The sequence below is a fragment of the Spermophilus citellus genome (genome assembly GCF_964194105.1).
Source record: "Spermophilus citellus genome assembly, chromosome: 6".
NCBI lineage: Eukaryota > Metazoa > Chordata > Mammalia > Rodentia > Sciuridae > Spermophilus > Spermophilus citellus.
This window is the reverse complement of record NC_138187.1, coordinates 163,663,734-163,805,116: the sequence shown is the minus strand read 5'-3', so window position 1 is coordinate 163,805,116 and position 141,383 is coordinate 163,663,734. Positions and strand designations below refer to the sequence as shown.

The 141,383-nt window shown below is 49.2% G+C and overlaps 4 protein-coding genes and 1 long non-coding RNA gene across 8 annotated transcripts in view; 2 read left to right on the top strand and 3 right to left on the bottom strand.

Annotated features, from left to right (window-relative positions):
• ILDR2 (immunoglobulin like domain containing receptor 2) overlaps positions 1–11,479 on the bottom strand; it is a 56,285-nt gene extending 44,806 nt beyond the window's left edge. For 3 of the 4 annotated variants that reach the window (XM_081297541.1, XM_081297542.1, XM_081297544.1), the window contains exon 1: positions 10,872–11,479. In XM_081297541.1, coding sequence (XP_081153667.1) covers positions 10,872–10,917 — 46 coding nt within the window. In that variant the 5' untranslated portion in view covers positions 10,918–11,479. The remainder of the gene's footprint in view (positions 1–10,871) is intronic. The other variant, XM_081297543.1, reaches the window with a different exon arrangement.
• A 12,665-nt stretch (positions 11,480–24,144) lies between these two features.
• MAEL (maelstrom spermatogenic transposon silencer) lies at positions 24,145–48,877 on the top strand. The gene is made up of 12 exons (XM_081298675.1): positions 24,145–24,322; positions 24,474–24,566; positions 25,546–25,645; positions 26,869–27,024; positions 28,160–28,201; positions 35,650–35,774; positions 36,683–36,737; positions 36,836–36,977; positions 45,439–45,501; positions 46,232–46,364; positions 48,057–48,132; positions 48,670–48,877. The coding sequence occupies exons 1-12, from the start codon at positions 24,191–24,193 to the stop codon at positions 48,858–48,860; spliced, it is 1,308 nt and encodes a 435-aa protein (XP_081154801.1). The 5' UTR covers positions 24,145–24,190; the 3' UTR covers positions 48,861–48,877.
• Positions 48,878–70,492: 21,615 nt separating this feature from the next.
• Positions 70,493–80,268, bottom strand: GPA33 (glycoprotein A33). Its single transcript, XM_081299056.1, has 5 exons — positions 80,078–80,268; positions 75,977–76,132; positions 72,196–72,315; positions 71,445–71,580; positions 70,493–71,076 (listed from the first exon to the last, which is right to left on the bottom strand). Exons 1-5 carry the CDS (start codon positions 80,166–80,168, stop codon positions 70,944–70,946), a joined length of 636 nt encoding a protein of 211 aa, XP_081155182.1. The 5' UTR covers positions 80,169–80,268; the 3' UTR covers positions 70,493–70,943.
• Positions 80,269–82,834: 2,566 nt separating this feature from the next.
• Positions 82,835–96,456, bottom strand: LOC308651655. Its single transcript, XR_014022635.1, has 3 exons — positions 96,330–96,456; positions 95,999–96,190; positions 82,835–82,965 (listed from the first exon to the last, which is right to left on the bottom strand). It is a non-coding gene; the product is annotated as an uncharacterized lncRNA (long non-coding RNA).
• On the top strand, positions 96,348–124,450 carry STYXL2 (serine/threonine/tyrosine interacting like 2). Its single transcript, XM_081299054.1, has 6 exons — positions 96,348–96,455; positions 97,080–97,204; positions 112,167–112,261; positions 115,098–115,329; positions 116,731–116,948; positions 121,203–124,450. The coding sequence occupies exons 2-6, from the start codon at positions 97,095–97,097 to the stop codon at positions 124,019–124,021; spliced, it is 3,474 nt and encodes a 1,157-aa protein (XP_081155180.1). The 5' UTR covers positions 96,348–96,455; positions 97,080–97,094; the 3' UTR covers positions 124,022–124,450.
• The last annotated feature ends 16,933 nt before the right edge of the window (positions 124,451–141,383 follow it).

The window sequence follows — 141,383 nt, the reverse complement described above, 5'->3', positions numbered from 1 at the left end:
AGCCTGCCGACCGAGCTTACCACGAACCCCATCCCCTTGAGACTCGCGTTCCTCCTAGTACCGTGAGTGACATAATGCCCACTCCCCACAGGGGCACTGTGACAGGACAGTGGACGAGGGTGCTAGCCTGCCTGGCCTCCACCTCCCCACCTCCTACTCTAGCATGGGGCTGGAATGGCTCTGGCCCTGCCCTGACTCGTGGTGAGAGACTGGGTCTCGTGTACCCCAAGCAGCACCTCTTTCCTGCAACCTATGTCCACCTTACATGGAGCTGCTTCCCCTTGGTGTCCTGATGTGCAACCCCATCCCCCAATGGGACAGAGCCTTGCCCTGAACGCCAGCCTGCTTTCCTGGGGCCCTGGACCCGACCCCCTCCTAAAGATTGGATATTGCTTCCTGTAGGCCTCATGCAGGACTGATCCAACTTCAGTGCTGTTATCCACCCAACTCGGGGGACTTCTGCCCCTTCACAGACCTGGCTCTGCAGGGGTGAGGGCTGACTGGAATGAGGATTTCCAGTCTCCAGGGACACTCAGGGTTGACTTGGAGACACCCTCTCTCTGGCTCCCATTCCCAAGAGATCTGCCCTGGGACTGGGTCAGTGTGCTGAGCTGGGTCCTAACTCTTTAGAGCTTTTAAAATATATTTTTTCCCTATTCCAATACTTTCCAGAAGCAAAAAATGTAATACTTCTTATGCTTGAAACTATACAGGCTGATACAAAAACATAACTACCACTGAAGGCCAGAGAGATGGATTTAAAAGTCTCTGCCTCTTTGTTAGGCCAAGCTGCTCATCGGATCTAAGAAGCTGTGTCCATCCCTGTGGTTCCAACTACCAGCTTTGTCCCACACCTCAAGTCCCTTAAGCCTCGTTGGTTTGTCGAAAAGTGCTTCAAGTGGAACATGGGTAAGCCTCACTGATCATCTCTCTCCACCTAGCTCTTGTTCAGGAGCTCCGCGCCTCGTCCTGAGCTCTTTGGCCTATTTCCATTTACCCTGCGACCCAGATAAATCTGGCCTGGACAATCTCCATCTGACTATATTCAGGTGGTCACCAAGTCTCAGTCTCTCTTGAGCAATCCTTCCCTGTCCCACTGTCACTCCCTTAAATCAGGTTCCTATTTTCTCTTCCTTGACAATAGTTGTCAGCACTTAATGGGTGTCTGAGATTGTGCTAAACTTCTCGTGGCATTTGTTTTCTTTTATTTCAGTGCTGGGGACAGAACCCAGGGCCTTGCCCGTGCTAGTCACACTACATCTTCATGAATTCTCTAAACAGTCCTGTAAAGTAGGCCCTGCGTGTTACAGATGGAGACACCGAGGCTCAGCACATGTGTCTGTCCTGCCTAGCAGCTCAGGGCAGCAGGTGGCAGGCTGGGATCCCGGCTGACGGGCTCCAAAGCCTCCTCCTCACCTCACAGTTCATCACCACCAGTCTACTTCCAGGCCAGGCCACTGTCCGCACTTTTCCAGAGTCTTCTTCTGAAAGCACATATTGTCCAATCATGTCAGTTCAGTTTCTTGCCTTAAGGTCTTATCGACTCCCCAGTTCCTCCAGGATAAAACCCACACTCCTTGACCAGGCTCACGTGGCCTGCTCTGGGACCTAGCCCACGTGGGCTCCAGCCACACTGAAATAGTTCTGTCCTTGGACTGCAGGTATGTGGGGAAACGTCGGGCGTGTAACTGAAGACGCTCCTGGGAGTGGGAGAGAGGCACCGACGGGGGGCCTTGCCCACAGGCTGCGAAGCAGGAGGGCCGCTCCACTGAGGCCCACCAGGCCACAGCTTAGGAACTTGAGTCTCAAAGCTCTTACTAGGTCTGCAGAGGTGCAGAAAAAATCTGTCCTTCATCCTCCAAACTACAGCATCGTTCCAGAAAACCAGAGAGGCAGTTTAGAGAAGAGAGCAGGAGACAGAAGAGGTGAAATACAGGATCATAGTGTACACAGCACTTCTGTAAACATTAGACCTCTGAAACGAAGGTGTTGTTGTTTTGGTTGGTCTTTTAAAAATGAAATCCTGATCAGAGGCAGCCCTGAATGGCATCCTGAAGATCATGAGTGGTTTTCTGTGCTTGGGAGGAGGGAGTCCTCCTTTAAAAACAACTTTATTCCTTATGCCCCGATCCCCAGGAAGACTCTAATTTTGATTCAATCAATGACATTTTTAAACTCTACATTAAGTTTTGGCCACACAGACATAAGACCAGCCCCTGATCTTGAGAAATTTAATATGAACTAGGTTTTTAACTATGAAGTCCCTGAGGGCATGGACCAGTCCAGCTCCCCGTGGACTGCTGAGGGGGCTGCTGAAGGTCAAAAACTGTGGCATGACTCTGTGAATGAAGAAATGAACCTGGGAGGCTTTTCTTTGCGGTGGACCCAGAGTCAGAGAGGGTTCTGGCCATCCCCCGGGAGGCTGCCTGAAGGCAGAGTGGGAAGTGAGAGCTGGGAGCAGCAGCCGCCTGGGCAGTCTGAGGGGTAGCTGGATCCCCAGGCTGGGGAAGGCCAGCCCCCAGGGCAGCAAGGCCTCCCTGCGAGTGGTAAAATAAGGCCCTGCCCCAGTTCTCCAAAGGACTCTATATCTGACGAACTGTGTTCTCGCCAGAATAACAAAGCAGACGTGAAGGCAAAGCTGTTCTTATTTTAGCACTTTCATTTTTTTCAAAGCCATTCCTATCCCCACTAGTTGTAAGCTCTTCCTGCCAGCACCTTTGAGAGGCAGATCTATAACCACAGCCCCATTTTAGAGAAACAAAGACTGCTGCTAAAGGTCATGGAAATTATTGTTAGAGACAGGCATCTTTAGAAATTTTGTATAAAGCTCACCCATCCCTTATCTCAAGTTTCCAAAGCAGAATGTGACAAATTTGCTCATTCCCCAAGATAACTTGGCCTCAGACAACTAAGATATTTCTTTACGCAGTATGACAATACAATCCTTACTTTTCCTGCCTTTGAGTTAAGACTTCTTTAAGAAATTCATCTTCCATTTTTGCACTTTTAACATGTTGTTCCAGCTTCCTAAAGCATCTTTTAGAAATGATGAATGGGTAGCTTTTCCAAGTGTAAGAGATGAACAGGGTGGGCTAGCCTCTCTGCTAGGACCAGGCCACCCTCCAACAAGGGAAGAGTCTGAGCATCCTTTAGTGCGGTGACTGTCGAGATGGGGACAAAGCTGACCTATAGGCTGAAGGTGTAAAGTCAAAGAACAGGCAGCTTGACTCTTGTTTTCCTCCAGAAATAGGAACTGCCCGTGTTCTTCATAAACTTGGGTTAAAACATAAATGGCTTTACTAGAATAGTAAGCACTGCGTAGTGTCTGCCTATGTTTTGGGCCTTATTCTCCAGCATTGATTCTCTGAGTTAATCACCCTTCTTCCGGCCAATTCCTGCCCTGGCCAGAATCAGTTTCTCTTGTTTGCTACCATAGTACCTGAACCGCAGTCTCAGGTCACGTAACAGACGGATGGACCATTCCGAGATGTAAAATACATGATAGCATCCTTGTGTTCTCTCCAAGAGTTCTGAAGGGCAGCAGCATGTCCCCTTTCCCAGAAGGATGTGGTAGATGCCGGTGCTGCCCTGGCCCAGGTGGGCTTTGCTCATGGCCTGGCCACCATTTGCTCCAATGCCTTTGGCACTAGTACTCACAGAGCTTCTGTCCATCCAGCTCATCTCTGTGTGTCCCACTGAACCGTGCCGCCTCAGTCTCCACCACCACTGTGTGGGTAAGTCAGGAACAGATCTTGTGTCGGGTGTGCCTTCCCCCACAGACCTGAATGAGCTCCTGGGAGGTCTCCCCGGCCTTCTTGTTGCTCCAATGGCAGCAAGCCAGTGCTAAGGGGGACAGTCCTTACCCTAAAGGGCAGAGGTACTTGGGAAACTGTCCTGGTTCGTTCAGTGGATCGGATTTCTGGGATGAACCAGTCATCTGAACCAGAAAAGAAACTCCTATAAGAAGGTTCCTAAGGACCTTTATCAGCTCATCATCTGTACTTCCTGTCTAGATCTCTCCTCCGAGCTCTAGACCCAACTATACACCTTCGCTGCCCATCTGGAAGTCACAGAATGGAGACACCCATCTTCCTGTCCCCTTTCAGTCACAGAACATCCCAGGTTTTAATCTGGCCAGAAAAGCCAGCCAAGTACTGCATTTCCTGGCCCCTCTTGAAGCTGACCGTGGCCATGTGACTAGGTTCAGGACAGCTATGTGAGCAGAAGCGATGTGTGCAAATTCCAGGTCACCTCTCCAAGACTGCTGCCCCCGCTCTGCCTCACTTGCTCCTCCAGCTGAGAAGTGCCTGTGACCAGAGCGGTCCGGGGTGCCACACAGTGGGCATGGAGGACTTGTCCCCACGGAGGGGAACCGAGAGAGAAATCAAGTATTCTGTGTGACTCACTGTACTGTAGGGTCTCTTCGCTACAGAGCTTGGACTATGATGAAGAGAAAGAAAAGAAACGAGGAGCAAAGGCAAGGAGGGAGGCAGGAAAGGAGGGGTGGAGGTGCAGAGGAGGGAGGCCTCCATCTCCCTCCCTGGGATGTTCTCTTGAATTAACTCATGCCCACAAGTGGGAGTCCCAGAAATCCTCAGCCAGAAACTGGAGGCATCTTTGACTTTTCTTCCCCTTCAACCACCACATAACCAGCCAGTCCTGCCTCCTCCCTCTCCGTCACTTCCCCTCCTCTCATGCCCGCTGCACGGCCAGGACTCAGGGTCCAGCGCACCCTGCCTTGCTTTCTGCAAGGGTCTCTTACTTGGCTTCTGCTGCAAGTCCCATCCACCCACATGCAATTCACTCTCTGCTCCAGGGTCAGCAACATTCCCAAAATGCACATTTGCCTGCACACTCCCTGGCTCTGGCTCTGGCTCTTCAAAGTCACCCTGCAGCCTCCAGGAGCACGAAGGAGCTGCTCAGCCTTTCCTCCTGCCACACTAACTGCTTCCACCCTACTTAGTTTCCAGAAGTCACCATGTCCTTGACTCTTGGCTCCTGCGCCTTCTGTGCCCTCTGCAGATCTCCCTTCCCTCCTAGTCATTCCCCGCTCACACCTACTCTTCAGGAGTTGCTCTTACTGAAACAACAGCAGCCCCACAGAATCATGTTCCCTGGCCTGAGAATGTCCTGCTTAATCCTCTATGTCCTCCATCAATAACAAGCTCCTTCTGCAGGATTCTAAAGACTCTGGGGCAAAGTAAGTACTGGACTGTTTGACACGCTTGCACTGGTCTCTGTGGGCAGAACACCCTTGCCACTCCATAGACTGTGCTCAGCCACATGACTTGTTCTGCCCAGTGGAACGGGAGCAGATGTGCCATAGGAGCCACCAGGCAGACTTCAGAGGCACGTGTGTGGCTCGGCTCTGCACCAGCCTGCACTCCTAAGCATTTGCCCTCCACCAGGAGAGCAACATGCCCAGGTAGCGGCTGTCCTGTATCCAGGGTCTTAGAACAAGACAGCTGGAACTGGGCCAACTCCACCAAGCCTCGCCTACCCACAGCTGCCCGCAGTGGACTGCAGCTCTCCCGCAACATGAGCAAGAACAAGTACAGGGGGCTGTGAGCTTTTGAGATTTTGGAGTTGCTTGATCCTGTGTCAAAATGCTGATTAATGTGCCTCATCTAGGTTCATAAGTACTGAGGGCCTACTATGTGTCTAACATCGTGCTAGGAGTTTTACACAATCTCATTTTAATTATCACAACAACATGATAAGTAGGTTAGCTTTCTATTTTCAAGCCAAAGAAAATTATATCAAGGTATCATTCAACCCAAGCCACTTAGAGCCTCCTTCCTCCCTTCACTGTCTCTGAGTCCACCTCTGGGTGCAAGGGCATGGAAGGGGGTCCTGCCCCCAACTCAGAGTGCTGCTTGCTGCAGGGCTCCAGATGCTGGAAGGGAACAGAAGAAGCAGCATGTTCTTCTGAGCTCCTCCTCGTTTCTTGGCCCATAAAGAACTGCAGTCATCCAAAATACCTTCTTTCACTTTCAGAGATCCAAAATGGTCTCAAAGACTAAGACTTTAAGCGCACATATGCAGCAGCCATACCCCGTGTGGCTCCTGGGTGCACAGCACCAGCCTGGTCCCAGGTGGCCAGCAGCACAGCCTGCCCTCCTGTGCCTTGCTGGAGCACTGCCCATTCACTTGCCCCTTTCCTGTGCACTCAGCACTCATCTGGGGGAGATGACCCAGCATCCTGCCTCACTCTCCCCTGCTCTACTCCCCTGACTTCTACCAACTCTAAGCCTCAGGACCCCACGTACCATAATAGATATTATCTATGTTCTCTTAAATCAAGACTTCTAGATTGATCCACTTCCACCACAAAGTATGTTTTCTCTTGGATTCAAATACTAGAAACAAACCGGTCACATTAAGTCCACGACACTGTGTTGTGCTTTTAATCAGCAAGATACCATGAGCTTGGACGAGTCACTTATTTCCTCTGAGCCTCTGTCTTTGTGGTGTAAGTGGGCAGTGCCCGCCTCACTTTGAAGGTTCAAATGGGATAAGGCACGGGAACATCACCTAACCCAGAGAAACACATCACAGCTGGTAAATAAGAACAGCCACCCCCACATCATCTTCCTTTATATTCCTGCTTGGAGGAAAGAAGTTGGAAGGAGTGAAGAGTAAGTGAGCCCTGGAGCTGGGCACGGTGTGCACACCTGAAGTCCCAGTTACTTGGGAAGCCAAGGCAGGGGCATTGCTTGAGCGCACAAGTTCAGAACCAGCCTGGACAACACAGCAAGACCCTACCTCAACGAAACGATTCTGGGGCACTCTAGGTCCGTGCTGGCTGGACAAGCGGTCGTCCCATCTGTCTCACTTCACCAGCCCCCACAGGACCACTCTTCATTGTTCCGAGGGGACGCTCTCCTGTGCACCAAGCACTGGGAGCCACTCCATCTGTTCTGAAGGGCCTCCTTTCCTAGCTGGTGTCTTTCATTCCAGTTGTTAACTGGACTGAAAAGGCTGAAGAAAGCGGAGGCCGCCTGATGGCTCTGCCCTGGAAAGGAAGAATGGGCCTGTCACTCAAGCTCTGATTTCCAGTCTAAATTAAAGGGAGAGAAGTTCAGAATCTAGAATCTCAGAGGTAAAAGTAACCTCAAAAAACACCTCATTCCTCACATTTCAAGACCAAGATACAAACCTACTATGGCTTAAGGAGGAGCTGGGACTAGAATCTAAACCACATCTCCCATGCACAGGATCTCTCCACTAACCAAGCACTAAGTATGGCACTAAGACTCTGAGCACAGTACTCGCAGCACCTCACACTAGACTGCTAGTGCAGTCCTCAATCAGGGTGAGGTCACCACCCTTCAAAAGCACATGTCCAAATTGTAGGGAGTGACACTGAGCCAACCTCCTCCGAACCCAGCGAGAAACATCACTTGGGGGATGGTGGGCATGAGGATGGCTGTGCTAAAAGCATCAAAGGAAGATGTGCTGGTATGAACAGGTCACTTCTGTGGAGGAAAGCAGAATACGGGAGGGAGAGAAATTGGAAGGGATACAGGTTAGGCCAGGAGAGCATGGAAGTTGGTGTCAGAAGTCTCCAAAAGCCACACTTCCATCTCCATGCCACTCTGTCTCCCCACTCAAACCAGTCCTCACCATCACCAGGCCACCACCCGAGTGCAAATGAGACCAGGAAATGACCACTACCCAATACCTCCTTCCCCTGGAGGCTGGGTTAGGAGCCCCTTAGGCATCCACAGTACTTAGTGCAGGTCTCTATTGCTGCTTTCCCACAACACTATCACTCCATAACTGAGTGTCCACAATTCTATAACCCTTACCTGCACCACCATGCTGGGCTCCTAGAAGGCAGTGGCCGTGTCCTGTCTATCTTGTTAACTCCAGCACAATGACCAGGATGTGGGGATAGCCCACTAACTTTGCCTGAGGAAAAGTCCTCATTCACCATCACCTCCTCTGAGAGCTGATCTGGACAGGAACCCCTAGTGCGGCCTCACTGGGCCTCCCCGAAGCTGGCCTGCAGCACCGAGGTGGCGCTCATCAGGGACCACCAACCACCATAACAAAATGCCTGAACACTAGGTTACAACCCTCGCTCGAGGCCACTGACTGGGTCCTCTGGTGCTTCATTCTCAGCACCTATCATCGGGCTTAGAAGCCACAGGAATGTAATACAAGTTTGCAGAATGGAGGAACACATGAATGAATGACACCAAGGCTGCCACAAGAAATGCTGACAGAGCAGGCAATCTTCATCTCAGACACCCGCAAACGTCTCCAGGAAACACACGGATGGGCCCCCAGAGCCAAGCCCCAGCCCCTGCTACCAGGAATGATGAAATGCCACCTACATTCAGGAACAAAGACCTGAGTGAACCCTCCTTCAAGCCTTGTAGCTAGAGGGCACCTGTTGCTAAAATGGCAGCTGGTAAGCATTCTGTTTTTCCAAAACAACAACAGCAAAATCAATCTACTGCAGGAAGCAGTATCACAATGACAATAAGAAATCATGAGGCTAAATATGTAGCAGGAAGAAATTCAGAATTTTAGCAGAGAGAGAAGGAAGGAGCTGCTAGAGCCTGAGGGGGAAAACCTGAAGTGTTGATTGGAAATTGCTCAGCCTGCAGGGGGAGGGGGGCCGGGGAGAGAGGGAGAGAGAACCGGGAGGGGGAGGGTGGGACAGGGAGGGAGAGGCAGGACCATGTGGCTTTCTTCTTGGCTCTCTGTCTCATTTTTAATCCGTCTTTTCCTTTCTCCCTCCCTTTCTACCACCCCCTCAAGAGAGAATTCATTGATTGGGCTAGACTAAAATCTTCTACCTTTCCTCACATGGTTTCTCTGTGAGGAATGAGTCTGATTCCAACTCATCCTCCACTGCTCTTCTCTCCTCGACCCCCCCTCCCCAGCCGCCATCGTTAGCTCCTCTCCTTGGCTCAGGCTGAGAGACAGCTTGTCCTTGGGCACCTCTGACACCAGCGAAGGAGGAGAGGGTGCCCGGGGTGACCACTGGGTCGGAAGGAGCAACCCTCCCTGCAGAGCAAAGCAGCCCCAGCCATCTGACTGCAGAGGTGGCCTGATAGGAACCTGTTGCCTGCTGCCAGGTAGGAGCAGTCTTTCCAGGTGCGGAGGGCAGAAGGCACAGGCATTGCCTCCTCAAGCACAAATTGAACAAACCCCTCCACCAACCCAGGAAGGCAGAAGGGGAGAGTGCAACAGGAACGGCCGAGGTTCTGGTGGGAAAACTGCAGTCTAGTTCCAATGACCCCTGTGCTGGGTGCATGCTGCTTCCCTGGGCCTCCTTTTCTAGAACCAAGAGAGCTGAACTAGATTCCTCGGGGCCCTGCCACTGGAAGGAGTCCACAAGAAACGGATAGCCATCTAGAGAGGCCAGATGTGCTGCTCCCATCCCCTGCACAGCTGACTTCGGGGAGTTGCCGGTACAGGCTGCAGGTCTCAGCGCACCTTGAAGATGATAACTGAGAAGAGACAAATTAAGGAAGCGGAATCATGAGGGTGGCAGTGGAAACGCTGGGAGGCCAGGGGAGGGGGAGGCATGGATCAGCCAAACCCTGAAATTAGAGATGATTCATATTTGAATAACGTGGGAGGGATGAACTCAGAGCAGCCAAGATAAGATGCTAGCTCTGCTAAGGGTACCCTCTCCAGCTGAAACCCAGGGGCACAAGAGCAATGTTAGGGGCCTTTCATTTGAAATAGAAGAAAATTGTAGGCAATCAATAATCTTATTCTGCAACAAGAGAAATGAGCATTTGCTTTTCTTCTTAAATGTATTTTACCCTCCTTCAGGCTCGCCTGGGCTATCATAACCTCGTTCCCCTTTCCAAGTGACGTGATTTTCTTTTCCAGACCTGGTGGCAACTCAGAGGGGCAAAACTACTTCCTGTTTGTGCTATTTTTCCCTTTCCTCTCTGCCCCTCATTGTCCCCACCCTGTCTTGTCACCTTTCTGACACCTTGCTGTTTTCTCTATCACTCTGTCCCCACTGGGTTTTGAACAAATCCCAGCCCAAGCCACCCCACCCCTCATTAGGGCAGTTTTGGCCATCTCTTAGGGCTGGTCACTCCCTAGGCTACTCGTCCCTTGGGGGTAGGACATAGTGTTGTTAGCTGCCAACAGGAGCCTTTCCCAGCCCCGGAAGAATGGGAAGAAAGTTCACAAAAAGGAGAAGAGGACACAAGGATCCAGGGGGACTCCAGCGATGGATGGGGAGAAGGCCAGGACCTCAGGACCTCTCTGCAAATTATCTTTATTGAGTGTGTGTGGGGGAGAGGAGTCCATTATTAGAAAGGGTCTTTTTCTTTTACCATGGAACCACTCCCCAAATGATACCAGTGACAGAGCCAGGCCCAAACTCCACGACCAATCAAGCCTGGGTCCCCAATCCTCCTCATTTGAGCCCTGAAGCCCAGGGAGCCACAGAGCATGCCCTGGGTCTTCCTCCTTCTCTAAGAAAGGAATTGGGGAGATACTCCCCTACCTGTCCCCCACCCCCCAAAGAAATCATTCCTTTTTAAAGAATCAGCCTCCTCCGAGCCTTGGTTTTTTCAGCCAGGGTTTTCCCAGGATTCGGCATTACAAACTCAGGCTAAGACCAGGAAGAACTGCGGTATGGAGACAGGAACGCATGAAGAACAGAAGCCCAGAGCCAATGAGTCAAACGTGGGGCTTCTCCCCTGCCCCCTCCCCATCACACACACACACACACACACACACACACACACACGGCCCCTCCCCCACCTACCACCAGCTCGCTAAGCGGCTTCAACATGGTCACTAAGGAGGAAGCCCAGGGTGGGTGAGAACCGCACCGCTGTGGGAATACACGTGAAGTTCTTCGTCTCCGCGGAAACGATTCTTACCTGTTAGCCAGAAGACAGCGATCCACCCCAGCACGACCCTGTCCATTTCTCCCAACTTCCCATGCAGGTCAGGCACAGGAAAGTAAGAGCGGCTGGAATGAGGGGTCAGACGACGTGCGGCACAGGCGGCACAGGCGTCCCTGGATGGCTGGCTGTTCGCGCCGAAGAACCGGAGGTGCAGGAGAGCGGGGCTGGGCGCGCAGGAGAGCGGGGATGGCCACGCAGGAGAGCCGGCTGGGCGCGCAGGAGAGCGGGGATGGCCACGCAGGAGAGCGGGGCTGAGAGCGTAGAAGAGCCGGCTGGGCGCGCAGGAGAGCGGGGCTGGGCGCGCAGGAGAGCGGGGCTGGGCGCGCAGGAGAGCCGGGGTGGTCACGCAGCAGAGCCGGCTGGGCGCGCTGGAGAGCCGGGCTGGGAACGTGGGAGAACCGGGCTGGCTGCGACGCGGGGCTGGTGGCGCCGGAGAGCCCGGCGGACACAAGCGCTGCCGAGGGCGGGCTGTGCGCGGCGCTCGGCGGCGCCTTCCCTGCAGCCGCGGCGACCTGCACGCCCAGCAGCGAGCGCGGGGGCGCCGCCCGCCAGAGCTGCCGCGTGGGGGAGCTCGGCCGTCGCCCGCGCCTCCCCGCCTGCCGCGCGGCTGCCAAAGTTTCCCGATCACGTGCCGCCCCCGCGGCCCGGGGTCAGCGCAGAGCCGCAGAGGCACCCGGACAGCCCGCGAAGGGGAGGCGCTGGGAAGCAGGAGCGACCCTCGGGTTTCCCCCAGCTGAGGCAGCGAGCCGAAACCCCGCAAGAACGTGGGCCCGAGACTCAGCAGCGGGCTTTCTGTGCATGGGCGACGAGGCTGGAGAACCTGTGGGGACTTGGCAGATATTAGGCTGCAGGTCCGGTAGGCAGGAGGTTTGCTTTCCCTGGGCCCCCACCCCTGAGTCTGGCTCTCTTTATGGCAATGCAAGGAACCAGAAGACGCGGCAGAATTGAAAAAGGTAGGCGGGAATCCCGCCTCACAACTTTTCCCTGTTAAAGAATAAGAGCATACGGCCTTTAACAGAAAACAGGCAAAACTAGAATGAAATAAACATTTATGACTGACATCTGTCCAATATGTTTTGCAGGGCATGCTCATTGGATTATTCCCATCTCAAAAATGGATTTGTCACTTGTGTAGGAAAGGAGTCACAGGGTGTTGAGACAGAACTAAGGAATATATGTTTGGCTTACCAAATATGTGTTCTCTCTCCTAGGTGCTAAGAAGCAAGGATCCCAGGATAAGACAGACTTCTGCCTTTAGGGAACCTCATCTTGGGTTCAAGACAGGAGAAATTCAGACCATTAGGGTCATAATAATACATATTCATTGTAAAATCCAGCAAATGTGGTCATAGAGACACAGAGAAATTTCCTGGGGAACAGGAAGGAAGGAGCTAGTTGGTCTTGAGGGGGTGAGGATCACCATAAGGAGAGATAACACCTGCACAGTCTGCATGTGCAGAACGGGCAAGATCTGGGACGGTCAGGGATTGGTAGTGGAAAGATGTCCTGTGTGGGGCATTATGGGCAGACAACACAGAGAGGTCTAAAATAGTGGCCCTGGCTTGAGAAGAGTTCCTAACTCCACACCTCAGGATGATCACATCTGAAAGCAGGGGTGACTTGAGCACATAGGAAACCAGGAGACCCTGAGTGGGGGTCTTCCATGGCTGCCTGGCTTTTGAGCTCCCTTCACATTTTTGAGCAAGTCCAACTCCAGGAGCTGAAAGTCCAGAGCAGCTCCCGACTGCTCCAGCCAGAGGGCAGGTCCTTGACCCGGGCAGGTCAAGCCTGGCCTCTGGGTCACAGCTCTTTGAATATGGAGCAAGTCATCAGGAGGCAGGACAGTGTGACCCTCGGTTTTGCTGGCCTCTCTGGGTTCCAGACTGTCTTCTGCATCTGGATCTCCAGCTTTCCTGGCTGGAGCCTCCTAGTATCTTTTCATGAACTCTCTCCCTCTCTGTTTTATTTTTGCCAAGATGATTTTTGATGCACACCACTAAGAAACCTGAATAACATGCTGTGAGAGAAATTTAAGAACAATTTTCTTTCAGATATGAAGAAAAAGTATATAGAAACAAAGGAGGTACCTAACATTTGTGAGTTTTTTTTTTTTTTAAAGAGAGAGAGAGAGAGAGAATTTTTAAAACATTTATGTTTTGGTTCTCCGCGGACACAACATCTTTGTTGGTATGTGGTGCTGAGGATCGAACCCGGGCCGCACGCATGCCAGGCGAGCGCGCTACCCTTGAGCCACATCCCCAGCCCATTGTGAGTTTCTTATTAGGTCCTAGGCATAGAATCTCCATGTTCTACAAGATTTCTCATTTAATCCTAATACGGACCCTTAGGCCTTGTGAGTGTAAGTGACTCCTCTGAGGTCAGGTAGCACTCGCATTGGAACTCAGGTCATCCGACTCCAAAGTGATTGAGTCTGCACCATAAAAGGGTTTGAAGACACCAGAGGTTTGAGATGAGGCAGTGTTTGTATCATGTTCTGCCATTTACTGCTGTATGTATGTGCATACCTGGTATGCCAAAGTGTTTGAATAATGTTCAGTATCTGAGCACACTTAACAATGGCATTTTTATACACAGTTTGGACACAAAAACAGGTTTCTACAGGTGAAAACGGGAAATGGACTGAGTGAAGAGACCCAGGATGTGCCGGTGATGTGGAAAGTGAAGGCCCACAGAAGTGAGCTTTGCATGTGTGCTCAGAGTACGTGCCTGTGCACACTTCCAGGGGAGGCAAGCAGTGTGCTGAAGAGCTCAGCCAGAGAGAATCACAGAAGACAGGCACCTTGTCTACCATCCCAGGAGCTGGAAGTCGGCGTAGCATCCTGCATGCCCACTTTATACCCAAAGAGCTATAGGTGGTCTATCCTGAGTCTTCCTGCATGAGTGGGGCTGCAGGTCATCCCCTAAATTAGTGTGTGCCCCTCCCAAATGCACATTATTACCAAAATGATTCAAAGCATGCAGCCTAAGATAGGGAGCTGGGAGGAGGGTGGGGCAATATTATTTTGCCATATTGATGGAGGGTAGTAGAGTGTGACACCCAGAATCCCGTGTTCTTCCAAGTATGGTTTTTGAATTTCCAACACCAGAATCACGTTATCAGGCCCACTTAGAAGTCAAATTCCCAGGCTTTACTATAACTGATGAGATCTGATATGCCAGACAGGCCTGGAAATCTGCCTTCCCCAAGTGCTTTTGATGCACATTAATGTTTAAGAAGCAATGCCTAACCTCTTGGGAAGCTGTGGAATTAATGTTTTCAAATGTACCTACCCTCTGGCTAAGCTCCAGTTGTCCATTTGTCCTTGCCACATAGGACAGGACCCTAAATAGAGAGTGGCTCATCTTGACACTTTCTCCTGCAACTGGAAACCAACATGTCAGAACAAGTCCTATGTGGGACCAGACCAGAATTCCCAGGAAGCCACAGCTAGGGTTGTGTTTGGTGGGGAGGCAGGTGGGCTAACAGGCTGCTCCCTCAAAACTGTACATTTTAGAACAGAATTGGGACACAGGAAAAGGGAAGTGAACCAGTGCAAGGAGACATGCTGGTAGCTGGTAGCAACCACATAGTTATAAATACAATGCCACCGAATCCTTTAAAACACAGGCTTCTTGCAGACACAGGCATGCACGCACACGAATCCTGCTAACACAGGTCTTTATAAAGCACACGCATAGAATCACATTTCCACTGCTCCTCTCCGATCTTGTGTTCCAGGAGGAATACAGGCAGTGTGCCTCAAGAACAGATGCCATGCTTCTCATCTAAGTTGGGTTCATCTTTCCTTCCTTGTGCTACTTCCCATCCCCCAAACCTTCAAAACCATCCTCAATTATCAGGTTAAAAAAACTAAATTAAACAAAAGAAATTAAAAAAATGGAGGCTCTATGCTGAAAATGGAAACATTTTTTAATCTGGAAGCCCTTTCATGTTGAGGAAAAAAATTGTTTCGTTTTTTAAAAAGCAAATATAAAGTGCATGATGCCACCCCATCCCCAAAATATGAACTGGCAAGAACAGTGGTGAGTATATAATAAGTAAAAGACTAGAGAACATGCTGAGAAGTCAGCTTGCGGCAGATCTAATCCAAGAGCCGGCTGCTTCCGGCTTCAGTCCAACTGCAGCAGGGCTGGATGCTGGGTGGGTGCTGGGCTGGGTACTTCTGTGTTCCATCCTGAGGCCAGACGCTCCCCCCCCCCCAGCAGTGGGATAGCCTCGCCTGCATCAGCTCTCCCCAAGAGTCCATCAAAGGATAGTGTGAAGAAAAAAAGAGTAGAACATAAAAGGATATTTACAGTATGGACTCAAATGTCAAAAAGTGCATTTGAAAGAGACAAAGGAACAATAAAAGAGTAACAATAGCCATCTCTGGGTAAGACCAATTTACATTTTCTTCTTTATGATTTCTATGTACTGTACTACGTTCTGTTGCCTAAGTTCATTTCTACAATGTAAAAAAACTTGCTGGTCAGAAGATAGGCTTCTGCAAAATTGACTGAGTCTCTAGGACGACACCGGAGGAAGGAGAGAAGCAGGGAGAAGGGGGACAGGTGTTTGTCAGGTCTGTATTTTCAGCCGCCCAAAAAGCCCCCAAATGTACACCTGCTCTCCTGATGTTTCAATTGTGCTCAGTTAATCAGGTTAATTGTGAGCATCAGGCCCGGGGAGCCCTTACCAAGGGAGAGTTCCAACTGTAATCTCTCTGTAATTTGAGCCAAAGATGAAGTACGGCTGCTTCCTTTAGGAGCCCTGTTTTCCCCTTTGCTTCTGTTTTTGTTTAGATGTGAGCATCTTCTGGAGACCTGAATAGCATTAATGGCCCCCAAAATGAGCAGCAGAGCAATTCTGATTCCAATGGGCAAGCAGGGCTCTAGGTCCAAGGGACCATGCTGGAGTTGTGGGGGGGGGGGACTGTCTCACATGTGTTGGTGCAGTACCCCTCTCCCAATTCGGGGTGCTCTACACATGGAGAGAATCATCATAAATTTCTTTAATTACAAACTATTCCAGGTTATTCACCTTCCTTTTCCTCATCTTTCTGTTGCCTAAGTTCATCCATTTTCCACACACAAAAGTGTCCATTATATCTAGAAATTCAAGATAGGCATTCAAAGGTGAATGAACTACATCCTCCTACTCAAAGAGCTAATAATCAAGTTGTATCCATATGCATGGGGAGGGCAAACACGAGGCCTTTCAATATGATGTGTGACAGGGTCTGGTAGGACATGTACCAGATATAATGTAGAAACAAGAGATGGAGAGGGATCAATTATCCATCAATAGTGCTGGTCAGAGATATCTTCATGTAAAGGTGACCCTGAGAAAGGGACAAGGAGGTCCCACAGAGGTGCAAGGAACAGGCAAGTGAGAGCAGGACCTGCTGCCTGGAGCTGGGGTCCACAAGGCGCGGAGCCAGTCATGAGCTGGGCAGGTAGGCTGGGGACCCACAGGGGAGACCAAGCCACCAGGTGTGGACTTAACTCCACAGGCAAAGAACGCCCCCATGAGGATTTCTAAGAAGAACATCAGACCTATATTTGGTCAGTTTATCTGGCTGCAGAGTGTAGCAGGAGTTGGAAAAGAAACCAACCGAGGCCACTGGCCTGGGAAAGTTTCTCACCAGATCCCTAGGAGGTCCAAGCATAGAACGACACTATGGGACAGCACCAGCAAGAACCATCAGACTCCACAGGGAGACAACAGGCAGAATCCACAGACCCGGCAAGAGTTGCATGTATAGCCTGAGCAAGCAGGCAGAGCACAGCGGTGTGTTCAGGCGGTGTCTAGAAGAAGGTAGTTGGAGATTCCCCTCTGCTTTGGCACAGCATTTGGTAGTAAAAAGAGCATCCGTAAGGAGCAGATTGGTGTGTGAATGTTGAAGCAGGGAGTGCTTAGAGCTCAAGGTCATTCGTGTGTGGTGTGGCCTCAGTTTCCCCTTTGCAAACCGGCAAAATCACAGAATCCGTTTCATGGGGTTGCATGAGGAGGAGATGAAATGACCCTCCAGGAGCCTTTAGCAAAGAATCCAACACAGTACCTTGTAATGAATGTATCCTATCATCAGCGCCACCATCATCACAGGATGGAGGACCCACAGTGAACAATGTCAGGACCTTCACTCAAACCAGCATCAGGAAAAAACTAGGACATATTTTACATGAACACACTGGTTTTCTCGGGTGATTTTCATAACATTTGGCTAGAAATTACACCTTACACTTCATGTTAAAAAAAAAGTGGAAGCCGTCCAAGCCTCCAGTGGCTTCACCCCATGTAGGTAAACTCTAAGTCCTTATGGTGGTCTTGTAAGTCCTATAGGACTTGGCCCCCACTCCCTCCCTAATAGCCTCTCTACCTTCACCCTACCCATTTACCCCGGTCGCTCGCCTCGCTGAACGTGCGTGGTGTGCTCCCACCGCAGAGCTCTGGACTTGCTGTTCCCTATCTGAATGCTCTTCCTCCCACATCTTCATGGTTTGCCTCCTCATTCCAGTCTTTGCTCAGATTTCGTTTCCTCCTAGATGGTCTTTTCTGACCACCCTAAAACTGCACAGTCCCTCTGCTTCTATTCCCTTATCCTGCATTAGTTTTCCTTACTCAACTTGTGCTATAAGATGACCTGACATTTTGGTAGGGGTAGGACTGTGTATTTCTTTATTGTCTGTTTTCCTCATTAGAAGCTTTCTTCGATCCACCTATTATTGTGCTTCAGGTAGCCTAGTACTCAGCAGGCTCTTACTAAATAGACACTGATTAGCTGAGTGCCTTCCTGCCAGAACGGTTCTCTTTCCTTGGTTTCCTGCACTTCTCACTTCTTAGAATGCCCCCCCTTATTCACATTTACTGGTCTTCCTTCTTTGACTTCTAAATGCTAGTGTTCCTCAGAACTCCATCCTGGATCCTTGTTCTCCTCTCCAATCTCTCCTTAGGTGATCTCATCCATTTCCATGAATTTAAATATCATCTTTATGTGGCTTAGTTCCAAATTCCCTCTCCAGCCAGAGCTTCAGCTTACATGGCTGGCTGCCTGCTTGACATCTCCACTTGAGTACACAGTAGACATCCAGAAGTCAACATGACCAAGGGAACTCTGCATCCCCAGCCTCCCACACACACCCCAACAAACCCTGCCAGCCTTTATGATTTCTGAATAGGAGAGCTGATTTGGTTGGAAAGTGGGGAAAGCTCTTCTGTTTATGTAGAATTATGTTTATGTAGATTTCTTTAAATGAATTGTACCAAAGAGGGAGAGGAGCAGATACCAGAAATTATGGGGAAGGTTTGGGCCTTCCTTGGCATTAGCTGCCCCCCTCTGTCCCTCTTAGAAAAAGCATCATTTGCCATTGAGTTACTCAAACCCAAACCTCGGGATCCCTCCTTTCTCTCTCTTACACACTCCTCGTATGAGCTCATTCTCTCTTTCCCTGAGATGCCCTTTGAGCCCTCCCTCGCCTCTCCACATCTGCTGTGGTTTCTCTGTCCTAAGTCACCATCGTCTGCCACCTGGACTCTTGAGGGAGCCTCCTAACAGTCTCACTGTGCACATCCATCCTGCTGTGAGCCCTTCTTCAACAACAAAACTGATCTTCCTAAACTGCAAACCACACATTGATATGTCTTTAAAAACCTTACAGTAGGTTTCAAGTGCTCTCAGCATAGGAAATAAGTACATGATGTAATGCTTGTATCAGCTCGATTCAGCCATTCTGCAGTGGGCACATATTTCAAAGAATGTTGTACGTAGTAATTTGTCAATCAAAAACAAATGATAAATACACAAAATAAAACCCTTAAATGGCAACGGTTTTATTTAGAGCTGTAGTTGAACCACTCCTAGTGGCCACTCTGAATCCTGTTGATTTCTCCAACCTCAGCATGCACCAGTCTTCTACCTCAAGGACACACCCAGCTATTTGTCATCTGAGCCTTTACATATACTGTTCCCTCTGTTCAGAATGCTCCTCTCTCTGTTCCTTTCTATCCTACCTTGTTCTAAAGGTCACCTGCTCTGCAGGGAGGTCTCCCTTGACCACCTATCATCTAAAATTTAGTAGTTTAGTCTAAATACTGTTTTAAGATTAAAATAGGAAGGGAGTTATCTTGATGAAGATGGAGTAACAGGGAACAGATTTATCCAGCAGCCTGACACTAAAACCCGGGTCGAATACAGATGAAACAATCTTTTCAGAGAGGGTACATCAGGGAACAGATGGGAAAACAAGGTGAGCCTGTGGTTGTCCCAGGTTGCTGCCAGGGGAGAGCCCCAGGATGTGGTATCAGGAAGGGTAGCCTGGGCAGAGCCAGGGGACTCTTGGGGTTGAGGGGATGGGCTCAGGTGTCCTGGCTGGACCCAGTGGCAAGAGTGTGTGGGCAGACTACCAGAAAGATAGAAAGGGAGAAACAGAGCCCCGGAGCTCTGGTGAGACTCCCTCCTCGCTATAGCTGAAGCTGAATGCTGATCATCGCCGGCGTGGGCGGGAACCACGGTGCCAGGGAAAGGACTGGGAGAAAGGATTGGGGGGGGCAGTCTCTGGATTCACACAGGGCTGGAAATAGTTTGTTTCCCATCAGCCAAAATGGAGAAATCTCCAGACTCATGAGTCCTCAGGTGGAGTCCTCAGAAGGGTGCAGTATCAATAGAGGAGGAAATCAGTCCTAGAGGTTGCTCCGATCTCACACAAGAAACCACAAAAGCAAGTTTCAAAAGAAGCAAAACAGCCTTAAACTGTTTCTGAGTACCAAACTGTGACTCAGAACAAAGCACAAGAATATTTATAAGAATACAGAAATACGCAGCATTTAAAAGGTTAAGTTTACAAGAGTAGCATCCCGTCAGATACTTACAGACATGCACACAGAGAAGCAAGACAACGCAGACCAGAAGAAGAAAGTCAGCCAGTAGAAAGAGACAGACCAGAAATGACTCAGATGACATAAACCAGTAAAGATGATTAAAGGTTACTATCTGTCTTCCATTTCTCAATATGGTCTATCTCTCTTTTCTACCTTTTTTAACATGGAATATAGTTATAAGGTTTAATATGATTATAATAACTATGTGTGTGTGTGGTTCAGTTAACTTTTAATGATGAAAACTATAAACAATCTGATGAGAAAATACACTGGATGGTGTTAATAGCAGATTAGACATAGAAGGAAATATAAGGAAAGTATATAAACAAAAAAAAACCTAAAGGAAAATGAACAGCATCGTGAACTGTGGGCAGCCTCAAGCAACACAGGGGTGGTGAGGAAACTTGGGAGATGGATATGTTTATTATCTTGATGGCAGTAACAGTTCCAGGTGTATACATGTATACATGTGTCATCAAACTCCAACAAAAACACTTTCAATATACTCAGTTGGTTATACTTCAATTATGTCTCAATATTGATATTATTAAAAACCTAAAACCAAACAGACCTAAAACTAAAATCTTGGATGACATTGACAAGGCATGACAGGGACAGCATGATGGGGGAGCAGTAGAAGAGGAGATGGAGAGGGAGAAGTATTAATTTTCTAAGCTTCTTGCCTGCTTGGGAACGGAGAGTATGGATACCTATAGAAGTTGTGATAAGAGTGTATGTTTTAAAACAAGAACCTTAAAACTTAATGGGTAAGGAAAGAATGAAGAGCAATAAGATGTGAACTTCAGAACCAATGGAAGAGAAAGTAGAGAAAAATTGATTGATCCAACTAGTGTAAAAGAGAGAAAATAAGCCACAAACATAGTGTAGACATTGAAAAGAATGGATACACTTTTTATTCAAAAAACTAGAAAAGAATTACAAAACAGCCTGAGGTGAGTAGAGACAAGAGAGTAATAAGCTTAAAAGTGGAAAGGAAAACTGTGAAGCTGACAATAAAACCCAGATTTTTAAAACAATCGGTAAATGCTGAGAGCCATAGCTGAGTCTGAATGAAGCATGGCATTTTTGCCAAAACGGAGTGGTTGAGAGGTGACGCCAGCAAGCCCTTGAGATGATAATGGTTATGTTAAGCTGTGTATATTAGACCCCTGCTGTCCGCCTCGGTTGGTGGTATTCCTGGAGGAGCCCTGTGCGTGGCGTTCCGGAGAGTTCCTGGGGAGCGTGTGGAGTGTGCTGGTGGAGTTCAGAAATAAAGTTTGTTCCTGCTTCAGTGGCTTGTGATTTGTGCCCAGCCAGACTGCGTTTGGAGGGCTTGGGTTGTAGCTCAACTGGGGTAGAGTACTTGCCAAGCACATGTAGGTACTGGGTTTAACCCTGAGCACCTATATATTTATTTATTTAATATTTAATATTATAAATACTATATGTTTGTTTATTTTAATGTCACCACATTAAAATAAATAAATATAAAATAAAGATATGGTATAGTGGTGTATTAAGAATTATAATGCAAAAATAAATAAAATAAGATAAAGTTATAAAATTTTTTTCTAAAAAAAATTAATTTGGGCAGTACTAAGAAAAAACTTGAAAGATACCCATAATATTAGGAATGAGAAGGAAAGGGACAATAGTACTGTAAACATTTGTTTTAAGTTGCAAGCAAATATCACCTTCCTTTTAAGCCAATATTTCTTTTGTTTATAAAATCAACTTTTGAGCTATAAATTACATGCAATAAAATGCACACATTCAGTATATGGTTAGGTGAATTTTGACATGTAGTACTTACACCTACACAGCATGAAATATTTCTGCCAACCTAGGTTTCCTGTGTCAATCTCTTTCCCTGTCCTCCTGGCCCAGGTTTGGCTGATATCACGTCTATACTATGGTTTCACCTTTTCTTGAGCCTTATTTTATGATGATGATGATTCTGGGGATTGAACCTGGGTGCTCTACTCCTGAGCTATGTCACCAGCCTTTTTAATGTTTTAATCTTGAGACAGGGTCTCACTAAGTGGCCCAGGCTGGACTTGGGCTCCTCCTGCCTTGGCCTCCCAAGTTGCTGGGACTACAGGCATGAACCATATCTGGATTTTTTCAAGTTTTTATATCATATAATATGTACCCTTTTATGTATACCTTCTTTTGCTCAACAAAATTTCAAAACACATCTACGCTGATGAGTATCAGTGCTAGTTCATTCCTTTTCATTTCTGAGTAGACATATACTTAGTAGACATCTGTCAGTAGACTGTAACTTATTAATTCACCTGTTGATGAACATTTGGATTTTCTGGCTTGGGGTTCTTATGAATAGAGAGGCCATAAAAATTATCTATAAGCTTTGTATGGATATAGTTTCATTCCTTCTAAAAAAGTGGAATTGCTGGCTCCTCTGATAAATGTAAGAAACTGTCAAGCATCTGTCCCAGCAATAATGTATGAAAATTTCAGTTTCTTCATCCCCTTTCCAAATTTTCAATACTTGAAACCTCAAATGTAATAGATAATTGTTACAATTTGGATCTGGAATATTTCCCAAAAGCTCATGTTCCCACCATGGATCCCAGTGCAGCAAGGTTCAGAGGTGGGGCTTTTAGAAAATGATTGGATTTTGAGAACTACAACCTCATCGATGGATTAATCCACTTTATGGTTAATAATTTGAATAGGCTACCAGATAATAACTACAGGCAGATGGGGCATGCCTGGAGAAAGCAGGTCACTGGGATCTTGTCCTTGGGGACTACAGCCTCTTCCTCACTCGCTCCACTCCAGTCTTCATGGCTGCCATAAGCTGAATGCTTTTCTGTGACTGCCCTTCTGCCATGAGGCTCTGCCTTTCCTCAGGCCCAGAGAAATGGGGCCAGCTGACCAGGGACTGAATGGTGTCAAATTCTGAGCCCCAAATAAACTTTTCTTCTAAGTTTTTCTTGTCAGGTATTTTGGTCACAGTAATGAAAAGCTGATTATCACAACAATTTTCTAAGAAAATTACAAAAATTGGCTGAGGAAAACTAGAAAAACTGAAAAAACTAATAAGCTATACTGAGATGGTAGTCAAAGGTCAGCCCCAATCCCACCCTCCAGAGATGCACTATGATTAGAGAGTTTTACTGAGAACTTCTACCAAACTGTCAAGAATAGGAAATTACCATCCATTTTCAAATCTGAAAGGAGGAAAAAAATGGTAGTTCATTTTGTGAGGCTATGACAATGCCGAACGCTCAACGTTTGTTAAGGTCAACACCACAAAATCTGTAATTTGGTATCACTATAGTTAAAGAAATAAAAATTCTATATTAGGTATGTTTTTAAAATTTTAGCAATGCCTCATAATTGAGAGGAGTTCATGCTAACAATGATAGGATGCTTTAACATTAGAAAAAACTAGCAATATTATTCATTATGTTAACAAACTGGAAGATATAACTGTATGGTTATATGAAAAATGTAGAGAAAGCATGTAATGAAATTTCAATTGTTTATTTTAAGATACATATATACATATAGTACTCATACACACACTTAATAAGATGAAGAAAGAAAGCATTTACTCTGGGACTTATATCTAACTAGGAAATCCAAGAGAATCCACTGGCATTATTTGAACTAGTGCAGACAGTTCAGTATGACTAAATACACAGGATCAACACTGAAATCAATACTTCTCTACACATCAGCAGTAACCAATTAAACAAAGAGAAAAAAAAGAAATCTTTCATAATAGCTCCAAAAGTATTGTGACCTATTAATAAAACTGACAAAAACTGAGCCATACCTTCATAAGGAATCTAAAAATTTATTCAAAGACTAAGTTTAAATCTCAGCCTCTTGCTGTGTTTCCTTCTTATCACATTTTTAAATGCAGTTAAAATGTTTCTTTGTTGCTTCACTTGTTTCATCATCCAGTAAACTTCTTGAGGGAAGGATCTTATTTGTGGCGTTCCTCACTCTGTCCCCACCGATGCCTCTCACAGTGCTCAGCAAATAATCATCACTTGCAGTTGTAAACCACCAAGGAACCCAAACAGCCCACCAGTACTTATTCTCTACCTACTTGCACACAGGGTACGCAACAATGTACGGAAAATGCGGCAACCCTACCACGTGACAATGCTCCGCCCCCAATCCCTCCTGGCCAATTAGAACAGTTCACATGTGTGACCTTGGCCCGCCCCACCCCAGGCAGCACGTGGTGGAATCTTCCGGTTTCAGGCTGTTTTTTCCCCTCCTCGGGCCAGTGCGGCTGCGCGCTGCGCTCTGATTGGCCGAGAGCTGGCTGGCTGCGCGCGCAGTCGCTGCTCGGTTACTAAGGGCGGGAGCCCAGCAAGGGCGCTGGCGGCTTCTTCCGTCTCAGGCCCGCTTCGACGCCTGGACGCTAGCCATGCCGAACCGCAGGGCCAGCCGCAATGCCTACTACTTCTTCGTGCAGGAGAAGATTCCCGAACTGCGCAGGCGAGGCCTGCCTGTGGCCCGTGTGGCGGACGCCATCCCCTACTGCTCAGCGGACTGGGCGGTGAGGCCGAGGGCGGCGGCTGGGCAGTTGGGCAGCTGGAGGCCGAGGGCCTCGCCTGGGCCAGCGAGAGGACGGGCAGGCGAGTCTGGGACGGGCAGGGAGCAGCCCGGCAAGGTCCTCACCGTGTTCTCCTCTGGTCCTCCTCCCACAGCTCCTGAGGGAGGAAGAGAAGGAGAAGTACACAGAAATGGCTCGGGAGTGGAGAGCCGCCCAGGGAAAGGACTCCGGGCCTTCAGAGAAGCAGGTGAGGCGACTGGCCGAGGCCGCGCCCTGAAGGCCGAGGGCCGGTGAAAGGCCGGGACCCTGCCTGAGCGCCGCACGGTGGGCCCGGGTGGGCCTCGGTGGGCCGGGTGCGTGGTGCGTGGGGCTGCGCTGGACGACCCCAGGTTCCCCCGCAGCCCTGGGCCATGACAGCTCTTGATTCTGGATGATTAAAGGTAGTTTGGAGGATTATTTTAAAACATTCCTAGAACCAGGCCAGGTGCTGTGTTTTAAAGGCTGGAGTACGGGACTGGGATATCTTGGCCAGGGGTATCTCACAGGTTTGAATGAGCTTGTCAGCCCCAGTTTCCAGCAGTCAGACGTCGCTAGAGTACTGAGATTTGTTGTGTTGCTTATTTGTTTCAGGAAAGTACAAGGTAACTGTAAAGGTGGTCTTCCCTTTCCCTCTGTTCCTTCCATTCTTACACTGTTAACACTGAATGAAATCAAGAGAGTTTTGCTTGTTTTTGAGAGATTTTATTATTTATGTTTGAATAGAAGCTCTACTCGGTTGAATTTGTACTTATATTTGTGACCCCTATTTTTTTTTAACTATGATTTCTTCTGTTTCCCTTCAAAACTTAAGGTGTGTTGTGTATATACCTCCTGTGGGACTTGGAATCGGCACAATCTGGTTTTTAAATATTAGAGTTCTTTGGGGAAAGGTGTTCTTTGGGCCACTGGCCTGGCATAGGTGGCTCAGGAACATGAGCTTAATCAATAGTGGATAATAGTTGAGTTTGTTATTTACCATTCACCTTCTGGTTCAGTATACTTATAGCTTTTGCAGCATTCGCTGCCTTTGAATGTTGGTGTTAGTGACATATATGATTTTTCATTGGGTTTATTGGCCCTGAGAGGTTTCTGACATAATCTATAGGTTATTGTGAAATTATTTTGGTGAATTAAAATGTTTGATTCATCCAGTTTTTAAGTGTGTGAATGATGATTCTTTTCTTCAGAAACTTGTTTCCACACCACTAAGGAGGCCAGGCATGCTCGTACCAAAGCAGAGTGTTTCACCCCCAGATATGTCAAGTTTGTCTCTAAAAAGTGATCAAGGTAAAGTATTCCAAAATATTTTGTTTGAATTTAGACACTCAAAACACTAATGATGTATTGGTGAGTAAAAACATTGTATTTTGATCCTCCATTTAAAAGTACTTGACTATAAGTGTTTAGATATTTATTATAGCTTTGTATAACCTTTAATAAAAGAAAATTTTAGAATTTTACTGGAGAGCTTTTTGTAACAAATGTCGTCTCTTGATTTCTATCATTCCAAATATTGTTGAATGTAGATACTTATTTGTATATAACTAAATACACTTGTTATAAAGGTAGACAGGAGGAATAAATTTTTGAGATCTATGGTATCATGGGGTGACTATAGTTAATAAAAGTGTAATGTATATTTCAAAATTGCTAAGAGTAGATTTTAAATGTTTGCATGACTAAATATGGGAAGTGATGGATATAAGCATGTTAATTAGCGCAGCTTAATCTACAATGTACATAATATCAAAATGACATTGTATCCCAAAAGGATATACAATTACTATTTTTCAACTAAAAATAAAGCTTAAAAATAATATTCTGGGAGAATAGTAAGGGTAAAGGTGAATTACTGAGCTAACAGAAGAGAAATAGCTAATAAAGGGCCCTTGCTCTTTCTTCTCTGGCTGTTTTTGACAATTGTGGTCTTTGTTTAACATAGAATAAATATTTGATATTTATCTTAAATATGGCCAGTCCTGCTAAATAAAACACTTCACACATTCATACATTTTTTCCTCATTTATACTTGGCTTACATATATTGGTAAAAGCATAAAAGGAATGAACTAAATTTTCCATAGTTTACAGAATTTACCTATTCTGCTTGATTTGTATTTGCTTTTTATTTGTTGAATATGGGTCCTGAGAGTCAAGACTGAGTGTAGCTGATTTATAAAATTGAATTATTTATAAATTTATTTTTATATAATATATAAATTATATAATTTCATATAATTAATAAATTTATAAAATTGAATAATTTTGTCACTTTAAACAAAGAGTGGTTACTACTATAATTCTTAATAAATGTAATTATAAAAATTTTGGCTTATTTATGTGATACAAGCCAAAATTTTGTGAATTTTTTCTCATTCCAGCTCACTCAGGAATTTAGGAACACGCATTGGTTCCAAAACTTTCTTCCTCTCAAACTAAAGAGGCTTTTGGGGAGGGATAGATTTAAGACGCTCATTTGTTCTTTTTGTCTTACTATTTTTTTTCTTGTAGCTCTCCTTGGAGGCATTTTCTACTTTTTGAACATTTTTAGCCACGGCGAGCTGCCACCTCATTGTGAACAGCGCTTCCTCCCCTGTGAAATTGGCTGTGTTAAGTACTCCCTCCAGGAGGGTATCATGGCTGATTTCCACAGTTTCATAAGTCCTGGTAAGTAGCCAGTGAGTGTAGATGCTAGATCAAAGAGCGTACTTTTTTAAAAAAAATTTTATTTCATTTACTAATAGTATTTGTATTCTTAAAAGCATAAATACAAACAAGTTCTTAAAATATAACAAGAAAAACTGAGGTTTTAGGTATTGACATGGGGTTGTTGGTGTAGCTTTTAGCTTTAAGTAAGTGTCAGCATTGGTGGAACCTGCCCCTTGCTTTTCTGTGGCCTTACGTTTAGACCACTAGTTTTTTATTAAGTTGCTGTTTGTAACCTTGAGGAAACTACGAAATCATTAGCTTGTCATTGGGTGGCCTTTACAGGAAACAGATGACAGTGTGGAAATAGCTAGCACTCTCAAATTTTATTAGTATCTCTGCTTTCCATGATTGCACCCCCAGTAATAGCCAGGTAGTTCTGAAGACATGGGATTTGGTTCAGTTCCCAAAAGGGTAGATGGAAGTTAAGGGAGCGTCATCTCCTTGAAGGTGAGAAGGGAAGGTTGAGAAAAGAACTTTGGCTTTAGTTTTGTCATTGGTTTAAATTAATTTCATATATAAGATGATCTTTCATTTTTATATATTTGAAAAACTAATCATTCTGCTCACACTTGTGAGCATTGCTGCCTAGAACAAGTTGAGCAGTTTCTTTTTCCTTATGTGTTATAAGGCAAACTGTGGAGGTATTCTTCCTGCAGGGCCTCAACCCAGAGCCCCATTCATGGACTCTTAAGACTCCTTTTGTAAAAGCTTTTTTTATATATATAAATACTTTTGTTTATTCATTTATTCGTTTATTTATTTATGTATTTATTTTTGCGTGGCGCTGAGGGTCGAACCCAGTGCCTCATGCGTACTGGGCAAATGCTCTACTATTGGGCCACGAACCCAGCTGGCCAAAAGCTTTTTTATTAGAGTATTTTTGTCTGTAAGGAGTAACTTTTGAAAGTAGTTTAGACAATATGCCAAGTTCTTGGGTAGTCTCTGCCTTTGGTTAAAAAACAAACACTGAAGGTTTAATTTTTTGTATTTTCACATAATAAAAATTACCTACACATGCTGTAACTTGGAATATTACTATAGTACAAGTAGGGAACTTCCAAATTTCTGCTTCTCAAAATATTTTGTATTACAGGAGAAATTCCACGAGGATTTCGATTTCATTGTCAGGCTGCAAGTAAGTATCAAGGAGTGGGAGAATGTAGTAGTTGATATGTGCTGCCTGGTTAGATTTTACCTTTAGCTGGGAAGATGGACTTCATGGAAATGGTAGATGGTGTCTGCAATCTTTGAAAACTTTTAAAACTTTTATAAACTGTAGTGTGATGTCTTTTCAGAGGGTGGTTTTATTTATCATATGCTCTATATCCTCTGTTTCAAGGTTTGCTGCTATTAGTGGCCAGGTACTTGGAAAAGTCTTTTGAGAAGGTCTCATTATCAAGCTTTAGGACCATTTATAAGGGAAGTCCATTCAAAAAAATATTTTCTAAGTTTATGGTTCAAAATAATAGAGTTGAAAAAAGAAAGTAGTTTGAGTTTTTAGATGAGAAAAGCAAGTTTTTAAATATTTTGCAACCAAAGGGTATGACTATATGTATACCTACCCTTTCAAACTAAATTCCTTTCTAGAAACTGTTTTAAGCAGTTTCCAGTTGAATTAGATTGATAGTCATAATAGGTTTATTTTTTAATTTACATTAATTAAAAAGTGTCATTGTTTGGTTAAGGACCATTGAAAGATTCTTGTTTTTATTTCTCTCTTTTTAGTTAACAAATGTAGATAAGTAATCTGTAGAAGTGTTTATAATTAGAAGTACATTTTCAAGTCTGCCATAAAAAGCAGGTATATTGTAATTCTTGTAATATTGTGTCTTTCCTATAAATGCCAATATTTTGACTCATTTTTACTTCTCTGTATTGATTTTTTTCCTAGTCTTGTGAAAAATATGTACCAATTCATTTTTTTAATTATCTTTGAAACAGTATTATAAGTTGTGGAATATATTGTTTGTTATTTTTTAGTAGTTCTCTTTATGTAGTTTTTGATGAAAAATAGTTTGAGGTTATTGAACAAAGAAGATGGTAGTTTAAAAAAAAAAACAAAAATAGAAACTTAGCCAGTAAACTAATTTTCACATTTTTACTTATGCTTTGTTTCTGGTTTGTTCGTACATTGGAATCCCTACTGTGTACCAGATAATCAACTGTGAGTGTCACTGGTTTACTGTTCCTGTGCTGTCTTGATGCTGATAAATCCTTTTTAAAAATCTATTTTAAGACTACTTTTACAACATTTTCAAATTAACCAAGTGTACTGTTTTTTTTTTTTAATTTCTTTAAAGACTAGGAATATTTTATTTTTTAAAAAAATATTTTTTTAGTTGTAGATGGACATGATACCTTTATTTTATTTTTATGTGGTGCTGAGGATCAAACCCAGTGCCTTCCACATGCAAGGTGAGCACTCTACCACTGAGCCACAACCCCAGCTCAGGAATATTTTCTTAATTATTTAATCCAGTTGAAAGTGAGCACAATGTTTCTCACTGAGGTAATCTCAAAATGTTTGGAGCTCACCAATTTAATAAGCCTGGGAAATGTGCCAATTAAATATTATAAACGACAGAGTGACAGCTATGTCGACATAATAACTAAAAATGCCTGTGCTAAGGTAATTGAACTGACTGGGAAGAGACCATGTTATCTACAGAGTACACTGGAGCAAATACATGTGTGAGTGAGACAGAGAGAGAGAGTGTGTGTGTGTGTGAGTGAGAGAGAGAGAGAGAATGAGAGAGATCCATTTACATAGTAGCTAAATATCATGCATCTAGCCCTTTTGGCTCTGCTCTCTGATCTTTCATGGAGTAGTAAGTAACAATAAGTGAATGCTTCCTGGGCATCAGAATCAAAGAATTTCAGGATTAGAGTGATTTTGATGTGGAGTCCAGTTCCCCGCCCACTACTGTTTTCCTCTGGAGAGGTACTGCAGGCTCTGTGTGAGCATGGGGTCTTGACTCTTCTTCACTTCAGCTAGACCATCTCTGCTTTTGTTCATTTTACTGGTTAACATTAAAACTTGTCTTTTTACAAGTTTTACTTTGAAAGAAACAAAGCTTTGAATTTGAATACTGATGTTAGCTTTCAACCTTAAAACTCCATCAGCTTTTCAAATGAAGCTTCATAACACACACACAAAAATATAACATTCATTTAAAGGGTAAAGAGTATTAATGGACAGCCACGCATGGTGGTGACGCCCATAATCCCAGCTCCTCAGAAGACTGAGGCAGAAGGATGGCAAGTTAATAAAACCCTGTCTCAAAAATAATATTTATAAAAATGGTTGGGGATATAGTTTAGAGGTGAAACAGATTGTGTGCATGTTTCTGTACCTGCATTTGATTGCAAGTTGTCTTTTACCCATTTTTCTATTGTATTTTTCCTTAAGGTTTATTGTGTATTTTACCTGCTTACTGATTTTTTGATTGTGTAGATACCTATTTTCAGTTCATGTTTTGTGTGTTTCATTCTTTTTGGTCTGTTAAGGAAGAAAAGTTTTTGTTTTCAGTTTGCCAAATGTATTAATCTTATCGGTTGTGAGTTTTAGGTCCTGTTTAATAATTCTCCTGTACCTGAAGGTTATATAGTCAGTTTTCATCTTAACCCAAAAATTATAAAGTTTTGTTTTTTGTATCCAAGTCCTTTCCATCTGTAATTGACTTGTGTAGGTTTGAGGTAGAGATTCAGTTTTATTTTCCTCCATGTGGTTCATCAGTAGTTTCAGGATCATTGAGTTGGTTCATCAATAAGCAGAACCACCTGTATCCTATCAGGCTTCTGTTGACACACATGTCTTCTATTCTCTTTATTCTGTTGTTTTTGGTGCCACTGTCATACTCTTAAACATAATAGTTTGGCGATACTTCAGATCAATCCCCAACACCTTGTTGTTCTGGAATATTATGGCTATTTTTGACTCTTTATTCTTCCATGTTCAGTTTTATAATTAGGTATTCATTTTCACAAAAAAAAAATACTGTTGGATTTAAATTGGAATCACCTTTAAATATTTAGCTCATTGTGGAAAAAAATGCTATCATTATAATATTTATATGAATATGCAGCACATTCTTAATTTTGAGGCCTGTAATGTCTTTCAATTTTATAATTATAGTAGTCTTAATACCTCTGTTAAATTTATATTTTGTCTTACCTTTTTACTACATTATAAGTGATATTTTCTGAAATTACATTTTCTTATTGTTTATATTTTTTTTGCTGCCTACCACTAAACTTTTGAGGTTTTGTGAATTCCTTATCTGTGAAGTCACTTTTTTTCTAATCTGTGTATCTGTTTTGTTTTAGTATGTTGGCTAGGACCTCTAATTGATGATGTTTCACCAGTAAGGATTGAGGATGCCATTTGCTGTAGTTTCCTTTTTTTTTTCTCTCTCTCTCTCTTAGCCCATCTCCTTTTTTTTTGTTGTTTTTACTCTTATCAAGAGAAATTTCCTTCTCTTCCCATTTTGCCTAGGGATATGTCAGCTCAGTGTTTTAATGAATGCTCTTTCTGCATCTCCAGTAATTTGTGTCCTTTTTCATAGGGTGACTTACTAATTTTTGCTGCATTTTTATTGATGCATTATAGTTGTACATAATGGTGGGATTTGTTAATATTCATACATGCACACAGTATAACAACATAATTTGTCCAGTGTCATTCCCCAGTAGTTCCCCTCTCTTGCCCCTCCTCCCTCTTGCTGCTCCCTTTACTGATGTCCCCTTGATTTTCATGAGAACCTCCCATCCCTTTCTCCCCTCTTGCTTCTGCATATGAAAGAAACATGCCACCCTTCTGAGTTTGACTTATTTCAGTTTCCTCCATTTTCTGTCAATGACATAAATTGATTTTTCTTGATGACTGAATAAAACTTTGTTGTGTATATACACCACATTTTCTTTATTTACTCCTCCACTGATGGACACCTATGCTGGTTCCATAGTATGGCTGTTAAGAATTGTGCTGCCATAAACATGGGTATGCATGTATCCTCTATAGTATGAAGACTTTAACTCTTTAGGATAAATATTTTAGGATAACTCTTTAGGATAAATATTCCTCATCTAGGAACGGAACCACTGGTTCAGCTGGATCATAACGGTGGTTCCATTGCTAGATGAGGAACCTCCATACTGACTTGCATAGTAGTTGTACTAATTTATACCAACTGTGTAAAAGTGTTCCTTTTACTCCACATCGTCTCTAGCACTTAGCATTATTTGTATTCTTGATGGCTATGTACTCTGACCGGGAGTAAGGTGAAATCTCAGGGTAGTTTTGATTTGCACTTCCCTAATTGCTAATGACATTGAACATTTTTTTCATGTCGGCAATTTGTATTTCTTCTTTTGAAAAGTGTTTGTTTAGTTTATTTGCCCATTTATTAATTGGGTTATTTCTAAGTTTTTTGAGTTCTTTATTCTGGATATTAATCCTGCCAGAAGAATAGCTAGCAAAGATTTTTCTCCCATTCTGTAGATTCTCTTCATATTCTTAACTGTTTCCTTTGCTGTGCAGAAGCTTTTTAATTTGGTGCTGTCCCATTAATTCTTTTTTTTTTTTTGGAGGGGGTACTGGGGATGGAACTAAGGGGCACTTGACCACTGAGCTGCATCCCTAGCCCTATTTTGTGTTTTGTTTAGAGACAGGTTCTCACTGAGTTGCTTAGTGCCTTGTTTTTGCTGAGGCTGGCTTTGAACTTGTGATTCTCCTATCTCAGCCTCCTGAGCTGCTGGGATTACAGGCATGTGCCACCGTACCCAGCCTGGTTAACTCTTCTCTTGTTACTGTAGCTCTGTAGTATAATTTGAAGTCAAGAATTAGGATGCCTCCAGCATTGCTTTTTTGGCTTAGAATTGCTTTGGCTATTCTGGGTCTTTTGATGCCTTTTTTTGTTTTTTGTTTTTTGTTTTTTGAATGGACGATTGAACCCAGAGAGTCTTTACCACTGAGCTACATTACATCCCCAGCCCTTTTTATTTTTTATTTTGAGAGTGTCTCACTAAGATTCTGGGCTGTTCTTAAACTTGCGATGCCCTCCTGTCTCAGCCTCCCAAGCCATTGGGAGTAAGGGTGTTTGCCACTGTGCCCAGCTGGTCTTTTATTCTTCAGAATGAATTTTAGGACTGTTGAGTTCTGTCAAGAATGTCATTGGTATCTTGAGGGGATTGTACTGACTCTGTATATTGCTTTTGGTAGTATGGCCTTTTTGACAGTATCAATTCTGCCTATCTGTGAACAGGAGAAGTCTTCTATCTTGGGTTGTCTTCAGTTTCTTTCTTCAGTGTTCTATAGTTTTTGTCGTAGAGGTTTTTGATGTTCTTGAATAGATTTATTCCTAGGGTTGGCTTTTTTTTAAGGCTATTATGAATGGGATTTTATTTCTGATTTCTTTCAGCAGATTCAATATTGTTATGTAGGAAAGCTACTCATTTTTGTGTGTTGATTTTGTAATCTGCTCTTTGGTGAATTTGTTTATTAACTCTAGCAGTCTTTTGGTTGAGCTTTTTGGATCTTCTAAATATAGGATTAGAACATCTGTAAACAGTAATAATTTGGCTTCTTCCTTTCCTATTTGTATCCCTTTTATTTTCTTCTGTCATTTAATTGTTCTGACTACAATTTATACTCCTGTATTAAATAGGAGTGGTGAGAATGGACATCTTTGGTCCCTGATTTTCAAGAAATGTTTTCAGTTTTCCCCCATTTGCTATAATGTTGGCTTTTTTTTTTTTTTTTTTTTTTGTAGATAGTTTTTATGGTGTTGAGGTAGGTTCTTTTTATCCCTAGTTTCTTCAGTGGTTTTTTGTTTTAATTGCGAATGGGTACTGAAGGCTTTCTATGCACCTATCAAGATGACTAAGTATTTCTTTTTACGTGATGAATTTAATTTATTAATTTGTTTATGTTAAGTCATAGTTGCATCTCTGGGATAAAACCAGCTTGGTTATGATGTACAGTCTTCTTACTTTGTCGTTGAAAATTATTTGCTAATATTTTATTAAGGATTTTTGCATCTAAGTTATCAGTGATATTTATATGTAGTTTTCTTTCCTTGATGTGTCCTTATCTGGTTTTAGTATGAGTGTGAAACTAGCTTGATGGAATGAATTTAAGTGTTCCGTCCCTTTCTGCCTCATAGAATTGTTTGAGGTTCATTGGCATTCGTTTTTCTTTAAAAATTTTGTAGAATTCAGCTAAGAATCCATCTGGTCTTGGACCTTTCTTTTTGGAAGTCTTTTACTACTATTTCTCTCTCATTGCTAGTTATTGGTCTTTTGGGTTTTCTGTCTTCTTGATTCAGTTTTGGCAGGTTGTATATATCTATATATATCCAATTCTTCTAGGCTACCCAGTTTATTGGAGAATAAATAGTTTCTAATGTTCCTCAAGATTTCTGTGATGTCTCTGTGATTTCTCCTTTTTTATCTCTAGTTTTATTAATTTGGATCTTCTTTCTTTTGGTTGATTTTGCTAGGGGATGATCAGTCTTGTTTATCTTCTTAAGCTGAATTCATCCTGCATTCTCTTTTTTTTAATTGTTTTAGTTGAACATGGACACAACAATACCTTTATTTTGCTTATTTATTTACTTTATGTGGTGCTGAGGATCACACTCAGTGCCTCATGTGTGCAAGGCAAGCACTCTTCCACTGAGCCATAATCCCAGCCCCCTGCATTCTCTTCTTATAGTTCTTAATTTTACATTGAAATTCATAATTTGAACTTGTCAAACATAAGCATAATTATTTATCTGGAGTACCTGTGGATCTTTATCAACTTTATTTTGATTCTCATTCTTGTCTTTTTGTACTTGATTATAAAGTATTTGAAAAAGTAAGTAATTTGGGACCTCTGTAATATTGTAATCTTCCTCCAGAGTAATTTGGGACCTGTAATATTGTTATTTTAGCTGGGCTTCTAGAAACTGTGCTTCTAGAAGTTGAAACCCCAAAAACTGCAAAAGCACACTGCTCAGCCATTTGCTTTCTCTTTTGGAACTGGTAAAATAACCCAAGGGAAAACTTCTCCAAAATTAGCCTTGCTTCTCTGGATTTCTGTATTCTTGTGTACCTTGACTTAGTAATTCTTTACTCTTGTCATATGTTCTTAATATTCCCAAGGGATTTTATTTTTTTTCCTGGATAGTTGGTTCAAATTATTTGGTCTATTCCGGAAATGAAAGTCTTCATCATACAACCTCTTAAAAAGTAGTCAATACTACAGTGTTCTCCAGCCCTACTAACAAAATATTCCCAAGAGGCAGCATGGGAATAGTTAATCCTGTGTTTTGGGTCCTGACCCCACATTTACCAACTGTTATCTTTCTCTACCCATTTCTGGGATTCTCAGTGGCCTTTACTTTTGTATATATCATCAATCTCCTAAAGTGACTAAGACTATGAATTAAAATGTTAAGTACCTAGGCATACCAGCACATGGTACAAGTGCTTAAATATGAACTACTCACTATTCTCTTCTCTTACTCCTACTTCTAGACTACACCATAATATTTATATTGTTCAAAGTTTGAACTTCTACCTCCTTTTTATTTCCTTCAGGTGATTCTAGTCACAAGATTCCTATTTCAAACTTTGAATTGGGGCATGACCAAGCAACTGTATTACAAAACCTGTATAGATTTATTCATCCAAACCCAGGGAACTGGCCACCTATCTACTGCAAGGTAATTTCCAGTTAATAGTTCTTAAGGTATCCATTTAGATACCAGAACATCCACAGAAAGCACCTAGAAAAAGAATTCTTGTCTGTGTATTAACTGTGTGTGTGAAATTAATTCTGAGTAGTTTCAGAGTGATTAATATATAATTCCTTTTCTTTTAAATTTCACTGATTTGGGAGAGATTTTGAAGACTATAAAGCTGAATATATTTTCACTTGGATAGATAACATATTTTCTGAGCTCTTCCTTTTGAAATATCTGCAGTGTCTTTTTTTTTTTTTTAGAGAGAGAGAGAGAGAGAATTTTTAATATTTATTTTTTAGTTCTCGGCAGACACAACATCTTTGTTGGTATGTGGTGCTGAGGATCGAACCCGGGCCGCACGCATGCCAGGCGAGCGCGCTACCGCTTGAGCCACATCCCCAGCCCTGCAGTGTCTTTTTAACCTGAAGAATGGATGCTGTATTCTGAACATCTATTATTCCACACAAGATTATCTTTTACAGAAAGTCTAATGTAGCATCCCCCCTTTTTTGTAATACTGAGAGAAAACTATATTATTTATTTTATCTGAATTCTTCTAGGCTAGGAGTCAGAGAAATTGGGTTTTAACTTTTGTACTTATTAATCATGAGCAGATTATATAATATTTTCCTTCTTAATAGTTTTATGCGTTTGCGTATCCTAAGTCTCACTTTGTTAGCATTGCTAGGTAAATGTAACTGGTGAGTAGTAACAATAGTTTTTTTCTAATGTATATCACTTGTTTTTAATAGTTCTCATTTAGTTATCAAATTCTTCAGTCTTTATTCCCTATATCTCCCCCCACCCATTTGAGAGGACAGCATTAATTAATTAAAAGCAACTTAAGGTAGGCATACAATACAAATAATTTTTTTCCCCTTGTCCAGTCTGATGATAGAGCCAGAGTCAATTGGTGTTTGAAACGAATGGCACGAGCATTAGGTAAGTAGAACTATGGGTCACTGCAGAAGTGTGTTATAGTACCTGTTTCCATTTTGATACACACCTTCACTAATTGTTTTTTTCTTTACATATGGAAGAATTCAGGCAAGATCTAGAACTTCTCACTGTAGAGGATCTTGTAGTAGGGATCTACCAGCAAAAATTTCTCAAGGAGCCCTCAAAGACCTGGGTTCGAAGCCTCCTAGATGTGGCCATGTGGGATTATTCTAGCAACACAAGGTATTAATAGTGATTTTGATAAGAAAGTTACTTTGGTTTTTTTACTGAATTATATTTTCTTAGAATTGGTATTTTTTTCTGAGAACATATGGTAGGGCTAGTTGTTTTTGCCTTTTTGAGCAATTTTCTCTATGAGACTTTGTATTGTATTTTTTTGAACATAAGACTCCATTGATTATAAGATACATTGTTACTTTGTGTACCACTAAAAACAAATGGAACTGCCAAATAAACTGACTGTTCTCTCTTATCACTTAGAGTTTCTGTACAATGAAAAGAATGTTTTTAAATTTATTAGATTTCCTTTTTACTGCATGAAACATTTTTGTGCTTACTGATAAAGGAACATGTAAAAGGAATACATTGTCTGAAGCATTTTTTTATTTTGAAATAATCTCAGATTCACTGAGAAGTTGCAAGAATAGTAACACATACCATTCTCTGATTTCCTAGTTAACATTTTAGTACATTCTCATTACAGTTTTGTCTCTACACACTTTTCCGTAAACCACTTGAGAGTAAGTTGCTGTCATCATGATTCTTTTCACCTAAATACTTCCATGTGTTTCCTAAGAATAAGAACATTTCTCTTACATTACCATAGTACAGTTACAAAATCAGGATATTGCCAATGACACTGCCTAATGTGAAGACCATATTCATGGTCTCAATGGTTTAGAGAGTGTTAGGTTTCCATAGTGTCTGGAGCAAAAAACCAAAAATCAAGCCAGAGTACAATCCAAGAACACAAATAGTACTTTGTCTCTTTCAAAGCTTCTTTAATCTGTAACAGTTCCTTAGTTTTTTCTTTAACTTTCATGATCTTGACATTTTTTGAGAGTACAATCCAGTTGTTTTATAGAATGTCTCCCAGTTTGAGTTGGTCTGTTTTTCTTCATTGTTAGTTTAAGGTTATGCATTTCAGGCAGGAATACTACAAAAAATGGTGCTGTGTCTTCTCAGTGTGCCATTATGTGGCAGTATGATGCCAGTTTGTCTCATTCCTGATGATCATGATAACTTTGTTATTTCTTTAAAATAGTGTCAGTCAGAATTCTTTGTTGAAAAGTTACTCTTTTGTACCTTATTAATAAATATTTTGCCGGGAAATGCTGTGAGATTAGATCACTATTTTGCTGCTCGAATTTTCATATCCATTGATGATTTAGTCTAAATCATTTACTACTATGTGAAATAGTGGTTTTTCTAATTTGATTATTTCTTTTGCATTTTTTAGTTGAAATTCTGTAAGAAAGAACTTTTCTTTTTCACTTTTTTTTTTAATGACATTAGCATAGACTCATGGATTCCTGTTTTATTCAGTGGAATCTAATCTGTTATTACAGTAATTAATTTTTATGCTCAAATTGTTCCATATATGGCCAGTGGGAAGTCCTTTAAAGCAGTGGTTTTGTTTTTTGTTTTTGTTTTTGTTTATGGCACTTAGAGTGAGCCACATCCCCAACCCCTCCTCACCTTTTTCCTTTTGGAGAAGGAGTCTCACTAAATTGCTGAGGCTTGCTTTGAACTTGGAGTCCTCCTGCCTCAGCTTCCCAAGCCACGGGGATTACAGGCATGTGCCATTGCGCCCAGCTTCAAGCAGTGGTTTCTGTGTCCTGACATTGACTCTTCATTCTTCAGGTGTTTTTGATTTCTGGCACCTTATTTTCCAGACTCACCTTGTAATTCTGCTCCACCCTGAATTAGCTATGATTCCAGCCATCTGTGGTTCCTTATTCACTAATGATGGCATTGAGGGTTAGGATCTGGGTGCTAGGTGTACTGTTGATTCCTTACTAGAATGTCATTGATTCTAGGTCTTAGTGCAGACAGACAGGAAATGTGTGTGTGTGTGTGTGTGTGTGTGTGTTTTCACACACACCCTCCATGTACATGCGTCTCTTCTCTTTTTATTCTGTATCTTGCTATGAGTTTGTACTGAACCTAAGTTCCAGTGCAGTACAATAGAGTTGTGTTGTATTTTCTTATTTTTGTACTTCCTTTCTCTTGAAATCTGGATCTCATATTTTTACTTCCTTGTTCGATCCTAGAATGCATTGAAAGTAGGTTCAGAGTTAAATGGGGCACTGTTATAAAACAAAAGAAATGGCAATTATGATTTGTTTATAATTGTCAGATGGCATGGAGTCAAAGTAATGTTCAGAAGTTATTTGAGTTATTTTGTTTTCCACTTTAGTATAGTTAAATTATGTGTTTGAAATAAGTTTATTTGCTTGTTTATATTCTGTGTTTTTGTTGATTTAGTTATTGTTTGAAATTGTGAAGTATGACCATTTTTCAAACAAGATATATGCAGATGTGTCGCTTCAGGCCATCTCCATAACTTAAAACTGGACTCTTCATAGTGCTGAGTTGTATCCAAGGACAGGGATATCTTGCCATTGGTCAAATCTACCTTTGTGTCTTTCAGATACATTTGAAATTTTTCCCACACAGATTGTGTATATCTGGAATTGGCAAATTTTTTTTGGGGGGGGGAGCAGTTTCTTGATAACTGTTTTTGCTATGAAAATGAGTTTGTTTAGGCTTTCTAATTCTAATGGAATAAATTTTGATAAATTGTATTTTTGTAGGAAATTGTGCATTTTATATAGAATTCCAGGTGTATTTTTTTACAGGTTTGCAAAGAAGGTATTCTTTAAAAAATTTTAAATTTCTCTTGTTTCATTGGTTATCTTACTTCTTGTATATCTGTGCCATCTTGTTTTTACTTAAGCCAGTGTGTGTGGTCTAGATCTGTTTTTTTTGTTTTTTCTCATTTTCAGCTTTTGTTCTCTGTACTCTGTAGTTCTTTTTTCTACTTTGGGGGTCAAAATTTAATTCACTCCTCTTGTTTGTTTTTTATTGTATTTCATCATTGTTTTCAGTGGATCCCATTGATTCTGAAATGCAGTATTTTCATGGGTCATTTTTAACAAGTTCTTTAATTTTCATGACAAAGCTTTTAAATGTCCAGATAAGCCTTTCTGGGTTTTGTTTCTGTTAGTAAATTATGTTGCTTTTGCATTATGATCAAAGAGTGTTTTCTGTAACATTAGTAATTTTATGGAGTCACTTGGCCTTAGGTTTGGGGAGTTTGTTTTATTTTGTTTTTGCTTAGTATATAATCAATTTTTGTGGCTTGTTGTATGGGCATGTGAGAATATGTGTTATTTTTTCAGGTCACAGCATTACTGTATGTTCATAAGGTCTGCATTGATTATTGTGTTAGTCAGCTTTCTGTTACTGTGAAATACCTGAAATGATCAACTTATAAAGAGTAAAGCTTTATTTTGGCTCACAGTTTGGGGGGCTCCAATCCATGAGGGCTTTTGAACCTGTGTTGAGAGTGAATTGTGGTGGGAGTAGTGGGGAAGTGAGAGGGGAAGAAACTTGGCTCACAGTCCTTGGAGGCCACACCCCCAGGAACTTGGTGACCTCCCTCTAGACTCTACCTCTCGAGCACCACACTGGACATCAGGACTTCATTAGTACAGAGACCTTTGTGGGCATGTTCCAGATCCAAACTATAGAAGTTATGTTGTTTGGATTTTCTTATTGCTTTACTTTGACTTATCCTATTACTCTATCTTGTACTGAGAGTGGCATTTTTACAGTCTCATGTAATTACTGTGTTTCTGTGTCTCATATCTTTTGTAGTTTTGGCTAGTTGCTATGTTTTTTGGTGCCTGTACATAAAAAGTTCGCTGAACTTTGGTATTAGTGGATTGATGAAAGGCTCACCGGAATAGTAAGAGGAAACTGTTTCCTATGATACTTTAAGCACATTAGTAGATGCTTTGCATAGGAGGGGCCTGTCACTGAGCTCCATAACATAGTAAGATTCTAATGTATGATATTTTACAAGGGAGTTTGGGTTGCAGTGAACTCTAGTAACTGATTCAAACCTGCTAATATAAATGAAGTGGACTCATTTCAAACACTTCTCTGAAACATATGTTAAGAAGACTGTAGTTGGTAATAAAATTTTGAAAAATGTCTCTTAACTCTAGGACTAAGGGGCAAGTTTATATTGGTGAAATGAATGCAGCTAGACAAAGCAAGTATTTATTATTATCCTTATGTTATTATCTTTATGCTTCCTGTAACAATTCCTGTTGGGTTAATTCACTGTCTAACCTACTGATGAAAACAGGTGTATCCTTTACTTAACCAACTAATATTTATTGAGCATATGCTTGGTGCCAGACAGTTATGCTACTCACTGTGCTTACAGTGCAAAAAGTAATATGAGCCTGGTACATCGGTGCACACTTGTAATCCCGCAGCTCGAGAATCTGAGACAGGAGGATCATGAGTTCAAACCCAGCCTCAACAAAAAGTGAGGCACTAAGCAACTCAATGTGACCCTGTCTCTAAATAAAATACAAAATAGGGCTAGAGATGTGACTCAGTGGTCAAGTGCCCCCAAGTTCAATCCCTGGCACCCAAAAAAGGAAATTAATGTGATCCCTGCCTTTGTGAAGCTACCAGTTAAATGGGAAAAGGACATGGGTTAGTGGTTTTAAAATGGTAATTTTAGCTTATGGTAAGTGCTAAAAAAAAATCAACAGGATACTCTTAACAGATGTTTGGACTGCTTTATAAAATGGTCAAAAAAAAAGCTGAGAACTAAAGCAGGAGAAAGATGAAAGGAGGAGGGGCTCAAGGCCTTGTTAGCTATAGGAAGGAATTTTGTCAAATAGTGAAGGGTGGTAGGTTAGGTTTCTGAAAGATGTCAGAGTATTTCATGATTGTATTGGAAGGACACAAATGAAATATGGAGCCTGTGATGGTTAGATAACCAGGCAAGCAGTGACTTGGCTTAGATAGGTGACATCAGAGATGGAGGGGAATAGGTCGATTTCACATTGTTTAAAAGTAGGCCTTCCTGGTGGCCTGGGCACAGGGAGAGAGAATGGAAAGAAAAAATGGCAGATGACATAGAGAGGAGCACATTTAATACATTCGGAGACACTGGTGAGGATCAGATGGACCCTGCAGCATGCAGATGAGATCACCTAGACAGAAGGCAGAAAGAGAAGATGATTCAGCACAGCTCTAACCAGTTTTGACATGTCAAAGTGGGCAGAGGCTGAGTTTTTGAGACTGTGGTATCTCTCAGTGTACAGTTGTTGTGATGTTAGGAAAGTTCTCATAGCCATCATCAGTGTTAATTGAGGGGATCCTGAATGCAGTAACTGCAGATTTCCTTAAGTTACTCTTTGAGCCCTCTATTTGTTTTCGTTCCCTGGATTAGTTCATTTGGGGGAGTTGTAAGTTGCGGTCTGTTCTGGATGTTTTCATGTTGCAGGCTTTCCTTCAAGTGTGATTGTTCCTGGTTATGTTCATTATTAGAAATGAGGCTTCAAAGCCAAGTAAGTATCCATTGTGTTCAGTAGGGATATCAACTGACTAGGCTTGGCTGTAAGGAAATTAGACAAACAAGCTTGATAATAAATTAGAGGTAGAATCCTAGTTGCCAGAATATAGAGACTTTGCTTTAGGGTTTCAGCAACCACTTTTGCTGCCTGTTCTCCAAGTTTAGTTTGTTCACCCCTTTGCCTGGAGTTGGAGAGGTCCTCTGTTCTTCGTACAGAAGTTCAGCCTCAGTTCTTACCTCTGTTCTGTGGAGAGGGACATGTCCTCTTGAGAGTCCAGTGCCTCTAATAGATAGATCTTCTCCTGTTGCTTTCTCTGTTAGCACTGAAGATATCAGTTACTGTTCTTCATTTTTCATGAATTTGTTAAATCCCTTCATCTCTTTCATGGAGATTTTTTCCCCTTTTTTGTTAAATGAATATATGTTATCTTTTTTTTTTTTTTTTTTTTTTTTGGACTGGTAATTGAACTCAGGAGTGCTCTACCACTGAGCTACATTCCCGCCCTTTTTTATATTTATATATTGTTTATGTATCTATTTGTCTTATTTATTTTTTACCTTATTTAGATTGGTAGGTATTGGGGATTAAACCCGGGGATGCTCTACCACTTATAAACATTCCCAGTTCTTTTTATTTTTAGACATGGTCTCCATGAGTTGTCTAAACTGCCCTTGAACTTGTGATCCTCCTGCCTTAACCTCCCAAGTAGCTGGAAGTACAGGCACGTGCCACTGCACCCAGCTTACCGTTTGTATTCATTGTCATTTTCAGAGGGTCTCAGAAACAATAGGAAACAATTTTGTACATGTATTTAATTCACAACCTTAAACTAGAAGCCCCAGCAATAGTAGTATTCAGAGAAGTAGTTTATGTTTTGATATTGTTTTCTTTAGTCCAGTTTAATGACTTTAGTCCAGTTTTTATATTTAACAAAAATTTGAGTAGTTCTTGTGTACATATGCATTAAACTAAATTCTGAGGGAAGTGTGGAGAAGTGACATGACCATCCCTGCCCTCTGCCTTTTGCCTCATAGGAGCAGTAGGCATGTGAAGACACCATTCTGATGTCCCATTTTCTGGTGATGAGAGAGGTTCAAAAGGTGATGATAGAAATGAGAGAGAAATCACTTTATATGAGTTTAAAAACTCTGAAATGCTATATGGAATTAATGTTTGATTTGGTTCCTCTGGAAAGATGGGTAAAATTTTTATGAGCAGAGATTTCAGTTAAAAGGAAGATTTTTCCATAAGGTTCAGAAATTACCTGAACAGTGACTTCAGAGTGAAGCACAGAGATGGTTGAAGAAAAACCAGTGTGTCCGTTTGACTAGAGCATTACGTAGCTATAGCTGGATGGTTCTGAAGGCAGGATTGGCCTTGAAAAGTGGAAGGAATCATAACCCTGAAACAGGAGGGCAAGAGAACACCAGGACTGTCAACGTCTCTGGTGGAGGGAAACAGTATGGGGGATCTAGGAGGAAGCTATGAGCCTACTCAGAAGATGTGAGACACTGTGGTCTGATGTGAGAATTTTGGAGTGGACATTCATAAAGGAAACATCTGAGAACAGGTTGCAATAGGAGCTGGGTTGGAGGCTGTACAGCAAGTACTAATAGCTTAACAAAGTACATAGCCAATCTGATTTTCAACAGATTTATAGAGTGAACTTTATTAGAAGGACACTCATTTTTAGGGAATGGGTATGATTTGGAAGTAGGAAATCACAGATCACAACAATGCTATGTTTTTAAATACTTATCTTTTCAGTTGTAGTTGGATATCTTTTTAATTAATTTATTTTTTATGTGGTGCTGAGGATTGAACCCAGGGCCTCACCCATGCTAGGTGAGCGGTCTACCACTGAGCCATAACTCCAGCCCCAACAATGCTATTTTTAGTAGCAGTACAATAGCAGATTGAAGATATTTTCCCCTGGGATCAGTATTTTGTAAGTTTGGTTGGTTGGTTTTAATCCTTGAATATGTTGTTAGTTTTTCAATTTCATTTCAGTTCTGATCTCCAGTTCTAATCCTTCATTTCAGTTCTGCCCTCTCATTGCCTAAAAATGTGTTTATGAGGTAGATACTCTTGGGCCTCAAGTTCTAGACAAGGATCAAAACCAGTTAGAAATTAAAAGTTACTTAATTCTGTATGGTTGCATATAAACTTAGGTTTAGTTTTTTACTTAAGTTTAGGATTTGGAGGTTTATGAAGAACATTTCCTGGATCACGTTTCTTTGGAAATAGTGGGGGAGTTTTAACCTTATTTTAGATAAGACTTTCATTCTGTTAAATAACTCATCAGTGTGAATGCATATCACTGACACTTTATATTTACTGCAGAGCATGTTTGAATTTGAGATGAAGATTCTTGCTAAGTTTACTCCAGTTTTGCATTATGCAAATAATGCTATTCTGAATCTCAAAAGACTGTGTATTCAATGAAAAGACCCACAGGTTTTGTAGTGGTACTCATCAAGTAACATTGTGTTGAATCACACAACTTATTTATTCATTTCCTCTCCAGCATTGCCTCCTGAGGTCTCCACTCAAACATCGCCACCTCAGTTAGTCCCTTCCTCATGTTTATATCATCCCTTCTTACTTTTTCCTCCTTAGGCTGTATCATTATAACTTAATATCTAATTTACTATATATTATGCTTGCATATTTTGGTTAGTCTCCCCACTAAAAAGTAAATTTTGTGTTATCTATTTCTTTCAACACTGTATCCCTAGTGCTAGAACAATGACTGGCAAATAGTGTGTGCTCAATAAATGTTAAATGAATACGTGTTATCTTTAGTCACTGCTGTGCCTCTGGAACACCCATTTTATTTCTGTTTAGGGTTATGTGTAATTTGTGTAGTATCATGACTCTGCATCAAATGAGATAACATAAAATCTGGGTTTTTTAAAAAAAATCTATTGTGTATTAAATTTAGAAACCTTAATCTTTGAGTAATAGTGTGAGTTTTTCTTAAATTATTTCAGCTAGGCAAGCTAGAAGTCTGGCATGTGAAGACCCTTCAGCAGTGCTGCTTCAGTGAGGATATTAAGGTCCATTTTTTTGTACAGGTGCAAGTGGCATGAAGAAAATGACATTCTCTTCTGTGCTTTAGCTGTTTGCAAGAGGATGGCGTAAGTTGGGGAAGGAGTTTCTTCATAATGCTGCTTTTTGTGCTGAGTTCCTTGGTGTCCATTTTGCTTACTCTTGGGCAGGTGGGTGGGTCTGTTCACCCACCTTACTATATTTTTGTTAAAAAGAAAAGGTGGTTGTTCATGTTACTTCTGTCCTACCACCCATGTCACTACTCACCGACACATTTTAGTAAATCTTCAGAAGCCTGCACTGAAACCTTTCCTCCTTGGAGTCCTGAGTGCTGAAGGACAGCACTTCCTTGTGGAGGTGCTCCAAAAGCATAGACCTTTCCTCTCGTCTTGTAGTGAAAGCACCTTATAGTGAGTCCCGGATCTCTGGGTGTTCTGCTAGTCTCTTCACTTAGCAGGCAGTCGTGAGTTCTGAGGATTAACTGTTCCTGGTTTTAGTTTTATATCTGCTTCTGCCCTCTCATTGCCTTAAACATTAGAGAATCCTGGTCATCTTTAACCTCATTCCCATTGCTTCATAACACACCTAAAATAGAACCTGGCAATCAGAAGATTACTTACCCAGTAATAATTTTTTATGATATGAATTTTACTGCCTATTTCCAACTTATTTCTAAATCTCTAAATTTTCTTTTTCCCCCGCGATTAAAAGCAGTGTCTCTCAGATGCTTGCTTTTTGAGAATTTTAAAATATGAATGCTTTCATAGTGAATTGGATGAGAGTAATATAGTGGGCTTTTTGTCTTACTTCATTTTAAAGGTACTGCATCAGCAATTCCCTGGCCACTCTCTTTGGAATCCAGCTTACAGGAGCTCATGTACCACTACAAGATTATGAGGCCAGCAATAGTGTGACACCCAAAATGGTTGTGTTGGATGCAGGGCGTTACCAGGTAAGGACCCTGGGCTACCAGAAAAACCTAGATCTTTTGACTTCTTTGAGGAAAGTCTGTTTACCCTTTTGTTTCTAAATAAACTGACTTTCCTCTCGGGACGCTGCTTCTGTTAGTCTTCTCAAATGATGACATCATCCTCCCCTTCCTTCATCATGGGCCTGCATTTGAAGTAGTTGACCTTGATTTCAGCTTCCAGACTTCTTCATTCCTTCTCCCTAAAACCTATAGGCCTTTGACTCTCATGCTGTCTAGGCAAGAGTACCTGACAACCCTTTTTGGATTCAATATACACTTAAGTTGGTCCTCATTCTTAGAGCAACACTGGCTTGGGAAAACAGTTTTCCTGTCAAACTTCTTTGAGTTTCCCCATAGGTGATCTTTTCAGCTACCTGACCTCTGAATTTCTGAACTTCCCTTCCTCCAGTGTCTTCCACCATGGAAGTTTCCATTCCTGGGATCAGACCCTAGACCCCAAAGGTATTTTCTTCATAATCTCAATTTCAGACATGATCCTCTATGACTATCTTCCTCTGGTACTCTAGTGCCAATTATTATTTGACATATGCAGTTACTTATACAATTACTTATGCCTCCACTGTTTTACACTCCTTTGGACCATGCATTGCACAACCCCAGGGCACCTTTCACACATATGAAGATGCAGCCTCATTACCTCCTTCTGTCCCACCTTAGGTTCCCTGGTCTGTCACTTATTCCTTGCATACATTGTCTGCTCCATTAGGCCTCTTTTCTTAATCATACTTGATTGACAGAAACAACCCTGATTAACTCTTCCTGCCCTGTGGAGCTACATGAGACTGGAAATAAACCAGTATGCTGACTGGTCTTTCTTCATTTTCATTACCACCAACCTCAAGAGGGCCATTGATGTTGCCTGGCTATTACCCATGTCTCTAGTTTGGTTGCTCTCTCACTCTCCTTGACATTCTTGTATCTTCCATCACCTCTTCTCTAGCTGACCCTGATGACTCCTCTTAAACTCTAAGAAAATAGAAGCAATCAGGAGAAATTTTTCACCTATTTCTACCACCCCTGCTAGCTGCACCCACCACGTCCTCTGCTTTCATTCCTGTATTAATAAGTGGATTGTCTGTTTTCTATCTAAAACCAATCTGTTTATATATTAGATCTCATTCTCTTACTAATCAAGGACATAACACAGTAACTTATTCTTATTTCTTGTATCGTGAGGGTTTCCCTCTGTTCTGAATCTTATTGGCCAACAACCTCATCTTTAAAAAAAAAAAAAAAATTACTGGGCACAGTGGCGCATGCCTGCAATCCAGTGACTCTGGAGGCTGAGACAGGAGGATCTTGACTACAAAGCCAGCCTTAGCAACTTAGTGGAGCACTTAGAAACTCGAGGAGACCCTGTCTCTAAATTAAAATACAAAAAAAAAAAAAAAAAGGCTGGGGATGTGGCTCATTGGTTAAGTACCCCTAAGTTCAATCACCAGTACCAAAAAAAAAAAAGGACCCTGTAATTCCTGATATCCCTCCAGAGTACCCTATATCTCTCCTTCCCTTTGCAGCAAAAGCTGATAGACACAGGAAAACTATTTGAGTCTTAATTTGCATTTGTAAAAAGTAATTTGAAATAGACCATCCAATATTTGATAAGAAATAAACATTTCCCCCCACCCCTGGTATTTTCCTGTTACTTTACAGAAGCTAAGGGTTGAGAGTCCAGGATTCTCTCATTTCAACTCTTCTAATCAGGAACAAAGGTCAAACACAGCCACTGGTAAGCATCTTAAATTTTATTAGAATGTACATCACAGAGGTTTTAGGGCTTAAAGCTTACTAAGGTCCCAGCTTACTGAGCATCAGATGTTCCTAGATAAGCTTTAGGATATAGGAAACTTGTTGAATTGGTGTTTTGCTTGGCATTAGCACCTTATACAATTTGATATGTACATTTTTTATCACTTTCATGGAGTATAACTTATTCCTCAGACTTTTGTTCAGGGTATTAGAAAAAAAGATTGTAGCCACTATGGTTGTATAATTTTGATGTGGTGATATATCTTTTGGGAGATGAGAAACTTTAAAAGCTAGTAACATGAAATTTCAAGTGGTGCTTGAAGAACTTCAATTAGGATTTTCTGCTCTAAAAACAAAAGGGAACATTTTTCTGCCTTTGCCTTTACATAGAATTTCTTCTTTTCATTATCCATTTAAATAAGGCTTAGAGGCCTACAGTAGGATGAGAGTCAGCAATTAAAGTAATCTTTAGAGAAAAATCACTACATTTCCTTTTATTATATTTTCAATATCCTAGGTGATTACCCATCTGGGGTGAAAATTTCAGGCCAAAACAGCAGTGTTCGAGGAAGAGGGATTACCCGCTTACTAGAAAGCATCTCCAATTCCTCCAGCAATATCCACAAATTCTCCAACTGTGAGACCTCACTCTCACCTTACATGTCCCAAAAAGATGGGTATAAATCTTTCTCTTCTTTGTCTGAATGATGGTACTTTTTTCAATTTCTGGAAAAATAACAGGCCCAACTTCCCTTCTGACTACAGTCGTATTAAACACATAGATCACATCAATGATAAATGTCACTACTCTAAAGACTATGTAATTTGTAAGGAAACTCTGTTTCATAGATTAAAAATAATTGTGGTTGGAGAAGATCTTGGCATTCCTGCTTTTTTCCTTTTGAAGCTTATTCTGTTTTCTGATGGTGTGGTGGGCATGCCGTTGAAGTTCAGTATTCTATAAGAACTGTGCTTTAGGGACTGTAATTCTCTCCCCTGCAATAAAAGTATTTTGAGTATTAATCTGTTTCTTCCTATTATGAAATATAAGAACCTTATACTGGAGATCTTGAGGCTATTTGCATTGCAGATACCTAAGAAATTTACCCTTTAACAAAAAATAAAGTTGTGCTACTTTAAAAAGTTTTTGAAATAAGCTTACCTCTGGCAAAAGGAGTCATTTGAAGATGAGAATTCAAAAGGAGAAAAATTATGTAAGTTAATCACCTGGCTGGATAATGACTGAATTCTAGGATTTGGGGCCACAGAACTCAAGGAAATATCATACTGTATCAGGTGTCTACCCAGTGACTGACCCCCACTGGCTGATGTTCTTAACCTAGTGTGGAGTATTAAGTAGTCCCAGAGGAGGAACACAGAATTTTGTTTCCTTTGGAACCAGAGCCAAGACTATGCTTAACATAGGCAGAAACAGCATTCTTACTTAGGACTGTCCAACCTGAGACCTTGGTCCCTCTGATTACACAGAATCACTTAAGGTGTGTCATGAGACTCTGAAGGGAAAATGTTTTTCTTTATACATATAATTCTCCTTTACTAACTATTGAGTACCGAGTTAGTGGATGTTTTATGTTTATCATCTTGTGAAATCCTTATCAACCACTCTCAGGGAGATACAAAACAATAGCACTATCAGCATCCCTCAAGTTGCACACCTGTTTAGGAAATGAAATGTTGTTCCTAACCGGGTCATTCTGATTCCAGATACCATGCCCCTGACATACCATCCTGCCCTCTAACTCCCTTTCCCCACCCCCATGTCTAATACCAGAGGTTTGAATAAGAAACAGTAGACTGTGTTTCTAATAACAGGGTGTTTTTTTCTCTAAAAACTTCATATTCAAACTTTGGAATCATTTTATCTGTTAAAAATCAGCATAATAATAATTGGGTTTCCTGAGGAAGAGGAAGGAAGGTCTAACATAATTCAGCCCCCTAGCCATTGTTTTCTTTCATTTGTAGAGAGAAAAAAGGATAAAAAGGGATCTCATGAAAGTAGAAGGGAGAAGAGTTGGGTAGAGGAAGGGGATCTGAAAAGGAAGGAGAGGAGGAACTGGGGAGTGAAATTGACCAAATTATGTTATGCACGTGTGCAAATCCCACTATGATGCATTATTATGTACCATGAAAAAAATTTAAAATATGCTTAACACAAATTACAAGGATACTACTGGGATGGTATCATCAAAAAATGGAAAATAAGAATGTGGAGAAATTTGAATCCTCAAATATTGCTGATAGGAATGTAAAAAATGATACTGTTGCTATGGAAACCAATTTGGCAGTTCCTCAAAAAATTTAAACATGCAGTAACCATATCATTCAGCAAGTCCATTCCTAGGTTTATACCCAGGAGAACTGAAAATGTTTTCCTGCAGAACCTTGGACATGATAGCCCCCAAATGGATATGACCCCAGTGCCCATTAACTGATAGATTGGTAAAGAAAATGTGGTATATTTATACAAGGGAATCATCATTCAGCTGTGAAAATGGAGTGCTACATGTACAACGTGGATGAACCTTGGAGACATTATGATAAGTGAAAGAAGCCAGACACACATGACCACATACTGTATGATTCTGTGTACATAGGAATTTTCCAGAAAGGACAAATCCATGAAGACTAGATTTGTGGTTGCCAGGGGGTGATAAGGAGTGACTGGATACAGAGTTTCTTTGGAGTATGGTGGTAATGTTCTGGAATTAAATAACAATGATGTTCTAAAACCTTGCCATTGTACTGAAACCACGTCGTTGTATTCTTAGTGAGTTGTAAAGTATGTGAATGCTCAGGAAAGGTGCTATGTGGAAGTCAAGAGTACTGGGACAGAGAAAGATTCCCCATTTGTGATGGACAGAATCCCAGGTTGATCTGGAGCAATTTTATAGAGAGATTAAAATTAAAAGAGTGAGAAAGTTTCAGAATAGACGAAGTGAGGAGAGGGGAATTTAAAGAATAGCACTTGTTAAAATATGTATTTGAAATGAAGTAGTAGAACATTTGAAGAATTTTAAGAATTTTTCCCTGATTGAAACCTGGATGCTTGTGCAGGAGAGGTGAAAGAGAAAAAGTACATCAAGCCAAACTGTTTGCTTTTGTGCTGATAAAACAAAACCAGGAAACAGGTTTCAAGGTAGAGTACTAAAGCTGGGTGCTGCTGCATTCCTGTAATCCCAGCCACTCAGTAGGCTGCAGAAGGAGGAGCACAAGTTCCAGTTCAGCCTGAGCAGCCTTTTGAGACTTGTATCAAAATAAAAAGTTTTAAAGGTCTGGAGAATTTAGTTCAGTGGTAGAACACCCTGGGGTTCAATTCCCAATAACCTTCCCACCCACCCCCCAAAAATGAAAAAAGTCACAAGCACTGTCTACTTTTCCTCTCCCAAAATAACTGAAAATAATACATATGTCAGTACAGCCCACACTGAGGAACAAAGTAGATTGAGAAATTCCTCGTAGAAAGGGCCTGCTGAGAGCCAAGTGGCATAAGTAAGAGAAAAACCATAACAAGGACCTGCTGTCTGTAGCTTTATCTCTTTCAGGATAAAGAAGATCTTCAGGAGAAGATCCTTGAGAATTATTAGAGACGGGAGTAAATTGCCTACAAAAGGCAGTTGATAATCAGATTGACCTCAGGATTCTTGTCAGCCAAACTGGTTGTAAGAAGACAAAGCAGTAATATCTTCAGAAGTTTAAGGAAGTTAGAAGTCTGCAGGCAAACTTTAGAGATGTTGTATGTTTGGTTCTAGATCACTGCATAAAGTAAATATGTGGCCATATTGCAAATTACATGGACTTTGGTTTCCCAGTCCATATAAACTTACGCTTATACTAGACTAAATGTGTGATAGCATTGGGTGTTTAAAAAAAAAAAAACTACATGCCTGAATTTAAAAATACTTGATTACTTAAAAATGCCAGTATTGGGCTGGGGATGGGGCTCAAGCGGTTGTGAGCTCGCTTGTCTTGCGTGCAGCCTGGGTTCGATCCTCAGAACCACATACAAACAAAGATGTTGTGTCCGCTGAGAACTAAAAAAATAAATAAATATTTTAAAAAATGCCAGTATCATCAGAGCTTTCAGGGAGTCTGTCTTTTGCTAGTGGAGGGTCTTGCCTCGATGTTGACGGCTGCTGATTGATGAGTGCGATGACTGCTGAAGGTTAAGTTGGATATAGCAATTTCTTTAAAATTTGGCACATCAGTTGGTCCTTTCATGAAAGAACTCTCATGGGATGCTGTTACGCCTTTACCCACCGTGTTCACTTTCTGTCACTGTGACAAAGTACCTGAGAAGATCAAAGAAGGAAAGGTTATTTTGGATCATAGTTTCATAGGTTTCAGGCCATTTTTCTGTGGGGACTGTGGTGAGGCAGAACATTGTGGCAGGGAGCATGTGCTGGAGTGCAGCTGCTTATTTTATGGCAGCCAGGAAGCAAAGGGGGCCAAAACCAGGATATTTCATTCAAAGGCATGCCCCAAATGATCTACTACCTCCAACTAGGCCCACCTCTTATGGTTGTACCACCACCCAGCAGGCCATCAAGCTATAGTGGAAACAATTCATTCATGAGGCCAAAGCCTTCGTGATACAGTCAACTTCAGAGACCCCACCTCTGAACACTGCTGCAGTGGGACCAAGCCTTCAACACATCAGCTTTTGGGGGACATTTTGGATTCAGATTCTAACACAGTAGAACTCCTTTCATAAGTGGAGTTGATCCTCTGAAACACTGCCACCGCCTTATCCACTAAGTTGATATTCTTAGTCTTTGGTTATCTCAGTGGTGTTTCCCGGTATCTTCAGGAGTAGATTCCATCTCAAGAAACACTGTCTTTGCTCTTAAGAAGCAACCCCTCGTCCATTAAAATTTTATCATGAAATTGTAGAATTATGTCACATATTCAGGCTCCACTTCTGATTCTAGTTCTTTTGCTGTTTTTGCCACATCAGGTTACTTCCTCACTGAAGTCTTGAGACCCTGAAAGTCAACCACAAGGGTTGCAACCAACTCCTTCCAAACTTCCTGGGTGTTGGTATTTTAGGGTCATCTAGAATAGTGAATCCTTCCCAGAAGATTTTCCATCAGAGGAATCACTTTGTGTGGCAGCTATAACCTTATAAAAGGGACTTCCTAAGACTTGAAAGTAAAAGTTACTCTGACCCATGGGCTGTAGAGCAGATGTGGTGTTAGTAGGCATCAAAACAGCATTAGTCTTGAACCTCTCAGGGGTCTTGCATGACCAGGTGCATTGTCAGGAATTTTTTCCTCCTGAGCAGTAGATCTTGAAGTGTTGAGTAAACCATGTTGTAAACAGATGTACTGTCATCCCAGTGTTGTCCCATTCATGGGGCACAGGCAGAGGAGGATTAAGGGCCTAGGATTTTCAGTGAGTACTGGCTTCAACTTGTCATCAGCAACACTATCTCCTAACTTAAAAGAGTCAGTCTGTTCTTTGAAACCAGGCCTTGAATTCTCTAGCTATGAAAATCCTAGATGGCATCATCTTCCAAAACATGGCTCTTTTATCTGTTGAAACCTGCTGTGAGCGTGGCTGGACCTGGTGGGTAACTCAGTGCCACTGGCACACCAGCACTTGCTCTGTCATGCTGTGGAGACGTTGCTGCTGCTTTCACCATTGAGAGTTCTGTACGGAATCTGACTCTTGGCAGATAAATGATGTGTGAATATTTTCTGCCATTTTGGGGTTGTCTTTCCACTTAAAGGAAAGTGTCAGTACACAGTTTTGTCCCTGTGTGAACATCGTAGAGTATGCTTACGTGAAGTTGGTTATGCCACTAGTTAATCTGAGGCTACTATCATATCATCATGTACGTGGTCCATCATTGACCGAAATGCCATTTTTGTAGCACATGACCATAAAAACATTTAAAGCTTATCACTTACAGGCTCTTTTCTCAAAGAGTTGCTAGAGGATGTTCTTCAGAAGAAAAATGAATAAAATACAAGAAGTTAATTGGTAAGTTAATTGGTAAAACATGCTGTCTAACTCACAGATTGGCAAGCCATGAACCTCTGGCCAAAGCTGACCTGCCCCATGTTTTGCCAACAGTTTAATGGAGATATAGCCACACCATTTGTTTAAGTATAATCCATGGTTGATTTTACACTATAACAGCAGAATTGAGTAATGACAATTTTATGTCCTGTGAAACCTGAATATTTACTATATGGGCCTTGACTATTTAAACCAGTTCAGTTCCCAGTCTAAATTATTAGTGTTGAAGTGTACTTAAAAATAACATTCTAGTGAATAAAGAAACTGTGGTACATATACACAATGGAATATTAATATTACTCAGCATTAAAAGAAAATCATGGCATTTTCAGGTAAATGGATGGAATTGGAGAATATCATGCTAAGCGAAGTAAGCCAATCCCAAAAACCCAAAGGCCCAATGTTCTCTCTCTGATAATGGATGCTGATTCATAATGGGGGCTGGGCATAGGAAGAATGGAGGAACTTCAACTGGGCAAAGGGGAGGGAGGGAAGGAGAGGGGGCATGGGGCCAGGAAAGGTGGTGGAATGAGATGGACTTCATTACCCTAGGTACATGTATAACTGCACATATGGTATGACACTACATTGTGTCCAACCAGAGAAATGAAAAGTTATGCTCCATTTGTGTACAGAGAATCGAAATGCATTCTGCTGTCATACATACCTAATTAGAACAAATAAATAAATAATATATATTTAAAAAATGGCATTCTGGGGCTGGGGAGATAACTCAGGGTAGAGCGCTTGCCTAGCCTGTAAAAGGCCCTAGGTTCAACCCCAGGACCCACCCCACCCAGTGACTCTGGAGGCTTTGACAGGAGGGTCACAAGTTGTAGGCCAGCCTGGGCAACCCTGTCTCAAATGTAAAAGGTCTGGGTATGTAGCTCAGTGGTAAAACACCCCTGAGTTCAGTCCCCAGAACTAGATAAAACTAGAATCCTTGACTCTGTCTGAAGGAGAGGTATGACAGACAAAGATCGGGGAGCTGGAGCCTGAGTCTTTGCCCTCTCGGGCTGAAAATGGTGCCAGGCTGGTGACCTGCTCTGGACACTGTCAAAAATGGGCAACAGTCCTCTAAAGGAATATTTCCTCCCTTGGTCTCTAGGATTCCTGGAGATCAGCATCAAAACAGTAAGCTTGTTAAGCCTGGGAAGTGTGACAGAAGGTGGAGATCCCAAGAGCAGTGTCCACAAACAGCAGTTGCCCCAGAGGACTGTCGCGCTGGGACTTCAGGTATGAAGTGTCCGCACAGTCCACAAAGAGCAAGCTGTGACTGCTTAAGCAAGAATGAAGAAACAAAGGAACTTCTAGAAACAAAATACATACAATTGTTCTTGAAGTGACAAAACCCTCAATGAAAATTTATATCTGAAAAGAAAATCACTGCCTTGGAAGTTGATTTTAAAGAAAGTACCTAGAATATAGCAAAAGGAAAAAAGGAAGTCTAATTGGAATCCCTGCAGAGAAGCACGAAGGGAGAAAGGATGAGTAGAAGTATTTACAGGAATAATGACTAAAATTTTTAAAAAGTGAAAATCATGAATCTTCAGGATAAATAAATCTAGAGAAAGTGAAGGGAAAACTAGAACGTGGTAGATCTGGGAAGCAGCTGGAGGCAGATTGCAGACTTCCGGCAGCAGCTGGGCAGCCACAGCATGTGGAGAAAGACTTCACAACTTGTGTGAGAAAATAATTGTCAAACTTTTGAACCCAGTATAATATCTTTGAAGAGAGGGGATAAACTAAATGTGGATTAAACAGAATTATAGATTTGATGAAATTGTGGATTTAACGAAAGTTTGCCATCATTAAACTTACAATAAAGACTTTTAAGAGAATATTATTCCAAAACAGTCAAATGTGAGGTGATATGGCAGGGATATAAAACAGCAAATGTGAATCCAGACAGATTATTTGTATCAAAATTAATCTGAGACTTTATTCCACTTTAGAAAATAAAGGTAGAAGGATCCTGTGTGCTTGTCCAGTAAATTGTGAAATTTTATGTCCTTAACTTTTTGCAAGGGAAAAATAAATAGAAAGCCACCCTGAAACGTTCAATGCAGCCCCCGTTGGCTGCCACCTTAGGATTTTATTCACCCACCACAGCAGTTTGAAGAATCTAAAATGTCCATTTCACCATTTAAGATGACAGACAAGAGGGCAATTTAAATAAAATTGGCTTCTGGGGAGCTGAGAGGCAAATCTGCCAGCAGGTTCCAAGGAGAATCTAGCATTTGTACTAGAACTTGCTAAAAATAGCGTGCATTTCTGCGTCCTGCTGGCACACCCTGATGTTCAGCACAGCTACCTGAACGTTGGACAGGTCACAGAGGAGGCTGGCAAGCACTTAAGAGGCCTCTAACTAATGACCTCAGACCCTGACTCTACCAAATGCTGTCAACACCCTTTTTCAACTTTTCTCATTTTCTGGGACCTGTTTTTAACCTCCCCCCAACCAAAACAAAATGTCAGAGGCCACAGTGCTCTGAACACGACTTGAACACAGAGGTGAGAAGCTCCTTCTAGTGCCACTGAAGTATATTTAAACAATGAAGCCAAGTCCTTGTCCTGGAGCTGTGGCCCTGGAGGGCCACAGAACCCACCATCCCAGTGTGGGTCTGAGGAGCTGGGAGCCAGAGGGGGCAGACCTGTCACCTCACAGGGGCAGGCTGGCCTGGTGTGGACACCTGCTCTACATACACCCCCACCCTTCAACATCCCCAATTTCACGAACCTCTCGCTTCCCAACAAATGGGTATAAAACAAGTGAGGCAGAGCTGAATGGGATTGTAGGGCTAGCCAGTAGCATGGCACTTTCCCAAGCCCTGATGAGCATGAATTTGGACCAATGGTGTTAACCCAAGTGTAGAGAAGCCCCCTAGACCAGCACATTCAGGCGGCAACCTCTATCAGGCTCACCTGTTGTCCCTGTGAGAGTTCTGTTTCTATTTTCTAATTTTATTTGTTCATTTTAGATATACTTTCTGTTCTTTTTCACACTTGAATAAATCCTGCTCTTTCCACCCTTGGATTCTGTTGTTGGGTTTGTAAGACAAGAACCCAGGGAAAAGTTGGCGGTGAGCAATGGTGTCCGTGGCAAGAGTGGTGGGCATGGCCCACCATCTTGAGCTCCCACCCTGAGAGCCGTAACACACTCTCAATACCAGAGGAAGAAGCTGGCTCTTCCAGGTGCCACACTTTGAGCTGATGCCACCTGCCAGGAGAAGAGGAGAATGGAGTTTGCTCTCAAAGTCTGGCTTCACTAGGACATTGAGTGGTAGAGCACCTGCTGGTATGGTGAGGTTCTGGGTTCAGTCTCAGAACCTTAAAAAAATAGAGAAATAGACACACATAAAAACATAAGTTCTCACTCCTGCCTAATGATTCTCCAGCCCAGCCCAGGACAATTGTCCTCTGCCTCAGAGCATGTCACATTTTCCATCTTGTAGTAAAGCTGTGTATGTATATTTTGTCTCCCCAGTATAGGGACAAAAGATATTTATAGAAGTGTAGGATAGGTATTCCTGTAGTTCAAATTCAGAAGTTAAAAAGGGTCAACAGAAACTCTTAAGCATGACACCATTGTCCCAGGGTACCCAATTCCTTTTCCCCCAGACTACCAATGGGACCAGTTTCTTGGAAATTGTTGATGTAAAATAATAACTTTAAAGGAAATAAGAAAATAGTTTACTTTGAGCCAAATATCAGTGTGACCATGGCCTTGAAACACAGATTCAAGTTAGTTTGGATGACGTTCCACTGTGGAAGAGGTTACATGAACTTTCATAGTCACAGAATAAAAAGTCATGAGTCAGTGTACTTACTAAATACATGGGTGAGGTCCTCCAGCAGGCGAACCCCAGTGAGATGGCGCAGTCTCCTCCACAGGGTTCAGGTGTCTCAGCTCTGAGGTTGGTGGAGGCTAGAGGTGTTTCAAGCTTAGCAATACATTCTGAGAGTTTTTTCTGTAAGTCACAAGGGTGTCAGATACAGAGGTTGATAAGAAGTGACTGTTAAAAGGGACAAAAGTAGCCCAAGATAACTTTGGTTCCCAATCTACACCACACCTCTGATGTTCCACTTAGCCAAGGTCACACGTCTGTAGGGTCTTTGGTACACAGATGCAGCTTCTTCAACCTCAGTCCATAGCAGAACCATACTCATCATGCCATGTATTATTTATTCCCTCTATCAAAAAGCAGAAATGCTAATGTGGAGGAGGAAAATGTTTTCTACCATCTTGGGTTCATGATTAAGATCTTATAACCCAAAATCAAAACAGAAAACAGAAAAGCATACAAATTATAACTTCCACATGACTTGAGAGCCTTTATAACAAATGGGAACTCAGTTAAATTAAAGTGATTTTCATAGTGGACTTGATGAGGAACGGTCAGTCATGGAGAAATATGATTGAAGGCAAAAGGATATGAGGTACCAGTGATCAACAAGGGACTTAGGAAGGCCTGTTCAGATTCTTCTTGGCTCATAGTCCTGGAGGGAGGATGCTCTTTCCTCCAGGTAGCCAGGAGGGCACTTCCTACAGGAAGGTCTCGTGACCTGTGTTTTAGTCAGATTTCTCACTGCTGTGACTAAAAGACCAGACAAGAACAATTTTAAAGGAAAGGTTTATTTGGGAGCTCATAGTCTTGGAGGTCTTAGTCCATAGACAGCTATTTTTTCTTTTTTATATAAAAGGTAGCATATCATGCATGTTTTTCTTCACTTTGCTTCTCTCAACACTGTCCCCTAGTGATCACTGTAGTGAGACCCTCCTTGGTGTTTCTACAGTGTATTTTGCTGTGTGGTGGAAGCTCTGCCTATTTAACTATTGACCCATTGGTTCCAGCTGCTGCTAGTCTTTATCACCGATAGTGTTGCAATGGTACCTGTGCATCTTGTCTTGTGCTATTCTTGCTAGTATGTTTTGGGAATAGTGTTGCAGAATCTCGATTCCCAAAAGACTAACTTCCAGGGTGACTGCTTTGTCAAATGGTATCTTTCTGCTAGGTTTGGCCAAGTTCCTCTTCGTCTGAATTGTGCCATTCTCCCCTCCCTCCAGCAGTGCCGAAGGGCCCTCCTGCATCACGGTTGCCTCACCAGTAGAGCACGTGCCACATTTTAGTTGTTTGCCAACCTTACCGGCAAGCAATGGTATCTTAGTGTAGTTTCAATTTGCATTCATCTTGTGATAAGAAAAAGTGATATTGGGCACCTTTTCAAAGGGCTAACAGTCACTTTCACTTATTTTCTGTGCATTGCCTGTTCATATCCTTGATGAAGCTTTTCTTTTTATTTTGAATTATTACCTTTCTGTAAACAGTATCAAATTCTAGCAAAAATACTCTGTCCAAGAGACCTCAGCTCCTGTGAAATGCAGTTGGAAGGTGGCATGGGACCCTAGAGTGTAGCTGATGTGTAATTAGCATATGGACAAAGCACAGATGTTTTCAGAAGTTGATGAAGGTTTGAATCTAAGGTAAGGAATATTGGATTTCTTGGGTATTTCAATTCACATAATTAACTAATCAATTCAACTAATAATGTTTGCGTACACACCGTGTCCGAGCGCTGTTCTCTCTCAAAGACTGGTGGAGAAGGAAAGGACATTATTCTCCTGACTCAAGGATCAGCCCTAAAGAATATACTCTTCTTTGCTATGATTTCCCCGTGTTTGCATTTTCTCCACCCAGTCAAAAGCAGTGGTAATGACCTGGTTTCTACTGCAAGAGTGCCTGTTAGTGCTAGCAGACCTTCAGCCTCACCTGTCTCAGAGAGGCAAAAAATCAACCAAAAAACGAAGAAAAAATACCAAAAACCCTCCAGAGGGCTTGTCATTGCTAAGTCACACACAGCAGGGCCCCTGGTTTTCAGTCTTCCTGAGTTATTTCCACAGCTCCGCCTGTAGAGCTAGGGGAGTAAGAATAACATCAATCGACTGCCTTTGGTGGCCTGGCCTTGTTACCTGGCTGAGCGGTACGTGGTGTGGCCGCGTTTCTGCCTGTTCCCTGGCCAAGCCCCAGAGCCCTCCTGGTCGTGGGCAGGTTCAAAGTGAAAGCAAGGTGTGTTTCATGTGGGGAGGCGACAGTGGAAGCCAGAAGTGGAGCACGAGGCTGGGGGCAGCACACCTGAGGGAAAGGCTGCGAGCCAGGGACCAAGGAGCTGCGAGGTGAGCAACGTGTGGGACTCCTGTGTTTATGTAAGGGCTCTGCATCTCTCTGCTGTGGCTGGGACCTGGGGTGTCCCCACAGTCTGAGTGCTGAGGGTGCAGTCCTCAGGGCGGTTCAGAGGTGGGGCTTTAACTGAATGGAACCCTGTTGAAGGGAGTAGGTCCCTGGAGGCATGCCCTTGGGGACTGTCTCTGTCCCAGCCCCCTTCCCCTTTCTCCCTCCGTCTGCCTCTCCCTCTTTCTCCTTCCTGGCTGCCTTGAGGTGAGTGGATTTCCTCCTCCATGCCCTGTGCTGCCACACAGTGGGACCAAAGCCACTATGGACTGAATCTCGGAGCCAAAATAAACTTTTCCTCCTATAAGACAATTTTCTCAGGTATTTTGTTACAGTGACAAAAAGCTGATAAACATTCAGTCTAAAAGAGAAAGTTCAATAATAAAGCTCAGAACTTAAATAGCTAGGCCTGAGACTGGGTCCTATCTGTCATTGATCGGCTTCATGATCCAAGTTTGACAAGTGCCATCATGTTCTGAGACCCGGTTTCTTCATCTTTAAATCAAGATTAATAATGCCTGGCTGATAGTGGCATGAAGATTAAAATGGTGTGTGTCTTTGACTCTGCTTTATAAAGCCCAGTGCTTCTCAGGAGATGCTCCTGAGCTGGCTCCGTGAACTTCTAACAGACCGTTTCCACCCTTGACAGCTTCCAGCATGCCTGTGCACACCGCAAGACATTTAGGCAGGGAAACCAGCTAATTGGGATTTGCTGAGTCTGATTTTCTGGAAAGCTGCTAGTGTCTGAAGCCTCTTCCTGGATACCTGCTGAGAAGAGACTTAAAACCCACCTTGCAAAGCTCCTGCCTCCAGACAGCTGCCACCTCCTCTTCTCACAGCAATCAGGGATAATTGCCGCTGGCACAGTGAGGCCCGTGCCCATTCGGACAGCACAAAGAAATTAGAAAACTCCTTGGGTTCTGATTGCTGGCGGGGGAGGGAGTGGAACAGCCTCAGTGTGTGTCCAGGTGCCATCCTGCAGGCACCCACTTCCGCCTCTGCTGCTCTGGAGATGCATGCAGGTGGGTGCTGCTGTCACGCAGGGCCCACGCACTGTGAGGCACTGCCCAACCCTGGAGGTCCCCACGTAGGCAAGGCTCAGAGTGAGAGTCTGTCCAGGCCTCTGGGAACATGAGGAGTGAGTTTCATGTGCAAGCAGAAAAGCTTTGATCATGGGAACCTGACACTGATTCAGGAAAAAAGGTTGTGGAAGATTCTCGCGCTGAATAAGCAATGCCCAATTAAGTCTTCCCACTTTAGAATTCCTCCAGCCAGTTCTGTGACAAAAAAGGGCAAAGTGGAAACTGGTGGGTTTGCTTCAAGTGCTAGAAAGGAAAGGACATCTCCTGGTGCCCTGTGGACCCTCCTCCAGCGGTGGAGGCAGCCCCTCCTCCTCCGCGAGGACACTCAAGGTGTCCTCAGAAGGCCCGGCCACTTCCTGGCCACCCTCAGAGGGCATCGCCTCCCCTTGCTGCCTGGGGTCCCAAGCCTGCCCCAGCTACAGGCCTCCATGCTCCAGGGACTGCCCGCCTGTTTCCTGTTTCTGCTCTCCTTATTCAAGGTCATTCACTCCCATTTTTTTAAAGGCTTAAGGCGGATTCCACAAATGCACAAATGATGAAAACCAAATAAAGGCAAAATCAATGTGAAGATAAAAATGAGGGGAAGGAAGTTGGAAGATAGACCCCTTGTCACCAGCTCTACTTAGGAATATCCTGCACAGGGGCTGGGTGTGCCCAAGTTTGACCTGGAGCTTCCTCGAAACCACTCTAAAGAGGAGAACACAAATTACGTAGAGTTCATGGTGTCCTTAAGCAAAAACAGTAGGTGTATAACAAATTTGTTGTTCATAACCTTCCTAGTAAGAGGACTTGGGAGAAAACTCTCCGGTGGATTCCACAAACGTGGCGAGCAGTGTCCTCAACAGTGTCCTGACAATAAACACAGAAGTGACCTAGTACTGTCTTCAACCACAGCATCCTGTGGAATACCGTGATTCCAGTGCCAAGGCGGCCTGAACCCAGGACAGCTCTGAGGGGTGGCCTGGGACAGAGTGAAGCAACTGTACCACAGACTTTGTACAATTCCCTGTATTGTTTCTTTCAATAGATATTTTGGAATTTACTGTTCAGCAGTGAATCCAAAGTCAGAACCCGTCGAGGCTTCTGGGGTGCACATGCTGTTTGTTGGGCTTCAGGTCAGACACGGCAAGCCAGCAGGGGAGGGAGGCCCCGTGGCATTCACTCTGAGGAGGGGGTTCCTCCTGGAAACATGGCCTGTGTCGGGGCCACCCCGCCTGGTTCTGCGTGGAGTTGGCCTGGGCGCCCCCGTGAGAAGGAAGAACTGGGAGGATGGCTCCAACCAGGAATGCAGCCCAGGTGAACCTCAGGTGGCCTGCCAGACCCTGGGGAACAGGAGGACTCACAGAGGAGAGCTGAAAGGGGCATCTTCAGCCCCGCCTCTGGTTGACTTGGAGGACTAGGCTGGGAACACACAGCGGGGCCCTCTGCTCTTGGCGTGGCCCTGGCCAAGTCGCGCCATCCAGCCATTATGGAGAAAGGAGGGGCTGCTGCAGCCCACACCTCTGGAACTGGCCGCAGGCATTGAGACCTCACCAGTGAAAACCAAAGCGTCTGACTCTGCCTGCCACACCTGGAGACCGTGACTGCGACCAGGAGCCATAGGGGGCCCTTGAGGACTGGGGCTCATGGGGGTGGGGCCACCTTGGAAGCTTGGCCTGGGGGACCAGGGCTGGAGCCAATACGCCTGGTCCCTGAGCCGCCTCCTCTGGCCACCTGACTTCAGTGCAGGGAGGCACAGGTCAGCACCCGGCTCTGGGCACCTGTGCGAGCACATGTTTCAGTCTCTTCTCTTTTGCCTCAGGAGGATGCCACCCACCCACCAGGGCACCAGGAAGTCTGGGGAAGTGGCAGCCCAAAAGCAACCCTGTTAAAAGACAGTTATAAGGAATCCAGTTTTTCAGATCTTCATTGGCTTTTCCTGGCAATTCTAGAATCTGGCAGCAATTCAGAATGTACCACCCCACCACATGTGCAGGCTGTATTTATAGCCAGAGAAAAGGAAGACACACAGAGAAAACAGAAGCAGGAAGACAGACGCCTTTGCCTTATTTCAATGTGGAGACACCTGCGATGGATGGGCCAGTGCCGGTCGTTCTGATTGGCCAAGACCTGGACACTGTTGCAGAGCAGATTCCAAGTTGTCAGCCTCTGTTGTTCACTTACTGACTTAGGGGCAGCTCCTCACAGGAGGAATCAGCCCGTAACCAGCAGAACTGCGCGGAGGGAAGTCGGTAGGTCAGTGCTCCAGGGGTCACAACTCCAGAGGGACAACCTGAGGGCCATACAATATGTGACATAAACTGTGTTGATATGTTGAATATGTGTGTGTGTGTGCTATATAGTATACATGATTTATGGCATATGTAGCATATTACATGATATGTAGTATATATAGTATATGAATAATATTACAGGGAAACAAACCCTCCATTCAAAGGAAGAGACCATCAGAGTGGATTTTAAAAGGAAGATTCATTGTAAATAGAATGACACAGGTCAAATCTAAAATAATTTAAAAAGACATCATGGCCAGGCTCAGTGGTGCACGCCTGTAATCCCAGCAGCTTGGGAGGCTGAGGCAGGAGGATCACAAGTTCAAAGCCAGCCTCAGCAAAAAAGCAAGCTGCTAAGCAACTCAGTGAGATGCTGTCTCTAAATAAAATATAAAATAGGGTTGGGGATGTGGCTCAGCGGTTGAGTGCCCCTGAGTTCAATCACAGATACCACAAAGAATAAAAAGAAAAGAAAAGAAAAAAAGCTATCATGAAGAAAATATCAAAGTTTTATATTAATATCAGTCAGTATAACTCTGAGACAGAGCATTGCCACTGATAAAAAAACGACCATTTCTTCCTACTGACAAAAAGGTTGATTCAGTAGGAAGACAATCATTTTAAATGTGTGTGGTTAATAACAGAACTTCAAAATAAGCAAAACAGATGAAAGTCTAAAAGCTAATTCCAGTTATTATAGTATTAACAAAATTTAACAAATTTTAAATTTAACAAAATAACTGCACATCCCCTTACTGAAAACTACAAGATTCTTCTGAGAGACATTAGAGACCTAAGTAATCAGATAAATACACCATTCTCACAAATTGGAAGACTCAGATGTTAAGATACCAATTTCTCCAACTTGATCTGTAATTAAATGTAATACTAATCAAAATTACAAGCATTTATTTTGTAAGCATAAAGTTAATTTTCAAAGGGATTTAGAATTGTCAAAACAACCTTGAAGAAGAATGAAGAGGACTCCAGCTGACTTATTGTAGACCCCAGGTGAGCAAAGCAGTGTAGTACTGGCATAAAACTAGATAAATAGCTCGATGGAGAAGCATGGAGTCCAGAACTAGAGCCACGTAGACGGTGTTTTGTTTTGTTTTTGTAAAGGTACCAAGGCAAGGGGGGAGAAAAGGCTTTTCTACAAATGGTGCTGGAACAGTTGGACCTACACAGAGTTAAAAATAGCACTAACCCCTAAGCTGAACCCCTCGCACTTCATCTGAACCTCAGTCCAAGAAAAGTCAGCCATATACATGGGAAGCAGAAGCCGCCTGGCTCCTAGAAGAGAAGTAGGAGAACACCTACAGCAGGTCCTCCGGGTGCAGAGTGCCAGGGAGAGCAGGAAATGTGGCCATCGGGGAGACTGACAGAATAAGCCAATAACCAGAGGATACGGGACCCAGCTGGTCACTGGCTGAGTCAAGGCAGACGGACCCAGGGGCTTGGTGGATTGGAATTGCAGGCACTGGTGTGAAGGAGCCTCTTTACTACAGAGCGATGGATGGAGAAGTAAATACCGAGAGGAAGAAGTCGAGTGTCTGGTTTGCTAGATCTTTCCACCGCCAGGGGGCCTGAGCACAGAGCTCCCTCACAGCTGTGAGCACTCCTCATTCACCCTCACGCACAGGCCTTGGCCTCTGCGTTCCACTAAACAAGCCCAGTGGTCCTGGAGAGATGGCTGTGTCAGGATGGGACAAAACAGAACACAACCAGCCTAGAAGAGGGACAGCAGAAAGTGAGGGAGTGTACAAGGAATGATGGGGACCCGGCAAAGGTCCAAGAAGCCAGCTGGAAAGGCAGGTCCCACTGCAGGTCTGGGACAACTGAGTATCAATATAACTATAGCAATGGATTCTAACCTGGTGCGTAACACTGAAGTGCAAGAATCTATAAAGCCTTCGGGGACCCATGAATAAATTACAGGTTTGATGAGAACTGAAATCTTCACATAGTCTCTAAGATCCTCCCAATACTTACGACTTGCAGTGGGAAGCGAGTAGCTTTAGCATGGAGAAGACTTGCTATACCACCTTGATCCAGTGATCAAAGCTAGTATCTCCAGTACAGGAAAATGGAAATCCAGCAAACCCTGTGCCTCGTGGCGGGTGCGACGAGAACAGCTTCGCATCTGTGATTGTCTTGTCAGAGGCAAGAGCTTCATCAGGAGAAAACATCAGTCATCTCGAATCGAGAGTCATTTTACAAAATAACTGCCTTGTACTCATCAGAGTGTCAAAGTCACAGAAAATCAAGGAAAGACACAGGAATTGTCACAGACTGAAGAAGATTAAATACGTGCGATAACCAAATGCACAGAGTATTTCTAAACTAGACCCTTTTGCTCTCACGGACATTGCTGAAAGGCTGGAGGGACCAGTGGGCTGGCCGCAGGGGCCCAGGAGGGTCCCGGGTTTTGGTGGCTGTGCCGCACTTGTGCAGGGAGATGCAGTGGAGCCCTGTGACTGCAACCTGCCCTCAAGCAGGTATCTTCGTAGTGTATTTAGACATTTTTTGTAAGATTAAGGTTGTTTCAAGAAAAATAATGTACAGGGAAAGTGTAGGGGAGGGACCCCACACAATCCCCACCACCCTGCACGTGTCCAGCAGCTCCCCAGACCACAGTGACCTGGAGGCACTGCTTGTTCTTTAGGTGCTCAGAATAGGCTGTGAGTTTCCTTTTGGGAACTTAAACTGCATCAGTGACTTTTATAGTGAATGCACTTTAGGGCGTGTAGAAGGGGGGCGAGCCCTCCTCTCCCTCCCAAAGGCGCACAAGGTGGGGTGGTGGGGATGGAGGGCACAGGGCTGCTGGTGAGGGCAGACGTCTGGGGGTTCTCTCCCTCCTCTGCTCTTTCTTTTCTTCCCTGCTTTGCAGCCTGGTGACCCCACAGAGGGTGTGGCCCAGCTCGCTGTCCTCTGGCTTCTTCTTGGCTCCAGCCAGGGTGAGTGGGGCTGATGGGGAGTGGGAGGAGGACTGGCTGCGGGGCTCTGCCCACTCCAGAGGTGGGTGCTGCGGCCTTGGCAGTAGCTCCCTCTCCTGCTGGCCTCCAGCCCTCCAGGCTGCACCCCTGCTCTCCCCTGGCTCCCTAGGCCTGGGGGAGCTCAGGAGTGTTTTCAGAACACCCTTTCTACAATAAAAGGCACAGGCTGAGCCACAGACGAAGGCCTTAAGAAGGTCGCTAAAGGCTCTGCACCAAAGCCTTCCTTTCCTGAGAAAGGTGGCTTCAAGTGAAGAGGATCAGCAGTCTATTTGCTTTGCCTTAGGGTCCGCCGGTCAGCCGGTCAGCCATGCGGGGAAGAAACCATGAAGACACAGGAGGGGTGACCTTCCACCTCTCCCTGCCTCCCCCTGTGGGAGGAGGTGAGTCCTGCCCTGACACCTGGCTCCATCTGGGCCCTGAATAGGAGCAGGGGCCACAGGGGCTCCTGCTCAGCTGAGGCTTCAAGGGTCACCTTGTGGTCCTGCCATCTGCCTTTTCCCTCGGCCTGAGACCAGCACTGTACAGGAGTTAGGGTGATCTTCAGCTTGGGCCACAGAATGAGGAAGACCCAGAACAGAGCTGAGCCAATCCGCTATGTTACCTGAGCAAGAAGTGACCGTGCTACCATGAGCCACTGAGAGTGTGTGTGGTCATGCAGCTTGGCCTGGCTTGAGCTGACCAAAACAAAGGCCTTTCTTCTGTGTTACAAAAGAAGTTATGGATGAAAAAGACTACACTTAGGACCACCTTTTAAACAGATGGACCCCCGGTACACTCCTCCCTGCGATGTACCCAGCCTTTCCCACCTGGCAAGGACAGGATCTATCTACACACTAGCAAGAAAGCTCAAGGTCAAAGATAGGCACATGGCTAAGAGTCTTGTGAAGAAAGCCAGCATTCTGAAGATCCCTCACTTGAAGTCAGAGGAGCTGTCTGGGTCATTTTCACTGTGGATGAGCCGGTCTTCAGCAGTGGGGCCAGCGATGAGGTCCACGGATGGCGAGCCTGGTGCTCATGGTGTCCATCAGCACCACTGTGTTTCCATAAGGATCGTCAGGGTCTTAGCGTGATCTGGGGACGACCCCTTCATTTCTTCAGTCCCATTACTTCCCTGCTTTGATGTAGCTGCCTCTAAGCCTAATTCTCCTGTAATTCCTATTATTTTTAGAGTGTGATTTTGAAGAATGCAAAGTTTTTCAGAAATGCACGTGGTGTCATCCTGGAATGTCTATTGTAATGGCTCACAGTGCCATGTTCGGATTCAGACCAAAAGCCCTGACTGGGCCTCCACTCTCACACTCCCTCCCCAATCCTCCCACAGGCTCAGGGCTGAGGGGAGGAGTGGGAAGTGCAGGGAGCTGGGGTTTGGGCAGTAGAGCCTCCTACCCACTCCACCACCTGCTGGCAAGGTTACCTGATGAGGTCCTTCTTGGAGCCCTGGTCCTCCTCTCTGATATGGGAGGAGGAGGAGCTAGCATGATGTGGCTGTGGCAGAACCGGCAGCCAATGGCTTTTCCTCCTGAACAGTCTAACAAGGCGAGGAGCCTGCATTTCCCTGCTTGCCCTGCATGGTGGGCAGCGCTATGACTAGTGCTTGCCCGAGCAGAACGGACATGGTCACCTCTGGGGCAGTTTAAGGAAGCTGCTATGCCTCTTGCCTGGCACACCTGCTCTGTTAGCTGCTGGCAGAAGGTGCCCAGCCCTGGGGCATGCGAGGCCACCAAGGAGACAGGCAAAAGACTGGGAACCTGGGTCTGGCTCAAAATCTGCTGGGTGGGCGAGAGGGAAACTGCTGTTGATTGGGCCTCACACACATTCAGTCCATGTTGTGTGGCAGTTTAGTTCATTAAGACAGAATCCACCCAACACCACAGAACCAGGGATACGAGCTTGCCCTCGTGGAGATAAGTTTTAAATCAGTACATCCTAGACCACAGCAGAGATTTTAGGACCCCCTTGAGAAAAAAGAGCAATTTCCAGACCTCCTGACTTCCCTGGAGCTGGGGGAATTTTGGAGTAGGAATGGGAAAGAAGAGAGGAGCAGGGTTGGCGTGGTTGACTGAGGAGGTGCAGAAGAACTAAGCAGAAACCAGGGCCAGGTCTTTCTGGAAACACACCTGAGAATAGGAGAGCTCTCTACGCAAACTCAGCAGCCAAGGGTGCCAAGGAGGCTGCTCCCACAGGACCACACTTCCCAACAGAACCACTTCTGCAGATGCCAGGGCCCCACCTGGAATATCCAGGGTGTGTGCTTGCCTGGCATGCACAAGGCCTGGGCTCCATCCCTAGCCTCACCCAAATCGAAACAAGTCAGAATATCCAGAGATGGGGCTAAGACCAGAGAATATTCCAGAATTTCTGCACGTGATAAGATGTCTGGTTACACTAGCACAGAGGACAAGGTTTCCTTGAAGGTAACCAACCTGTCCTATTCTGATTCCATGACCAGTCAGCCACTGAGGGCACGGTGGCCCCAGGTGAGACGGACCTGGGTCAGGTGGACAAAAAGAATCATCTGCTGGACGGATGTGAGCTACATATGACCTGTGGGGACATCTCTAAGCAGCATAGGGCCGTCCTTGGGTGACGTGCACAGCCAACATTGTCATATGCCTTAATATTTGAAACCGCAAGGGAGGATTGTGTGAAAACTGACTCGAGTGCCAAACAAGGGCCAGTTGGGTGGCTTTTGACTCTTCTGCAGCACCCTGAGTCTCTGAACTGTCCATGAAAACCGTGAAGTGGGAACGGGTGCCAGTCAGCCTAAGGAGACCATATTGTGGGTGATTTTGACAGTGAGAACCTACAACAACCAAATTCCACTGAGTTTCTAGACTGAGACAAGTTCACCTCCAGGGCATCAAGGTGCAGCCTGCAGGTCGCCTCCTCTTTGAAGAACCCAGACTGCCTCGGGCTGCTATCTGCCCCACCACGTCCTGTGGCCTCGTCCCTCCCTCAGGTAATGGTGTTGCTGGGTCACTTTCTCCACTAGAGCCTCGCCCCTACCTAAGGGTGTCCTGGGGACCAAGAGGACAGGCATACAGTAGGTGCCTACAAATCACCTGCTGTCGTGCATACAGTAGGTGCCTACAAATCACCTGCTGTCGTGCATACAGTAGGTGCCTACAAATCACCTGCTGTCGTGCATACAGTAGGTGCCTACAAATCACCTGCTGTCGTGCTGACGTGATGGGTCCGATTTCCTGGTTCTCGTCCTCACTTGGGCCATCCAGACAAGACATCGATATTTGCTTAACAGTAAACTGCGCTTGGATGAGAACAGCCATGGGATGGCCCCAGGCAGCAGGCAGGGCGGTGGGCTGGGGGGCCGAGGCCGAGGCTGAGGCGTTCACAAGCCTCCACCAGGTGCACCATGTGGGCTGGGAGGCAGAGGTGGGCTCGCCACTCCTTCTGGGAGCCACCCAGGGAGGAGCCATGGGGAGGGGGGGCCCCTGTACCATCCGTGAGCTCGTGGGTGTTCATTTTAGATCAATTCAGTTAACTGACAAGTGGGGCACACCGTCCTATCAGAGAGGACCCACAAAGGAGGCCCGCCCTTCCAAAGCAGGCTCCCAGTCACGCTGCGGGGACTCCAGGGAAGCAGGAGCTGTGAGGCCCGGGCGCCCCAGGGGTTCCTACTCCAGGCCAGCTGAGGCTGGGGCAGCTGGAGGCTGAAGGCCAGCTGGCGTGTGCCCGGGAGTGAGGTGAACAAGGGAGTCCTCCGCGTACTCATTTATTCTTTCACTCTTTCAGCAAAAATGCACTCAGCGCAACCCTCTGTGGGGTGCCCCTCTGGGTGCTGGGCTCCCTTGCAGGGCTGGCATGGCGTCCTCGGGCAGTTCTGAGCAGGGCTGCCCACGTGCTGTGCACGCCTGCAGGAGCTCCGGCCAGCTTCAGCCGCTGGAGGCTGTAGCCTGGTCCAGGTCTGGGGGCAGACCCTGAACTAGGTGTGGCAGTGGGCAGGGGTCATTTTTCAGGGGAGTGGGTTGGCGGGTTGGTCACAGGTGGGATTCCTTCAGCCAGGCCAGCCAGGCCCCCAGAAGCAAGCGTGGGGAAGAAGTGCTCCCACCACTGCCTGGGCTGGAGGACAGAGCCGGGCCTGGGAGAAGGAGGCCAGGAAGCAGGAGGCTGCGCCCCAACCCTCCCTGCACCCAGCTGCAGCGGCCCGTCACTGTCCAGCACGGTCAGGGGATTCGCGCCCTGAGCTCCTCTGGTCTTCGTGCCTGTAGTCGTCTTCCTCTTCCCTCCCTCTGGAAAGCTCTCTCAGTTGCTCTGATGGCTCCTGGTAAGCCGCCCGGTTCCTGCAGGCCGTGATGACAGAGGGGAAGGTCCCTCACCTGGGCCCCAGGAAGCTGGGCTCCTGCAGACTATGGGAAGAGCAGCCTTCACACCCGCCACCCCACCGCCACTGCAAAGGGACCTGCATGGAGGGTCAGGCAGGGAGTGGGCAGGAAGGTGCCACAGACCTGACCTGCAGGCACTAGGGAGCAGCACAGGGACCCGCCCAGACCTGGCCCCGGCCAAGCACAGACCACAGAAGCCAGCCCTGGGACTGTTGGGTGAGCTGCTACAAAATAGGGGTGCCAACATAGTAGGTTCCCCGGAGGGGGTGGACGTGTCTGTGAGGAGTGGGCTGCCCAGGCCCCCCACGGCTGTGCCCAACACTCACGGCCTCGTGTCCTCCTTGTCCACCTCCTTGTCATCCTTTTCCCGGAAGCAGCAGCAGTAAATGATGATGCCGATGATGATGAGGGCTGCCACCACGCCCCCAGCAATGCCCGCATACAGGGCCACGTTCATGGAGGCTGCAACAGGTCAGAGCAGCTCACTCCCCAGCCCCAGGGGGCAGCGGGCAGTGCAGGGGGCTGGGGCAGGTCCCTCCCAGCCTCTGGGCCCGTGGCACTGTTGGCTTCTGGCCACACCCCTCAAAAGATATAGTCTACAGGACTGTGACCAGTCAGGCCAGGGACACTCCTCAGGTTAGAGAAGGGACAGATTGGTCCCTGGTTCTGTACCTCAACACCCTGGGTCACCCAAGCTCTGAGACCTCGGGTGTTAGTCCTGCCAGCTCCTCGCTCATGCTAGAGCTAGACCTGGTGTCTAGCTGAAGAGTGTCCCACCCTAAAAAGATGGGCCCGGGCCATGGCAGCTGTCCCTGGGTACAGCCCCATGATCCCTGAGTGACTCTTGGGGCAGAGGACTGGGACCCTCCAGAAGGCCAGGTGCTGAAGTCTCAGGCTCCACTTCCAAAGATCCAGTGAACTAGACTGGCCCCCAGGTGAGGGCAGGCCTGGGACAGGAGGCATCTTGCCAGGTCCCCATGCTGCCCTGCCAGTGAGTGGCCATAAGGGAGTCCCAGTTCATCTCCCGGGGCTCAGCTGAGTTGGGACCACGGCCAGCCACCCGCCCACGGCTCTCACGGGGTCTGACAGCCACGGTGATGTTGCAGAAGGCCGTCCCCACGTCGTTGCTGGAGGTGCAGATGTAGTAGCCCGACATGTCTGTGGAGATGTTCTTCAGAAAGACGGTCTGGCCTGAGACTGAGGGGACAGCAGATGGTGAGGCCGGGGCAGGCAGGGCCCGTGGACGGAGCCGCAGCAGCCGCTTGCTCTGGGCAGGGGAATCTCCACCTCCATGGCCGGAGCCCAAGCCACAGTGGCTCAGTGGCACGCGGCTTGTTAGCCCTGCGTCCCTCGGCAGGCCCCGTGGCTCCCTTGGGCCTGATTCCCCACCATGGTCAGAGCTGGCCACACCTGCCCCGCAGCTCGTGGGCGGGACATGAGGTACTGCTGGTGAACGTGGCCTGGTGTGGCCTGAGGGCTCCAGGGAAGCACAGGAGCAGGGCTCGGAGGGTGCTTCACGGCTGGAAGGCTGCTCACCACCCGAGACCTAGCTTGGAAGGCCAGGCTGAGCACAGGTGTCTGCCCCGAGGGGGAGTGGGGTGTGGGTATGGGTGTGTGGGGGTGTGTAGAGGTGTGAGGTGAGGGTGTGGGGGTGTGGGGGTATGGGTGTGGGGGTGTGGGGTGTGGGGGTGTGTAGGGGTGTGGGGTGTGGGCGTGTGGTGTTGGCTGGGGAGGAGGCAGGCTCTGGCTAGGCTCTCTTACCCCCATGGCTCCAGGGAGCCAGCCTCTCTGAGCCTCAGCTGGGAAGTGGAGTGAAGACACCTGAGTGAGGGAGCAGCGGCAGCCTCAGGAGGAGCTGGAGACCCGGCCTCCTTGTTGACTGCAGAGCCAGCCTCCACACCTGCTGCCACCGGGTGGTCACATGCCCTCCGGGGCCCTCGTCCTGCCCTCGCTGTTCCAGAGCTGCCCCTAACCTTCAGCAACAAGTCCAGCTCCTCTCCTGGTGACAGGTTATAGGCCTGGCCTGTCCACCACCTGGCTTCATCTCCTGCCCCTTCCCCAGGGGGAAGCCCCGCCTGGCAGCCTCTGGCCTCTCCCCAGCGCCTTTCCTGTCTGGATGTGCCACGCAGTGCACAGAACCCTCCACGTGCTCAGCCCTCCAACAGTCTTGTGCGGTGGGTGGAACAAGGGCGCCCATCTCCAGGTCCTGGACACAAAAGTCCTGTTCAGGTCTCGAACTCCCTGGAGAACACCACAACTGTCCTTCAAAGTTCACACTGTGAAAGCCACGCATGCCCATTATGAGGATGTGCAAGGGACCCAAAGCTGTCCCTCCAGCTGGTTTAACCTGGAGTCTACAAGCTGACCACAGCTAAGGACCACCAAAGAGGGCCCTTGCCCTTTGGCCTATTCTGTCCACAGAGGAGAAAACACAGAACAAAATCCCAATGGCGCTGTTGGAGCCAAGAGCGAGAGGTTTCATGTGTTCTGAAGGTCGGAGGAAGCCTTGCAGGAGTGGGCGCCACCAGGCCCCATACCTCACCACAGGCCTAGGGCTGCTTTCCTCCAGTCTTTTCACAAATGCAGTACATTCTTCTAATTCCTCCCTGCACACGGGGACACTGACCCCTGGATTCTCTCGGAGGCTGCCCTTTCTGCCCTGGAATCCCACCTGCGTGTTCCAGAATAACACTGCTGGTCCTGGCAAGGGGGTCCTTGAGCCAAGTGAGCTTAGGTGTCTCTGGGCAGGCGTTAATGCGCTCCCTAAGGCCCAGCTCTCCGCGTCCCCAGGTGCTAGCCAGCCCTGGGAATCTCTGATAAGGGTTTATGGCACCAGTGGTCCCATTTCCTCAGTGCACTGGGTCTTGTTAAAAGGGGAACACGCTGTGGGGAGGAACACGCTGTGGGAAGTGCTCGCAGACCCTGGGTAAGCTTAGACCTGAAGCTTGACAAGGTGACACTCCATCTAAGGCCAGGCGCACACAGCGCCCTGCAGACGGTACCTGGCGGGTGGGGCAGCGTGGGGCACAGCTGCTCTGCAGTGAGCCGGGCACAACCACTCTGTGGGTCTGCCTTTGTGAAGGAGCTGGGGCTCCAAAGCTGCCTTGTAAAGGGACTGATCAGTTCTGACATCCAGGGAAACTGCCGTTTCTGCTGCGGTGGTGACACCTTGTGGCTAAGGGGTACACAAAGGGGACAGCCATTGCCTCCCACCTTCACTTGGTTGCTGCTGTGAGAAGTTCCCCTCCCGGAATCCCTGGTCCCCCCAGACACCAATGTCGGGTTATCAAGGCCTGACTTTTCTGCCCATCCCCTGCCTCTATGGCTTGACATGAGCTCTGGCTGCCACCGCTCACCCTGGGGGCTCAGGATCCTCCTGACCCACCCCTGCCCTTCACCACCTCCTTCCCTAAAGTATTCCAGCCTCCTTCCCGGATGTGGAACTCAGCTGACCGGCATGGGCTACAAAGTGTGCTCAGAGGTCTCCCCTGGGTGAGCTCTAGCCCTGCCCACGGCCTCCCAGGAAGGTGACTAGGCTCTTCCTGGTTTTGTCGTTTCTCAGATAAGGATAGCAAGGGCAGAGGGGCTGCAAGACACTCGCAGCTCCAAGAGGAGAAATCCTGGCTTCCTGGTTGCAGATCCCTGTTCCTTTCCCTGCTAGTTTGTTTCCACTGAGCACCAAGTCAGAAGGGACCGATCTCTGATGTTGGACATTCTGTCTGCGAATGCAGGAGGTCGGAGGGGCCATGCCAACATGGTGGGCTGCAGTGTTTTAAAAGTCAGAAGAGGTTTCAGACCGACACGCAGAGGAAGAAGATGGGGACAGGTTCCGGGCCCGTGGCAGGTGGGGTGGGAGAGCCTCTCCTCAGGACCTCAACATCTGGCACTGGTGCGGCCATTCACAGCCCTGCCTGTCCCCCAAGGTCCCCATTCTGACTGAGGCAGGACAAAGCTGCTCCCTCCAACCTCCTGTCTTGCTCTTAGACCCCCCGGGGATCACCTGAGAACTAAGCTTTGGCTCCTGGTCACAGAGAGGTCTCTCCCGGGAGAGGCAGAAGGGCTGGGACCCGGTGCCCTGGGAGGCTTCCAGAAGGTGCTGAGGCCCACGGCAGAGGCCTGCCTCCCTGAGGGACCCTTCAGGCCCTGTCATCCCTGTCTTCAGGAGGGTGCGGCACTGCGTGAGCGGCGGGCAGCTGGTGCACTCACGCAGGACTTTCCACACGGGCCGGCGCCAGGCGAAGGCAGTATAATATTTGTAGAACTCTTTTTCCCTCCTAGCTTCTCTCTGGACTTAAAGGTCAAATACCAGCTGCCCAGCACAGAGCTGGTCTCCTGGCAACAGTAGCAAACCTCCCGCCTCCTTCCTTGTGGCCCATGTAGTGAGACTGGGGGCAGGGCCATAAAGGGGTGGTGACTTTGCAGAGGAGGGGGTGGTGAGCCTGGGTGGACTGGGATGGGATTCAGATAGGAGGTGGGACTAGGACATTCCCCTCTTGGGTGGAGCCACAAGCTTAGACTCAGGGCCTCAAATGTACACTTTAGGTCATAATTAAAATCCCACCAGTGCCTCTGCGCAGAGTGGCCATCAGTTTGTGCTTTCACAGGAGAAGAACAGGATGGGGAACGAGGAAACTGAGACAGCACTTATCACATGCTTCTGCTGAGTGCTTCTGCTAAGTGCTTCCCGTGAATCATTTTCATTTCTCACAAATACCTGCCAGGTAGGCCTTATGAGATACCAGTGCTTGAATGGAAGGCCCCAGAATCACAAGCGCCCAGTGGAGGAGCAGCCCTCCAGGGCATCTGACTGGTCAGCCCTGCCTCCCAGCCGCCCTCGCCTCCCCCCGCTGTCCCTCACCTGGCGGGACCAGTGGCCGCTCCTGGTTCTGGGTGCTGTAGCTCTTCCAGCTGTACTGCGGGGCCGGGGAGCCCTCTGCTGACTGGCAGGTCAGCTGGATGTTGTTCCCAATCACTGTCTCTCCCTCAATGCCGCAGTCCGGCTTGGAGGGTGGCACTGGGAAGGAGAAGGAGCACGTTGGATGGGGTGGGCCGCCACCTGCCTCCCCAACACACATCCACGCACAGACCACCGTGTTCGTTCCCAGGCCGAGGAATCTGCGCTCGGTGGTGAGACGGGACGCTGGGAGATCACTTCACTTCAAAGTATGGGCTCCCGCTGTCACCCGCCGAGAGGCAGCACGGACGTGGCCAGCATGGTGTCCGGCAGGGGCACCCCAGCTCGGATCCTGTGCTCTCTACTTCAGAGTCACGGGATTTTGAAGGCAGTCCAATGTGGCCATCATAAAGATGGGGAACTGAGGCCCAGAGGGGACACCTCTCATGGGTGCTGGCGAGCTGGGATAGCCCCCAGTTCTCCTGACTGCAGACCCAGCGCCCACGGCACACCCCTCGCCACGTTGGGGAAATCCCACTCCCTCAGGTCCCTCACCTTCCTATCTGCAAAATTAGGGACATCACACCTCTCCGTAGAGGGCCAGAGGCGATGCTTTTACATCTGTGGACTGCGTTACTGCGACTGCTTTTTAAATAACGCTTTAGACCTGCGGAAACAGGCAGTGGCCTGGACCTGGTGTTGGCCACCCCTCGGTCAAAGGCTCTCGAGAGCCCTTCAGCTCTGACCTCTCAGTGACGTTCTCTGGTTTTGCTTTAGCCCCTTCCCTCATTGTGCTCAGAAAACACATCACTGCCCTGGCTGGATGACAGGAGGGACCCTGGGCAGCCCCAGAGGTGTCCACTGAGACCAAAGGGACACAGGGGCAGGGATAAGAAAGGGGAGCCCCAGCAAAGAGGTTGCAAACCCACAGGCCACCAACAACCCGCATCATCAGCTACCCACAGCCTCCTTGGGGCCTGGAGCCTTTCCCCCAGCGGCCTTCACAGGCCACGGTGTAGGGTACGTCAGCAGGCCTGCCTTACTGGGCACTGTCATGCCAAAAGTGCTGGACACTGCACCAGGAAACCCCGGGGGCAAAGGACAAGCAGTCTCACTGCCTCCAGGCAGACAGCCAGGCCCACTCACACACGGCTGGGACGTGAAGGAGAGTGGGGGTACAGGAGGCCGATAGTGGAGGTGGGTGGGCCAGAGGAGAGGCGGGGCACTCCAGGCCAGGCCGACAGAAGGCTCTGTGTGCGAAGGCTGGAGCTTGCTGGAGGCCTCCGGCAGCGGCCTGAGGGTCGGGGAGAGGACATTCACACGCCCCCTGGGATGGCTTGCTTGCCGTTGAACAGTGCCACCACTTCTGCCATCCATGTGCACAGTCACTGAGCATTGATTGTCATCCCAATCTGGGCCCCACCCGGAAGTTACGGGGAACAGCTGTCCAGGACACACCTTCCTGCCCTGGCCAGCAGCTGCAGTGCTCTCTGAAAACAGGTGTGTTGCTGGGTGTGTCCAACATCCCTAGCCGCCAGAGAGCCAGCCAGGCGTGAGGAGGAGGGAGAACACATCAGACGCACTTGCTCATTGCTGCTCCCAGGAGGACAGTCCCTAAACCTAAGGGGCAGAGGGATCCCATCCAGTCCTCCTATATCCCGGCCCAGTTCCCCAGGATTGCAGCAGCATGAACCCAGGGAGGCTGCCACCCGAAGACTATGAACCAGCTGCCTTCTTGCCCACTTTGGGGATGAGAGGTTCCTGGGGGACAAGAGGAAGTGACATTTCCAAGGAACCAGGACAGGCCTGCTGCTTCTCTCTTGAGCTCCAGGGGGGTGCAGAACAGGGCTCTCTGCTGCCCGACCTTTCCCTCTTGTTCCCAGGCAGCCTTCACCAGGAGGCACAGCCCTCAGGCCACAGGGGAGCCGGCAGGAGCACCAACACCTGGAGGAGCCCCAGCCGGCCAGAGTCCCACCAAGTCCCACCAAGTGTGGGGCTGCACCTAGAGCCCTGCTAGGCCAGGTAGCTCCGTGAACCGCGACAAAGGGGAAGGGGAGTAACCAAGGCCAACTGCATCTCCAGAGGCATTAAAGGAGGAGGAGGAGGGGGTGGGTGGGGATGATGATGATTCTGGAGCATTTGAAGACCAGCCTGATGGGGAAAGCCTGGAAATCACATCCTGAATTTCTCAGGAGCCCAATTTGAGATGATGGCAAGAAGGCAGCAGCCAGCCCCAGGAGGTGAGCTTTCCACAGCGCCCTGGCCTCTGCAGGCCGCCCCTGCCCTCATTGGGCTCCCACCAGAGGCCGGGCGACCTCCACCGAGCAACACGCGCGCCGGTTCTGCCTCCCGGGCCTTCTTGAGCATCCCTGGGAGGCGGGACGCCTCGCCCCCGCTGCAGACGCCAGGGGGCGCCAGAGGCCGCGCGGGCGCTGCGCACCTGCTCCAAGATCCAGGGACCCACAGCAGGCCACGGGGCAGCCGGCAGTCTCCGCCTACCAGCCGCCCTGCGGAAGAAAACTTCCAAGAATTGTTAGTAGCATGTAGGACAAAGTGATCTCTTTCTTTTTAAAAGCAAAACATTGATTTCACTGAGTGATGTGTTTCAGATTGAACTTGTGTCCTTCACCCTCAGGCTGGCTCCTGACACGGAGTGAAAGGACCTGGAGCTGTTTAACCCCAGCAACATGTGTCTCCGTGTGTGCGCGCACTGGGGTTATATGACAGCGTTGTCCCTGTGGGGGACATGGCCACCGCCTTGATGTGCACCATAGGAAACGGTGGAATGATCATAGTCCATCCAGGTGGCAGAGTTTACGCCGTGACTGGGTGGGTCTATCTGTATTGATCAGGAGAAATGTGCGTGAAGAATCAAGGAGAATCAAGTTGCTCCTGCTTTGGAGCCTGAGGGAGCAGGAGGACCTGCTGGCCTGGCCCGGGCGGCCCACAGAGGAGGGTGGAGTGGTCTTTGCGGTTATCTACGCAGCACTAGCTTGTGTGGCTGTGCAGTCTGGGTCCCTGAAATGCTTTCAGTCAAGCATCCCCTTATGCAGTTAGAAATAAAACACTGCCAGGTGCTGTGAAGGGGAAAGAAACAGAAAAGTGACCTTTTAAACAGAAAAAGGTTTGACGAGTCGCTGCCTCCTGGGGTAGGGCTGTTCCTCACAGTGGGCCTACATGGCGCCCACTGAGGTTTTTCCAATACTCGCTTTGAGAAGTTGCTTTCTTCCTCTCTGTCTCATCTGAAGACCCAGGATACTGAAGTAGATGATCTTTTGGGCCCTTCCAAAACCATACATTCCAATAAGTCACTGGTCTCAGAACGTCTTCAAAAGTAGCGGAGGAGCTGAGGCTGGGGCTCAGCGGCAGAGCGCTTGCCTAGCGTGTGCGAGGCCCTGGGTTCCCTCCCCAGCACCACAGAAAACAAACAAAACCCAAAGGTAGCGGAGGCTGACAGTGGTGTCTGCCGGGCGGGCGTGGGAGGGTGGTGTGGGGTCTTCCTCTGGGAGCTGCACTAGGACAGGGAGAGGCGCACTCCCTCAGTCACCACGTGGCCCTGAGAGCCCCATATTGAGGCACAACAGGATTGGGGGCTTCCCTTTTTCTTCTCTTTCATGAGTTTGTCATGGAAAGGGAGGAGCTGATGTGGGGAGAAGAGCTCCGGGTGGGAGGGCCACTCCAGACCCTCCTTCTCTGACCTCTGGAACAGTCTGCCATTTGTGGAGAACTCAGGCAGTCCTCATTTCAAAGGGGGAGCAGTGGGCCCTGCCCTGGGACAGACTGGCAAGCCACTGCTGCCTGTCGTCTCACCTGGGGAACCTACCACGGTACCAAATACCCTGCATTATCACCAAGTACCCTGCCACCAAATACCCTCCTTATCACCAAGTACCCTGCCACCAAATACCCTGCCTTATCACCAAGTACCTTGCCACCAAATACCCTGCCTTATCACCAAGTACCCTGCCACCAAATACCCTGCCTTACCACCAAGTACCTTGCCACCAGGTGCTTTTACTGGCCCCGGCCCCTTCCCACCACCCAGGAGAGAGATGCAGCACTCACCCAGGACCAGCAGGCGGACGCGTGACTTGGAGGTGCCCACCATGTCTGACAGCAGCGAGACGGAGCACTCGTAGGTGCCGTTGTCATCCATGGTCAGCTGGTCGATGGTGATGGAGGCGTCCGACTGCCCAACACGGCTGGATATGTTGACGCGATTCTCATAAAGCTCGCCGAAGATGTAGCTTTGGGTCTTAAATGTCCAGATGACCACTTTTTCCTGAGAGGAATAACAAATGCCACCTGGTCCTCTCCCCCAAGGCCCTGACCTGGGCCTGTCCTTGGTGGCCCTGACTGGCTCCCCCGAGACCCCAGAGGCACAGACACGCAGGCCCCTCGGACCAGAGCCAGCGCAGGTGCCCATTGGTGGTGCCTTCAGCTCCTGTCCCTCTGGGAGGTCTAGGATTCACCTTAAGTGGAAGGACTGGAACCCTGGGAAAGGGGAGGGCAGTTCAGCCCCCGGGGCACTTGTGTGGCAGCGGGCTTTCTGGGATCCCTTGGGCCTCTCTGGCTGACCACCCGCCCCCTGTCTCCTCCCCTTCAGTCAGACGGCCCGTGCTTACTGAGCACCTGCCGCGTGCAACCACCCAGGGCTTCCAACTCACTTTCTTTTCTGTTTTCTTTTACTTCATTTTTATTTTTTTGATACTGAGGATTGAACCCAGAGGCACTCAACCCCTGAGCCACATCCCCAGCCCTTGTTATTTAGAGACAGGGTCTCACTGTGTGGCTTAGGGCCTTCCTAAGTGGCTGAGGCTGGCTTTGAACTCGGGACTCCTGCCTCACCACTGAGCTGCTGGGAGGACAGCGTGCAGCACAGGCCCAGCCCCCTGTATTTTCTTGACTCCTGGCTTTGGAAGTCATTTATGTGCTGATAACTGATTGTTGGCCTAACAGCACATGGCGGAGCTGGACCCGGACATTCCAGCTAGGCTGCTTGTCTTCTAACCCCAGTTCTGCCACTCACTGCTCGGGTGACCTTGAGCATGTGCTTGACCTCTCTGTGACCCCATTTCCTCTTGTGCCTGCCTCAGGGAGCTGCAGTGAAGGCACAGCAGGTAGCTCAGGCAAGGCAGCCAGGCGCAGGGGTTTTGACGCGCGGCCTTGCTGAGCCTCTGCTTGGCTCCTGCTTGGCTCCTGGCACTCGGGGGTGGGTAACTCGGGGGATCTTTTCCAAGAGTGATGGGCTGGCGGGCAGCCACGCTTGGCAACCTCTAAGGCCAGCACTGGGACTGCCCAAGACAGGCATCACTTCTAGGCGTGGAGCTCGGGGGCCTCCTAAGAGAGGGGCTAGGAATCCTGAAAAATAACAGAGAACTAGCCAGCGGAGGGCTGGGGCTGGCTGTGCCGGGAGGAGCCAGTGGACGTCGGGGCAAACGGACCAGTCGGTGGTCAGTGTGAAGGAGCTGGAGGGAGGATGGCAGGGAGGGGGCGGGGGAGGCCAGTGGCGGCTGCTCCTTGGGCACTGCCCGCCCCACGTTGGCTGCGTCCCGGCAGTTGGCGTGTGTCAGCTCACACCCCACGTGGTGGATCTTAGGGTTCCAGCTGCATCCCGTGAGGCAGAGCGCACCCCGAGCTCAGGCCTCTTCCCAGGCCGCGTGGCTTGGGAAGCGGCAGAGCTGGGTTCCAGCTGGGCACCTGGCTCTGGACCTGAGCTCTGGAGCCCCTGCCAAGCCAGCCCTGGGGGACGCCTGTGTGGGGCTGAAGAGCTTGCATCTTACCTTGAAGGCACTAGAGTCTCAGATTTTAGGAGTGGGGTACAGAATGAATTGGAAGGGGAAAGGGGGTCCACCAAGAAAACAGTCCCACAACTCAGGTGGAAGGCGCTGGCCCCAGACCAGGTCGTGGTGGTACACTCGGGTGACGGGGTGGAGCGTGGAAGAGGCAGGCCCCAGGGTTGGAGAGGGTTTAGAATCGGGGGGGGGGGGGTGGGCAGCCCTCCAGGGTCGGTGTCCTTTCCCAAAGAGGAAACGGGAGGAAGGGGGTGCTGTAAGAAGAACTGCTGACTCCGTTTCCACAGGGGCTGCCTGGCGTGTCCGAGGATGACCGGAAGAGCAGGCCAGCAGCAGCCCGGGGCGGCGAGCACAGCTGGCTGAGGGTTTGGGGGCAGTGACAGGCAGGTGTTCTCCGACTCGCAGGCTAGATAAAGCCACCCAGTGAAGGAGTAGAGAAATGGCAAGCCTAGTGGTGTCACTCAAAGGGACCAGGGGGGCTTGGAGAGAGCCAGGGCGAGACCGCCCGGGTGCTGGGGGGCCTCTGGGTCCCAAAGGCTAATAGTGGAAACACGGGTGAGCTCAGTTGACTGTGGGGGTGAAAGCAAGCCACGGGGGCAGAGGAGCACGTGCAGACAGTGCCACGGTCCCGGGGGACCAGGGTGTGGAGCCGTGTAGCTAGAACAGGGGTGAGGGGGGAACAGGTTTTCAATGGGGAGGGCCCCATCAAATGACCCGGCCTTAGAGTGAGGAGTATGCGAATCAAAGAGAGGACTGACTCTACGGGAACCATCGGGTCATGCGAGACTGGCCAATGGAGAGATCTGAGGACAGGTGACTTTGAAAATGAAGATGATGTACTCCAGCCGTCCTTCACCTGACACACCTGCTCCTGCCCCCCGCCCCCGCAGGTGCAGTTGATTCTGCGGATGGTATCAGAAGACCTTGTATTGTTGGCCTTCCGAGGGGTCACGGTCAGGTGATACCCGTCCCCGTGATGCTCCGGCCTTTCATGGAGTCTTACCGAATGAGTCCTGAGAAGCTTGTCCCACTGAATCAATCCCTCTCTGTCAGGGGCAGACGTGTGGTAGGTGCACGGAAGGGTGGCACTCTTTCCCCTGGCAGCCCGAAGAATTTCCTGCGGGGTTTCCACAGAGATGGCATTGACGGTCACCCAGACTGGAAAGAAAGCAGGAAAGCCATGCAAAGGTAATGACGTGGACGTCACCATGCACGGCATGGGACTTCTGCCAGAATGCCCAGCCCTCCTGTCCTGATGGCCACGGGAACGGCTGCCACGACAGCAATGGTGGCCAAGGACCTCCGCTGTCCTCCAGGGCCGGGAGGCCAGCGCCTGTGCCTGGTCCATGCATCTCCACCCCGCAGCATCACAAAAAGGTCTGGTGCATCCAGTGGCCAAGCCTGGCTGCCCCCTCAGCCCCACCTCCTCCCATCTCCGCAGATTTTCTAAGCCTCATTTTCTCATCAGTAAAATAGGAGTCTTCATTCTGACTTCCCAGAGCTGTTGGGGAAATGAGAAAAGAGACCGTGCATCCATGTTTCCTGGTGCCTGGTCACAGGAGACCTCGACACACATTGCTGGCCTCCCATGGGACTTCTTCATCTACTAACTGATGTGTGTGGTGAGAGTAAAGGGATGAGGGTGTTCCCGGGAGTGCCTTTCAATTCCATCTCTGCTGGTCAGGATCCAGCCAGCAGCCAGAGGGGGGAACACAGGACGATACTGCCAGGGCTCTCCGCTCGTCACTCCCGCACCAGCTTTACCATAGCTTGGCGGCTCAGCCCCCTGTAGGCATCTTGCAGTTCTCTCATGTATTCTCCCAGTTTCCTTGACAGGAGAGACTTGTTACCCCTGCCACCGGGTCAGGGACGTCAGGCCATGTGCTCTGCTTAGCAGCTGACCCAGCCACAGCAGCCAGCACCTGGCCAGCAGGCAGCACGGCCATCTGACAGGCAGCCCCAGAGGGCGGGACCACAGGATCCACCTCCTGTCCCAGAACTTCACCTGCCTTCTTCCGTCCCCCTCGAATAGTTAATATGTGCCTACGGTGGGGACCAGGCCCCTGCTCTGCCCACCATGTGGTCATCTCCCTGGGGCACAGTCTGTGGACATGAAATGGGCTCACACATAGGATTGATTCCATGACCAAACTCCAAGGACGACTCTTGCTGGCAGGAGGGAAACCAAGAAGCAGCTGGGAACCGCGGGGCAGCAGCGTCCACCGCTGGTCTGGACCCCTCGGCTCTCGGGCTTCACACACCTGGCAGAGATGTCACCTCCAGATACAGGACACGCAGGGCTGAGGCAGCGAGCCTCGCCTCCCGCAGGGCAGCCACCCTCTCCCCCGGCCCTCCCTCTTCTAACTCCGAAGCGCCCTTTGACTTTGTATCCCCTGGTCTGCGCCCCACCACGCTTATCACACCCCCCTCCACGGCCACGGGGGAAGTCGGGGCAGAGAGCTGAGCTGAGTGCAGGGCTTCTGGGTCAGGGCCTCCGCAGGGCTCCAGACCCTTCTCTGTTCAAAGCACGACCTTGGGCAGTCCACTTAGCTCTCTTGCCACAGGGTCCTCACTTGGGGGTGGATTGTATGGGATTAAGTGACATGAAACGCAGACTTCGTTTAGGGGTTCCTAACTCAAAATTGGCGCTCAGCAAATGAGAGCTGCTACTCCACAGCACACACCTCTCCTTCCCCGGCCGGCCGTGAGCTGCTGCCGCGGTGCCCCTGAGTTGATCCCAGAAGACAACCACCCACCGCCATCGGGTGAGCTCTCGAAAGGACTGGCTAATGATTGTAACCAGAGAACAGATCAATCTTAGAGATGGTGACAACAGCGAGTTAGATCCTTTTATGCTAATAGATCTGTGAGGGAAGACAGGAATGGATGAGAAAGAACTCGAAAAGGAAAAGGGCGGCAGGTAGACTGTAAACCTGAGAAGGGTGTTAGAGGACTGGTCCCAGCCCTGGGGCTCGCTCACGCTCCCCTCTGCCCCAGACAGGCTTGAGAACCTTGTGCCTAAGGCCACCTGGTTATCTGCCTGGGGGAACCTCAGCCCCTCCCGGGCTCAGACACTGCCCTTGCTCTGAGGTCACGGTGACACATTCTCCATGATCCTCACCTGTTCCTTTCACTCCTTCCCACAGGCCTCAGGACCACTGTCCCTCACTTTCTCTTCTGTGGGACATTTTGGTCCCCACTCGGATGTGCCAAAGTCACCAGGAGGGACAGGTGATCCATGACTGGAAAACTGGGAAGGGGGAAGATTCCTTTCTAGAAGCTTCCAACTGCCCCCTTTCTGCTTCCTTGTAGGGGGATGGTGGGGGCACCTTCCCGCTGCCCAGAGCCGCCTCCCCGACCCCGTCTGGTGCTGCTCCACCTGCGCCCCTCCTGCTGCAGAAGTCTCCTTCCTGCTCTGGGTCCCCTCTCTCCTTCCTTCCCAGGCTGAGCCAAGTTGGTAGGTGCTAATGACCATCGTGTCTCCCCAGGGGCAGGCGGCCGGCAGAGCAGGGCCTGAGCTCCTCCTGCTGCAGGGCTTGGTGGGGGGCTGGCCAGCAGCCTCCTCCAGGAGGCCCCTCACTCTCCCGCGGATCCTCCTGTTCCTGGCTGTGTCGCTCCTCAGCCTCATGAACTTCTCTGTGCGCAGTTTCCTCAACAGTAAGGTAGGAGACCACGCCTCTCACCCAGGGCTGCTGCAGGGCAGGGCTGCAGCTGGGCGGCAGAGCACTTGCCTGGCACCAGCCAGGGCCAGGCCTGGGTTCCCTCCCAGCGCTGGGAAAGGAAAGATGGAGGGCGCTGGGACTCAGTGGCTGTTTATCCCGGCCCAGCTCTGCTCTCCAGCTGCCACCCTGCAACTGCGCCTCACCCGGCTCAGCCCAGGCTGGGCACGCAGGGGGGCTGCAGCAATGCCCTGGGCACGCAGGGGGGGCTGCAGCAATGCCCTGGGCACGCGGGGGGGGGGGGGCTGCAGCAATGCCCTGGGCAGCCTAGGAAGGAGCCACGGGGAACTAGGCTGAGGGAGCGCGGAGCTCGCCACCGGAAACGAAGATCCCAAGGACTCCTGGAAAATACCTCAATAAAACAGAGGACCCGAGGAGCCCGAGAGGGGACGTGGAGTGTGCCAGGTGCCCCAGACAGAACAAGAGTCACCTAACCACCCGAGGAGGCAGGGTGTGGAGGCCCAGCTTGAGGCCTCCACGGTGGCTTGCAAATAATGAAGGTTTGTTAAGAAGATAGTAAACTGTCTCTTGAGACCAAGCAGAAAGGAGTACCTCGAAGGAGGATAATGAAACGCTCGACAGACTGCTGCTGAGGCCTCCACAGCGCATTAGGGGGCCCTGGGGAACCGGCCAGCAGGGCCTCCATCAGGAAGATCCATTTGTTCAGAGAAACCACTTCCTCGGCTGGGGAGGAGATGCGAGGGGCCAGGTGGGACCAGCGGCCCCAGGCGAGACGCAGGCTCTGGCTGAGAAGAGCTCCCCAGGGAGAAGCAGGCAGGTGTTCTGCATCCCAGGTGGGAAGTCCCCAGGGGCTCCCAAGCCGGCAGCAAGGGTCAGTGAGAGGGTCAGGGACTGGCGGCTTGAACAAACCCGTTGAGATGTTGATCGACACGGATCCTTAGGATCCACAAATTAGATCGATTCAGTGAATTTCTTCCCAGGTCCTGGCTTTGGCCCCCGCCCAGAAAGCCCCCAGGACCGCTCGGCCCTCACTGCAGGCCACCCTTCTGAACTGCGTCAGGCCGCGAGCATCGCCCGTGGGTGTGACTCTCATGCCATGTGGGTCTGCGTGTACAGGTGGCATGTCCCTCTGTGCCAGCTCCGTGCCCCAGACTTCTCTTGAGCCCCCCACTTGCTGGCTCAACCCCAAGTTGTCTATGCAGAGCTGGGGGCCAATTAGTCCTGGTGGGTGAGTGACCTGGGCACAGTCCCTGCCTGGGAAGCAGCCAGAGGTCACCATCAGCAGCAGCCTAACCCAGGGCTCCCCACGAGTGTGAAGGGGGCAGAGTCCAACAGAAGGCTCCCTAGAGCTGGGCCTTGGCCTGGCCCCGGGCTCAGTGCACTGTGTCAAACTGGTGTAGATGAGGAGTGAAGCCGGCTGCAGAGCCATCCATACAACACCACCAACCCCCACGGAACAAACCCAGGGTTAGTGCCAGTCATCCTTGGGTTGGGGACCACGGCACCCTGGGTCTCTTCCTGGAGTACTTTACTCCCCACACGCTCCTCACAGTACTCTGGTGGCCTCGACGCCAAGCAGGAGGTGAAGACCAGGACACCTGGGGGCCGCCTTGGTGTCAAGAAGCTCGTGACCCGGAAGGTGACAAAGCTGAAACCAGAGGCCTGCGAAGGGCCTTGAAGGTCCTTAAGTCCCCAAACCAAGATGGAGAGCCTTGGGTGGCCCGAGGTTCCCGGGAAGGCGCTCCCAGCAAGGACAAGACGGGGAATGGGGAGGAGCCAGAGGAGCAGGCCTCACGGGGAGGACCAGCCTGGCCCTGGGAGGAGGTGGCCCGTCCACCCCTCACGCCCCTCTCCCAGGGAACTTGTGACGGTCCCAACCAGGAGCCGCAGTCTGGGGCAGGGCTGTGCTCCCCAGGAGTTTCTGGCCCCTGACTCCCCAGGGCGGGTCACCGGGCGGCGAGGAAAGGGGAGCGCCCAGGAAGAGGAGGGCTCCAGGAGGGACCATCGGTGCCCTGGGCAGAGAGGCCACTCCAGGGTCTGGGCAAGGACCACGCCAGCCGAGCAGCAGGGAGGAGGCCCCAGGCCGAGCGCTCTCAGCAGGGGAGGTGAGAGAGCCACCAGACGTCCCCTCCACCCCAATGTGCTCTCCACACACGGACTGTCCCCCGGCGGGAACTCCCATACAGAATGAGGGCACCAGCTCCTGCTAGACACAGGTGCCAGCTGCGAGGGAGGGGCACAACAGGGCTCCTTCAGCCCACAGGGTCCCCTCTGCACCCCTCCCCCACCAGGCCCTGGGAAAGACGTGAGGCAGGCACCCTTGGAGAGAAGCTAGTGTCCCAAGAATGTGACCCCTGGAGAGGAGCAGAGGCAGCCTGGGGAGACAGGGAGGGGGGACCAGCAGGAGGGAGGCAGGAGGGCAAGCCGCCCGTCACCCAGGGGTGTCGGAGGGAAGGTGCTTGTCCCTCAGCACCTAGCCAGCAACGGGCAGGGCACCTGTGTCCAGGCTCCCTGCCAGACGAGGGAGGCGTGGCTGCCCCAGTGGTGTCCAGCCCTCCGGTGAGTCAGACAGTAATAAATAAGTAGTCACAGAGTAGAGGGGAAGCCACCATGGTCACAAGTGTCACCCACTGAACAGAGAACAGAGCTGGGGCCTCGGGAGGAGGAAGGGCCCGTCCAGCCGGGGTGGAGGAGGAACAGGAGGAGCGGAGAGGAGCTAGGAGGAGCAGAGGTCAAGGAGGAAAGGGTGTGTGTGTCCCAGGGTGCCAACCGGCAGGGTGTGGGACGGCACCAAGGGCGTGGCCAGGGCCTGAGCCCCATCCCCCAGTCTTCAGCCTCCAACCATTCCCTCAAAGACACAGGTAAAATGGCAGACCTGCCCCACCCCGGCAGCTTAGGGCAAGTCCTGCCCTTCAGCCAGGCCGCACGCTGCCACCCCCAGACCCTCCTACAAAGGGACTCCAAGGTCACACCATGAGTCCACAAATGTGGGCTGGGTCCAAGCCTAAGAGTCATCGGCAACAACATGAGAAGAAACAGAGGAAATGAACAGAGACGGTGAGAGCGAACCTCGCCAGGCACAGTGGGCATCTGGGACCAGTGCCGAGAGACAGGGGCCGTGAGTGGCCGGGCCATTTCAAAAGCTAGTCCCAAGACTCTTTGAGACTCTTACCCTCAAGAGGCAGGGGTAAGCCCCCTCTCTTGACTTGGGGTCTGAGACTGACCCACAGGCTGTGTTCACAGGGTAGGGCGGGTCTGGTTCTGGGCCTAGGCCTCCCACTTCCTGTCTCTTGGGTAGTTGGCTCTTGGACTCCAGCCACAGCCCTGAGAAAGCCAGTTCCCTGTGGAGACCCCCCTGGGGAACGGAGTCAGCTCCAGCTTGCCAGCCGCCCAGTGCCCATCTTGGAAGGGGATTTTCCAACCTCAGGGAAGTCACCCCGGCTGAAACTGCCAAGCCCCATCCCAATTGTAGATTTATGAGCAAAATAAGTGATTTGCATGGTTTTCAGCCCCTATGTTTGGGGTGGTTTTGTACATAGGAATAGAAAATGGTTTTAATTCTTTTTTTCCCCCCTGAGCAATAGTGAACATAGCAGGTGACTCTTAGGTCTCTGCCCCCTGATCCTGGATGGGTTGGGTGACACCTATGGACCGAGGTCACTGGGAAGGACCAGGTTAGGGGGACGAGGCCATGAGTTTGTTTTGTTTGAGTCTGAAGTGACTTGGGACTCCGGGTTGGGCTGTTGGACTCGTGGGACTTCAGCCCAGGAGAGAGGTGGCGCCTGAAGGCCGGCATCTGCGAGCCAGCTGCGCCGGGTGCCAAGGAGAGTGTGGGGCGGATGTGGACACAGAGAAGCTGGAAGGGTCGGGTCTGAGCGCGAGGAGCTCTGACCCCATGGTAAGGCCAAGGAGGCTGCAGAGGAGACAGGAAGGAGCAGAGCCCCTAGTGGAGGGGAGCGGGGGACGAACGCGGAGCACCGCAGGGAGGAGGAGGAGAGCAGCCTTACAGGCCTGCCGCCCACCTCATCGCGAGCAGTGTGGCTGGGTCACCAGGAGCCCTGGGCTGCCAAGGCACGGTGCGATCACACCCGCGTACAGGAACAGCTCCTTCCTGGAGCCTTGCCTCTCAGCCATGGTCCTGCCACAGCTGCGCCACCAGGAGCTTGTTAGAAAGGCAGACCCCAGAGCCTAGCCTGGGCCTGCTGCAGCAGCGTGCCCCGTAGCGAGGTCTCCATGCCACCATGCGCACGGCTGGGCTCCTGGAGGAGGCACCAACCAGAGGCTGGCAGACACTCGGGGAGGTGGTAGGACGAGGAAGACTGAGCTTAGAGAGCAACTGATCACTAACCCACTTCTCCTCAGGCTCCAGAGTGCAGCCCTGAACCCAGAGCACACCAGAGCCACGTGGGCAACTTCTAGAACGTCGGAGAGAAGTCCCGACCTCCCTCTGGATCTGGCTGCACAGGGTCAGGGAGGCTGGCCTCTGTATTTTACTCCCCCGGTGATTCCGATGGGAATCACCCACTCCCTAAAGGGCCACTCCTGCCCACTTGAACACATGCCCCTGTTAGACTGACCATCCCCACGTCCTCTGCCTCCGGGGCTACGACTAGACTAGCTGGGGATGGACTGGGACCACCAACCCTGGGTGCACCTCTGACCGACAGAGGGCCTCATCTGTGAGTGCTGGCTTCTGCCTAGTGCCCAGGAGCCAGCAGCTGGTGCCCAGTCCCTGGGGAGCCAGGGATTGGAGTGGCCACAGGACACAGGGCCGTGGCGTGGATGGAGGGCAGGCTGCCTCTCTTGCCATGGCACCTGCCGTTGACACCCCCTGACTCTGGCCCAAACACACCTTTGGGGACTGAGATTCACTGGGCACAGGACACTCTAGCTCTGAGAAGAGCCCCGTGGACTGCCTAACCTGGGCCAGGACACTGCGCCGACACGTGGGTGACGCTGGGCTCAGACATGCCTGAGGGAGCGCCCCAAGCCAGCCAGCCAACGGATCGCGGGGCTTCAGCGTGGGCCTGGGGGGCAGCACGTTCAGGAGACCCGTCCTTCTGGGGATTGTGCCTCTCACAGAGGCCCAGGAAGGAGGCTGACCAGCCTCAGAACGTCAGCAGCTTGGACTCCCTTCTCCGTGAAGACCCAGCCGCGTAAGCACCGTGGGATTACGGAGGCTTTTTACGGGGAAGGAGGAGACAAGGCCTTCTTTTCTCATCGGGGACACTTCGCAGTGCTGGATTCCTCCGTTTGTCTGTGTAAAGCAGTGCTTCCCTGACCCTTCCTAATTAACTGGGGAAGACCAGGAAGCTTCCCGTAGTTGTCGGAAGGCGGGTCGTGTGTGTGTGTGTGTGTGTGGGGGGGGGGGGGGGTCAGGTCTTCACAGTCTTCACGGGCTCTGGACGGAGCTGATCAGTGGCCTCCCGGAGCCTCCCCACGTGTTCCTTAAGCACGTCCCTCAGCTCTACCTTATCACATCAGATCCTTTGGCATGGATTCTGGTGGCCCTGTGAGACCTGGAGTCTGGTGGCCCCCTGAGACCTGGAGTCTGGTGGCCCCCTGAGACCTGGAGTCTGGTGGCCCCCTGAGACCTGGAGTCTGGTGGCCCCCTGAGACCTGGAGTCTGGTGGCCCCCTGAGACCTGGAGTCTGGTGGCCCCCTGAGACCTGGAGTCTGGTGGCCCCCTGAGACATTTCCCGGAGTGAAAGAGCCTCGATTTTGTGCACAGATTGGCGCCTTATCCTAGCAGGTTGGGGAGGGTCAGGCACAGAGTGGCTTTTTGGGCGACAACATGGGGCTCATCCACAGTGACCTCCAACTCCATTTCTTGCAGGCGTGGGCCAGATCAGACCTGAGATGAACGGTCACCAGGGCCTCATCAATTTCCTGTGTCTGCACTTGCCACACAAACAACAAAGCCGTAGTGGTCAGGAGCATTGGCGGAGTGCTGATGACGTGCCGGGCACTGTTTTAACTCGTCACACGCCGGGTCCCAGTCGACAGCCCCAGCCTGAGGGAGGGCACAGGGGCTGTAAACCGCCCTCTCCATTTCACAGACAGCGACCGAGGTTCAGCCAGGTGAAGCGGTTTTGCCTCGCACAGTCAGCTCCTCGGCTGAGGAGGAGGGGCTGGGTGGGTCCCCAAGGCCTGGTGGCAGTGGGGTGCTGAGGTGGAGGGCAGGAGCATCCCACCCACTCTGCTTGGAGTCAGGGGCTTATGACAACACAGAGCAGATGGACCCGACCCGAGTTGGCTTCTAAATATTCCCAGGGAGTCTGCTGGAGCCACCTCTGCACAGACGACGTGACACCTTCTGCTGCCCGAGGTCCACTGAGCCAGGGCCTGTCTCACCAGCCATCAGCAGAGTCATTTGTGGGCACAGCCAGTGCAGGAAGGAAGAAGGGAAACAGGCCCAGGTCCTCAAGGGCCCAGCTTGAGCTCCGCCTCCTCCAGGAAGCCCTCCCCATCCTGCTCCTGCCCGGACCACCCCTGTGTACCAGGGGAAGTGTACTCGTACTCGGGGAAGTTTGTCCCGAGTTGGCCAGAGTGCCGCTTCCTCTGCCCCTTCCCCTAGAGTAGGGGTGGGGGAGGAGAGGGGCGGGCACATGTTTCTGGGCTGAGCTGCTGGGAGGATGAGGGGGTTGAGGGCAGAATGCACTTTATGAGGATGTGGGAGGACATGCCCAGAACTGGTTCTGCTGGTGAGTTCACCAGGTCAGTGCCTCCCCGGGAGAGATGAAATGTCCCGCTCCCGGCAATTCAGTTAGGGCCCTTCGTTCCCACCTGGGAGAGCAGGGGTCTGGCTTCTCCCCAGCCAGCATTACTTTTTCACATGCAGGGGTGGCCACCAGACCACAGAGGTGGGGACTTGCCCGGGGCAGGGTTCGGAACTCCCCAGGGGACAGTTCTGGCCCAGGAGACAGAGAACTAGGCCCGACTAGGAGAGGATGGTCATTCTCTTTCCGCCCCCTCCCTGGAGCCTGGAAGCATCCTCCCGTCTGGTGGGGTGAGCTGACCGCCAGACTCCCGGGCCTAGGGCGCCCCCACAGTGATGTGCTCACTAGAGAGTCCGAGGAAGGAGCCAACCAGGCCGTCCTGGCTGAGCTCATCTTTCCCGTGACCCAGCCCTCCCCAGCACCAGCCGGCTCTCTGCTCATAGGCCCCCAGGCTGGCTTTTGAGAGGTAGGGCAGGGAGGGAGCGGAGGCCCGTGGTAGCCCAGGTGGTCCTGGGCCAGCCTGTCTGCCCAAAGGAAGGCGCTGTACGGAAGCTTTCTGGGCTCACTTCCCAGGGCGTGGGGGGTTCCTGGAATGGCTGCCACTTGTCCCCATGATCACCGGGTCCCGGGAGCCCACGACAGTTCCTGAATTGCAGGGTGATGATTAAGCACACTGAACTGAAGTACCCCTAAAATCTCCCACCTCCAGCTTCCTCTCTCCGTCGGCTTCCTTCCTAGCAGCGGTGCCAAATGCCAATCCCTCCTTCCAACTCGCGCCTGCTCTGTGGGACTCTCCCCAACGACTTCACTGCTTAGCACTTGGTTTGGATATGACCACTGACCCATAAGTGTCTGATTTCCATCGGGGGTGTCCCCTTAGAGCTTTCCATGCCCAGAGCACCGGGAGCTGCCGAGCTTTGGCCTCTGGGAAGGGCCCTCTACTGGGTTATGCACTGATCATGATGTTGGTTGAAGAACGTCACCCCTCTGCCTCAGTTTCCCTCGGTGATGGAGGTGGACACTCCTACAACTGTGCCTCTCTCTGGCTTTAAGGCAGCGGTTAAAATGCGAGGTTGTGAGTGTGTCTAGATTCACATCCTGGATTTTCCAGGACGACCCTGGTTTCAAAGACTCTGTCCCCGGTGGTCAGATCTTGTGTCTGACCTAGGATCTACTTTGGACATAGTAAAAGGTGGACTTACTCCAGCAATGGGCTGGGATTTTACTTGCTCATCTGCAGACGAGAACCACTCTGACCAGGCACTGGCCTGGAAATGCTACCCAAACACAGAACGCGTAGTTCTGCCCAGCGGAGCGCACAGTGCTGCAGGAGCCCTTCCTGGGGGGCTCTGGGAAAGCCTGTCCCTCAGCCCTCAGTCCCTGTCTCACCCGCCCCTGGGCACTGGTCAGGGCCACTCACCGGCACAGAGTGTCAACAGTGTGGGCCGCATCTTTCCCACCATGGTCTTGCTCCTGCTCTGCCCAGACCCGGCCGGGCCCTGGGAGCACTAAACGAGTCCGGCTGACCAGTTCAGGAACAGCAGCCTGGGCCTGGCCCAGCTCGAGGTCTCTGCTCTTCTCCCTCCTCCTGCCCACCTCTGCCCGGCCTGGCCCCATGCCACACCCTCAGCTGGATGGGCAGGTGAGCTCACCTGTGGGTTGGGCCATGCTGTACCTCTCTACCCAAGGGACCCAGCATTCTGCCCTCCCCTCTTCGGAGCCAGTCACCTACCCTGCAGTGTCCAAAGTCCTGGCCTTCTCTAAGGTGTGGCCTCTTTTATAACTGATACAAAGCTGTTGCCTGGCAATAAAAGGGGGATGGTCTCGAGACAGGATTCTGTTCTAGTGAAGAAGAGCAACCTGCGTTGGCTGAAATACTTCAAGATCCAGGGTGACCGTCCCTGGGCTTCCCTCCTGTTCTAGTAGGCTTCCCAGCAGCCAGGACAGCCAGGAAGCAGATGGGGAGTCCCCTCCCTCAGCGCAGAATCTAGTCTGGAAAGTAGCAGATACACAAGTCAACACAGAGGATGACCTTGGAGATAAGTGACCCCTGGGACTGTCCAGGTTTTTAACCCACAGGCATACTGTCCTGGAAATCCCCTCGGGTACAAGCAAATTGAGATGCTGGTCACCTGCTAGGATGATGGTTGGGAGCAGGGGCAACTGTGTAGGAGCAGCCACTGGCACAGGTTCTTCCACAGACGTGATAAAATGTGCACAAACGATGGTGCATCACATCCTCTATTCTGCGGTGAGGTTGGCTTCTTTATTTTTTACTTAACAAAATACCTTAGAGTTTTCTGTATCAGTACATGTAGCATCATTAACTTCTGTTTAATGGGTCATAAAATTCTGCTGTATGAAATTTCCTTTTCTGAATCTGGGTAGTCCATTTCCCCCTAAATCTGTTATGTTGTTGATTTCTAGAAGCTCTTTGTGTATTAAGGAAAATGTCTTTTGGGAGTGAAAAGTATTGCAGATTCTTTTGCCAATATTTGTTTGTATTATGAATTCAGAATTTCCTACATACATTATTTTATTAATCTTTTTATGGCTAGTAGGTTTGATTGACACACAAAATTTATTTGATTTATTAAAATTTACTTGGGGGGCTGAGATTGTGGCTCAGTGGCGGCGCACTTGCCTAGCATGTGTGAGGCACTGGGTTCGATTCTCAGCACCATATATAAATAAATAAATAATAAAAGTACATCAACAACTAAAAAATTTTAAAAATTCAAAAAATTATTTTAAAAAATAATAAAATAAAATTTACTTGATCACCTTACTGAATTTTCTTATTGTAAGTAATACTTTTTCAGACCGAATATTTCACAACACCATTGCCAAGTTGTCCTGACACACGGTCCTTAGATCGTCACTTCTCTGCTTAGGTCCTCTCACTGACTGCAGAACCTAACAAGTGAACCCAGCTCTCTTGTTGGCTGTTAAGTTGTTCTAGCATTTGTTCTCCTAAAAACCATCTTCCAGACTATATTACTTTTGCTTTGAGCAAGTAAGACATCCCACCCAGAACTCGGACTTCCTGGGGCAGAGCTCTGTCCACACCTCCCTGTGCACTTCCTCCCCTCCCCGTCGGCTGTGGTGACTTCACCTGTCTTAAAGGCCAGCTCGTGGGTTGCCCCTTCTCCTCGGACCCCTTGCTGCCTTCCCCAGCCTTTGAACTCGCCTAACTCTGGTCTCTTCTGGGGCCCTAGCTGCCCTCTGCCTTGTGCTTGGCTTATTTGGGGTCTGTGGTTCACTCCTCCTAATAAACCGTGAGCTCACTCACTCATTTGGCCAGTTTCTAATGGTGCTATTCCACCCAGAGAGGAAGAACGGAAGTGTGTGTGTGTGTGTGTGAGTGTGTGTGTGTGAGTGTGTGTGTGAGTGTGTGTGTGTGTGAGGAAGAACGGCTATGTGCCTCGCTGACTGTGGCCAAGTGCCATGGCTGATTCACAGCAGGAAACTAGTGAGTGTCTAAACGGACAGAAAAATAGATGGACGGATGGACAGATGATGAGTAACTAGAGAATGTGTGGGGAAGGGGGAGAACCCTGGGCTCTGGGCTCTGATCCTAGTGATGGGGGCTGTAGAAGGTGGGTCATGAGCTCATTGAATGTTTGTGAGGCCCACGTGATTTCTGATCACCCAGAGTTGACAGCTGGCCTTCTGCGGGGGCTGGAGTAAGGGCAGGGTGTGGAGGAGCACACTGTCACCTCGGTGGGAGGCAGCCGTCCCTGCCACAGGCCGTGGCCCCTTCAGCCGCAGTGTGCTGCTCACCCTACCTACCTGCCGCTCTCTCAGATGCCGGGGGCTGACTCAGGCTCTTTTTCTAGGTCTGATGATTCCCACCGTCTGGGGAAGGACTCTGAATGGACAGGCCCAGGCAGGAGGGCCTGGAGAGGGCCCAGAGGAGGCTGCCTCCCGAGGCCTCTCTGTCCACAGTGAGGGTCCTCCCACTCCACAGCTGAAGGCCACTGTCTGGGGGCTCAGCCAGGAGGTAAAGGGTTAAGCCGGCCTCTTCTGGGGACTGGCCCCAGCCTGCATTCCTTCCTCACAGAGACCTGCCAGTCCGGGGCCAGAGGCTAAATTTAGAGGGTGGCTAAGGTTTCCTCCTAACAGCTGTCTTGCTCCTCAGAGAAGTCGCCCAAGAGAGGAGAGAGCTTGGTCTCTCTCACTGGACGCTGTTTCTGGACATTCCATCTGGGTCCTCGGCCCTTGGTGTGGACTCCCAGGCCGGCTGGTGGTAAGTGCTCCTCCCTGGTTTTGCCCTGATGAACCTGGCTCAACAAGGGGGCAGCAGCTCTGCCCACACGTCGGGGGCCAGCCGCCATGTTGGGGCCACCTTCTGGCCTTGGAGTGTCTCGGAGGCTGTGGGATGGCCCCTCCGCCAAGGCCCAGACTCCTGCGGCCTTAGAAGGCTCCCTGGTGGAGGCTGGTCCTGCCTCTCCCCAAGCAGGCAACAGGTGTGTGCGCCAGCCCGTGTGTGAGTGTGTGTGAGTGTGTGTGTGGAGGGGCTGGCGCCATGGCCCACGCGGAGCACCCTACCATTCAACAGAACATCTCCTCTGGGGATTTGACTGTCCTTGGGCCTGTGGCTACAGTTACGGTGGAGTCGGTTCCCCTCACTGCTGGGCTGGCCCTGTGGAAGGGGCCCAGCCGGCCCTTCTTCAGCACCAGGTCTGCAGGCTGTGAACACGGCCCGGGCACTCTCTGGAGACCTGATGGAGTTGTCCACGCCGGCTTTACCCCTGGGTATCAGCAGGCAGTGACCTTCCCATTCCCAGTCCCACCAAGGTGACATTTCTGGCACTCCCCCCACCCCAAGCCTGGGAACCTGGTTCTAACCACCTTTTCCCCTGCCTGGCAGGAGCTGGTGGCTGACATGGCGTCTGGTGGGGACCCAGAGGAAGAGCAGGTGGTCCCAGATGAGGAGGACGGAGCCACCGTGCGGGCGGTGCAGGCCCACTACCTCCGCAGTCCCTCCCCCAGCCAGTAAGTGGTCAGGGAGGGGCCAGGGCACAGCGCGAGGAGTGGGGCCGGGAGCACACGGCCAGCCCCTGAGCTGGGGCAGTCGCCAACGTCGAGGGCTCCGTGTGACCTCCTTTGAGAAGGAGGCAAACCTACGAGCCAGCTGACGGCAGTGTGGCATGTGGGTCCAAATAGCACCCTCTAGGGCACAGGGGGAGTGGGCAGGGGAAGGGACAAGTGGCCTTTGAAGGGCCAGCGGAGGCTTCCCAAAGGGGCTCTGCAGGCCCAGACCGGGCAGGTGGGTAGGGATCTGGCAGGTCTGCCCTGCAGGTGGATTCAGTGGGTGGGGCTGGGGCTGAGGGTGGTGGGGCTGTGGGGAGGACGGTGGGAGAAGGGATCAGGAGGGGCAGAGGCCCACACGAAAATAGCTCTGCCTCCGTGAGGAACCTTTCAAACTGGAGATAAGCGTGCCGGGGGCCGAGTGGCAGGGCGCCAAGCATGATAAACACGCGTCTTCCTGGCAAGGCCGCCTGGCTCTGTGACAGTGATTCAAAGCTTTCTTTTCCATTGAAAGCACGGAGGAGATGTGATGGTGTAGAATGACAAATTTGCATGAATGTTTAAGAAAAACCATGAGGCTAAAGAAATGCTGTGCTTCGTCGCCTGCTCAGATAGTAGTGTGTGCGCCTGTCCATCCCCTTCTGCCATGAATGACGGCAGAGCTAAGCCCCGGTCGCAGCTCTGACACCAAGTCAGAGTGACAGTCCACTAGATTCTGGAACCCGCATCTTCTGGTCTCTGAAAGGGGAAGGAAAGGCCCCACTAGAGCACCTCCAGGTGGCGGCGGCGGAGTGTCTCTGATTCGCCTGCCGCGGGCTTCTCAGCCCTCCTGGGTCTTGCTGGTCCCTGTGTCCTGGGGTTCCAGAGGCCTCCCTGCTGGAGAGAGTGGGAGCAGGGCAGGTGCTCACCACTCCCTGGCCAAGGCTCTTTGCCAAGTGGAGCTTGCAGACGGCTCCCGTAATTCAGCACCAGGTTCCCATCAGCATGGAGGGACTGGGAGAACCCCCTCCATCTCGGGCCCGCAGGGTGGAGCAGCTGTGTGGCTGGGGAGAGACGCTCTGTGTCCCTGGCTCATGCCAGCCTTCCTCGTCAAGGGTGTCTCCTTCTCACTCTAATACGTTCCAAATCAGGGGCCCAAGAGAGCCAGGCACGGAGCTCCTTCTGCCTTGTGGGCCGCTGTTTTGAAGCAAGGAATCTAAGGTCACTGTGCCCACCCACATCGCAAGATGGGAGACCACAGAGACTATCCCGGGTGGCTTTTATGGGCCAGGTCTGAAAAAGGCCACGTCCCTTCTCAGCATATTCCATCCACCAAACTCCAAATTCCATGAGGCCACGTTTTTTTTTGTTGCTGTTGTTTTGTTTTGTTTTTTGTAAGGGGGGTGGGAAATAAGGTCCGTGGCCCAGGAACAGGAGGGAAGGAGTTCACTGATTCACAGTGGTCTTTGCTCTGCCATAGCACCCCTCCCCTCTGGGAAGCCTGTCTGTGTTGCTCCTCCACTCACAGGACACTCCCTGGCCCCCAAGATGGACAGCCCAATTCCCAGGTAGGGCTGCTGCTTGTCCCCTTCAAAGGCCTGAGCATAGCACCCATGGTCCAACCTATAACTGCTAAGAAATCTCCCATCCTATCAGAGGAGTGGGAGACCAGCTGTCACGTGATTGGTGGGCATCTCCTAGGTTCAGCCCGATGTGGCTCTCTGGGGGAGAGCCTGTCGTTCTCTTTGACCACAGCTCCATTTCCTGGTCCATTATCCTCCAGGGACCCAGCTGAAGTGGGTGGGAGGGCAGGTCTTTCTGCAGGCAGAGCAGCCTGTGGAAGTCTAGGGCTCAGAACTGCTTTAAGGCTTGTGCCACCTGAGGCCTTTTTAAAGCACATGGTTTCTTTGAAAACATGATGGCTTCCAAAACTGAGTAGGTGTCTGACTCTGCAGGCCAGAGAACTCCGTCTGTCAGGAACACACCCAGAGGTGTGTCTGGATACAGGTCTCAGCCCTTTCTTCCTTGTCGGTTACTGAGAGTTATCTTGAAAGGCACCTGAAGCGGTAGATGTGGGTGAACATCCAGAGTGCACATGGCGATTTCCAGTGTGACTGCTGAAAGGTTTGCAGCAGGTGCAACCTGTCATATCCCTAGTCAGGGAAGACACGCAGTGGAACACAATCAAAGAAGGAAAAAGAAAGAGGAGAAGAATGCAGAAAGAGCAGGACAAAGAATAAGGAGAAGATGGGAAGTAGATTTAAACCCAGACACATAAGGCATGACCTTACACTTGGATAGACTAAATACTCCAATTAACAGCCGAAGATTGTCTGGCTCCATTTTTCTATAAAAACCTACCTACCATTTATAAGAGTTAGGCCCCAAAAATAAAGGGACACAAAGATCGTGGAGAGTGGGAAACTTATGCTGCAGGGTTTCAGTCCCTTTTGACTTCACGGTTCCGTGATACAGAACAGCCATCCTCCACAGTCACCATGAGGCCCCTGGACAAGGCACACTGGCCAGCTAGTGTCTGCTGTAGGTTGTGAGACCTCAAATGGGAAGATCTCAAGGGTGACTTTAGGCTGAGGGTGACTCAAGAGCTGGGGGCTGGGACCACAGAGGCCTCTCTGGACGATGGGCAGTTTGTGTTCTGGCTCACCAGGGCTGTTGGCCCGAATCCCGAGGACGGCCTTTCCGCGGCAGTCACTCTGGGCTTCCTCAGAGCACATTGCTGATCCAAGGGCTGCGTCCGAAAGAACGGGCCACAGGGCATCGGCTGTGCGTGGTCTAGACTCAGCAGTCACACAGTGGCACTTCTGCTGTGCTCCACCGCCACAGGGTCCACCTGGTCCAAGGGGCGGACCACAGACTCCCCCTGTCTACCTGTCGGAGGAGGTGCCAGGGTCACAGAAGAGAGAGTGGGATGGGCACTCTGTGGCCAGTGGAAAACCCAAGCTTCCCCGACTGTAATCACCGGCAGAAGGCCAGCCAGCGAGGCGGCACCGAGAGCAGATGTTAGGGCCAGCGTCCCTGGACACAGAGAGGGACCCTTCACAGGGATGGAAGAGCATCATTTTAGTTATCTGGGATCTAATGACATCCTCAGGATTCACACAGCAAAAACCAGCAGACTCAGGAAAAAATCAAAGTCTGCAGCTTTGTCAAATATATATTTTTAAAAATCACTAGATTATAGAGGAGCGGTGAATACCTGTGAGGACCTCGGGAGGCTGAGGCAGGAGGGTCACAAGCCCAGCCCAGCCTAGGCAACACTGTGAGCGCCCATCCCGAGGAAAATACAGAAAGTCTGAACAAACAATAAAGAATCTAGCCTGGCCGGCACGGATAGAGTGTGTGCCCAGCAACTGCAGGGGACAGGCTCTGATCACAGGTGTGTGGAGTATTTACCAAAATGGATCATATACTGGCAATGCATAGATCCACAAACTTCTCTGACCATGGGAAAATCAAGGTGGAAATCAATAAAAACAGGAAAAAAAGATTAACAGTAAATCACCAATCAGAACCACTTTAGGCCACCAGCATACCTAAGACTGAAGAGTGACCACAGCCACTCTAGCACTGTGAGGCTATTGGACCCCCAGTCGCTGCCGGTGACAGGGGCTCGGACACCGGTTTTCACAGTTCCTACTGAAGCTGAGGACAGCTGAGCCCTGGCCCAGCAGGCTGCTCCAGTATGCACTGACCAGGAGTCATGCCACGTGCCCTCGCCAAGGATGTGGGTGTCCAACAACAGGACGGGCTGCCCATGGACGTGGAAAGATAAATACAGTGGCATAGATTCTTGAGTAATTCCTTGGGGGATATGCATGTGATGAGCCGCCTGTCACTGGTGAGACTAGCTCCTGAGAGCATTGGTGGGGAAGGACATGGGAGTGCACTGCGTGGGGGGGGCGGGGCAGGAGTCACGGGGGAGGAGTCACGGGGGAGGAGTCATGGGGGAGGAGTCACGGGGGAGGAGTCACGGGGGAGGAGTCATGGGGGGCGGGGCAGGAGGAGAGCAGTCTGCCAATCGCCTGGCTCCACACAGTTCCCCTGCCCTGGGACCGAAGCGCTGGCTCATGGGGATGTCCGAGTGGCACTGGGCACGAAGCCTTCCAGCAGTCACTTCAGGGAAGATCTGAGGACACTTCCTGAGCATCTCTCCCCACCATGTCATCATGGAATCCTAGGATAAATGTCACAGCTGCAGGGGCTGTTTTGATTCATTGTTTCCTACCACTGAGCTACATCCCCAGGCCGTTTGGGTTTTCATTTTGAGACAGTGGCTCACCATGTTGCTCAGGCTGGCCTTGAACCTGCCATCTTCCTGCCTCAGCCTCCTGAGTTGCTGGGATTACCGGCGGGGGTACTGCACAGGCTTCTGAGCTGGAGTAGATGAGGCCCCCTCCATTACACAGAGGCCAACCCAAACGGGCCCCTTGTGGGTGGATTCCCAGAGTTTGAAATAAAAAGACAACCCTCAGACTGGAGAAAATATTTGTAAATATCTGATAACAAATTTTTATTCCAGATGTTTTTTTAAAATCAGATATCAAAACCTAATAAGAAAACAACACAATTTAAAAATAGACAAACTTTTGAACACATTCTTGAGTGAAGAAGACATGTGGATAGTAAACAACCATAAGAAAAAGATGCTCAAAATCCTTAGTCATTGGAGAAATCCAAATTAAAGCCACAACAAATTGCCATTATATATTAATCAGAGTACGAAAATATGATTAAAAATTAAGAAGACTGAGAATGTGGAGTAGCTGAACTAATCTCTTCTTGCCGGTGGGAAGATAAGATGGTGCCACTGTTTTACAAACTGTCAGCGTCTCACAAAGTTAGAGACGTGAAGGCCTCTGTTCACAGAGGGACTTGTGCATGGAGGTTCATAGCAGCCGTATCTACAATTGCCCAGAAACTGGGGACAATCCAGATGTCCATCAGCCAGGGAACGGCTGGGCACACTGTGGCATCTGTCCACATGGAAAGACAGCAGAGCTGTCAAAGGGTGCAGTGCTGCTTCAGCCCCAGGGGTGACCCTAAAGTGGCCGTGCCCATGAGCACAGCAGAGAAGGCCATGCTACAGGGCTCTGTTCATGTAAAATGCTAGAAAATGCTGATCTCTCCAGCGACAGACAGCAGGTCACAGTCACCTGGGGGACACCAGGCAAGCAGGGAAAGGGGAACAGAGGCATGAGATAGCACCGTGGGTTGACAGATGGGTCACAACCTAGATTTGGTGATGTTCACAGGTAAATATGTGTGTCAAAACTCAACGGCGGTACATTTAAAATCAGTGTGGTTTGTATATCAATTTACCTCAAGTATAATTCACTTTGAGAAACAGTCCTAGAACAATCAGTGAGCCCTCCTGGAGGAGGCAGCGTGGCGTGGGGGGAACTTCCTGGTGGAACTGAGACCAAGACTGAGGTCAGATCTGCTCCTGGCCACCAGAGCGCATGTAGCTGATTGAATCATGGCCTCGGAATACTCGCTCTACCCAGTGCAGAGATTAAACCATGCGCCTGTCCAGAGGCACGTTAGGTATTCGGCAGATGGTGGTTCTGTCCCTTTTCCCTCCCAGGAAGGCTCTCTGACTACCAATCACTCTCAGGACTCAACCAGAGTCCCACGAGCGCCAGTTAATACGTCGCGTTTCTCTCATTCTGCCAAAGCAAATACTGTCTTCTCAGCAACGCAGGGCCACTTCTTCTACTGTCCCACCCCCAAAGAGTGCTCCCTGTGGTTGGCAGGTGCCTGAAATCCCGTCCTCTTGCTCTATCGCTTTAGCTAGAGGCTCGGATCCTTGTAAACTCAGGTCACACCAAGGCAGCAAGCACTTCGCCTGCAGACTGATGGCTCTCCTTCTAGTTGCCTAGGGCTGATTAGCACATAGCCACAAACTGCCTTGCTTAAAAGCATCAGAAGTTCACTGTGTCACTGTCTGGGAGGGCAGCAGTTCAGTCAAAGTAGCAGCAGAGCCACATGCCCCCTGAAGGCCCCAGGGGAGAGGCCTCCCTCTCCTCCCCGAACGTTGGCTGTGGGCCACATTCCAGTCTCTGTCCCCACCTGCTCTGTCTTCTCCCCTTCTCTTAAAAGGACACTTGACTTTGGAGCCCACCCAAATCTAGGGTGATCTCATCTCAGGGTTTTAGCTTCATCACATCAGTAGTGATCCTTTTAAAAACTTTGCATTTATAGGCCCCAGAGATGCACCGCTGTGGAAACCCACCATTCACCCACCGCAGCCCTAGCCCCAGTCACAGGAGAGCTGACGTACGCCTTCCTGTGGAAGGGGAGCGGCCCTGAGACTTCACCAGGTGCTCCAAATAGCTGTAGATCAGTCAGGGATGAGGCCTGCTTGCCGTCCTGAGCGGGGTCTTAACGTCTCAAGCCTCCTCTGTAAATCTCGTTCGTCCTAGGGTGAATGAAAACCTGGGCAAGTGCGTGGTCAGTGGCTGGACTGTCAGGCTTCACGTTTGCCTGAGCGAGGCTCTGGGAGTCCAGTCCTGCAGCTAGTTTCCACCTCCTGGCCAGGCAGTTTCCCCAGGTGAGTGTGAGTTAACACTCAATGCAAACCTCTCTGCCCCGTGGGGTGACTTGGCAGGGCTGTCCCTTGCCCGTCACCTGCAGCAGGCCTGCCCAGCTACCCAGCCAGAGGCAGCCTGAGCATGGCATGCTTCTGTGCCAACCAGCTCTGTCTGCAGCCGCCTCCTGGCGATCACCAGGCTCCTCCTCCTTCCTAAATCAGGGAACAGGGATTTCACTCTCCTCCTCTTGTTTCTGATCTGAAGAATTCTTTTTCTGTGTCCCTTTGTGCCTTTTAAATCAACACCAGCCCTTGCTTTGGATCCCCAGACTGTAGCCCTCCCTGGTGATCTGGCGGGGCTCCTCCTGGACAGCATGTCCCCCTCGACCTCCAGGAAGCTCCTGACTGTGCGGCTGCCCTTCCCAGCGTCCAGCTGCCGTGGTGGAGTGGGGGAAGGAAGCGTGATTTCAGGGTGTCCACACTGCTTCCTTGGGCCTCCCCTTTCTCTTACATTTCTTCCCATGAAGATTTCTCCACCTCGTCCTGTTCACGGAGCGAGCTGGAAACTGCCTGCTAAAAATCATTTTTCTCTAGTTACTGACTCCGTTCCTTCCTTAGTGCCTGAGCTTCGCCTGTGTGGGTCACTTCCTCTGAAGTCCTGCACACTTGGAGATTAGAAGGCGCTCAAAAACCTGAGCTCACAAAAGCCAAATCAGAAAAGATGCCCCCTCTCGGGCCTCTGTCTCCACTCGGGTCCCAGGGCCTGCTGGACTGGACGCAATTGGCGGTTGGGCATCTGGGAAGGACCCCAGTCCACCCCATTCTGTTTCTGCGCAGCCTGGCAAGTGGTTGAAAGCAGGGGCTTCCCAACTCTGCTGGCTGTACTCTGCAGGAGGACAGGCCTCTTGGAGTGTGTGTCCGAGCTCTACTCCTCCCTCCCGTGAGTGGCACTGTCCTCCCTCTCTCTTTCCTCCCTCCCTCCTCCCTCCCTTCGTTCTTCCTTTCCCAGACAGAGGCACCGTCTGTTGATGCAGGACTGGGTCCAGCCTGCCATTCTGAGAAGCACAGGCATGAAGAGGGCTGCCCGGGTCCTGCCTGGATTGGGAGTCTGTTCTGCTCTCCTGGAGACTCACCTGTGGGCGTTTAGCTGCTGCCCCCCGTCCTGCGAGGAGGCATGTCTCCATCCTAGGTCCTCCTTCCCCTCCCATCTGCTTGAACAGCGGCCCCTGCGGCCTTCCCATCGCCCGAGTGTCCATCTCAGGTGTGTGGCTGGGGCACAGGTGTGGCCGTAGGTCACGACCCCTAGGGCTGCCATTTCACCAGGCTTGCCAACATCCCCCACCGGGCACAGCTTCTCGGGCTGCTCCTTCCTCGTTCTTTCTCTGCCATCCTGCTTCTCTGCAGAAAACAGGGTCCTCTGGGGTCCGACGGACACAGCCCTCTTTATTAGACTTAATAAACAGTGTCGGGGCTGAACAACTTATGACGACTAGGCTTACGTCTTCCCTCGTGGCAGTGACTCGCTCACGTGGAGCAGCCCAGGACGGAGATGCGGCAGGGCTGGGAGGAGACCCACTTACTCTTCTCCATCCCCATTTCTCAACGACAAATCTGCCACCTTCTAAAATCGTCCTGGGTAGAGTTCACGTGTGCTTTCTCAGATTTGAGAAGTTTCGTCTTTACACCCACGAGAAGGGAAATGTTTCTCAGTCATTTCTGTTTTCAAATTTTAATTTCAAATTCTCCCCTATCAACCCATAGCCTCAGAGTTTAGGTATATTTTGCAAAATATCTCAGTCCTGAGGATTTTCACCTAAAGCCAAATCCTCACAATCAGAGGTCGGTGTGTTTAGGGAGAGGGAGTAGATGATGCCAAGCCAGGATCTGGGCAGCACCCCTGCCCTGCAGAGCCCCCTGTGGGGCTGTTCTGCACACCTGACAGGTGGGGCCTCTTTCCAGTCTGTGTCAGTGCTCGGAACACTGCTCACACATCTGAGAAATCCTTTTTGGAATGCAGGGCCCTGGAGGCCCACAGAGGAACAAAGGAGGCTGCCCAGGGGGAGAGGGGGAGAGAGGAGCGGCTCTTCAAAGCTTCAGTCCCAGTGCAGCCCTGAGATTCTCAGGGTGGATCTGCGTGGCTTTGTTTTGCCCCAAACCTCAGTTCACATGATGCTGACCCTTAGCACATGCAAGGACTCATATTTTATTAATAGTAATGTAAGCAATGTTAATACCTGAAACTTAAAAATCCCTTAATATGGAAATATGACTCACAATAGTACAAAACTTGAGATGCTGACGGCCCTGTGGGGAGCAGGCTTGGTACACAGGGCCGTCCAGAGCAGGCTCTGCTGGCCATGTTGGCATGGGCTTGTGGCTACTCCCAGCCCCAGCAGACTGGCTGGCTGGCCTTGGTCAGGCTCTCTGACTCTGTCACTCTCAGGCAGGACAACACCCTGCACCTGCCCAGAGCTCACAGCAAAGCCTCAGGAGTAACACCGCTCCCTTGATTTACTGGGACTTAATGAACGATCCCAAAACTTAGTGACTGAAAATCATCCACTTATTTTTCTCCGTTTTGTGGATCGGGAATTTGGACAGGACTTCACTGGGCGGCTTGTCTCTGTTTCACAGGCATCAGGTGGTCGGAAACGTGGGGCTCTGCCTGAGAGGCTCCTCACAGGGCTGACTGTGGCAGGGAGGCCAGCCCTCATCCTGCATGGGCTGGGAGTGGACTTCAGGGACCATGCCAAGAGCCAGGCAGGGAACCCGAGCTCAGGGAGACCGAGATGGCTGTGTGAGGTCTGGGCAAGCCACCTCCCCCAAAAGAGTGACAATCCGAGAGCGAACAGCTACCCTCTGGCTGGAATGTTCAGGGGAGAACTCTGCACACAGCATGGACAGAACGGGGTGCTGCGGAACGGGGAGACTGCAGATGGCTTAGGGAAGAGGGGACAAAGTGCTGCAGAGGCCACCCCTTGTCCCAGTCAGGATCAGTTTGAACCAAAGAAAGTCCTTTCATAATGGGGAAGAAGTACACGGGGAGGCCTGCAGCCGTCCACCTGGCACCAGGGCTACCTTGGGTTCCCCTGCTGGGCAATCCTGCACCTCGTGGCCCCAAGCCCCATGAGGGTGTTACGGAGTGCGCCCCATCACGGCTCCAGAAGGGCACCCACTCACCCTGCACCTCCCCCACAGGGCCGTGCTGCGGGCTGCTGGGTCCTTCCCACCTGGTCCTGCCCACCTTCTGCTGTGCCGTCTCGGCCTGTGGCCACGGCCTGACTTACACACAGTGTGTAGGGCCTGCCAGGCATGTGCTGCGTGTGCCGCACCCCATCACACAGGCACATTGCCACCTGCATGTAGCCACCAGAGACTTACAGGTACGCGCCAGCCACCCAGGCACCCTGCCCCACCTTCATGCAAGTTGTACCTCACCCCCCCACCACCACGCTGGAGTGGCTCACTCCACACAGCCTCCAGAGACTGACAGGTCACTCTGCACCCACTGCATGCAGGCTGCACCACACCTGCCAGGGCTCAGGGGAACAGCCCCACCACCCTGCCCGGCCTGCAGAGACTGGCGCGAATCCTGCCCAGGCTCACTCCAGGCCTCACGCCCACACGGCCCCCAAAGGCTGACCACCACACCACTGTTGCCCTGTATCTGCCTGAGCGCATTGGGGTGGACGTGAAGAGGACACCCACCCCACTGCTGTATGTGCCACCCTGTGTGGCCTGCAGCAATGGATAGGGTCTCCAACCCTGCTGCCACATGCACCATGTCAATCAAGGACACCATGCCATCAATGACAGCTGAAGAAGCTACCCAGAGACTGAAGAAGCCTGCCTACTGACCCCACACACTGCTCCAGGACCGCCTTTTACTGTGAAACCCACTGTACAGTTGGCAGAGATAACAGACCCACCCCATGTGCAGACATCCACACAGGTCACAGGAAGTGCAGAGAAGCAGGTGACATGGCAGCTGCACAGGACACTAACTCCAGCAGCAGACACTGGGGGGATCCCTGAGACACTTGAGTACAAATTCAGCAGAGTTGTTCTAAGGAAGCTCAGTGAGACACTAGAGGACACAGACAGACAGACAGCTCGACAACACTGGGAAACAATCTCCAACATACATGAGAAATCCGGCAGAGAGAGGTCACAGAGAAGAAGCTAACAGCCACCTGGAACTGAAGACCCAGGGAGCCAGGGAGGACCACGGCGAGGCCCTCAGCTACAGAGGAGACCAAGCCAATTAGGGACTCCTAAACTCAAAGAGTCACGTAAGTAAATAAATAAAAGTGGGGGGCACTTTGAGACTTACAGGACACTTTCAAACAAATATTAGAATTATGGATGTTCTGAAAGAGAAGGGGAAAGGCAGGGAAACAGTCAGTGAAATAAAAAATGGGAAATTCCCAAATTGTGGGAAGATCTGGACATGCAGGGAACTCTGAAAACAGCAAAGAAAAGCTTCCGGTCACAACACCATTAGACTAACATCAGGTTTCTCAGCAGAAAACGCACAGGCCTAGAGGAAACGGGATGAAATATTTGAATTCTAAAAAAAAATCTGCCAACCTCCAGAGCAGCCAGACTTTAGAAAGGAAGAGGAATTGGGACTTTCTAAGACAAGCCCAAATGGAGGGAGTTTGTCGCCACCGGACTGGCGTGTGAAAGATGCTGAAGGGAGTCTGACATCTAGGAAGACCCCTACCACACGAAGCTACCAAAGTGCAAAACCCACCAGGAAAGCAGATGAACAGGAGAAAAAGAACCAAAACTTATCAACACAGAAAACCCCAAAGAGAGAGAGAAAAAGGAAGGAAGGAAGGAAATTCCAAACCTCCAGAGGAAAATTAACAAACAACAGGAGTGAATCTTTACCCATCAACAGTCGCCTGCAATGCAGATGGCGGAATTCTTCAATTAACAGACAGACTGCTTGGATGAATTCTAAAAAAGACCTGACCACAGGCTGCTTAGAGAAAGCCACTTCACCAGTAAAGACCAGAGAGTGGGAGGGAAGGAGTGGGAGAGGCATGCCTCCAAAAGGGAACCCAAGAGCAAGACCCACTACGATCACCCAGACTCCAAGTTCAACACTGGAAAGAGAGAAAAGGAAACCACACAACACCTGAGAGATCAATTCAAGGAGAGGAATAAGAATTGTCAATGTGCAAGCACGTAATGCTGAGGCACCCGATTTCATAAAGCAAATGTCATTAGGTCCAGAGGGAGAGGTGGGCTCCAGTACAGAACTTCAACACTCCCTTTCATCAGTACTAAAATCCAACACAAAACACAGGAGCAAATGGACTAAGAGACCTTCCCGGGGTATTATCATCCTCAGCAGTGGATGCACTTCCCGTCAGCACATGGAGCGCTTCTAGGGCAGACCCGACGGCTCAGCAGCCCAGGCCACCAATCCAACCAAGCCTTCAGTTACCTTCGCTGACCAGAGGACTGAACCAGAAATCAACAAGAGAACTTTAGAAACTGTTCAAATTCATGGAAACTAGACAACATGCCATTGAGTAAACAATAGGTCATCGAAGAAGCTCAGAGAAAGAATTATTAAAACAAATGAAAATGAAAACACAATATACTAAAACCTGTGGGACACAACGAAAGCAGTACTAAGAGGGGAGTTTACAGCAATATGAACCTATATTTAAAAAAATCTCAAATAAGAAACCTAATGATGCAGCTCGTGGAACTAGAAAAGCAAGAACAAATCAAACTTAAAATTAATAGAAGGAAAGGAATAACAAAGTAAAGAGTATAAATAAATAAAACAGAGATAGAAAATACAAAAGAGTAACAAAATGAAGAGTTGTTTGTCAAAAACATAAAATCACCCAACCTTTAGTTAGACTCTCCTAGAAGAGAGAAGACCAAGTAAATAAAACCAGGGATGAGAAAGGAGGCGTGACATCGGGTAGCACAGGAATACAAGGGTGGCCGGGGATTGTTGTGAGCACCTGTACATTAACAAAAGGGGGAGTCTAGAGGAAATGGGTACATTTCTGGACAAATACAACCACCCCAATTGAACCATGAAGACAGAAAACCTGAACAGAACTAATAATGAGGAATAATACTGACTCGGTCATGAAAGGTCTCCCCACAAAGAAAAGCCTGAGATGAGTGGTTTCATTGCTTAGTTCTACCAAACTTTTAAAGAACTAACACCAGTTCTTCCCAAACTATTGCAAAAAATGAAAGGGAGGAGCTCTTCCAAACACATTTTTCCCAGGCCAACATCACCCTGATACTAAAACCAGACAAGGACACAGCCACAGCCACAAACTCCACAGACCACTGATGAATGTGATGCAAAAGTGCTCAGAAACACCAGCAAGTTGAACCCAACAGCATGTGGTCAAGAGTGGTGTGTCCTAGGGATTCCAGGAGGGACAGACATGCACTCATCAATAAATAGAATGCATCGCAGCAAAAGAATGAAGGACGGAATGCAAATGCTCTTCTCAATAGATGCAGAAAAGCGTTTAATAAAATTCAACAGCTCTTCATGATTAAAACTCTGAATTAGGCATAGGAGAACTGAACCTCAACAGAACAAAAGCTGTATGTGATAAACCCACACATCGCCGTTGGAGCAGAGAAAAGCTGTGAGCGTTTCCTACAGACCTGGAAGGAGACAAGGGTACCCACTTCCATGACTGGGATTCAGCCTGGTGCTGGAGGTCTGAGCAGAGCCAGTAGGCAAGAACAAGAAATGAAAGAACACAAGTAGGAAGGAGTCAAATTATCCCTGTCTGCAGGTGGCATGATTCTACACCTAGAAAAACCTATAGACCCCACCTGAACTATTTATGAGAACTGATAAATGCATTCAGTGAGGATTCAGGATACAAAATTAACATACAAAAATAGACAGCGTTTTTATGTTCCAAAAATATGAACTTTCTGGAAAGAAACTGAGGAAGCAGTCCCGTTCACACTAAAGAGGCTGTCCTTTCTCCCATGCGTTTATTGGCTCCTTTACTGAGATTCAGTTGGCAGCAGATTTATCCGTGTGGATTTATTTCTAGGCTCTCCATTTTGTCCCGTTGGTCTGTGTGTTGGGTTTTAAACAAGTACCACGCAGTCTTGGTTACTTTGGATGATAAGGTCACGTTGTGCTGTCCCTCCAGCTGCAGGGACAGGTGTGGCCGCATCCTGGGGACAACCGCAGGCTACTGCTCTCTCCTGGCAAAGGTGCTTTCTTTCTCCTTGGCCTTGCGGGTGCCAGGTGCAGCCATCTCCCGAGGGTGCACCCTGGTGTTGCACACACTCACTTCAAGGCAGCTGTTCTGCTGATGAGCTCAATTTAACTCCATTCTAATTCATCTTAGCCCGAGTTGGCTTTGTTCAATTATCCGGACTCAACTTGACTCATCAGCCCGTCCACACTCTCAGCAAGAATTCTAAAATCTCTATGGGGCCTTGGGGCTCAGGTTGCTTTTTGAGCAAGTGGTCTCACTTCTCTGTTCTGACCTGAGGGTGTCAGTGTGTTGTGGTGAAGAGATTCCAGCAGGACGTGAAGCAGGACTGCTCTGTGTTTTCACCCAAGACCTGCCCACTGTTTCTTTATCTGTAAAGCGGGAATCGTAAAACCTACTCTGTGGGGGATTTGTCGGAATTACATTCATAGAAGGCACTCAGAAATGGTATCCACTAAATCTTCCCACTTCTCTGGTCCTAAAGGAAAGATTAAGAAACCCAACACACACACACGCACACCAAAGCTCATCCAACACGTAGAAAGCAGAACCCACTAGGAAAGAGTCCCAGGGACCCGCGGTGGTCCTAACCTTGTCTCTCCCCACGCTCCTCAGGGGTCCCTTCTGGTACCTGCACTGAAGTTCTTTTGGAAAACAGCCTTGACATTTCTCCAAGTTACTGGAGGGCACCCGTGGGCTCAGTCTGATCCTTGGCGTTTCACTTGGCCTGTGCCAGGGCTTCATTATTACCCACCCCCTCAGGAGCCAGGAGACGACCCAGGAACAGAGGGGATGGCCACAGCCTCCCTGCCCCACCAGCCAGCAGACCCCTGTAAGACCCCACAGGTCACCCTGCAGTATTGACCACAGAGGACAAGACGGGAAAGAACCGCTGGACTCTAACAGAGCGAGGTGGCGTCAGGGTGGGTCCCCCAGCCCCGGGTGCACTCCTCCCCCACAGCAGGGCTGCAACCTCCACCAGGCTCCAGGACACGGCCGTGGGCAGTGCGTGTTCTGCAGTTCCTGGGCCCAGCGCCTTTCCTCCACAGCTCGCGGTTCCCCGTTGGTGCTCATTCCAGGTCCAGGCTGCGCCTCTGCCCAGAGCGGCCTCCCTCAGAGCTGTGCGGGGTTGCCTCACCTGCATGTCCCCCTCTTTCAGGTTCTCGATGGTCTCGGACGCGGAGACGGAGAGCATCTTCATGGAGCCCATTCACCTTTCCTCGGCCGTGGCGGCCAAACAGATCATCAGCGAAGGTGACCTGGTGGGCCCTGGGCGGGGGTCCCCAGCGCCGCCTGTCCATTCAGGAGGGCAGCGTGGGAGGGCAGAGCTGCCAGAGCCACTGTCAACTCTGTGGGAGGGAGGAGGTCAGCAGTTCTCCTTGGCTGTGGGGAGGCAGCCCCAAGCTGCCCCCGGCCTCCTGTTGAGCCATTTTGGTTGACTTCAAGGGTCGTGGGCAGGTGGCTTATAGGAGAGACCAAACCTGAGAGCCCAAATGGCTCCAAACGGATCCTCAAGGGATGTCTGCGTCCTCCGAGCTTCTGGTGGTCTTCAACTGAGGGGCTCGTGGGAGCAGGCAGGAAGGGGCAGGAGCGAGGTCCACACTGTGCCTTTGCCTTTTGAAGCTGACGGCAGACTGTGCTTCACTCAAGGACGTTCATCCAGTGGGAGGGATTTTTCCTCCCGGTCACTTTTGGACAGATCATCATTCACTTCACTCCTTGGCTTTCCTGGGCCCCCACGCCTCTGGGGGAGGTGGGCAGCGCAAGGCAGCACTGCTGAAGCAGCACCCTCTGGCCCCTGGGCTTGATCTGGCTCCCGCCACTGGTGGCACGGTCCCTTCCCTGGCCTTGGTCATGCCAACCACCCATGTCCACCTTAACCACAGGTTCTCTTGGACCCCTGGCCCTTTGGGTCCCCACCAGGGCTCTGGAGGACACTGGAGCTCTCACACCTCACGGAGAACTAGAATCCGGGGTGCCCTGGCTGGGCGACCTGGCTGGCTGCCCCGGGCACTGGGAGGCCCCACCTCCTCCCAACCCCTCTGCTCCTCGCCAGGCCGGGCCTGGACCCGGGCAGTGCCTCCACCTTGATCTGGCGCTCTCGGCATTTCCCCTGCACACCGCAGCGCAGCAGGGCCTTCTTCCTCCTTCCTGTGTGGGAGTTCCTAACCTCCGCCCGGGTCACCTCGGCCCTGTGCTCCACTCCGCAGGCCGCTCTCCAGGCCTTGATGAGTTACAGTCCAGCTTGAGGAGTTGTAGAAAACTCCTTTCCTCTTTGAAAGCTGTACTTTCAAGTCTACAGAATGCCGTGGACATTCAATGTCTAGTTTGAAGCAAAAGAAGAGAAATGGCTTTTTTATTCCAGGTCTTATCTTCTCTCCCCTTTTCTAGGGCATTAAAACTAACTTGCATCAGCCTTAGTGCCTGAAGGACTCAGAGGAAAGAAAAAACAATGTATCGCAGAGAAGGGACAATGTATCAGGTGGCAGGTTAAAATGTTACCAGCACTAGGGATCAGGAGGGCAGAGTTGGGCTGGCCACCTCCCGGGAAGGGCCAGGAGATGGGTGTGGCCTCAGCTTTCTTCGGAAGCCAATTATTACAGGAATAATTAGGAACATTGATCAGGCAGCGGGTGTACTGTAACCAAGGTGAGGGAAGTGCACATCCCATGTTCTCCAACCAGAGGCCCAGGGAAAGCAGGAGGGCCAGGCGAGGGACGGGACATTTGTTCGTAAACTGAAAAGGAAGGAGATCAAAACAACTGCTGCTCCAAGGCTCAGGAACAGTGCTGTGTCTTCCACTGAGCCCGGGAGAGCGCTCCGACTACAGGCAGCAGAGGAAAGGCATCTGGTTCCTTGTGCTTTTATATCTGTAGGAGACCCCAGGGAGCCAGAAGAGAAATCTGAGCGGTGGGGAAAATAGGAACGCTTCATCTATTTTTAAACAACACAGAGCTCTGGCATTGCAGCCTCCTTCCTGCTTTTGAAACAGAGATCAGAGAACATTTAGAGTGGGACCTGCTGGAACTGCAAGGGGTGGTACTCCTCACTTCAGACACACAGAAGCCTCCGCCAGGGCCCAGGCACAGCCGGACTCCCTGGACTCCAATCCTGGAACAGCAGCCCACTTCAGAACCTGCTGGATACTTCCCTGAAGGGCTGTCCCTCTTCCACAGCCACCACTGCAGGAGGCCGCCCCTCAGGGAGGAGGAGGTGCAGGCCAGAGGCCGTGTCCATCGCGGACGCTGCACCTCTCCTCTCTCTTCTTCTCTCCGTCAGTGCCTTTGGCTACCCAGAGAGGCTCTTCTCTCTCCTGTTCCTTCCCGCCTCCTTAGGGAAGGAAAGCATCTTGCTCCCTGGCCCTCTCCCGTTGGCTAACTTATGAGCTGGTATATTATCAGGAGATAAGGTCGGCTCAGAGGGATGAGTCAGACTCTGAGCTGGTCTGGAATTTGAGCTTTTCTGACCTGGTGTCAGAGAGACACTGAACCTGGTTTGAGATTGGTAAACTCACCTGTCTGGGGTCAGGATGGCTGGGGACTCCAGGTGCTCAGGCTCTGGTGCGGGAAAGCAAATACTAACTGAAATTGTTAAAGTGAACACTCAGGTAACGCTGTATCCGTGACTCCTGAAAGCTTTACTTTCCCAGGGTAATTTGCATTCCACAGGTAAGGGAGTCCAACCAGCAGAGCGAACCAGGTTAGGGAAGAACATGGTCCATTCATTTGGAAAATAACTCGGAGCATCCCCTTCGTGCTGAGCACCATAGGACTCCTAAGTGTGACTCAGACAGACCCTAGTTCTCAAGGACCATGTCTAAGCTGTGAGCAGCCAGCGTTAGAGAAACCAAGGAGAGAGTAAGGGAACCCAGCTTCTTCCCATCACCCTTGCCCACCTGCAGCTGACCCTGACCCCAGTGTCTAGCTGGTGCAGAGGGCCATTGGGGCCTTGCTAAGTCCGTCCTGCAGATCCCCTGGCATTCAGCTCATGCCCACAGTCCCCAGAGAGCTGGCCAGTACAAGTTCTCCAAGGAACAGGGAAGGCTACGGTGTCCTCAGTCCCTAATGCAAATGCCACCTGCTGCCCGTAGAGCTCAAGCCTCGGGGGCTCAGAGCAGACGCAGAGTGTCCGGGCATGCTGGAGTCCGCTGAGCAGCTGCTGGTGGAGGACCTGTACAACCGTGTCAGGGAGAAGATGGATGACGCCAGCCTCTACAACACCCCCTGCGTGCTGGACCTGCAGCGGGCCCTGGTCCAGGACCGCCAGGAGGCCCCTCGGAACGAGGTGGATGAGGTCTGGCCCAACGTCTTCATAGCTGAGAAGTGAGTGTGACCATGCTGGTGGTGGTGACCTTTGTCTCCCCTCTGTTAGTGCCTGGGAGAGGTGACATTCCTCAGCTTCCGCCCACAGCCCTCGCAGCTCCAGCCCCCGAGGCTGCCTGACCACGTGCCCTGCCCTGGCCTGGCCTGGGGAGAGACTCCCCAAACCCGCAAACAGATGCCCAGGCTCCCTGATCTAGCCTTGCCCCGTGGGTGCCTCCTCTGGGCCTCCTTTCCTGACACAGACTCCTGACACCATGTCCACCACCCCTGGACATCCACAACAGCCATGGGACAGAACGGCAGGAGCCGTCCACAGTGCTGGTCTGCACGCATGCTCACCAACACACGAAAGTGTGTGCCACACAGTGGGCGGGAAACCGGGTTACAAAAGAATACTGAATGCTCACAGATAGGTAGAGGGGTGTGTGTGTGTGTGTGTGTGTGTGTGTGTGTGTGCTCGCACACGCGCTTTTCCATCAACAAGTTAGCAGTAGGAGTCTCTGGGAAGTGGTTTTACAAGTGGCTTTAGTTTCCTGTCTAGGTTTGTTATGAATTTTACAAGTTCCCAAGACATTTATTGTCTTCGTAATCAGAAAAAAATGTTATTTTTTAAAAGTTTATGAATGGTTTCCAGAACAAAAACAAAGACAACTTCCACATTCCACGTGTTATCCCTCCAGGCCTTACCAGTGCATAATTGGTACCAGCAGGTTAATATAGGCAAGTGATTTTGGCTGATCCATTGCCTGATGAATGGATGTGCTCCCAATGTCATTACCCAGGTGTCCACAAGCACAGGGGGACCCGGGCCCAGGTGGGCAGTAGGAGATAGCTGGGGACATGAGGTCTGAAACTCCTTCCTCCAGCCGCCCCGGCTCACTGTCCTGCTCCTTCCCAGGCAGGCCTGTGCTCAGGGCTCTCAAATTGAGCCCTTCAAACTCAACTGCAGCACAAAGCACGGGTTCTTGTTCCATCTTTTTCTTCTTTCACAGTCTTGGGCAGTTATTCATTTTTAGGATCTTTGAATGGAGTTAAAATTGTTGCATATGAGGGGATTTGGGCAATACAGTGTGTGTCATCCGTGCACCACACACCTAATGTCTTGTCTGCCAGCTTTGTGCTTGGGTGAGTGTGCATTCCCAAGGTATGGGATTCGCAAGTAGAGAACCCTGGATCACCCTAAAGATTCCTTGCACCCCAATCTCCTTCCCCCCACCCTGCCCATCCAGCTCCGTCTCTTCTCTCTCTCGTGCAGCAGCCAAGTCAGGCCCCTTTAAACACAGGTGTCCACGGTGCGCCCCAGACCTCCTGGGGAGAGGAGGAGGCACTCACCCTGCTGGGTCTCCAGGCCCAGAGGCAGGCTCCCATCATGGTGGTCAACCTGCCCGGCTCTCCCTGCAGGAGCGCGGCTGTGAACAAGGGGCGGCTGAAGAGGCTGGGCATCACCCACATCCTGAATGCTGCCCACGGCACCGGTGTCTACACTGGCCCTGAATTCTACACTGGGCTGGAGATCCAGTACCTGGGCCTGGAGGTGGACGACTTCCCCGAGGTGGACATCTCCCAGCACTTCCGGAAGGCTGCGGAGTTCCTCGACGAGGCCCTGCTGACCTACAGAGGTGAGGGGCTCTGCTGCTCGGGCTGTGGACTCCCCCTGGGTAGAAGCAAGGGGGGATCTGACCACACGCTGTTCTCTAGGAAGTGGAGAAAGGACAGGATGATCACTGACCCCACAAGCAATCCCGGGGCCTCTCGTGTGCGGGTCCTTGGTGACTCCCAGACAACAGATGGGCACGCTTGAGCTGGCCGAGGAGAGGTGACAGGGAGGGCGGGAGGTGTGGGGTGCTGACAAGCGCAAGGCAGGGACTGTCCTGCGGTGGCTCCCAGGGCTGACCGGCTCCTTGGAGAGGCCATCTGGGAGGTCCTTCTGAGTCCCTGGTCCCCAGGGGAAGTGATCTCACGGTAGCCACAGCAGAGCCTGGAGGACAGGCTGGAGCCAGGACAGTGGACACAGAACGGCAGCCAGAGGGCAGGGTCTCAGTCCAGGATTCGTTGGGCTTTTCCCACCTGGACTGGGCTGTTGCCCTGTCCCGGGGAGCTCCAGTTTTCTTCAACACAGAACAAAGATCAAAACATCTGATTCTAAAGTTGTCATGAGGGGCTGGGCTGGGCCTCAGCGGGAGAGCACTCGCCTAGCACGTGCGAGGCCCTAAAATAAAGACGTTGTGTCCAACTAAAAAATAAATACTAAAAAAATTTTTAAAAAATAAAGTTGCCATGAGGGATAAAAATCTTTAATGCATATCAGGGTTTATTTAGCACAACACCCAGCTCTTGGTGAATGCCTGAACGTCATGCCATTATTGTGATAAACCATGTGGCATTCCTGGGAAGGGCATTTCCTGTCACCACCAGCATCAGAGATAGGTCACATCTAATGGGACATGCACACACGTCACGTGTGTGTCATAAATACACACATGCACACACACGTAATGCTTAAAAATCTCCTACTTTAAAAAACATGGGCCCTTGGACACATTGGGGTTGCTGGCATCTGTCCAGGGTCTGGGGAGGGGACCTGTTCCTTCCACTGGACCTGGAGAGCAAGGCCCCTGTGGAGAGGGAGCCAAGAGCATCAGACACAGGGTGGGTGGCAGGTCCCCACAGCATCCAGGGCGAAAGAAGCTTCAACTCATTTTGGGGGCCACCAAGGCACCACGAGAGCCTGTGGGGAGGCGGAGGGAGGATGCTGCATTGGGTGCAGGAGCTGTGGCTCCGGGAGGAAGCTCCTTGCTGTGTCCATGAGGCGCCAGCCCACACTGAACACCCACTTTGGTGTCAGCAGGCGTGCACCCAGTCTGCTGGTGAGGTGGCCTCTCCTGCCAGGTTTCTGTTCTTACGACTAAAAGGCTCAGGGGTCACTCCAGTTGAACTGGGCTGACTGGGCTGTGCAAGAGACAAGAGACCCAAATACCTTTTTCTTTGGGGTCGCTGAGACGGCTCCTCTGAACTTAAGGGTCCACAGGAAGAGAGAGAGCGAGAGCATGCGCTGACCCCTTTTATTGAGGAGAAGCTACTCAAATGAGGCAAGGGGTCAGGTTTCAGGGGGCTGAGTCTATCTTCATGATGTCCACTGTCAGCAGGTTGACTGACACCTGGGTAGGCCACACCCCAGGGAACAGTAAGATAAGGGGACACACACAAGGCACTTCCATGCAACATTCTATCCTAAACAGGGCAAGGGGTAATATTACAAAGGAACAGGTGAGCGTAGCTCCACCCACGGGGCTGTAGCAAGGCACACCCATGCATGAGACACCGACCCCCGAACCCAAGTAGGGTGGGGAAAGCTCTGACACATTTCTGTGACTGAGCGCCTCAGCACCCAGCCGGGAGTGTGACTCAGTCACATGCAAGGTTGGTCTCCCACACTCTCCTGTCCCTCAGGCCTCGCTCTTGAGCGGGCAGCAGAGGGCCATGCCCTGACTCTGGCTGCTACCTGTAGGGTAGGTCCCACTCATGAACGCCCCTACCCTAGAGCCTTCTTCCTGTGGCTTCCTCTGCTCTTAAATGCTTGGACACTAGCTGCTAACAAGGAGGAGGGTAGAAAGGGACACCCCCGACCCCTCAGGACAGTGCTGTTATCCACATCTAACTGTCCTGGAAGCTGAGACCCGCTGGCAGTCTGGTGACTTTGCCAGATGTAACAATCAAGATGCCCTTGGTTGCTGGTAACAGAAAACCACCCCAAACCCTTCACAGCAGCAGAGGCCTTCAATAGGAGGCCACAGGAGGATCCAGAGACCACAGGAGTGTGGCACCGAGTGGCCAGGAGCAAGGACAGGCAGGGCACTCTTGGTCCCACCCTTCCTCGCTTCCCTGGGTGGCAAACACAGGCTTGGCATTAGCCGATCACCTGCCTCTGCCCATCGCCATGGGCTTCTACCCACCAGCAGTCCCTCAGGCCACCCCGGCTCCTCGGAGGGACCTCAGGGAACAGTAGGCCCAGAGACACACGGAACCTGCAGCCTCGTCTGAGTGGGATCTGATGCCCTTATGAGGAGGACTGGGTGGTCACGTGCTGGAATGCATTGGCAAGTCCAAGGTGAGGCCTTGGTCCTACCAGATGGCCCAGGGAGGGACCGTGGAGCCCTGGGCTGGAGTGGGGGGGCAGGCAGCCCATAGTAAGCAGTGGCCTGAACCCCTGAACTCTGCTCTCCTGTGTCCCCCAGTGGGTACCGGATCTTGGCAACAGTACCTGCAGCATCGCTGAGCCTCAGGGCCCATCTCATCTCTGACCCCTTGTGTGACAAAGGCATGGCCTTGGCTGGCAGGGAGACAGAATAAGGAGACTCGCCTCCCATCTCATCTAATCAGGGCTCTCAGCCGACGTTAAAGGTCCCCCAAGACTGTGGGCAGACAGACAGTGACGGCCAGGAAGAAGGTCTCCAGGGGTCTGGTCTGCACTATAAGCCAGCACCAGAGGGGTGGTGTAGACGCCAAGGCCATCCTGTTCAGGGCAGAGGAGAAGCACAAGGGAGGGGCAGATGACTGACGTGCTGAATGGCAGGGTCATGACTGGACTAGCCCCGCAGACTTACGAGCAGGTCACAGCTGCCGCAGTACTGGAAGGAATCTGTGAGATGCCATGAGATAAGGAAGACAGACTTGGAATCTTTTTAAGTTTTATAGATTTCGGTTGATATAGAAGATGACTTGAGCCCATTGTGTGACATGCCCACCCACACAGACCACAGGCCCGGGCACGTGGTGCTGTGGTTCAGGTTGGTCTGAGTGTCGCCCAGCACTTCCCTTACTGGAATTTAATCCCATTGTGAGGTGTTAAGAGGGTGGGAACTTAATCAGAGTATGGTGTTCAGAGACCTTTGGGAAGGATGAGGTTCGGATGCAGGCATTAAGGTGGAGCCTCATGATTGAATCCTGGAAACGTTTGAAGAAGGGGAGAAGATGAAGGCAGACACAGATGCATGCTCCCTGCCTCTTATCCTGTAATGTTCTGCACTGCTTGGGACTCTGCCAGCAGGAGGGCCATCACCAGATGAGGCTCCTGGATGTCGCACTTACAGAACCATAAGCCCAAATAAACTATTTTTCTTTGTAAAGTAGCCTGCCTCAGGTATTTCATTATAGTAATGGACAGCTGACTGATACAGAATGCATAAATGAAGGCTATGTTCTTAGAGCCAGAGTGGTGAGGGTTCCACCTACTGTATGCCATTCAGCCAAACGTGACATGTTTGGCTCCATCCTAGACCCAAACTCCTCAGTGAGCAACTGATAAGTTTAACTCTTAACCTGGAGGAGAGTGTCTAGAATAGCATGGAAATATGAAAAAGAAAGTTTGAATATTGATTGAAAGACACATAATAGCCAGAAAAAAAAAATCCTTAGGGAAGAATATGATAGTGATCCTCTCGAGGATTTTTGCACATAGGTCGGGATCATATGGATGTATTCATTCTTGAATCCAGAATGTCAGAATAGGAGCGCTGACTGCTGTTGCACTGTTATGCTTTGCCCTAGATAGGAAAGAACTTCTAAGACTCGAGTGATCCCACATGAAGGGGGCCATGTCCACCTGTCTCCGTGAGCCAGTGAGCTCCAAATCGCAGGAAGCATCCTGCAGAGGCTGGTGGTGGCCAGCCAGCATGAGGACACTGTACAGGGCAATCCCAAGCTCTGACTGACTGGGGGTGCTCTTCCGCCCTGGGATCTGCTCTGATTCCGGGACTCAGGCGATGATGAACACCAGCTCCAAGCACTGGGTCCAGCACCCCGAACAGCACTTCAGAGAAGCAGGACGGGGCAGCCGCCACGGTGGCATCACTCTCTGTGTGTTCTCTTTGCAGGGAAAGTCCTGGTCAGCAGTGAAATGGGCATCAGCCGGTCGGCAGTGCTGGTGGCGGCCTACCTGATGATCTTCCACAACATGGCCATCCTGGAGGCCTTGATGACCCTGCGCAGGAAGCGGGCCATCTATCCCAACGACGGCTTCCTGAAGCAGCTGCGGGAGCTCAACGAGCAGCTGATGGAGGAGAGAGAGGAGGACTGCAGCCCAGAGGGAGCCGGGGAGGGCCAGGAGGCCCGGGGCACCCTCGGGGCGCGAGCGCAGCTGATGGTGGAGGAGGAGGACGAGGCCACCAGCCACCTCAGCGGCTGCTCCCTGGGGAAGGCCAGCCAGGCCTCCGAGCCCCTCACCCTCATTGATGAGGAGGAGGAGGAGAAGCTGTACGAGGAGTGGAAGAAGGGCCAGGGCCTCTCAGTGGGCAGCGCAGCCGGGGGTGGACAGTGTCCAGGGCCGGCCTCTTGGCGCCAGGCCAGCCAGGAGCAGGAGCAGGAGCTCGAGGACCAGGGCGTGGAGAGGATCGTCCAGGAGTGGCAGAGCCGGAACGAGAGGTACCACGCCCAGGGCCACCAGCGGTGGGCCCTGGAGGAGGAGGACGAGGAGGTCCAGGAGGAGGGCAAGTCCGCGCGGAGGCGCAGGCGCGCGCGGAGCCAGAGCAGCGTTTCTGAGAGCGAGAGCGCGCTCAGCCGGGAGGCGCGTGTCCTGCGGCAGCTGGATCTCGGCGGCCCCAGCCCAGGCGCCCGGCGCCGCTCGGACTCGGTGTCCACCGAGAGCACGTGGGACCTGTGGAACGAGAGGCTGCTGGAGATCGAGAGGGAGGCCGTGCGGGAGTTCCGCTCCAGGAGCAGGAGGGAGGAGGAGGACGCGCGCTCAGAGGCCGGGAGCACGGTGCCCGAGGATGACCAGCAGAGCGTGTGCTCCGAGGCCAGCTCCTTCTACAACTTCTGCAGCAGGAACAAGGACAAGCTCACTGCCCTGGAGAGGTGGAAGATCAAGAGAATCCAGTTTGGATTTCACAAGAAAGACCTAGGGGCGGGAGAGGGCAGCGGTGAGGCGCAGGGCCCCGAGGATACCCCCGGGGAGAGGAACCCCCCGGAAGTCAACCTGACTGCCTACCAGGCCTGGAAGCTGAGGCACCAGAAGAAGGTGGGCAACGAGAACAAGGAGGAGGTGATGGAGCTGGGCAAGGCAGAGGACGCCGTCCTGGCCAAGAAGAGACAGCGGAGGCTGGAGCTGCTGGAGAGGAGTCAGCGGACGCTGCAGGAGAGCCAGTCCACGGCCAGCTGGGAGGTGGACGGCTCCGTGGCCAGCGGGAGCATCCCCCTGTCCTCCTTCTGCTCTGCAGCCTGCTCCGTCAGTGCTAATGGGGACACAGGGTCAGTACTGAGCGCCCAGAGCCACCACTCCCACCTGTCCCAGGCCGCCAGCAGCATTGGGGGATGCTCGGCCGCCAACCCCAGCACCCCCCTGCCCAGCCTGCCAGTGGGGCCTGGAGACACCATTTCCATCGCCAGCATCCAGAACTGGATTGCCAGTGTGGTCAGTGAGACCCTGGCTCAGAAGCAGGGTGAAATGCTGCTGCTGTCTCGCTCACCGTCCGTGGCAAGCATGAGGGCAGGGCCAGCCACCAGCTGCCTGGGGGACGACCAAGTCTCCATGCTCAGTGGACAGAGCAGCTCCCTTCTGGGTGACCGCCTGCTGGGTCAGAGCCAGGCAAGGCCCAGCTCCGACTCCCAGTCCGTGCTGTCCTCCAGCACCTCACTGAGCTCCAGGGCCGAAGGGGCTGGGAGCAGGGTGAGGGGGACCAGCAAGCCCATCTACAGCCTCTTTGCTGACAGTGTGGACCTAAAGGAGCTCGGCCGCAAGGAGAGGGAGATGCAGATGGAGCTGAGGGAGAAGATGTCCGAGTACAAAATGGAGAAGCTGGCCTCCGACAACAAACACAGCTCCCTGTTCAAGAAGAAGAAGGTCAAGGAAGAGGATGATGGTGCCGGTGATAGGGATGGGGACACAGACAGCGCCATCGGGAGCTTCCGACTCTCTTCCCGCAGTAACTCCCAAAAGCCTGAAACGGACGCCTCCTCCTCCCTGGTGGTCTCTGACCACTGTAGGAGAGGCAGCAGAAATGGCAAGGAGATGGACAGCAGCATCAATAAGTGGCTCAGTGGCCTCAGGACCGAGGAAGACTCTCCTCCCCAGAGTGACTGGTCTGGCAGCTCCAGGGAGAGGTACAGCAGATCTTCCCTGCACCGGGAAACCGAGTCCAAATCCTGCAGTTACAAGTTCTCCAAATCCCGGTCAGAGGAGCAGGACACCTCCTCCTACCACGACGCGGACGGCAGCTCTGTGAGGAGCACTTCCCGTTTCTCCTCGTCCTCCACCAGGGAGGGCAGAGAGACCCACAAGTTCTCCAGGTCCACATTCAGTGAGACCTCCAGCTCCCGAGAGGAGAGCCCGGAGCCCTACTTCTTCCGCCGGACCCCTGAACCCTCCGAAGGGGAAGAGTCCCCAGAGCCACGGCACCGGGACTGGGCTAGGCCCAGGGACTGGGAGGACGTGGAAGAGTCATCCAAGTCGGACTTCTCTGAGTTCGGAGCCAAGAGGAAATTCACCCAGAGCTTCATGAGGTCTGAAGAGGAAGGCGAGAAAGAGAGGACAGAAAACAGAGAGGAGGGCAGGTTTGCCTCTGGGCGGAGGAGCCAGTATCGGAGAAGCACAGACAGAGAGGAAGAGGAGGAGATGGACGACGAAGCCATCATCGCTGCTTGGAGACGCCGGCAAGAGGAGACCAGGACTAAGCTGCAGAGGAGGAGGGAGGACTGAACAGGGCCTGGGCCACCTGCTGCTCAGCGGAGCACAGGGCTCAGGCACACCCTGCCACCACCCCTCAGGGGCCGAGGATGCAGAGAGGATCTCTCCAACAGGCAGAGTGGCAGTGCCCGAGTGGAAGGACACCGGGGTGCAGGGTGGGAGGAGAGGAGCCATGCTGGGCCAGCTAGGGCGGTTTTCTGTCGTCCAGGGCCCTCTGTGCTTTGGTGCTTATGTGTTCGACAGTATGTGTCCTGGACTGGAGAGGAGAGCGTGAAAGGAATTGCAGTTTGTTGGAGAGTCCAGTGTACATCCAGAAGGCCATAAGGCAGGACTTGGTTCTGTTCAAGTGGTTTCATAACAAGTCCCAGGAAATCTGTCAGCAATGCCCAGCTCTGTTTAATATCTTGGATCTCCATTAAATCGGTTTGTTGTGAAATCTTCCTTCTGCACTCTGGTCACTTTAGCTCTTTAGATGTTAGGGGAAACTCACTTCAGAAGTCATGGTGGGTTTTTATGGGCCAGCCTCACCTTGCTCCACAAAATCTGTGCCTCCAGGCAATGCCACCACCGTCTCCTTGTTATATAATAAAGGAAGATGTGGTCCAGGATGGAGGGCAGCTGAGAGGCCATTCCAGGACCCACCCGCACCTCGCCCGGGAGCAACAGAAGGAACTAGGGAAAGAGTGAGGTTAGTGTGTGAGCGGCAAGGTCTGGGGTACAGAGAGGGTCCCTTGGAATGACAGGAACACAAAACCAGCCCGAGGGAGACCAGAAAAGCCCAACAGTACCAGGTGGAGGTGAGTTTTTATAAAACCTCGCGGCCATCCTTGCTTTCATTTCTCAGAGGCTGATTGGATAATGAGAGTGTACTTGGTCCTTCCTTGCCCTGTGGGTGGGCTGAGCTGTCGAGAAGTCTTTACCCTTGTCACCAAGACATTTCTGCCCCTAAGACACAGGTTGGGTTGCTGGAGCAAGCAGAGGACTTTGAACACCTTACAACCTCCACTGGTGGGCTGCTCTCCAGAGCTGCTGTGGGGCCGCAGACCCTGGCCAGATTTGAACAGGCCTGTGCCATGCAGGGGTCTGAGATGTCTTGAGTAACCATGAAGCCCAGCCCAGGGACACAGCTGGCCAGGACTTAATTATCGAGAGGGCAAGAGTAAGGAGGAATCCACCAGTGGGAAAACAGTAACTGGTGATCCTGGGATCCCTTTCTCTAACCTGAGCTGCCCGGGATGTGGAGACGAGGCAGCCTTCCTGCATGGATTGGCTCAGCATCACGTGCCTCATGGCCTCAAAGACGAAAATGCTCAGGCGAAGGGTGCCAGCGTGATGTCCCATCCCTGCACGGCACGCAGCTGCTGTCGGAGCGGCTGAGTTCATTTCCTGCCTCCCCCTCCCTGTACCTGCAGCTCCGTTGCTGCGGCCCCATCTCCCCTCATGATGGACAGGAGCTTGGCGGGGCAGGGCAGGGGGCTCAGTCTTTGTCCCATTCCCCCCTTTCCTTCTTCCTGTTCACCGTGGCTTCAGTGGGCTCCCCTGGGCCTGCGTACTCCCACTGTGTACAAAGGTGCCCTCCTGGCACCCTCTGCACCAAGAGGCTGCTCCCACGGGCCCTGGGCCTCCGGGAGCTCGGGGCTTCCTCTCCTTCGTGCTGTGGGGAGGCCTCTGACCCAGGCATGAGCAGCTGGGCACCCACAGAAGGAACATCTTCTGAAGGGAGGACTGAGGATCTCACTGGATGGGCCCTGTCTCCACGGAGCCAGTTAACCCAGGTGTCTGCCCAGGCCTCATTTTTAACATCACTCACACAACACACAGATGGGTCCCCGTCATGTCAAGGTAGAGGAGAAATCTCACAACTCACTCCTGGTCCATTCCAACTCACTTCTCTGAATGTGGACCAAGCAGTTGAGGGGTGTGGAGCTGAAGAGTGGCCAGCCTTCCTCCAGCCGGGATGTGCGCTGCCCACTTGGGTTGAGATTTCAGGCTATAGGGGCACCTGAAGACGAGCTTGGCTGACTAGCAGGGGAAGCCAGAGAGGTCCTTTGCTGGCCTTGCTGGGGACCCTGCCACCCAGGGAGTCTGAGAATTTAAGACTCTGGATTCGGCTTATTCCTGGAATCCAGAGTCTATTTTTTGGAAACCATATCAATAAAAATTGTATTTGATTTATGATGAACTTGAGGAAATACCTGGGATTGAACTGTGAGACTCCCAAGTGTGACTTCTGCATCATACCTAACCGAGGGTGACAGTGGCAGTCCTGCGTGCTGTCTGCCTGTTGGTAAAAGCCCCACAGGAAGCAGCGGGCACATCTACAGTGGTGACCGCGGGGAGCTCGAGGTGGGACGTTTGCAGAGCACCAGAGGGAAGGGGTCGGAGGGAGAGAGTGGCCCCACCCTGGTGCTGAGGGACAAAGTGAGGAAGCTGTTTCCAGAGCCCCACAAGAGCCATGACCAAGGGAGGGGGACCCCTGACCACCTGGAGGTCAGGGAAGTAAATGTCCCGACCCCTGTCCCCCCATTGTGGTCTCATGTAGTAGCTCCCACCGCCAAACCTGACTGAAGGCAGTAAGTGGAGGAGTCTGAGGGACAAAAAGTGGGTCTGAGAGGCCGCGCCGCCGCACAAAGGGTGACTCACTGAGAGGAAAGGACATCACGCAGCCCTTTCCAAGGACGTGTCTTGGATGAGGGAGACGCTCTGCACTGAACACAAAACCCACCCGCCCTATGATCAGCACTTGGCACTGAGTTTCAGCTACATGGAATCAACTGTTGGAGATGCTGAGTTTGTCTTACAAGAAAACAAATAAGGAGAACAAATCTGAAGTTTGGCCTCTGCCCTCTCCTAAGGTACTAGAGCTCACTTGGAGAAAACTCCCGACTTCCTGGCTGTGAGCTGGTTTGGGAGACCCGGAGGCCTCCTGTGCACCCAGGGCTGGGCTCCACCTCTGGGCCAGGAGCGGCAGCTCCCTCAGGAACCCCAGCGACAGAGAGGGCTGGGGACGCAGTCACAGAACTCCAGCCTCTCCTACCCTGGCGGCTGCCTGCCTCCCACTGCAAATCCATGCGTCAGTCAGCCCATGACAGTGTTGATAACAGGGTGGGGAGAACCTGCTTCTAGTGTTTGGAATGTCACCAGAATAGAGAGTGTGGGTTTCTTGGGCTCCCTGAGGCGGACCCCTGGAGAGTCATTAACCAATGACAATTGAAGAACAAATTCGTGCCACCATCTGTCTTAAAGCAGGTGTAGAGCTGCCTTGTGAGAAGCACCCTAGGTGCCACACCTGTCCCTTAGGGTCGTCTGCTCTGCTGCTACCAAGAGAACACCATATGAAGCCATGGAGAGGGGACAGTCTCAAGTCAGGGAAAGGCTCAAGTCCCTCACAAGAAGCAGCTAGGTGCCGTGGTGCAGGCCTCTGTCCCAGCTACTTGGGAGCCACGGCAGGAGGGTGGCACGTTCCAAGCCAGTCCCAGCAACATAGTGAGACCCTGTCTCAAAATACAAACTCAAAAGGGCTGGAGGTAGTTCAGCCCTAGAGCACCTCCCAGAACCAGCAACAGCAACAACAAAAGAGTTGTCAAGTGAATCAGAAGAGCGCGGCCAGGTGTCCCACCTCCTCACTCCCACCTGCACCTGGGCCAGCCAGATGGTTCCTCCACGAGTCCACTCCCTTCATTCTGCCACCACCCCCCAAAACCAGGCCTCTTCCCCGCCCCTGGCGGTTGCAGTGGACTTATAAACTAGTTCCACCTCACCACCCCTTCCCTATCCCAGGACCCAATTAATCTCCCCACAGCTCACAATTCTGTTTCTGTTTACTACTGTGTGTATGGACTCTGAGGGCTCCCGACCCGGGAGTCTTAAGTTCCTGTGCATGGCCGCCGTCCGTCCCCCTCTGGCTGCGTGTGGGCCCCATCTGGAGCACTTTCAGCTGTCCCTCTGTGTGGCCCTGCCCTGTTTCCCTGCTGGGGTGCTGCCCTCCAAGTCCTTCTAGCAGCAGCCCACACTTAAATCCCTCCCAGCCACTGGGCCACTCAGTCTCCTCCTCCTCCGACGTCACACAGCACTCTGTGCCTGACTGTGGGCTCACCCCAGTCTGCTTTTCTTCATAGGCATCTGGTACTTCAACCTCCCTAACTTTCACCATGTCTGTGGTGCTACAATTAAGTAAGATTATTTTAATGTGCCGAGGCCGCTCATAGCACGCAGGAGAATTTAGTGGTTCCACGTGGCTCCATATAATTCTCTAACAATGATCAGTTATAATTGTTATTATTATAGACATGGTGTGGTAAGTAGTTAAGAACACAGCTTTGTGATCTAATTGAAAAACAGCCAACACTTATACAAAGTGTTTACCGAGTTCCAGGCACTACACTGAGAGCTTTAGCAAGGATTATCCACTTTGTGTCTACTGTTATCAACTTGATCTCTCCCCAATCCTATCCTTGGTTATTATTAATTTTTGAAGCACATGATGGACAAACACCGTTCCAGCCACTGGAAATTCAGCAGAAATCAAGGCAGATCAAACTTGGCCTCAGGGAGCCGGCCGTCCTGTTACAGGAAAGAGTGGACAAACAGGCCTTTTGAGATCTAGAACACTGTTCATGTCTGTCGGCCTGTGCATCGTGTCTGTCCCCACTAGCAGGGAAGCTCCTGGGGAAAGGGTCATTCTGGGCTGCATCTCCCACAACTTGATACCAAGCCTTCTCTGGATGAAGACAGGAAATGCTCTGAAGGAAGTGAGGGGGACAGGCATGGGGTGGCGTGGCTTCAGGCAGGTGACATGAAACCTGGACTGGTCAGGCCAGGGCCCAGGGGAAAGATTGCTCCCCTGGGCAACCCCTGGGACCCTGGGGCTCCGGGAGGAGGAATGATGAACTACTTGGGCCACAGGGCTACTCCACGCCCAGCCTGAGGGAGTCCCCTGGAGTCTGACTTCAGGCCACGCACCTTACAGGGCAGGCAGCCTCTCAGGGTGCTTGGGAGGGTGCCTGTGCATCTAACCGAAAACACGGGCTAAGGGTCCGTTGGCTGATTCAGCAAGGATCCTGGGGCCCGAAGGAGGCAGCTTGTCTCTGCTGAGGCTCAGAGTGCCTGTCCGTCCGTCCTTCCTTCCTTCTCTCTCTGACTTGCTCGCTCTCTTTCTTCCCTATGGGTGAGCAAGACGGTTAGGTGTAATGGGAAGAGAATGTCACAGGATTCACAGTTGGAGGGGACTCCAGGCGGGACTCAAGTCCAGGGTGGAGTGGTTCAGCCACCTGCTCGGGAGAATAGCCGCTTCTGCTCACCGCGCTGGCCGTGGAGCCGGCGCTCCTGGAAGCCTCGCTGTCCGGGCCCGGGGACGCTGCGAGCTCTCCAGCACAGCCTGTCTTGACCCATGTCCTGCTCTCCAAGGCAGAGCAGAGACAGGGAGGAGGAGGAGACAGGGGAAGGAGCTTGGCTCCAGAGGCCATTGGTAGCGACTGTCCTGCCCTGCTCTGGGCCTCGCGCCCAGGGGCCTGCCAAGGGCCTCTGGAGGAACCAAGCCTTCCTCACAGGAACCCAGAGGGACTAAAAGCCCATTCACAGGCTGAAGGGCAGAGAGCAGGCAGGACTCCCTGCCTTTTGTGGGACATTGAGACCAGGTGGATCATTTCAAAGACAATGCCAGTAACGTCCTGGGCCCAGCCCCAGGGGCCACAGAGAAGGGGCACAACAAGAGAGACCCTCCTGGCACTTCCTTCGGGGATGCCATCTGAAAAGCCCAATGACGACCACGTGGTCAGATTCACTCAGCTCCACTGCCCGGCATGGCAAGGCTGTGACACGGGTTACTATCCCACCTTACAGATGGAAGCCTCCGATTGAGAGGGGTGCTGTGCGCTGTGTCCCCCAGATTCATATATTGAGAGCTAATCCCCAGTGCAGTAGTCAATAGCACCCAGAGGCAGGTCCTCCACAGGGGAGCAGGCCCTGACGACCTGTCCTTGTGGACGGGATCATTGCCTGTGGAATGGTGCTTGCTCCCCATCCAGCCTCGCCCTGCAGGAGTCCTCCCCAGACGCAGAAGCTGCTGGCTCCTGGGTCACAGCCCCCGGAACTGTGAGCAGCACAGGCTACTGTTTATAAATTACCCAGTCTACGTGGTTTTGTTACAGCAGCACGAAGGGCCTGGCAAGGGCTGAAGTCATGTCCCCAGGATCACACAGGAGGGGGACGGCAAGAATCTGAGCCTAGACGTATCTGACTTTAAAACCACTTTTCTACCACACCATTTTACCCAGGGAGAGGTTAACACTGTGATTGTAGAGAAATCTGGATGTGGAGGCAGGGCTGGGGCCGGTTGGCCACTCAGAAGACTCGGTCCCCGAACAAAGCACGACTGGCCTTCCTCCCGGCAGCATGCAGCCAACTCACTAATAAACAGCGCAGCGCGGGAAGATGACAAGCCTGCAGCCCCAGGGACTGCTCCAAACAGGAGCTGTACTTAGAGACGGGATGTTCAAAGAGGTTAAGATTTCCATCTGCACGTCTGCACTCTCTTCCCCGCTCCCGGGAGAGAAGCTCTCATGGCTGGGAGTCACAATATTTGTGCGTCTTTCAGACAGCTCTCTCTCTTTTAAAGCTGCCAGCACAGGTGCAGGGTAGCTCTCCATCTATTACAAAGGCTGCCGTGGGCGGCAGGGAGTAGGAGGGGCTTCGGCAGGGCTGACACAGGACACAGATATTCTGCGTGTGTGTGTGTGTGTGTGTGTGTGCGCGCGCACACATGTGTGTATGTGTGTGCATGTGTGTGCGTGTGTGCATGCATGTGTGCATGTGTGTATAGACAAAGAGAAATGTTAGGACAGTCTTCATCCCCCAGTGTCGCTGCCTGTTGGATAGTAGTGGAGTCAAGATGAATGAGGATCCCAGGCAAGGCCAAAATTTAGACAATTAGGTCTGAAAACAAGCCTATCAATAGACATGCACTAAAATATATTTTATTCATAAACAAACAAGAAGTCATTTTAAACCAGCCCTCGAACTCCTCCCTCACCAGCCTCTGCATCCCTTTCTTTCCCCAGGTCAAGCCAAAGAAATGCAAATTCTGAGCCAGGGCCTGTCTTCCTCTGAGGACTTTGCTTGCAAATCTAGCGGGTTCTTCAACAGAGGAGGGCGCTCGGAGCCCAGAGGCCCTGGGCTTGAAATCCCAGCGAGGCTCTTCCTTTTGAGTTAAAGCCCTGGCCACCGCTAAAATGGCTGTGGATTTGGGATCGTCTGGTAGCATGCGTTAGTCAGGTTCCTTTGGGATGACAAGGACACGCAGAAAGTGAGTTACAAGGAGGAAAGTGGAGGGTCTGGAGCCTGTGACTTGTGGAAGAATGACAAGGACAGCCAGCGCCTTGCAGGTCAGGACAGGGCTCCGACCCCCCCTTTCCTCCCTTTGTTTCAACCTTCTTGGTCTGCAGGGCCTGGGGGGTTGCAGGCAGAACACAGCTCCCTTTCCTCATCCTGGCCCCCCAGTACCAGGAGCAGACCCATTTCTCAAGTCCAAATGTCAGCTGTTGAGGCTTCCGATTGGATCAGAGAGCGAGCAGTTGTAGGTGAGAATGGTCACGGGACCCTTTTTCTCAACACGATTGCAAACTGGATGATTATTAAAGTTGCAGGTACCACAATAACAAACACCTTTACTGCTCTGTAATAATGACCTGACCTGGGCACCCAGGCCTGGCCTGGAAGTCTCACTGACATCTCAGCTGCAGACCGAGTTCTGTCCAGACGAATGCCCTCCTGACCCCGCGGGAGGTTAGCAGTGGTACCAAAGAGGACACGGGAGGCGGGCAGTGTGACGGCACCGAGATCCTTCAAGACGTCCTTCCTGCTAGCCTGGAGATGCTGTTGCGCCAACTTGTGCACCTACTTACGGAGGGTGACTGGGACCCCCTGTTGGTGCCATTCCAACAGAAGCGGGGAAAAGTCAAGACGACCGCAGAGTTAAAATGCTATCAGACATGACACTCTCATGCTTCTTGTTCTTAAATAAAATTATGCTAGTCTACACCTAAGTTTTATGGCAATGTTCAGGAATTCCTTCCTGGACTTGCCCAGGGCTCCTTAGCTACATTGGTTGTACCCCCAGCCATATCTGTGTTTTTCCATAAACTCTCTCAGTCTACCTGCCTCTGCTTTGTGACTCTACGTAACGTCCGTAGCCACAGATGCCACAAGCAAAGGCGGAATCTCAGTCATCTAGGCTGTCAGGGTGGCCCGACCGGAGCCGATGCCTCCCGCACCCCTACGGCCTGACAGTTACCAAACGCTCCGCAGGCGTGGAGTGGAGTGTGGAAGAACTCAGGCCTCTCTGCCATCCCCAGGTCCCCAGATCAAGGGCTACCACCATAAATAAACCTGGACACATAGTTTATAGTTGGTAATAATATTGATGCTCCCTGGTTGGCTGTCCAGATCATATCTGGGGTTATTTCCTGCTGCTTGTTGGTTTGTTTTCTCTGGAGGAAGGTATTATTTGATTTGTGAGCATCTGTACTTCCTGGGAAAAGTGTGTCTCATTTGTTTTTTTTTTTTGTTTTTTTTTTTTTTAAGATAGAGTGAGAGAGGAGAGAGAGAGGAGAGAGAGAGAGAATTTTTAATGTTTATTTTTTAGTTCTTGGCGGACACAACATCTTTGTTGGTATGTGGTGCTGAGGATCGAACCCGGGCCGCACACATGCCAGGTGAGCGCGCTACCGCTTGAGCCACATCCCCAGCCCCTCATTTGGTTTTAAGTTCTCCATAGGTGTCCTCCGATTTTTCATGCCTGCCACAAACATTAAGACTCTTGGTTGAGAATATCCATGTCAAGTGCGAATGGCCTTTGAGTGATCCACCGTGAGCGGGCTTGATTCAGCTGTGGCCCTGGGTGCTCGGGAACCTGAGATGGACAGAGAGCCTGGAGCCCCTGGTGCTGTTCTGCAGCCACTGCCCTGCTCCAGTGCCCAGAGGAGAGGTCTGTGTCCATCACAGACCGTCATGATCTCCTTGTTGAATTTCAGGAGGCTGCAGCCAGGGTGCTGGTGCCATCAGTAACTCCTGCAGCCTTCCGCTTCACTGCATAGAGCTCTGTTTAAAAGGGGTTAATTTAGCTGCTCTGAAAAACACTCAGAAGAATAGGAAACTTCTCCTATCAAAAGGGTTTCCTGTAAGACATACAGTTTCCGGTTGGAAAAGACAAAACTAACACTGATAATCAGTTGGATCAACCAGAGAATACAGGTACTGAAATGTGAGCTGCGGTGACACACCTTTTACCTTTTTCCGTAATTTTGACTTTCTCCCCTCCAAAAAAGAGAAAAAAGAAAATTTCACGGAAACCCACGCAGAAAAACACAAAAAAGGAAAGACATAAAAACTACCTGAATTATACCGCTGGGCGATGACCACAATCGACATTTTTTGAGGAATATAAAATCTTACTTTTTGAGATCATATAGGCTATTTTTGGAGTGAATTTCACTTAACACTTTACCAGATAAGACATCTCCTTGCAACATGAATTTTTGTGACTTTATAGTGCTTGATCTTTTGGCTAGGACTAAATTATTTTATCAATCTCTATTACTGAGCGATGACCTCTTCTGGCTTTTCTGTTATAAACAACACTGAGATGAACCACATGGTTGTGGATCTGCCCAATCATTTCTTCAGCATAAATCCAGATGAAGTTACTATCTCAGTGTACATATACTTTTAAAATAAGAACAAAAACGTCTGCGACGTGAGGCCAAATTGCTTTCCATAAAGTATGTGTGGATTCCGTATCATCCCCCTGCTCCCGCTCGGGCCTGGTTGGAGACGGGCTCATCTTGGCCACCGTGATAATGCTAATGGTGGCTAAGGTTATGAAATGCTTGCCGGGTGCCAGGCTCCGTCTGGTGCTTCCCTAACAGCTGGTGTGAGCCTGCCCTAGATCTCCCACCAGCCACCAGGGATGGACCTTGGCCCAGACCATTGTTTGCTGCTCTCAAAGAAACTAAACCCCCAATAAAATTGTGAATCCCTTTGCTCTGATAACGCTCATGTTAAAACCACTCTGGTCACCAAAATGATGTACATGCAAGACAAGGACGTCTGTGACACGGGTGAAGGCTTGAATCCTGCCCAGATGCTGGAGTGTTTTCTTGGGACAGTGTTCTCGGGTTTGGGAATTAGTGTACACACGGGCCACAGGGGGTGTTTGGCTAGTGCTCCTTCCTCCTCTTGAGGATGAGTGCATAAGGGATCAGTATTAATCTTCCTCCCTGCTCTGTTCATAGTTGCTCTCATTATATCAAAGAAGACATTTGGTATTTGTTTTTTAGGGATTGGCTAGCTTCACTAAGCATAATCTGCTCTAGTGCCATCCATTTCCCTGCAAATTCTATGATTTTGTCATTTTTTTATTGCTGCATAGTACTCCATTGTGTATAGATGCCACATTTTTTTTTATCCATTCATCTATTGAAGGGCATCTGGGTTGGTACCACAGTCTAGCTATTGTGAATTGTGCTGCTATGATCATCAATGTGGCAGTATCCCTGTAGCATGCTCTTTTAAGGTCTTCAGGGAATAGTCCGAGAAGGGCAATAGCAGGGTCAAATGGTGGTTCCATTCCCAGCTTTCCCAGGAATCTCCAAACTGCTTTCCAAATTGGCCGCACCAATTTGCAGTCCCACCAGCAATGTACAAGTGTACCCTTTTCTCCACATCCTCGCCAGCACTTGTTGTTGTTTGACTTCATAGTGGCTGCCAATCTTACTGGAGTGAGATGGTATCTTAGGGTGGTTTTGATTTGCATTTCTCTGACTGCTAGAGATGGTGAGCATTTTTTCATGTACTTGTTGATTGATTGTATGTCCTCCTCTGAGAAGTGTCTGTTCAGGTCCTTGGCCCATTTGTTGATTGGGTTATTTATTATCTTATTGTCTAATTTTTTGAGTTCTTTGTATACTCTGGATATTAGGGCTCTATCTGAAGTGTGAGGAGTAAAAATTTGTTCCCAGGATGTAGGCTCCCTATTTACCTCTCTTATTGTTTCTCTTGCTAGAAAAAAACTTTTAAGTTTAATTAAGTCCCATTTGTTGATTCTTGTTATTAACTCTTGTGCTATGGGTGTCCTATTAAGGAATTTGGAGCCCGACCCCACAATATGTAGATTGGAGCCAACTTTTTCTTCTGTTAGACGCAGAGTCTCTGGTTTGATATCAAGCTCCTTGATCCATTTTGAGTAACTTTTGTGCATGGCGAGAGAAAGGGATTCAGTTTCATTTTGTTGCATATGGATTTCCAGTTTTCCCAACACCATTTGTTGAAGATGCTATCCTTCCTCCATTGCATGCTTTTAGCCCCTTTATCAAATATAAGATAGTTGTAACTTTGTGGATTAGTCTCTGTGTCCTCTATTCTATACCATTGGTCCACCCGCCTGTTTTGGTACCAGTACCATGCTGTTTTTGTCACTATTGCTCTGTAATATAGTTTGAAATCTGGTATCGCTATACCGCCTGATTCACACTTCCTGCTTAGAATTGCTTTTGCTATTCTGGGTCTTTTATTTTTCCATATGAATTTCATGATTGCTTTATCTATTTCTACAAGAAATGCAGTTGGGATTTTGATTGGCATTGCATTAAACCTATAGAGAACTTTTGGAAATATCGCCATTTTGATGATGTTCTGCCTATCCATGAACAGGGTATATTTTTCCATTTTCTAAGATCTTCTTCTACTTCTCTCTTTAGGGTTCTGTAGTTTTCATTGTATAAATCTTTCACCTCTTTTGTTAGGTTGATTCCCAAGTATTTTATTTTTTTTGAGGATACTGTGAATGGAGTGTTTTTCCTCATTTCCGTTTCAGAAGTTTTGTTGCTGATATACAGAAATGCCTTTGATTTATGCGTGTTGATTTTATATCCTGCCACTTTGCTGAATTCATTTATTAGTTCTAGTAGTTTCTTTGTAGACCCTTTTGGGTCTTCTAGGTATAGAATCATGTCATCTGCAAATAGTGATAATTTAAGTTCTTCTTTTCCAATTTTTATGCCTTTAATTTCTTTCGTCTGTCTAATTGCTCTGGCCAGTGTTTCGAGAACTATATTGAATAGAAGTGGTGATAGAGGGCATCCCTGTCTTGTTCTGGATTTTAGAGGGAATGCCTTCAACTTTTGTCCATTCAGAATGATGCTAGCCTGAGGCTTAGCATAGATAGCTTTTACAATGTCAAGGTAAGTTCCTGTTATCCCTAGTTTTTCTAATGTTTTGAACATAAAGGGATGCTGTACTTTGTCGAATGCTTTTTCTGCGTCTATCGAGATGATCATATGGTTCTTATCTTTAAGTCTATTGATGTGGTGGATAACATTTATTGATTTCCATATGTTGAACCATCCTTGCATCCCAGGGATGAATCCTACTTGATCATGGTGCACAATTTTTTTGATGTGTTTTTGTATTCGATTTGCCAGAATTTTATTGAGGATTTTTGCATCTAGGTTCATTAGAGATATTGGTCTGTAGTTTTCTTTCTTTGAGGTGTCTTTGTCTGGTTTCGGAATCAGGGTGATGTTGGCCTCATAGAATGAATTTGGAAGAGCTCCCTCTTTTTCTATTTCCTGAAATAACTTGAAAAGTATTGGTATTAATTCTTCTTTAAAGGTTTTGTAAAACTCCGCTGTATACCCATCCGGTCCTGGGCTTTTCTTGGTTGGTAGTCTTTTGATGGCTTCTTCAATTTCATCCATTGATATTGGTCTGTTCAAATTGTGTGTATCCTCCTGACTCAGTCTGGGCAAATCATATGACTTAAGAAATTTATCGATGTCTTCACTATCTTCTATTTTATTGGAATATAGGTTTTCAAAATAATTTCTAATTGTCTTCTGTATTTCTGTAGCATCTGTTGTGATATTGCCTTTTTCATCCCGTATGTTAGTAATTTGAGTTCTCTCTCTTCTTCTCTTCATTAGCATGGCTAAAGGTCTGTCGATCTTATTTATTTTTTCGAAGAACCAACTTTTAGTTTTGTTAATTTTTTCAATAGTTTCTTTTGTTTCAATTTCATTGATTTCCACTCTGATTTTAATTATTTCTTGCCTTCTGCTACATTTGCTGTTGTTTTGCTCTTCCTTTTCTAGGGCTTTGAGATGAAGTGTGAGCTCATTTATTTGTTGGTTTTTTCTTTTTTTGAGGAATGACCACCAGGCGATGAATTTTCCTCTTAAAACTGCTTTCATTGTGTCCCATAGATTCCGATATGTTGTGTCTGTATTTTCATTTATCTCTAAGAATTTTTTGATTTCCTCCTTTATGTCTTCTGTAACCCATTGATCATTCAGTAACATATTGTTCATTTTCCATGTGATGTAGGATTTTTCCTTCCTTCTTTTATCATTGATTTCCAGTTTCATTCCATTATGATCAGATAAAATGCATGGTATTATCTCCACCCCTTTATATTTACTGAGGGTTGCCCTATGGCATAATATATGGTCTATTTTTGAGAAGGATCCATGTGCTGCTGAGAAAAAAGTATATCCATTTGATGATGGTTGATATATTCTATATATGTCAGTTAAGTCTAGGTTATTGATTGTGATATTGAGTTCTATAGTTTCTTTATTCAACTTTTGTTTGGAGGATCTGTCCAATGGTGAGAGAGGTGTGTTGAAGTCACCCATAATTATTGCGTTGTGGTCTATTTGATTCTTGAACTTGAGGAGAATTTGTTTTATGAATGTTGCAGCACCATTATTTGGTGCATAAATATTGATAATTGTTATGTCTTGTTGGTGAATGGTTCCTTTTAACAGTATATAATGTCCTACTTTATCCCTTTTGATTAACTTAGTCTTGAAGTCGATTTTATTCGATATGAGGATGGCCACCCCTGCTTGCTTACGAGGACCGTGTGCGTGGTATATTTTTTCCCATCCTTTCACCTTCAGCCTGTGTATGTCTTTTCCAATCAGATGTGTCTCCTGGAGGCAGCATATTGTTGGATTTGTTTTTTTAATCCATGATACCAGCCTATGTCGCTTTATTGGAGAGTTTAAGCCATTAACATTCAGAGTTACTATTGATATATGGTTTGTACTTCCATCCATGTTTGATTGTTTATCCTTTTTTAAAAAAATTTAGTTTGTTTCTCCGTGATTATCTTTCCCGTCGCCCTCTGTCTTTACCGAGGCACTTCCCACTGATGGTTTTGGTTATTGTTTTTCATTTCTTCCTCGTGTAGTGTTTTGCTCAAAATGCTTTGCAATGCTGGTTTTCTGGCTGCAAATTCTTTTAACTTTTGTTTATCATGAAAGATTTTTATTTCGTTGTCATACCTGGAGCTTAATTTTGCTGGATACAGAATTCTTAGTTGGCATCCATTGTCTTTCAGTGTTTGAAATACATTGTTCCATGACCTTCTTGCTTTCAGTGTCTGTGATAAAAAATCTGTTGTTAACCTTATTGGTTTACCCCTGAATGTAATCTGTCTCCTTTCTCTTGTAGCTTTTAATATTTTCTCTTTGTTCTGTATATTGGATATCTTCATAACAATGTGTCTTGGTGTTGGTCTACTGTGATTTTGTGTGCTCGGTGTCCTGTATGCATCTTCAATTTGTATATCTGTTTCCTTTTTTATTTCTGGAAAGTTTTCTGTAATTATTTCATTCAGCAGGTTACTCATTCCCTTGGTTTGAATCTCTGTACCTTCTTCTATCCCGATGACTCGTAAGTTTGGTTTTTTTATGTTATCCCATAACTCTTGGATGTTTTTCTTGTGATTTTTTTACCAGCCTTTCTGAGTTGGCTAGACTCTTTTCAAGATGATATATTTTGTCTTCATTATCTGAAGTTCTGGCTTCTACTTGCTCCACTCTGTTAGTGATACTCTCAACTGAGTTTTTAATTTGGTTTATCGTTTCCTTCATTTCTAGAATTATTGTTTGATTATTTTTTATAATCTCTATCTCCTGATAAAGATGCTTAACTTCTTCTTTTATCTGTTTATGTAATTCATTCTCAATGTGTTTTTTCACTGCTTGAATTTGCTGTCTTGTATCCTCTTTAAGGTTCCATTCCATCTGTCTAAGGTGTTCCTTGAGTTCTTTATATGACCATTTTTCTGATGACTCTAGGTCCTCCTGAATATTTAGGCTGTCCTGCATTGTTTGTACTCCTTTTCTTCCTTGCTTTTTGAAGCTGCTCATGTTACTTCTTGTTCTGTTTGACTGCTGAGTTACTGTTTACTCCTATAAATTTATTTGATGCTTGGGAGGAAAGGTATTAGAAGGGAAGGGAAGAAGTCACTAAAGAGAATGAGAGTAAGCAGGTAGAATTCAAGGAAGGGGGGATAAGAAAAATGAAAAGACAAAAGAAGAAAAAAAATAGGAAAGAAAAAAAGAAAAAAATTTAAAAATAATAATAATAATAATAATAAAATTAAAATTAAAATTAGAAGAAAAAATTTAAAAAAAATTGTAAAAAAAATTTAAAAAACAACAAGAAAGAAAAATGAAAATGAAAGAAAAACCCAAATCAAAAAAAAAGAGAAAAGAAAAAAAGGAAAAAAAAAACCTAATAAATGCAGTCTTAGAGTTTGATCAACTTCTCTTCCAGTAGGTGGCGCTGTGCCCACCAGGCCAAGTTTCTCCTGTCAATACGCGGGAACCAATCACTGTGCAGCAGCTCCTCCCAGACTGGGCGAGTCTCCAATCCTGAGTGCCTAGGGTGTCCGCTTGTGTCTAGTCACTTCCCACTTTTCCTCTAGCCAGGCCCCTCTCACGGGTGCCGCTCACCACAATACTGGCTACACGCCAGGTCTGCTGCTCCCGGGAGCCCTGTTTTCAAGAACGACTGGGCATACTCTTCCAGTTTGCCATTCCCTCAGACCCTAAGTTTGTAGAGCTTGGGGCTGAGAATCCTCAGCGAATTTTACTTGCCCTCCAGTAGCCACGCCCCCGGTAGCTGGTGCAAGAGACCTCAGCAGTCAGCCCTTGTGGGAGCGGTAGTTCCGCGCCGTGGGTCCCGCGCCACCTCTGATTCCCTCAGGCTGGCTGTCGCACTCACGGGAGAGCTGGGAGGGGCCCTTACGGGAGAGCTGGGAGGGGCCCTTAAGGTTTCCCCGATGTGTGGAGAGGGAAGGCTAGGGAATTACACACCTGTACCCGCAGGTTTCAATGAAATTATCTCCTCCGCCGCAGTCTGATGATGTCAGTTCTCTGCCATGGTGGTGTCTCTTGCAAATGGCGACAGTTCGTTTCCCTTTGCCGGGGGACCAATGCAACGGGTGGGTCCTTACTGTCTCTCCCAAGCCCCGTTTCAAACCTGTGGCCACTACTTATGAAGGCTCGGTGGGCATTTACCTCCGTAGGATGAGAAGGGCTGACCAGTTGTTTCAGCCGGATGGATTAATGCTGAGCCACAGCTGTTTGTCTGCGGGAAGCAGGCGAACGGGAGCTTGAATTCAGCCGATCCAGGCTCGGTGTGTGTTCTGAGAGGCCCAGACTGTTCGCCCCAGATCCACGTCAGCTCAGCATTGCCTAGTGATCCTGAGCAAACAGATTTAGGTTGTTTACGACTCCCTATGCCCGCACAGCTGAAGAGGTCAGAGACTTGATCTCTCCGCGCCCGCCGCCATGTTGGAATCCCCAAGTGTGCTCTTTTTTGTTATTGTTACTTTGGGCTCTTTGTGATGAGGATCGGCCTAAGGTGTGAACTTGAGCTCTTCTCAGATCTTGTCCCGGCCACACCTGGTCACTTTCTGTTTCCCCACACGTACAGTTGCCGTGAAAAGAGGGATGGAAGCCTGGGTTCTAGTCTCTGGATCCTTGGAGAATCCCTTCAGGGGACAGGGAGGCTTGCACCAGGGTGAGATGTGGCAGTGAGGGGGACCCATGCCTCTGGGTCAGCATCAGCCATCAGTGTTGGAGCCCAGGCCCCTGCGCTGAAGGACAGGACCCACAAGCTGCAGGCACGACGCTCGGGGACACATGGACACCTGCCTGCCATGGACCGGGGTGGGAGGGTGGTAGCTACCACTCTGCTAAGAGCTGAAATGGACCAATATCAACTGCAGTTTCCTGCCCAAGCCTCCCCAGTAGTCAAAAGCCTTCCACATACTCGACTTCCAAAACAGTTCCACAGGATAGATTCTGCCAGGATATTTCTTGTCCAGCTGAGGACACAGATTCCTACTCTGCCATCTTCCCAGAATCTCCTCCCCAGTGCCTGTTGCTGTGTGGAAACTACAGAAATCTGCTCATTCACACTCAGCTATGCACGTCTGTGCTGTCTTTGCACTACAGTAGTAGAGGTGGGTGATTCTGACACAAACTACACATTCTGTGAAACCAAGCGAGCTATGAGCAGT

What these genes read in the sequence shown, in the direction of transcription:
- MAEL (XM_081298675.1), top strand. Translation starts at nt 24,191, where the DNA reads ATGCCGAACCGCAGGGCCAGCCGCAATGCCTACTACTTCTTCGTGCAG. An exon ending in GTCTCTAAAAAGTGATCAAG is followed by an intron (nt 25,646 to 26,868) that starts GTAAAGTATTCC and finishes TTTTTCTTGTAG; the next exon opens with CTCTCCTTGGAGGCATTTTC. An exon ending in GATTATTCTAGCAACACAAG is followed by an intron (nt 36,978 to 45,438) that starts GTATTAATAGTG and finishes TTTTTTGTACAG; the next exon opens with GTGCAAGTGGCATGAAGAAA.
- GPA33 (XM_081299056.1), bottom strand. Translation starts at nt 80,168, where the DNA reads ATGGATGACAACGGCACCTACGAGTGCTCCGTCTCGCTGCTGTCAGAC. An exon ending in GCGGCCACTGGTCCCGCCAG is followed by an intron (nt 72,316 to 75,976) that starts GTGAGGGACAGC and finishes CTGTCCCCTCAG; the next exon opens with TCTCAGGCCAGACCGTCTTT. An exon ending in CACCGTGGCTGTCAGACCCC is followed by an intron (nt 71,581 to 72,195) that starts GTGAGAGCCGTG and finishes GACCTGTTGCAG; the next exon opens with CCTCCATGAACGTGGCCCTG.
- STYXL2 (XM_081299054.1), top strand. Translation starts at nt 97,095, where the DNA reads ATGGCGTCTGGTGGGGACCCAGAGGAAGAGCAGGTGGTCCCAGATGAG. An exon ending in AACGTCTTCATAGCTGAGAA is followed by an intron (nt 115,330 to 116,730) that starts GTGAGTGTGACC and finishes CTCTCCCTGCAG; the next exon opens with GAGCGCGGCTGTGAACAAGG. An exon ending in GGCCCTGCTGACCTACAGAG is followed by an intron (nt 116,949 to 121,202) that starts GTGAGGGGCTCT and finishes TTCTCTTTGCAG; the next exon opens with GGAAAGTCCTGGTCAGCAGT.